General features: G+C 37.6%; 1 protein-coding gene and 1 long non-coding RNA gene across 7 annotated transcripts; one reads left to right on the forward strand and one right to left on the reverse strand.

Moving 5' to 3' along the window:
- The first annotated feature begins 14679 nt into the window (after nt 1-14679).
- On the forward strand, nt 14680-109800 carry MFAP3L (microfibril associated protein 3 like). Of its 5 annotated transcripts, none has more exons than XM_074228970.1 (7): nt 14680-14760; nt 48789-49225; nt 69024-69934; nt 88720-88925; nt 96040-96976; nt 106462-106548; nt 109681-109800. In XM_074228970.1, exons 2-4 carry the CDS (start codon nt 48925-48927, stop codon nt 88837-88839), a joined length of 1332 nt encoding a protein of 443 aa, XP_074085071.1. In that variant the 5' UTR covers nt 14680-14760; nt 48789-48924; the 3' UTR covers nt 88840-88925; nt 96040-96976; nt 106462-106548; nt 109681-109800. The 5 variants fall into 5 exon arrangements, with proteins under 5 accessions (XP_074085071.1, XP_074085073.1, XP_074085072.1 ...); XM_074228974.1 differs by lacking the exons at nt 14680-14760; nt 48789-49225 and adding exons at nt 52574-53921; nt 59402-59492 and having other exon boundaries at nt 109681-109798; XM_074228972.1 differs by lacking the exon at nt 88720-88925 and having other exon boundaries at nt 109681-109796.
- On the reverse strand, nt 51276-53736 carry LOC141517695 (uncharacterized). 2 transcript variants are annotated; one of them, XR_012476949.1, is made up of 2 exons: nt 53683-53736; nt 51276-51879 (listed from the first exon to the last, which is right to left on the reverse strand). It is a non-coding gene; the product is annotated as an uncharacterized LOC141517695 (long non-coding RNA). The 2 variants fall into 2 exon arrangements; XR_012476950.1 differs by having other exon boundaries at nt 53419-53689.
- Nucleotides 109801-144179: the final 34379 nt, after the last annotated feature.

The raw sequence follows: 144179 nt of genomic DNA on the forward strand, positions 1-144179 counted from the left end.
GGCTTTGTATATATTTGTCTGTTATTTCCCAGATTAGATTGTAAGCTCCTTGAGAGCAGGGACTATCTTTTGCTCCTTTTTGTAACCTCAATGCTTAATACAATGTCTAGCACAATAAACAATGGTTTAGTCATTTTAGTTGTGTCTAACTCTACATGATTCCATTTAGGGTCTTTTTGACAAACATACTGTATTGGTTTGACATATTCTTTTCCAGATCATTTTATAGATGAGGAAACTAAGGTAAATAAGGTTAAGTGACCTACCCAGTGTTGCCTGTCTAAAAAAGTGTCTGAGGTCAGATCTGAACTCCTGACTTGACTCAGCAATCTATACACTTTACCCTCTAGATACTGATTGATAGTCTCATCAAATTGATATGGGACTCTCTCATACCTGTTATATTATACTGTGCTAGGCTCTGGGGATATGAATGCAAAGTTAAGAGAAGAAAAAGTTTCCAGAAAAATGTCAATAGTGATAGGAAGAGAGGTCCAGAAGGATGTTGTCTAAGGAAAGAACATCAGACTAAACAATTAAAAGGTCACTGATGACCTTTCAGAGAGAGGTAGGGTCATCAATCAAACTAAAAGAAGTTATAGAGGGGATAGGTGGTGAAAAAGTAGAATCAATGAATAAACTTTCCAGAAGTTTAGCCATGAAGAGAAGGAAATTAGAATTAGAGAGCAAAAAAACAGGGACAAAGTGACTTGAGGAGAAAGATGGCAGGGTTGAGGTAAGTTTTTTTTTATGGGCAACTCCTGAATGAACTTAAAAAGGGTGGAGAAGGGGCAGCTAGGTGGCACAATGGATAGAGCACCAGCTCTGGAGTCACAAGGACCTAAGTTCAAATTCAGCCTTAGACACTTAATGATTACCTAGCTGTGTGACCCCAGGCAAGTCATTCTTAACCCCATTGTCTTAAATAAATAAAAACATTTTTAAAAGGGTGGAGAAATCAGTTGTTGGGGAGAGATTAAGAAGGATGCTGTGTCAAAAATTTTTATTTTTATTTAACTTTTGATAAAGTTACCATGCCTATCCAACTTGCCACTGCCACAAAGCTAGAAGAGATAGCTAAACATCCTGGATGAAGGAGTTTGGGGTAGGCTAAGAAGATCTCAGCTTAGTTACAAGGACATGAAGTGATATCTTTTATTTTTTAATCAAAATTTTATTTTATTTTTCCAATTACTGCAATAGTAGTTATTCAACATTCATCCATTTGCAAATTTATGACTCATTTTTCTATCACTCTCCCATGGCAACAAATAGTCTGGTAAAAGTTGTACATGTACATTCATGTTTAACATATTTACATATCAGTCAAGTTATAAACATTAGTGAAGTCCCCCCCTTAGAACTAAGGGGAAAGAAAAAAATGTGAGAAAGAAAGGAAAAACATAAAACATTCTTTTCCTCTGGGTGAGGATGGCATTGTCCATAGCAGATCTCTCAAGATTTTCTTTGATCTCTGAACTGTTGGGAGGCTGCAACCATTGTAGTTGATCATCTTACAATGTTATTGTTAATATAGTCAATGTTCTCTTGTTATGCTCATGAAGTGATATCTTTCAAGTCTCAATAATTAAGTTTTGCACCTCTATTGCCACTACCTGGAGCCAGTACTTGCATGTACAATAGAAATCTATTGGGAGTAAAGTGGTTAAAAGCATAATTTCACTGTCAGCTTAAAAAATATAGTCTGTCTTTCCATTGAATTAAAATGAGAAAAGTACATAAAAATTAATAGAACTGAGGTTATTAGAGAGGATCAGGAAATGCTTCCTATAGATAGGGGGACTTGAACCAAGATTCAAAGAAATAGAGGCAGATTAAGGAAAGAGAACTTTCAAAGAATGAGGAAGGGCCAGGGTAAAGACATAGAGACTGTGGTTGGATTTTTGTGAATTATAGAACAGAAAAAAAGGTCTATTTAGCTGGATCACAGAGTATGGAAGGACAAGTAAAAGGCATTGAGGCTAGAACAATAGGTTGGATTATGTTGTAAAGAGCTTTAAAAGCCAGCAAGAAGAGTTAATATTTTATCCTAGAAACAAGAGAATGACATGGTCAGATGAATGCTTAAGAAAAGTCATTTAAGTAACTATACAGAGAATGGAATGGAGTAAAGAGAGGCTTGAGACATGGAACTCAAGTGGGAGATTATCGCAATAATCTAGGCAAGAAGTAATGGAAACCTAAATTAAGATGGTGTCTATGTTAGTATCAAGAAGAGATCTATAAGAGATTGTATAAGAGATGTTGGAGAGGTAAAAAACAGCATGATTTGGCAACTGATTATTTATGTTGTGGAAGGGAGGTGTGTAAAGTAGCAAATTATAGAGTCCATAAAAGATCAAGTTCTTCTTGGATTTCTTCCTGGGATCATCTGGAAGCACTTGGATGCAATCATCATACAGAGTTTGTTTACTGTAACATGGATATTTAGGACTCAAGTAAAAGCAAAATTGGCATAAAAAAATCAGGTTGCTACTTGAAGGTAAGTCTCAAGGAGATATGAAAATCAAGGCCTATAACAAGCACTAAAATTGGTGATGATTTCCTGGAAGAAAAAGTAGAATACACCCTGACAGAGAAGCCAGCATTTTTATTTATTTTTTCAGTAGTGGTTCTTTTTTAATAGAAATATTTTTATTTGTTTTCCAATTATATACAATAGTTTTTATGTATCATTTATGTATGATTTTATGTATCATTATGTATCATTTTTGTAATGTTTTGAATTTTACAATTTTTCCCCAACTTCCCTTCCCTCTCCTCATCCCCCCCACAGAAGGCATTCTGATAATCTTCACATTGTTTCAATGCATTGATCAAAATTGAACTTATTGAGAGAAAAATCTTACTCTTGAGGAAAGAATAAAATATAAGAGATAGCAAAGTTACATACATAAGACAACTTTTTTAAAAAGTTAAAGGTAATAGTCTTTGGTCTTTGTTTAAATTCCACAGTTCTTTCTTTGGATGCATATGGTATTCTCCAATGCAGATAACCTAAAATTGTCCCTGATTATTGTGCTGATGAAATGAGCAAGTCCATTAACACTGATCATCACGACCTCGTGTTGCCGTTATGGCATACAGTGTTATTCTGGTTCTGCTCATTTCATAAGCCAGTATTTTTATTTCAGAATATAATACTGCTTTTCATATACAAAAAGAAGCAACTTGTTGGTCATCAGCTAGGCATATACTTGACTAGCACTCCTCTTGGTCCTGAAACTGCAACCTAGTACTGCTATGAACAATAGGGCTGCCAACCAGATCCAGTTATACCCAGTGCCAACAAAGGTCCCTTACCTCCTGAGTAATTGTCCGATCCCCTTACCATCATTAGACTGAGAAACTCCTGTTGTAGCCTCCTCCAGAGCCCACCTCTGGTGTTGGTGCCATGTGCTCTGGACCAGCCTTCACCCCAGTGTCACATATCTCACCTTTCTGGAAAAATATTTCACTCTAACATTTTACAGACTCTAGCTCTCCAAAATTTGGTTTGAGACATTATTTTAAAGATGCTTGGAGGAAATGTTGGGAGAATTCAGTTGCTTTGCTGCTTCTAATCCACAATTTTGGCTCTACCCTATCATGTTTTTTTTAAGATAAAAGATGCATTATTTTCATTCCAATAATGAATGTACTGGTCCCAAACTGATGAAATTAAACATACATTTGAGAGTACAAGGAAATCTTAGAAGGCAAGACCCAAGTAAACTGGGAATGTATTCAAGAGATCTTATAAAGTAAAAATGACAAAATTTCACAACTGACTGGATGTATGGGACAAGTAAGAAAAGTTCAGAATGGCTGCAAGATTGTTTTAAACTTGGGTCTTTGGAAGAATGGTGGTGCCTCTGGACAATAAAAGGAAAGTTCAGAAGAGAGATGAGTTAGAAGGAAAAGATAATAAGTTGTTTTGGATATGCTAAGTTTGACATGCCAGTGATACATCCAATTAGAAATGCCCACTAGGATATCAAATTTCTGTTTTTTTCTATAAAGGCAAATTGTTTGCCTTTTCAATGATGGGGGAGGGGAGAATATGGAATTCAAAACTTTCTAAAAAGTTAAAAGATTTAATTTATAGGTAATTGAGAAAAAATTAAATAGAAATCAAATAATAAAAAAAGGAAAGACCATTAGATAGTATTAGGAAAGAAAAATTGGGAAGAAAAATTCATTTATAAAAATGAATTATAGTTACTATAAAGTTACTATAAGGTTACTATAAAGTTACTATAAAGTTACTATAAAGTAACTATAACTTTACTAGGCTGAGATCCATAGCTTTAGAATGTATGTGAATTGCCACTTCCTCATTTGCTCTTTGAATTCAGTGTCCAGTCATTCTGGCTTGACCTGTCATGGTCTCATGCCTGGACTATTCCCCCCCTCCCAATTTTTTTCCTAGGAGGATAATTAAAAGAAGTCAAAGGGAAAATCCACATTGTGATATTTCCTCCATGGAGCAGAGATTCATTTTTTTTCCCCTTTAAGATGATGAATACCTTTCCTCTAGCATCCCCCTCCCCCTACCTAGAGAATCCTGAGAAATATGAAATAATACAGATTGAAATAAACAGTACCAGGAGAACAATCCACATGACAACCATACCACAAAAAACAACCAACCCCAAAAGTTTGATCATTTCAATGACCAGCCATGTCTCAAGGGGACCCATGATGAAACAGGCTATCTACCCCTGATACAGAGGGGATGGAACTAAGATATTGTAAAAGATATACATTTTTGGACATGGTCACTGTGTGACTGTTTTCTTGCATACATTTGTAAGTTCTGAGAGGTCTTATCTCAACCCCTACTCTCATGAACTAGTCATGTCTCTCAGACCCAGAACAAGGATACAAATGATGGACTTCTGAAACCATTCTAAACAAAGATCACCAAAGATTAATAACAACAACTTACTTTTGTAAAAAATTTAACTGCTTCCCCACCACCACCAACAATCTAAAGAAGAAAGCAGGCAGGTAGGCATTGCAGATTTTTTTTTTGACTTAAGGAGCTAAGGCTCACAAAGATTAAATGACTGTGTAAGGTCCCAAAACTAGTCAGTGTCAGAGCTGGGATCTGATTCTCTATCACCAAACCCAAAAACTTTTCTGTGAAATAAAAACTATTTAAACTCCTTTAATTGATAAGTAAGTGAACCTCTTGAGGTAAGATTGAGGATGAAAATAAATATATGCTTCCTTTTTATTGTCACAGATGGATTTTTCTGCAATAATCACTTCACTGAAAATTCACACATCATGTTTAATTTTTTTAAAAAAATTTCCACCATAAATAAGTTATAGAAGGAGAGTCACTGACTAATTTGTTTTCTTATAAAAGTTCAACATTTTAGTCTTTTCATAAATAAGCTGTCATGACAAATTATAGGATGTTCTAAAAATGTATAGCAGATCTGGCACATTTATTTTATAATAAATTAAAGTATATTTATTAGTCTTGATTTCCCTCATTCAATATAGGAGTTTTACTAGCTAATGCTTCTAATCCATTCTTCCATGAATTATTTGACCAGTTTCTGCCAATGACATAAAAAACAAATTGTACTGAAGGTCAGGCACCATAGCTGATTTGCTATTCATTTGCATACACAATGTGTCTTAGATTTGTTTCTGTGGTGACTCTGCTTGATTCTTATATAATACAACCTCCTTATCTGAAGACCATATCAATATTCATTCATTTAACTCTTTTGGTGTGGAAGCATGTTATGTTGAAAAAAATACATATTTTCTGCAAATTTTATTTGTTATTTAGTTGTTTTATGTTCATTTATAGGGCAGTCAGAAAGAAACTGCAACTATAATGGACCCCTTGTGAAATTCATATTTTGGTCCAAATTTGGCACAGACTATTCAGTACTGGGACAAAAGGAAAAAAAAAATTTTCAGCTCTGAATGAGTTAATTAAGGTGTCAATTTCATAGGAAAAAAATAATTGTTTCTCAAAAGTCTGTCTCCTAACAAGCATGCTGCTGTCCCTGGAACTGAGCCCCTAGAGTGAGGGAAAGCAGTGACATAAAGGAAAAAGAAGGCTGAATATGGAATTAGAGGATGAGCATTTGACTCCTGACTTTACCACTTGTGACAAAAGGGAAGTCACTTCATTTCTCTGGTCCTTACTATCCTCATCTGTCAAATGGGGAGGTTTGATTAGATGATCTCTCTGATCCCTTGTAATACTGAAATCCATGATTTTATAATTCAATGAGCTTTTAAGGTCACTTTCACCTCTAAAATCTCTGATTAAGGGATTGCAGATGCGGTGCATAGCAGCCATCTAGGAGATACCCACAGGAATTCCAACTACTCAAAGTAAGGCCACGACAAATATCTTGTGGCACAGCAAGCAACTGGGGTGTAAAAGTTATAATTTCTAGACCCCATGGTGCAGAGAAGAATATGGAGGCAAGACAAAACCAAGACCAAGACAATCCACTCCTCTGTGTGCCAATCAGCTGCATCTTTTCATAATTCTTAATCAGGACAAATCACTATTTTTCTACCTATTGCTTAAATATGATATGTATGCATGGGAAGGTGTGGACAACCAGGTTAGTCACCAAGCATTTACATGGGATATTACAAAAGATGGGCAGACATGGATGGGTGGCCTTTTTTATCACTGAATGAAACTTCTGAATCCATGAGCAAATTCATAGTATGTGTATTTGAATGATTTCAATATACAGCTTTTGAATATAAAAGGTAACTCAGAGGAGAAGGCACTAGGATCAGGGATAAACAGAAAAGTTCTCCTGTGGAAAGTGGCATTTCTGCTTACAGATTCCAAAAGACAGAGAAAAGGAAGGAGAGCCATCTAAGCATGAGGACATTCAGTGCAAAGGCTTTAAGGTGACCATGATAAGACTTAGTAGCCAAGATTCAGAAGGAAAAGACAGGGAAGTTTTCTGTTGGACCTTAGGGGAAAGTATTTTTCTGTCTTCTAAAAGAACTGGATATAGGAGGGGTGGGAATCTATGTATAAGTTAGGAAAAGTGCCAAGGACTTCAGCTTCATTATAAGCTGGAGATGATGGAAGGTAGAGATGGAAAATACCATAGAGCTGGTTGAGCAGCATTCAGCAGGGACAATGAAGCCAGTGGTGCCATGTTGAGAAGTAGAGACTATGGGTACATAAGAGTTGTGTCCAATTGAGAATAAAGCAGCACAATAATATCCACTGCCTTTAAAAATTGGAAACATGAATTGCCATTCCACATATGTGCCACTCCAAAATGGTACATGTGGCTCTCCATGTATGTTCTCTATATGTCACCAACATTAGTACAGAGAGCACAACCATGATGGGTTTGCTAATTGTTAGAATGCCAGACATATGTGTGCCAAAAGGACTATTTTATGTAGAACTCATTCAGGGCAAGTCTTCACAAGAGGGTCAGGAGAAGTGATACTGGGACACCCTGAGGGTCTCTCTTAAGAACTTTAGAACAGATTGTACAGCATGGGAGACATTGACACAGGCTCCCCCAGCATGGCATACCCTCATCAGAGAGGATGTCGAGCTCTATGAGAAAGGCAGAATGGAAGCAGCTCAAAGGAAATTTGAGATCCACTTAAGTTTAGAGTACCCACCCAGGTGTTCACATGGACTATTTGTGCCCCACCTGTGGCAGAAAATTCCAAGCTCTTATTGGTCTGATAAGCTACAGACAGACACACTGTAATTTGTCTGTCACATAGTGATGTCATTTTGATCTCTTCAGTAACAAAGGACAAGAACAAATCAACTAACCAACCACTCATAAATAATGCTTTCTTTTTAGTTTTATAAGGCAAATGTTTTGTTGCTATTTTTTCTTACTCTGTCATTTAATTATATGCCTGTACTTGAACTTCTTGTTTCGATTACTAAAGGTGAACACAATGCTGGAGACGTGACTTTATGTAGACCCATAGATTAACCTGAATCTGCAAACTACTGAATTACCTATTTCTCTCTCTCTCTCTCTCTCTCTCTCTCTCTCTCTCTCTCTCTCTCTCTCTCTCTCTCTCTCTCTCTCCACACACATGTATGTATGTATATATATATATATATATATATATTCTAAATAATCTTCATAATAATACTTTTGAAGGAGATAGTGCAAGAATTATCATCCTTGATTTAAAAATAAGAAAACAGAGGTTCAAAGACTAAAGTTAAGTGACTTGCCCAAAGTCTATGAAGTGTTAGAGGCTAAAGGTCTTCAGACTTCATATTCAGCACTTTTTTCATGGCAATATATGCCTTCTCAAATAAAATAAACTCCCTACTCATAAATCCAAATAATTAGGCAAACAGTTTTTGGATGCAGATCCAAATGGCACTTGGTAGTAATGTTACATACATGATACAGACATCACTCCTGGGCTCATACTTTCTTCAGATCTTTCAGTATGAATTGTCTTTGTTTCCAATTTCTTTCCTTATTATATCAGTGAAAACTAAACTATTTATTATAAAAGGGTACCAAAAAATCTGATTAGTGTTAAGTATTGTGGTAAAAAAAAGTTTAAGGTGTCAATAATCATCTTATATATGTATATATGTACAGAAACAGATACATATATATATATATTCACACACATATAAGAGAGCTATAGTTTAATGAATTTGTTATCCAACCATTTCCCCCGTGGATAATAAGTAAGCCACTGACTTTTAACATAATTAAATGTAATATTCATGAGAGACAAGTCAATGGTTCTTGAACAAGGCCCCTGCCCTGACAAGCTCTGTTCATTTTCAGGAATTAGTACCCCAGGCTAAAAGACACATATAGGCCTGCAGCATTAGAAAGTACTAGAATCAATCAGTAATGATATCTCTAAGCAGTCACTTTATATTCTTACTCTATTTTCTTCTTGATAGATTTATGTTTTTATTACTTCTTTCCTTCCTTCAAACAGCACCTAGAACAGGGTCTTATACACAGCAGAGATTTAATAAGCAGCTGTTGATTGAATGAATGAAGCACCTACAACATGCAAGACACCATGATTCTTGTTAGAATTATGTCATTCCTAATTGCTTATTAGCAATTATTGAGCTCTACCTATAAACCATCCTTTATTCCAAGAAACATGAGTCAATGTGTCATTTTAATGCAGTTGAAGAAAGCTGCCATATGTGTTCATAAATACGATCTGTCGACATTTATCCAGTTATATGAATATTAAACTTCAAAAAATTGAATTTGCTCCTATTAAAGTAGCAAAGCAGCCTTATGGAATTCAATAGCAGAGGTGACAACAAATTACAATAAGCAGAGGAGCCACAATTCTGTCAGAAAGAAAGCATTAAGAAAATGTACCTAAATATTGTATTGCTTCTGTGTTACCACATTAATTTATTTATTCACACAAGTATTGATTGAACCTCTTTGGGTTTCTTCTGCCTTTTGGTAAATGCTAAAAGTAGAGAGGAAAATTTTATACAAGAGCTTTAACATTTCAACAAATACAAACACAGAATCAAGCAGAATGAAGTCTAAATTTAAAATCTGAAATCTGAAGTATAAACTGAGTGCCAGACCCCAGAGTGAAGGCAACATCTAGTTTTTACAATGTTTACATCAAGAGCTATAACTAGGATCAGGCATCTGGGGCTCCATTCACGTTCCTGAAATTCTGTTGAGACTTCTTTAACAGTAGAAACAAATGAGTTTAATCTCTAGTTAGCAAGAATAATTAGTTAAAATAGCAAGCTATGAAATGGACAATTTCCCCTACACATCTACCCCAGGGCACACAGACATATACCAAGTGAATTTTTCCCCATACTAAGTCCTCTCTGTTCCCTTCTCCCATGAAAGCTTCCCTAGGAACAATCTCTCAGTGTCCTAAGGTCTCTAACTTTCTTCCCTGCAATTGAATTCTTCTTGAAAAATAGAATTATGAGCTTGCCTCGTTAGAACTCTGCTTGCAAACAAAGATTTCTTATGCCATCCACCAGTACAATCTGGCAATTCTATGTAAACTTTAGCACAAGGTCATAGAGTTTGTGTGAGCCCAACATACCAGGGACAAAGGTGATAAACCTGTTGGATGGTGCACTTGTTGAGTCTGACGGATCCCACTGTCATAAGGTTGAAAGGATCATTGTGCCTCACATTACAGACTGTTAGGTACCTGAAGGCTGAAGGGCAGCCACCAGGGAGGTTCCCAAGTGTAAACCAGGGGATGAAAAAATAGAGAGAATACTCTTACTCTCCTGTCCAAGCACCCAGTTAGCAAAAGAAGGTGATGCTAGGATAACAGTCTATTATTGGAACTACACTCTACTTCTTTGGTTTGCTGAGAACTACTAGAATCTGGGATCAGCTGGCACAAACTTCCAAAACCCAGGGTGATCGCTACATCATAATGAGGCATCAGGAGGAAGATAGTTTTGTTATAATTTCAGTCAAATGAGCTTTTTGTGGTCTGGCTTGGAAACCTAACCACTCTTTACAATACTGTTTCTATGACAAAAATTTATGCATTCCAGACAATTAAATGTTTGTAAATTAGAGGTTGGCTATGGGCTATGGAACCTCTCAAATGCCCTTGGGAAGCATTATTAAATACTACCCCATAATCTCACCCTTTTAGCTTCTAAGCACCTTTCTTCCTTCCTTAACCCTATACCTACCCATTACTCTGAATTGTTGAAACACAGAGAAAGAGCTACCATTTGTATAGAACTTCAACATCCACAACAATTATACATATATTATTTGCTCCTCAAAAAGACCCTGTAAGGAAGATGCTATTATTATTATTACTGTGTTACAAATAAAGAAATTGAGGTTAAATGATTTGCTCAGTCACACAGGTAGTAAAACTACTTTAGAAAGATAATGTCTAAGAAAGAATTCAAACTCAAGTTTTCCTGTCAATCCAGGTCCTGAGCTATTATAATTTCCTGATAGCATCCTCATCAGCCATCACTACCATTTTTTTTAGTTTTTTGCGAGCCAAATGGGGTTAAGTGGCTTGCCCAAGGCCACACAGCTAGGTAATTATTAAGTATCTGAGGCCAGATTTGAACTCAGGCACTCCTGACTCCAGGGCTGGTGCTCTATCCACTGTGCCACCTAGCCACCCCCAACTATCACTACCTTTTCCCAATTCTTAGTCGTTTTCAAATTTGGGCACTTATTCTTGTTAAACACTAGGTACCTTTAAGCACTTTTTCATTTCTTTCTGACCAATCCTCACCCCAAACCCAAATTGACTCTGATAAGGAATTCAGTCATCTTTCTCACAAAATATATTTTGTTTTTACTAATTGATGGCAAGAATGTATTTTAAGTTTATCTTCATCTGAAATAATTAGGGTCCACTGAAGTATTATCTCATAATCTCAGGCCTGAGAATCTTGTTACAATGGTTAGACATAGGATAACAAGTCCTTTTCAGATGTTAGTTCATTTCTATTCCCAAATATATGATTTGAACTGATGACAAAGGTCTAAAAGCAATCTCACAAAAGAAAGTTTGGCCTCAAGACATCAGTGGTCACAAAGCTTAATTCAACTCCATTCTGTGAGTCTCTCCTTTGCTTTCCCAAACACACGTGTGTGCACACACACACACACACACACACACACACATACACAGACACACACAAACACACCACTCTTGGAAGACTTTGGACCAGAAACCTTTAAGAGATCTGAGTGTAATTCTGAGTGAAAACTCATAGCATGAAGGATCCCCTGGAATTTTTTTTAACCTAATGGGATCATTCTCCAGGGCAGATAATTGTCATATCTACTTTTCTTCTTATTATTCAGCAGATAAAAATTAAATGCAGCAAAATTACCTCCTCATAATGGAGACTGATTTCACATGTTAACAAATGTCAGAATTTTTTTAAAAAGTGTTTTTCTCCCAGCAGCCTTGTAAGGTAAGTAGTGATTCTCTCTCCCACCACCACCACCCTGTTTTTTTTTTGATTAACAGAATTGCAAACTGAAGTCTATAGAGGACAAATGGACTCACTCATGATCACACACCTAGAAATAGGCCTTCATAAGTTCAGGATTCTTTGCTTTTCTTCAGAGATTTCTTCCAGTTCCTCATTCTATGAATCAATGAGATATTTTTCCCTAACCTCTTTTAACTTCCCCTTCCCTAAACTGTGGGTTTAAAAATACTTCCCCTATACATATGCAAGATAATTTGCAGTACCTGTGTTAGGCGGGGGGGGGGGGGGGGGGGGGGGGGGGGGGGGAGCAGAGACAGCCCCGCAGCATCTGACACTGTTGACAGTCACTGACCGGAGGATTGACAGGATTGACAGCTCATCCCCAGGGCCTGGGTCTGATTGGAGGAGAGCAGGGAGGAGGGAGGGAAGTGGTTGCATTACCCAAGAAAAAGGGGGGACTAGAATACAGTGCTGCACTCAAGAGGTAAAGCAGCAGATTTCATCCCCAAGTCCACCGTAAAATATCAGGTATTTGGGGGGGATCCCCCACCCCCGTAGTGTGGTCAGCTCCCTGAGGTAGGGCTGTTTGGCGTTTTTTTGGTCTCTGCAGCCTGTCCAAGAGCAGGCAAACCATAAATGTCTTAAAATGGCCATCGAAGACCCCCGAAAAACGTTTCAATTTCTTGGGGTTTATAAAGAAGGCTGCGAAGTTCTCAGAGAGAAAACTTGAACCGCAAAAAAAAAAGTAATTAAAGCGTCGCGGCCCGACTTCATTCCCACCGCAGGGGGCGGGGTGCGCGGGGAAGGGGAGCCCCGGGGGTCCTTCGGGAGCCCCGCGTGTCCCGTAGGTGCACGCGCGCCGCCCCGTCCGCACCCCTCCCCCCCACGCTCCGGCCGGCTCCCGAGCCCGCCCGTGACCTTCACCGCATCAATTAGCGAAGGGAGGCAGAAAGAAGGCAGCGGAGCCGGCCGCGCCGCGAGCATGCTCAGTGCAGCCCTGACCTACTTCGGCGCCTCCCGGCCTGGGGGATCCAGGCTGCCTCGGGCCACCTGCATTCGTGCCGGGGCCCAGGGAGGGAGAGGGGAGAGACAGCGGCCGCGGAGGCGCGGGGCTGCCCGGGCAGAGCCGTGCCCGGCGCGCCTGAGGAGCGCCTCTGAGGGGCAGCTGTGGGCAAGAATCCGCTTCTCCGGGTCTTCCCGGTGCCTGCAGGGAAGGGGCACGCGATGCGGCCCTTAAAAGGGGTGAGGCGGGGAAAGAGGCGGGCTGGGGGCGGGGCTCGGAGAAGGGGGAGTAGCTGAGGACACAGTCCTTAAGGAGTCTCCGCGAGGGCACCCCATGCTCATGCAGCCACGGTGCTCCCAGCAGAACTTAGGACTGTTTGGCCGCAAAAAAAAAAAAAAACCTTAGAAACACACTGAAAAAGAAGTAATAAGGTTGGATCTCATGGGCTGCTGGGGGTGAAGCACTGGAGAGCCAAGTTCAAATCCAGCCTTGTCACTTAGGATGAGCTGTATGACCCCGGGCAAATCACCTAAGCAATTCCCCCGTCAGTCAAATGGGAATAAGAATGCTACTTACTCTCACATTGCTTATTAATATTCTCTAGGAAGCCCTGGAGGTCAAGCAGGAAGAGCTTTGGGAAAGCTTTCCCCTTCTCTTAGTCTTAAACCTGGCTTTGGTCTTGGAAGAACAAAGTTAAATACTGTTTAGACACTCTCTGCTCCCAGCATTCTTCTGATCCCCCCTCCACACACACACACACCAGCTGAGTGTGCTGAGCACCCTTTCCCATTTCTTGGAGTTCTCATTCCCCTGACTCGCAGCCTGCAGCCCGGAGGCCCTCTCCTCTTGCTCCTGGGTCTGAGAACACCTTGCATCAACTTGCTACGGCTAGAACCCTGGAACAAAGGGAATCCCCCTCTCTCTGAGAATGCCACCTACCTCCCAGAACTGGCAGGGACCTTGGAGCTATCTCGTTCAAGCTGCTAGGCTGTAAAACTGAGGAAACCCAGAGATCCCGAATGACCTACTCTCTACTAGTATAATAGGGCTGCTATTTGACCCCGAACTCTCTGAAATCACAGGTAGCCTTTTTTGCCCGGACTGTGCTACTCAGCCCAGAGCACACAGGGCTCCTAAGTGCTGGTCAGCGCCTGAGCTCAGGTGCTAGATGCTGTGCTTGAGAACGCTCCAAACGACCACAGGAATCGTGTTGTTCCCGATACGGATGAAGACAAGCTGAGCGAGACACAAACCACGCGTGGAGCTCTGCTTTGCAGGACCTCCCACCTCCCCATCCCCTGACAGCTGGCTCCCCCTCCTCTCCTCAGCCCCACCCCCTCGCTGCGCCCGCCCCCTCGGCGGGTGCCGGCTCCCGGGAGCGGGGCGGTTCCCTCTCGCCTCCCGCCCCCACCCCCCGCGGCTCTCCCTCGGCCGCCGCCAAAGTGCGGCACAGCGGCCCCGCTCCTCGGCGGCTGTGCCAGCCAGACTGGGCATGCTCAGCAGCCCAGCAGGTTTTGGGGCCGCCGGTGGGTAGGCGGCTCTCGCTCTCCCGCAGCCTGCAGCATGCAGTCGGCGCATCCCTGAGGCGGCGGCGGCGGCGGCGGCGCTCGGAGGGGCGATCGGGCTCTGGCGGCCGGCAGTAAGCACCGCTCCGGGGCTCGGGCGCGCAGGCCAGGGAGCCGGCGGGGATGGAGGCGCTCCGCCGGCCGGCGCGGGGCTGCTGACGGCGCGGGGCTGCTGACGGCGCGGGGCGCACGCCGGCTACCTGAGTGGCGGCGCCGTTCAGGTTAGCCGGGGCGCCCGCCCGGGGGAGGCGGCGGAGGGCGGGGAGCGAGAGCCGGCGGCGGCGGCGGCGGACCCCGAGGCCGGCGGCCGGGAGCGGGGGGCTGCGCCCGGCGCCGCGCCGGCTAACTTCGGGCCGGGGAGGCTGCGCGCCGGGAGCCGGCGAGCGCCTCCGAGGGGCGCGGGCTGCGGCGGAAGCCGGGCAGGGCCGGCCGCGGAGAGCGCGGCGCCCGGCAGCCTCGGACGCGCGGCGGGGCCGTGATGAGCCTCCCGGGAGAAGCGGCCGGAGCCTCCTGGACTGCTCTCCAGAAGAGGGCGGCGGGAGCCTGCGCCCGTGCCACCCGGGCAGTGCCTCCGTTCCCCGCTCTCGGGCAGAGGTGTCGTGGGGGGGGGGGGGGGCTGGAGCGCGTGAGAGGCGGGAGGGAGGAGTATGTGTGTGTGTGTGTGTGTATGTGCGTGTGTGTGTGTTTGTGTATGTGCGTGTGTGTGTGTGCGTGCGTGTGTGTGTGTGTGTGTGTGTGTGTGTGTGTGTTTGTGTGTGTGCGCTGGGGTGGGGGGCTGGATGGAGGATGCCGCAGAGGCACGAGCGGAGCTGCCGGGGACAGCGCCGAGCCGGGTCGGGGCGGCCGGGGACAGCCCGGCCACTGGCGGCGACTTGTTTCATCGGGTGAGGCGTGGGAACACACTTCACACACACACACACACACACACACATGCACGCACACACACGTACACACATACACCTACAAACACAGGCACTCTTACACACACGCACGCACACACACACACGCACGCATACACATACACACAGACTCTACACACAGACACACAAACACACGCACACACACCTACACATAGACACAAACACACACACACACACACACACACACACACAACTAGGCGCTGAACCTATTTTTTTTTTAAAAAAAGCTCTCATCCCCAAGCGAAGACTATTGCTAGACTTTCCAGTTTTTGAAAAGAAAGCCTGCAAAAAAAAAAAAAGTTCAGACTTTTCGGTGCCATAATCTGCCCAGACCGCAGAATTTAAGCTACTATTAGAGCGCAGTTGCTAGTGTATCTAAAGGTGCCTGGAGAGAAGTTACAGTTGTCATGACAGACTCGAGTTCAAAATGTGGGAAACCCAGCTCACGGGCAATGCGCTCTGTAGGATGGAGGGACACGGGCAGCCTGGCAGGGTGCGACTCACAGGGGTCTTCCTCCTTTCCGTGTGTCGCCTGCCCGTGCTCCTCAGTCTCCCCCTCGTCAAAATGGAGGACGTGGTACCACTTGTTTCATTGACCTCACTGAATTATTGTCAGGGAAACACTGTTCACCTTAAGGTCATCAATATATGAATGTGCATTTTTATATAAATATATAGAGAATAGAAATCCCTATTTATATAATTTTGTATAAATATATACATTTATTTATATATAAATATATAAATTTAGATATAAATGTATACATATAAATACACAAAATATATTTATGTATAAATATATAAATATAAGTTATACATTTGTATATAAATATGTAACATATATTTATATAAATATATAAAAATATAAATATGTATAAATATAAAAACATAGAAATTTATATTTTTAGATATAAACATATCTAAATATAAATACATGTAAATAATATAAAGTTCTTCTAGAAACTCCATTCCTATAGTATTTAATTGCTCAGAGTAAAAGGACCTTGTCATATATATATGGATAGGGACTGGATCTGGGAGTTCATTAGTTTTGGAAATTCTTTCTACCAAGGCAGAAGTACCTTCTCTTCAAACTATAGTTTTTGAGGGACCTGGAACCCTAAACAGTTAAATGATTTGCCCAGAGTCTTGCTGCAAGTATATTTCAGAAGTAGGACTCCCAACTAAGTTCTACTTAGATTCATTAGGCCAATTTGCAGCTTACATTATTTTATCACATTACTTAGGACATTTTTTCCACTTTTGTTTGTCCCTGCAACACAGGGGCATTGTTAAGCAAAGTGTTTTAAGCTGACAAGCAGATGCTTTATCTTAGAGAGTATAGTAGTCTATAATCATCTTACTTTCTACATTGTTACACATGCTCTAAATAAGACATTGGATGGTTTTTCTTCTCTTGAACCCATTGGTCCTACTACAAATCAGAATAGGTACTTAGGATCCCCAGCAAAAGGTACTTAGGGTCATTTAAAACCATTGAAATTATAGACTAAGACTTTGGATAAGCAAGATAAGCAAACCCTTGACCCAGTAGGAGCTAATTAGGTAGTCTTTCTGTGATTTTCTAATTCCTAAATCTCAGTTCCCCAAGTCTCAATAGAACCTTTAACAACCATTTTCATACCTGCTGTATACAGAGGGTTTATGCCTCTATATAAATTTGCCAGTTTTACTGCTGTGATTATGAGAATTTCAAGGTTCTTGATTTCTTTATCCTTCACATACCATTGCTTTTTAGGATTTCAGTTGTTCCATATTTCTGTGAGTCTGATCATCCTTTTTGCTAACAGGAATAAAACAAATATATATATGATCACATATTTTCCTATTCTGCCTTGAACCAGGGACCTAGTAACTTGATTTCAGGTTTCTGGATTTTTTTTTGAGGAGCAACTTGATAATGACAAAAAACTCAAAATAGTGCAGAAATGTAAGCTAAGTTTTATGAAACTGAGAAGTATCTTCAGACCAACATAGAGGCCTAATTCTATACCTTCCAAAGCAAAGGAATTTGGTTAAAAAAAAAAAAGAGGTTCTTCTAGAAATTCCATTTCCGCAGTATTTAGTTGCTCAGAGTAAATGGACCTTGTCAAAAAGTGGCATTTCTCTTGGTTGCTCAAGATCCAACACGCCATATAAGAATATTTAGTGTTCTTTAGGCATGTGATTTTTGAAATTCAAAGATTTTGTAAACAGCACAAGTTTCCAACTCCTTTAGTTCTCTCCAGATAGGAAGTTCTGATATAGTTGCCCTGATTCATATCTGGTCACTATACCAAGATGGCTCTGGAGGAAAAAGTGAAGCTGGTAACTTAGCACAGCACCCTGCTTACTCAAATCCAATTCATTTGCTTGTCATGGCAGCACCTCCCTAATGTCATGGTCTTCTTTGAGAATGAAGGACAAATATCATCATCATTGTCATCATCATCATCATCATGAAGGTCTGTGAATGGGACTGTTTGGTACATGAGGACAGGAGTCTTTTCAGAAGGAAATAAATGATCTTTTTAACAGTGGCTAAACCAAGAGAAAATTCAAATAACACAGTTTTAAGAGTTCTAATAACAGCCCCCTAAAGTTATCATAAAATTCTCTCTGTACAGATAGTTGTTAGTTTTTGCTAGTTTAATTGACCTGTGAATTAAAAATGAAAGAAATTGAGGTAATGAGAATTTTAGGGGAAAAAAAACCACTTCATAGTTTATAACTTTCAGAAATAGTTAATAAACTGTACAAATACCCAAGGACACTCCAAAAAGGTTATCCACTGAGGTTGTGTTATCTTGGCAACTACTCCTACCTAAACTTTAGACAGGTCCTAAAGGATTAAATGGAATTCTCCTCTTTTAGACCTTGTTCTTAGAGATACAGTCCTATGTTTGAGTTCCTTTATAGTCTTCAGAAATATCATGCTCAATCAGCCATTTAGAGTTCAAAAAAATCACTTCCTTACAGTATGAAGATTCTTACAGTACAGCGTAAATTAAAATTGGCAAGTACATTTGTCCTTGGTGCAGCCAGATATGAATCCCTAGACTGAGGCAATCAGGGTTAAGTGACTTGCCCAAGGTCATACAGCTAGTAAGCATTAAGTATCTGAGGTGGAATTTGACTCCTGTCCTCCTGACTCCAAAACCAGTCCTCTACAGGTCCATCTCCCATTCTCAGTTTCATAAAACTTGTTGATCAAGTCAGTCTTTCAGGGATTTAATTCCTATCTGCAGTGGAGCATGCTGGGTTAGAGGAAATCTAAGATTCTTATTCTCCCTTCATGACCTTTGTCCAAACAGATGACTTCCAAATCTATGAGTTAAGTTTTAATTCAACTCTTTTCCAAATTCTACTTCTGCATTTCTCCTTGCTTGTTTTAACATATCCCATCAGTACTTCCAACTCATTCTGAACAAAATCGATTTATGATCCAGATAGGATCTTAATTCCTCTCTTCTTAACCTCATTTTCCCAGCCTCTTGTTCCCTGCATTCCCTCCTGATGATGTCCTTCTTCCTATCCTCATCTCCTACAAATCCTCCTGGGTCCCTCATAGATCTTCCAAACTCCATGAAGTTTTCTTTGTTCAGCCCAACTGGAAGGGATCCCTTTGAACTTTGTCTGGATCATTCATACACCACTTAACACAGACTGGTTATGTCTAAATTTCTTATCATTAAGTAGGGATCTTATCTTAGTATCACAGTATTTTTTGTACATAATAAGTAGGTACTTGGATAAATATTTGTTGAATGAATGAATAAACAAGTGAATAGAATTTTCTTGTCTTTAATAACTTCTTTCCCCTGTTATTCTGAGGCACCACTAACTGCTCCTCTATTTTCAGTTTCCAGCCAATCTGTTACAACTTTAGTTATCAAAAGTACATACTTTGACAAAAGCCATTTTTAAATAGACTTAAATAGGGGTTTAGGTCATAATATATACATCAAATGATTGATTCAATTTATGTTAAATAACCAACTTGCTGATATTTATAAAGTGCTGAAACTGTCCTTTCAAAAGTCTATCTGTAACATTCTTAATCACCAAATCCATTGATCTTTTTTTATAGGATCGTCTATTTAGAGCTGGATGACTTTAGGGCCCACTAAGAACAACTCCTTCATTCTATAGATGAGGAGACTGAGACCTAAGAAGGTTACGGGACTTGCCTACTAAAGTGAATTGAACAAAGATCCTCCTTACTTCAAACCCAATGTTCCATCCCCTCCTCCACACTCTCTCACTCTTCATGAGATTTCATTTCACTCCTCCATTTAAACCTGTTAGTTCTCTTCTTCATCTGGAAACTTTGTACTCTTGGTTTCTAGGACAGTTACCTTTATAATAGTTCCTTCTCTTGGCTAATCACTAATCTAGTTCCTCCTCTTCTCTAGCTACAAACATTTCATCAGAGTCGGTAAGGTTTCAACCTTATTTCTTAAAAAAAAAAAAGGCAGTGTTATATAATGAAAATAACTCTGAATCTGGGATCAAAGAACCTGAGTTTGAATTCCGGCTCCATCATTTACTAGGTCTTGTGGCCTTAATCCACCCCCAATTCTCTCTTTGGATTTACAGTCTTCATTTGTGAAATATAGAGACTGGGATAGATGATCTTAGAGGTTCCTTTCCGCTCTAACTCCTGTGAATATTTTCTCCCTTCATGACCTTTGTCCAAACAGATGTCTCTCAAATCTATGAGTTAAGTTTTTACCTTACTCTGTCCCAAATTATACTTACACATTTCTACCTGCTTGCCTTATCATATCCCATCAGTACTTCCAACTCATTCTGAACAAAATTGATCTCAATATACCTTCTTCCCATTAAAAAAATTAATTAATTCAAGTAAGCATAAAAATCCCTCTTCCTTCTGATCTTCCTGCTTCTCTTAATGGCACCCCTATTCCCCTAGGTTTCAAATGTCAGCATCCATTTTAGTCCCTTTTCATTTTTTATGGGTTACCTCATCTCCCCTTGCTCCAACACACATATCCAGTCACTACATCCTATCAATTCCATCTTATCAGTACCTTTCCCATCCATCCCATTCTCTCCATCTTCACCACTTACTACCTTAGTACAAGTCCTCATTATTTTTGCCAGGTCATGTACAAGTTTCCTAGACCATCTCTTTATAGTCTTTTTTCCCTTTCTATCCATCTTACACATGAATAATCTATTAGTCCACTCAAAGCATAGTACTGACTACAGATACCATATAAATACCTTCAGTGGTTCCTCATAGCCAACAAAATAAAGTTTATATTTAGTAGATGTGATGGCATTAAGTTCCCTTCAAAACTTAACTTTTGCTTATCTTTACAATCTCACCTCTTACTACATGAATTCACGGGTCCTCTACCCCAGCTGAACTGGATTTACTAGTTCCCCAAATACTTCCTGCTCTTCTCCATCTCTCCATCTTTGTTCTTGCTGATCACAGTTTAAAATTACTTCTCCTCTTCTGTTTCAGAACAATCTGGCCACTCTCTCCCCTACAGTTATATCTTCCATTGAAGTCTTTCTTGATCACTCAAGTGATAATTTTTTCTTCCTCTGCTAAAGTTCCTTAAGATTTTGTTCACATCTTTCTGATTTCACTTTCTCAATTTACTTTGTATATAGATGGGTTTACTCTGTCCTTTCTTTCCTGCCTTTTGAGTAGCGTTGAATATTTGTTGAATCAATCAAGCATTTTTAAGCATCTACTGTGTATCCAAGCCCTAGTAATAATACAAATATAAAAGAGGAGTATACTTTCTGCTCTAGAGAATAACACATATTCTCAGATAATTAAATAAATACACAATAATTTCAGAGGGGGTAGAGTGGACATTTGCAATTGATGGAGTCAAAAAAGTCTGTATTGTAGTAAACCTAAAGGGAGGTAGAAGGGAGGAAGGGGAGAATATCTGTACTATTAGGGATAGCTAAACTGTTTGGCCAGGACATAGAATGTGTGAATAGTGATGTAAAATTCTCCTGGAACTTTGACTTATGTTGCTAAATAGAGAAATTGTTCATAGTGGCAACAAGGAGTCACTGAAACTTTTTTGACAAGATGAGTGATCTGGTCAGATGTGTGTTTTGAGATTTAATTTGGTAGCTGTGAGGAGAAGGAAGACAGAGATCCCATAAATGATCTAGAGGGTCTAAAGTGAGTGGTTATAATATGAGCAGAGGGAAGAGAACTCTTGAGTGGGATGCACTATGGAGATAGATTTGACAAGGTGTGGCAAATGATTGAATATAGGGGATGGTGAGTGGAAGTGTCACATTACATTACATTACAAATATGGGCAAATAGAAGAATTTTGATGCCTCCAATAGGAATAAAAAAGCTATGAAGATGGGGAGGAGGTTAGATTGTAAAGGGTTCTGTTGTAAACACAGTCTGAGATGCCTATGGGACATCCAAGGAGAAAATGTCCAGCAGGCAGTCATTGAATGGAAAAATTGAATACAGCAATGCTATATTTTACATGCTGTACCAATATCCATAGTATAATATCCATAGAGATAGAAGCACAGTACACTTGATCTCCAAGGCCCTCCATAAAATAACAAAGTATGCAAAATTTGTCTCTGACATTCAGTATCCAACAGTTTTCTGCACCCCCACCTCCCTTTGTGTCCTTCCCTTCTATCTCCTAGTGCTTCCTCTTTAAAGTAAAAGTTTTCATAATGATTGTTCATTCCATTAAAGTATCTTGTGTTTAAAATAGTCACCAAATTTATTGTGAAATAAAACTATCAAATCATGATGACAAATACCTACAGTTCATTTTCTACAGACTCTGCCCCTAGTTATTCTTTTTAATAATGAATTGTTTTTTAGACTTCTATCTAGTGTAAATCTGAAACTCTATACATTGAGCATCATTTATAAAATTATATGTGAAAGCATCTTCTTATATTGCAAGCACCTTTCTCTTTCTAATAAAAGGGTGTATGTGTACAGACATGAGGGAAGAGAACTGGACTTGTGATTTCCTTAGTTTAGGTAATTCTCATGTAAGGAAACACCCTCTGCCAATGCAGATTGCCATCTTCTCTTCAGCTTGTACTCTTAAGGAGAGCAGTAATTCCAGGTTAAACTTCAAGTATTTGTCAAAATTAGGTCTTGAAGGGGCAGCTAGATGACACAAAGGACAGAGCATTGACCCTGGAGTCAGGAGAACCTGTGTTCAAATAAGACCACAAGCACTTAATAGTTGTGTGACCCCAGGCAAGTCAGTTAACCCCAGTTGCTTCAAGGAAAAAAAAATCAGAACTTGAACCCAGATTCTGGGTTCCACTCTATCCTCCATTGTACATGAGATATGTCTAAAAATGGAGGGGATGGCAGAGGTATGATAGAGATATATATACAGAGGAATAGTGAGGAGCAGAGAGGCAACATTTGTCTGCAACTTCCTATTACCTGTGCTGTGACACCTCTGGGCCTCAGTTTCCTCATCTGGAACATGAGGGAATTGTACTGAATGACCACTAAGGTCCCTTCCAGTTCATATCCATCACCCTGTGAATGAGAGATTGAAAGTCAGTAGGTCTGAGTTCCTATTTTGCCATTGACCCATTAGGTGACCATGAACAATAAATCATCTCACCATCCTGGGCTTCAGTTCCCTCATCTATAAAGTCTTAAATCAGCAATTCTTAACATTTTCTGCATCACAGATCCCTCTGGCAGATGGGGGAAGCCCATGTACCCCTTCTCAGAATAATATTTCTAAATGAATAAAATAAAATGCAAAGGATTCCAAAATAAACCAATTATATTGAAATGCCACTGCCAAAATATCTCTAAAAACAAGTTCACAAGGGACAACTAAGGGCAGTGGATAGAATAACAGCCCTGGTCTTAGGAGGACCTGAATTCAGATCTGGTCTCAGACACCTAATAGCTCAGTGACCCTGAGCCCACTTAACCTCGATTGCCTCAATAAAAAACAAAAACCCATGTTCACAAAACTCAGGTTAAGACCCCTGGAGATGATCTCTAAGGTCCCTCTTATTTTATGTTATAAGTTTGTGAAACAGGGCATCTTTTATGTAAAAGCAGGAATTTTAAACATGCAGTTTTGTAATTGATGTTGAGTATACCTTTGAGCCCTAATATCATAGCTTCATAGTTTTAGAGTTAGAAGAGAATCTTAGAAATCATCCAGTCTAATCAACCCCCTTGTTTCTTTTGACCCCAGAGAAGTTAAGTGAATTTTAAGAATCCTAGGCTCCTAATAGGGATTTAAGAGGTCATCTAGTTAAGGCTCTTGATTTTATAGGATGAGGATTTTCTAGGAAAAGTGAACTGCCCAAACTCACATTGATAGTCAGTTGCAGAGCTGGGATTACTTAATTATCAATCTGTCCTGCCTCCTACCATATCATCCCACCTTTACCCAAGGTCAATTAGGTAATAAGTGATTAGAATAGAAATGCCAGGCCTTCTTACTTTCAACCTATATTCTCTTTCTACTCAAGTACAGAATTTCTAGGGTTAGGGTCTTTAGCTTTCTATAACAGGATCTAGAACATAAGCTTCCCCCAGCACTTAACCCAAGACCTGGAAAAGGGTAAACATTTGGGAAGTGCTTCTTAATCTGACCTGCATCAGTCACTGAGGACAAGAATTCACAAGAGCCAGGAATTAATACTGAACAATCTTTGACCAGAATGAAAGCTCAAGAATAATACATGAACACCTATATACACGTTTACATATACACACATCTATCCATGCATAATTTTATATATACATATATATATATATATATATAGAGATTGAGAGAGAGAGAGAGAGAGAGAGAGAGAGAGAGAGAGAGAGAGAGAGAGAGAGAGAGAGAGAGAGAGAGATCAGAGATGGAAAGAGATGGACCAAAGTTATTGGGGGAATAATAATAATGGGGGGAAGAGGAAACATATGCTGGATAGTTAGCTGCCCAATTATTTCTAGAAGATGCTAGAATTTTCAACTTGACTGGAAGAACTTATTAGAACCTTCTCATTTATAACTTAATGATAATTAGAACTGGGGGGAGCTGAAGTACATCCCTGTAGAAAGGAAATGTTTGTTTATGAAGATGAAAGTGTATTTAAGGTTTTGGTACTAAAAGAGGAGAAACCAGGACTCAAAGCAGTCACTGCTTCTGTGACCACATTCTCTGGACCTCAGTTTCCTTCCCTGTAAAAGGCTATGGTCATTCTTGCACAACTTACCTCTGAGTATTTTTTTGAAGAAAGTATTCAAGACCAGAACTACCTTCACCTGGACTGGTACTTCAATATGCTAGTTAAAAGCATTCTTTTCCATATCTTCAAGATGACTTCTCTCTCTCTCTCTCTCAAGTTTTTGTAAGGCAATGACTTGCCCAAAGTCACACAGCTAGGTAATTATTAAGTGTCTGAGGTCATATTTGAACTCAGATCCTCCTGACTCCAGGGCCAGGTGCTCTATCCACTGAACCACCTAGCCACCCCCAAGATGACCTCTATTAAATATTTGTTTCACTGAGTTGAAATACTTATAGAAACTATCTCTGTCGGTCAAACTTTCTTCTCTTCTTTCTGCCACCCTAGATCCTAGTAGAGAAGTTTTCTTGCATCCACTTTACCCTTTTGGAACACTTTTATATTGGAGCCTAAATGAGTCTTTGAGATTAAAAAAAATAATGATTAGAACTGTCTGTTTAGAAGTAACAAAAAACATTCTTAGAAATCTTCATTATGAAATATTTTTAAATAATTAAGTTGTGCCTGGATTCCAAACCCTGAACTTTGCTTAGCTGGGTCTCCACTTTATAATATTTTGTAGGCCTGGAAACTGGGTCATAGAAACCTTAAAAGATTTACCTAGGTCCTGGTAGAAGCAAGAGGCTGGCCATGTCTTTTCTGCCTAGCTATAGTTGGCTAAGTCCTCAGGTCGAGTTTTTTTTTCCTCCCAGATTAATCGCTCAGCTACTCCCATAGCACTAATTGTGTATTACCTTCCCTTTAATACTTCCTTCATACTATACTGGCTTGTCATTGTTATGTGTTCTCAAAATGGAAATGTCTTAATGACAAGTAATGGGTCTTATATTTCTGCATTCTAAAGGAAACTAGCAAAAAGTGTTATTCCTACTAAGATGGGCTCAGTCCATACCCTTTCAAGTGTAATTGAATTAATATTGAAACAAGTTCCAACTTCACACAAATAAGTGTTTTATTAACCATTTATTGCTAAGAAGGTAAAAAATGAATTGGTTCTTCATATGAAATTAAAGAGCTCGCTTTCTTTTTTTAAAATTAATTATTTGAAGAGATAATTTTCAGCATTCATTTTTGCAAATAAACTGAAACAGGCTACACATGTACAATTAAGGTGCACATATTTCCATATTAATCATGAAAGCTTACTTTCCTAGACTTGAATTAACACACACACACACACACATGAAGTAGTTGGGGGAGGCAGGGGAGCTCTGCAGAGGAGAAGAGAAAACATTAACTACCAAGGTAAAGACTTCTACCCTTCCTTTGTAAATATAGAAAGCATACCAGAGACAGAAGAGAGAATATCATGTATAAGGAATAGACAGTAGACCTGTGTGCCTGGATATATAAGCAGGAATAATGTAGATTCAAAAATGGAAAGATAGGTTGGTGGAGACAGATAATGAAGGTTTTCCAAGTTAAGCAAGACTTTGTATATTATCCTCAAGACAACAGGGGAGAGACCGGAGTTACTTGAGCCAGGGGACTGCCATGATCAGATTCATGATTTAAGATGATCTACTTTGGTAGCTATATGAATGTTGGACTGGAAAGGGAAGCAGAGAGATCAGTGAGGAGGCTGTTGCAATAGACCTGGTAAAAAGCAATGAGGGTCTGATTCCTCCCCTTCCCCCCCAAAAAACATAACAACAACCAAAGAAATTAGCAAGATTCTTGCAAAATTAAGAAAGGGGGAAGTTTTTGGGGAAAGACATTAAGTTGAGGTTTATATGTACATAGGACATCCAAGTTGAGATGTCCAGAAAGCAGTTTTTGATGTGAAATTGGAGAGGGGGTGCTAGATTTCTTACCTTTCAAGTGTGTTAGGTACTTATGGAAAATACAAAGTTTAGACAAAACACATTTCCTGCTAGTGTTAGTAGGGGAATAATCAATCAGCTGACAAATATTATATACTAGATTCTCAAGGAGTGCACAATCTAAGGGGGAGACAATAAGCACACCAGTATATCTAAACAGGTAATATCCAGGAAAGATAGGAAGTTATTTTAAAAGAGAAGGTACTAGTATTGAGAGGGGTTAGGAAAGACTTCTTATAGAAAATGCAATTTTAGTTGGGACCTGAAGGCTGCCAGGGAAGCCAAGAGATAGAGATGAGGAGTGAGACATTTCCAGGCACAGGAGATAACCAGAGAAAATGCAAAGAGTGACTAGCAAGAAGGTTTGTGTCACTGGTTCAAAGACAGAGAATAAGATATAAGAAGACTGAAAAAGTAGGGGGGGGGAACTAGGGTATGAAGCCTTTGAATGCTAAACAGAGAATTTTTGTATATGATCCTAGAGACAGTAGAGAGTCACTGATATTTATTTAGTTGGGGTTACATGGTTTGACCTCTAGGTTGAACCCGAGGGACTAGGAGGACAGTGCTGTCCTTGGCAGGAATAGAGAAGATCAGAAAGGGTAGAATTTAGGAGGAAAGTTGATGAATTCATTTTTAGATGGTTTGAGTTTAAGTTGTCAACTGGACATTCAGTTTGATTTGTCTTCAACACTTGGAGATTCGAGATTGGAAATTAGTAGAGAATTTGGGGCAAATCAGATAGATGTGATTGCCATCAGCATAAATTTATGGAAGCTAATGAGATCACCAAATGAAATCGTATAGAGGGAAAAGAGAAGAGGGTCCAAGTCAGAACCCTTAGGGACACCTACTGTTGGAGCATATGATCTGGAGGAAGATTCAGAAAAGGAGAATGAAGAGTGGTCAGATACGGAGGAGACCCAAGAGAGTGTAGTGTCCTGAAAACCTAGAGAGAGAGGAGGGTATCAAGGAGGAGTGAGTGATCAACAGTGTCAAAGGCTTATATTCTTATTTGAATGTGACCAATACATCAGCATCAATAGTTATAATGCAATACATAACATTGCATGATGATTCTAATGGACCTAAGATCGCATAAATGATCTCCTTCCAATGATACATATCTCAACTCAGCCATGCTTTTGGAAAATTTTTAGGTGAGGGACAAAGTAGATTTTTGGGAGGAGTGATATTTTATTTAGACTTTAAAAGACTGATAGTAAGTAATTAGATTTTAATAGGAAGAAAAAATATCCCAGGCTTAGGCAGAAAATACTTCAAGTGAGAGCATCAGCTCTGAAATCAGAAAAGCTGACTTCAAATTCCCACATTAACATGTGGCAAATATCTTCACTTCTCTGAGTCCCAATTTTGTCATCTGAGGACCAGATGCCTCTGAATTCTCTACTGGACTGCTTATTAAGCCTGAACAAAGGCACCAAATTATGTTTACATTCAATGAGGCAGAAATTTGTTTAGTTTTGTTGGACCATAAAGTGTGTGAAGGAGAGAAATTTGGACATGTGAGGTGACAATCGATTGTAAGTAGCCTTGATTGCCAGGTAGCAGAATTTGAATTTTTCTCAGAGTAGAATAAGGAGTTATAGACTTTCTAAAGTTTATCATGCCAGGCAAGCTAAAGGACAATGGAAAGATGACCAAAGCTTAAGAATCAATGACAACTTATGCTTGAGGAGTGCTGCAAAATGCATCTCTGGAAACATGAAATGAAAAAACTAAGTATTTCTTGGTTATGTGTTTCCGGTTACGTATTTCTAGGGACAGATAAGAGATTGATGGACTAGGTTTTGTATTGGTCTCTATGAAATGTTAAAGCAGAAAAAAAAATCTGATCACTAGGTAGGTTTTATGGAGAACTTACAGAAAGAGATGGATAAGGATAGCTAAGACATGGAGACCAGTTGCAGTTTTAATGAGCATCAATATCATGGATTATTAGAAGAAGTTTTATGGAATCAACTAAAAATGTATCATTAGAATACTAAAAAATTAAATAACAATTAGAGATGGATAGATGTCTATACCTTTCCCATCTCAGAAAACAAATGCAATGAGTTTTCTTTCCAAGTTTTCCATCTAGCAGACTGTTAATCACCCTGGTCTCTACCTTTCTACGAATAAAGTACAAAAATTAAGTTAAATTTTAATCTCCTATCATTTTGAAAAACATTTTTCTTTGGTTTATCTTAAGTTAGCTGTTTGGATTAACTGGAAGATATTCAAGGAAATGATCTACCTTTCTTAATAATAATGCTTTTGTCTTAAAGTGACAATCATCTAAATTTTTAAATAAAATGATTATGTAATGTAGCAACAAAGACTCAGTCGTTTATCATCCTAATAGAAATGTTGAAAAAAGATATGGGTATCCAAACATGTCCTAATATGAACTATTTGTGCCCTTCCTATAGTAGAATTTGATAAGCTATTGGTGATATGATCAGACACACTGTACCTTGACCCCAGCGTGATGATGTCATTTTGGTTTTCTTCCAGAACAAAGGCCAACAATCAACCAGAGTTAATGTGACTGACTACACTTTGAATTCTAGAACTTCCCTTCTCCCTTTTTTGTTAATATTTGGAAAAATCAAATATTCATTATTTTCCTTGACAAAAAGTTCATAAAAGTATTCCCTTAAGACTCAGAAGAATGGTCATAGTATAATATTTATTTGTAGTAATGGCCTGGTAAAGGCGGAAGAAAAGAAATAGTTTATCTACTCGCTCTCTAAATATTAGATATATTTTTACAAATCCTGAAATATTTCTCAGATGAAAGGTGTAGTTCCTATTCTGTAGGTCCAAATGACCTTAATCAAACTGCCACAGAAAATTCTTCTTATAATGTGGAGAAGGAAGTGTGTCTGAGGGTAGAGATGTAGGCTGAAATTTTTGTAAATCATGAGAAAATATAAGCCAAAGGCAAACAAAAGAATCAGATAATTGCTTTTTGTTCTTTAAGATCATTATTAAGAACAAAATAGTTGTTGAATTTGAATTAGGTACTGAGTGAAGTGGTCATTATGGGCATCTTCATCTCCAGTCTTCTGGCGAGACAGTTTTCCTACTATTCAATGTTAGCCTAAGCATCCACCCAGGAATCATACATAGAATCAAACATTATTAATGCTGGAAGACTTTAGAGAAAATCTAATTCAATTCCTTCATGTAAATTGATACTCAAGAGTTGAAGAAACTTTCCCAATGACATATACTTAATTAATGCCAGAGGGATCTCAAAGATGTTAAGCATTTAGTAACACTTTATTATAGGGGCTCCTTGTTTGGCATGGTTCTGGGAAATTATGAAGTGGTACATGAATCTCTATATAACCCCAGAGGGTGAATTTCATGGAAGCCATCTCTGTGAATTCATCAACTATTTCTGAAAAATGGGTGGAACTTACAGGAAATGCTAGGAAAAAAAATGTGTTAGTATTCAGCTTATTAAAAGTGTATGTCCTTTGGAAAAGGAGTAAGATATACATGACAGACATATAAGGGATCTTAACTATTGTTATTTTTAATTGCTTTTAGAAATATATCAGTAGTTCTGCAGTCTCACATATGTGGATATTCAAATTGAAACTTGACCATAGATTATTATCCCATAGAATGCTTATCCATATTTCCACAAAATTTTCCATTCCATATTCAGGGAACTTTCCTCTGGGTCTTTAACATTAGATAATTACAATTTAATTATTTAACTGATGTCCATGCATTATCTTTCACTCTTGTGTTGTTGTCCCTTGTCCTTTGCCAGTAGTCACACATCTATATTATGGCATTCCTTAAGACTCTCTTACATTATTCTTCATTGGTGACATTCCTACTCTCCATGCACCTCTCTTGGGTATTTCATAATTTTCTTTGGTAAATATGCAGTCAAGTCAAGTTCAACAATATTTTAAATAAGCACTTACTAAGTGTTATGTAGGCTATCTCCTTATTAGGTGCTAAAAAAATCCAGCCCCTACCTTCAAGAAGTTCACAGTCTATCAGGGGGAGATAAATGTGCTAACATGTACAAAAAAGATCTCTTGCAGGATATTTTGGAGGTTGCTGTTCATCCCTTTGAAGAACAATGACATTAACAGGGTGATGTTTTGACTTGTACGTGAATTTTGAGGTAATATCAGGCAGAAGGCACTAGGATTAAGGGGAGCAGGGAAAAGTTTCTTGCAGAAAATGGGATCTGGCCAAGAAAGCCAGTAGGCAGAGACCAGGACAAAAGATTCCAGGCATGGGAACAATCAGTAAAAATGTCCAAAATTGGGAGATTGTATGAAGAACATCAAGGAAGCCAGTGTCATTGAATCATAGGATGTGGAGAGGGGAACAAAAATCATAAAAAGCCTGGAAAGTGACAGTCTTTGGAAGATTGTTATTTAAATAATGGACCTGTTTTGCTCCCCCCCCCCCGAGAAACTTGAGATGACTAACAAGTACTGTATAATTTTCTAAAGGCCACCTAGACTACTCTACTCCTCCTCCCATTCGATTCTAGATCCAGGTCCTTGTCCATGAATATTTTCTTTCCAAAACATATGTAATTATGCTTTACAGACTCTCTATCCAATAGTTTATCACAGAATGAGAATAGACTTTAGGGAAATACAAAACCCCAAATATAAATTAATACAAATTATTAAAAGCTATAGAGCATTTATTCAACAGGAATTTTTTTATTGTAATGATATTTTACTGATGAGTATATTGTTAAAAGATATATTCCTAAACTACGAAAGGAGAGCTGATAGTAGCTCCATAAGGATTTAGTAAATTAAAGGAAGTTCTTGGTTATCCAATAAGGGAGTGAACTGAAGGTTACAAAGCTGGTGACTTGAGTCATAAAGTAAGGCTGCTTCTGACTTCCCTCCTCTTACTTGCCCAAGCTGTAGTTGTCATAAACTTTTAGGGTGAAAATGGACCTTAAAAGTGATCTAATCCAGCCCAACTTTAGAGTTGAGGAAACTGAGGCTCAGAGAGGTAAAGGGACTTGCCCAAAATCTCACAACTAATTTAGTGGAGATTCAAAATTAGAACTGTCTTCTTACTCCAAACTCAATTGGTACTTTATCTGACAAGGTTATTACCTTTCCTTTTCTCCTACCCATCCCCAAAGCAGGTTCATTGGCAGCAAAATGAAAAATAAAAAGCCAGTCCTTTTTTCTCTTCCCACCAGGCCCCTCCATTCCAATTAACACCTAAGTCCAGAGCCCCTTCCTCAGTTCTTCATCCTGTACCTAATGAAAAGAGCTGCCGTCATTGATTGGGAGCTGGAGAAATCCCTTTTCCTGCTCCCTGCAGGGGATTCCCTGCTCAAGTGAGAAAAGAGGTTGATTTCTACTATTGATTCTATATTTAAGTTATAGTATCCTACCACTTGTACATCATTTATCTTTCTTTTTGATGTGGCTATGTAACTTATTTTTTAGAAACAAAAATATATTTTATTTTTCCAATTATATACTTTGGTAGTTTTTCAATATTCACACATTTGCAAATTTATAAATTACATATTTTTCTACCACCTTCCTTTCCATCCTCCTTCCCCTTGGCAGCAAAGATTTTGGCAAAAGTTTCAACATTATTTTTCTAAAGAAATATAGGCCTTGTTCAAAAAAATCGATGGAATTTTGAAATACTAGTCTATAAAGTGGAGTCTGTATAGATATTAAAATTAGTGGAAATGAGAATCAACCAACCAACCAGCAAGTTCTTATTCAGTGCTTACTATTGGCAGGTATTGTGCCAGTCTTTCTACCAAGGCATCATATACATGAATAATTTGAAAAATGGCTGGTTCTAGTTCATAGAGCCAGGAAAAGTTGAGTTTAAGTCATTCTGGTTGGATGACTTCCAATAAACTATTTAAATTATTTAACTTCTCATTAGTTCCTAAAAGTTCTCTAAATTCTAAGTTGCAGAACAGATACCAGTCTGCATTGGTAGCAGCTATTTCTCATCTGAGAGTTCGCCATTATTGAAATTATGATTATGATTTTTATTTTCTCTGATTTTTTTGCACATATAACTTCAAGTCTGTTATGCATAATTTTATATTCCTTTTAAATAAATATTAAAGTTATTATATAACATTTTCCCCTTCCCTCTATTTTTTCTCTTTTCTACCCTGCCCTAGAAATGGCTACCATTATACACAAATATGTATAAAAATGTAAAACTATTCTATATAGATATATATTGCTATTTATCAGTCCATAGCATCATTCTTCTTATGTTTTTTGAAGTTAATTTGGGTATTTATACTATTCAAAATGACTTATTTGTTCAAAATTTTTCTTAAAACATTGCTTTTATTGGCTACAATAAGGTTCTGTTCATCTTTCATTATTTTGTGCAAGGCTATCCATTTTTTATACAAAATTTCTTAACAGCACAGTAGTGTGATATTTAAAAAATTATGAATTAATACATAGTATCATTCCTGTCTCTATTGTAACCAAGGTTAAAGAGGATGGTTACCACACACACATCACATCTTTGTTAACTCTCAGGTTTATTTCTTAGACCATCAAGTTCCTAATGAAATAGCTTTCTGATCAATTAAGTATTTACATTAATGGAACCTAAAATGGTTATAGCCCTTATAATAGCCTGCCCAGCACTTAGAAAACAAAAATAAAGAGAAAATCAAATAAAGGATTTTCTATAAATGAGATGTTTCCTAAGAGAATATTGTGCGGCATGTTGAATTTGTTGCTAGTGCTAGGAACATCTACGTTTGAATCACACCTCTGATACTTGTTAAATATGAAACCATAGGCAAATTATTTAACTTCTTTGATCCTCAAGCAATTCTTAAAGTTTTGATACTGAGATAAAGGTAGTGATGTGATCCAAAGTGATTTCTGTTGGAGGAAGAATTCCCATACTGGTAAAATTGAATGTTGGCATATAAAGGCGAATGGGTTTTAAAAGTATCATCATTTTACCTTGCATAATATATTTTACTTAGTAAGTTCTTAGTAAATGTTTGATGAATTATATTTTAAAATATATTTTTATTGATATTTTTTTGTTTTAACATCATTTAGATATCCACTGGTATCCTTATCTACACCCACCCTACCCCTCAGCTCCCAGCTATCTTCCGTAACATTTTCTTTAATGAAGAAGAAAAAAATTCAGCAATACCAATGACTACATTTAAAAAACATGCTATATGCAGTGTTCCAATCCTGTGATTTCCTCCCACCACACACACGCACACACACACACACACACACACTGTCTTTGCAAAGAAATAGAGTGACATAATTTCTCCTATCTTTTCTTTGGAGCTAAGTTTCTTGTTCTTGATAATTTTGCAATATTTATTTCATTATGATGAAATTTTATGATAGTTGTATGTTCTGTTTAAGTTGTACTCCTCATTTATATTGTTTCTTGACTCTACTGTCTTCCCTTCATATCAGTTCATTATGTGTTGAACTATTAACCAGATATTCCTCAAGTATACTTTTACAAGGGTCTGTCACAAATCATCCTGTCACCAATCATTTCCCCCTTCAACAGTTTAATTTTCAGAGCATCTGACCTTCCATTAAAGTACAAAAATACTGTGAAAATGGGGGATCAGGATTCATTGGAATTTTGCATCTCAAGAAAGAATGGGGGGACACATGGGAGAGGCACAGTGGCTCTTTATTGCCTGGGAATAACATCCAGGCAGGCATGATCAGTATCTGGGAGAAAAATTTGAAAGAACCAAGGAAAGAAATGTCCTCCTCAGCCCAGGGCAGTATAAGGAAATCCTTTTTTGACTCTCTAATGCCTTTCCCTCATGAGAAATAGAATGACAGAATTTGAGAATTGGAAAGGACTTCACAGACCATCGAAATCTAATCCACACACCAAGGGCTTCCCATCATTATATACTACACATGTAATTGTCCACTCTCTATTTGAAGACTTCTAAGAAAGGAAAACCTTTTTTCTTCACTTGGACAATTCTAATTGTTAGGACATTTCCCCTAACATTAAGGCTAAATTGTTCCCTTCTACTCATTGTCCTCAAGTACCATTGTGACGTTGTAGTTCTGGCAAAGGATTCAATGGTTCATAGATGAAGGGGCAGCAGGGATAAAGGAATGATTTCTTTAGAAGTAGAGCCTAAAACATATGTGTAAACTGAAGAAAAGGTGCAGACAAAAGGGAGAAACTCATTATGAGAACAAGATCCTGAAGTGAGAGGGATAAGATGTGTTGGATGAATGATAAGAAGGATGAATGATAGATAGATAGATAGATAGATAGATAGATAGATAGATAGATAGATAGATAGAGGCATGATAGATGGATGAATAACACATTTATTAAGAATTTGCTATATGCTAGACACTGTGCTATACATGTTATAAGTAAAAGTAAGCAAAAACCCCTGCCCTCAAAGAGCTAACATCCTAAGGAAGGGGGAGGGGAATAAAAGAGCTGTAAAGAAAGGTAGGAAATGATAGGTTCAAAAGAGATGGCATGGATGGAGACATCCCAAAAGTACTGGGAAGGCCTGGACCCAGACAAGATAAGGTCAAAGATGGGCTTTCAAAGCCCTGGATTGGCTCCTGGGGCAGTTTAATGTTCCAATAAGGAGGAAGTATAGGATATTTGTAGGAGCATATAAAAGGAACAGTTCTTGCTTAAGAGATGAGAATGAAGAAGAGAAAGAACCAGGATTCAGAGAGTTTGAGCAGAAGAGAAGACCCATTGAGAAAACTTACTTGGGGTGACTTCCATTGTTTTAGTAAAAAAAAATGGAAAGAAGTACTTTTGAGAATGAGGAAAGCAGAATTGAGTTAGAGGTTTAAAGAGAACAGAAAAAGTGAGATAAGAAAATGAATATTACAAGACATTCAATCAGGACTCATTTAAGCCCTTTCTGAGGCTGAACCCTAGATATCTGAGGCTGAGTTGCCCAAAGTAAAGAATGCTTGAAATGAGTGAAAGCTTTCTGGTTGCAGATCTCAGTTCTGCCATGAACTCTACCTGTGTGTATACTTGAGGACTTCACTTCATCTCTGGAAGTCTCAGTTTCTTGGTCTTATAAAGTTATTGGATTGGGCTAAATGAGCTCCATAACATGTCTATGTTCTAAATTTATGATCTAAGAGTCAATAAGAGATAAATATAAGGATTCCTGGGCACCAGTGATAAATCACCTGAGGTGAAATGTGACCTCTAGCAAGTTACTTAACCTCTTTGTCTTCCTCACCCATAAAATGAATGGTTGAACTAAATGATCTCTAAGGTCCCTTCAAGGGAGACCAACTATCTATGTATCAGAGAATCTTTACTGATCTAACAAAAGAGGAATCTCAGAGACATCTAGTCCAGAACCCTCATGTTACAAATAAAAAATCATGACACCTCTCCAAATTTATACATCCATTAAGTGGCTGGATTCAGCTCCTCTGACTCACAAGTTTTGTCCTTTCTACTGTATATGTTAAATGCACATTTGAACAGGTGTGGGATAAAATAGATTCTGTGACATATGGTTTAATTCTGGACCCCCAAGGAGAAAAATCTTTAAAGGGCCTGCTTATGTCTCATTAAATGTTGCATAAACAAATCATTACACCCTCCATCTATCCCCACAGTTCCAGAGCTGTTCCAGTTACCCTTTCTCTAATAGCTATCTCTTCTGACTAATAGAAGACATCACATTGAAACAATAAGAAATTCAGAGATATGTCCAACTAGCTTTTTTCAAAAATCAAGTAGTAATGCTTTTGTCCAAATGACAAATTTTAATTTAAGTGTACTTTTCCCTTCAATAGGGATGGAGAAGGCAGAAGGACGAGAGGGAAAGAATGCAATGTCATTTTCTTTAATGAACTTGTAGGAGCAGTAACTCATCTCAGTCTATTATAATTCTCAAAGTTGCTTAGCTCTTATACTCAATAACACATCAAGAGTATGAAGCCTTCATTTGGGGTAATTGCTAATTAAAATCATCTTTTGGGTCTATCCCTGATGGGGGAAGTTTATTCGAAATTACCATTTAAATCTGGAGAACTGACCAGGCAGAAGAGGAAGATGAATAATTTCCAAGGAACAGCCAGGTGGCCCCTTAGTGCATAGGGCACTAGTTTGGAGTCAAAAACACCTGAGTTCAAATCCAGCCTCTGCTACTAGAGAGTTGAGTGACCCAAGGCAAGTTACTTTAACTTCTGTTGACCTCGGTTTCTTCATCTATAAAATGGAGGTGATGATAGGTTTGCTGTGAGAATCAAATGCCATGTTTGTAAAGTGCTTAGACTATGCCTGCCCCATAGTAAGCACCATTTAAGGGTTAGTTAAAATATTAACTATTATAATTAACGATTGAGAAATTGTCCCTGATATGTTTCATTGGGTAAAAATTAATTTCAGAATTTTAATATAGGGTTTTTAGAACCCTCAATTTGACAGATTCTTGTTTCAGAGGGAGCTAAGTAGTTAGTACAATGAATAGAAGACCGAACTTGGAGTCAGGATGACTTGACTCAGATTCTGCCTTGGATTATTTACTAGCTGTATGACCTTGGAAAAGTCACTGAACCTTAGCTTCACTTTACTTTTATGTAAAATGGGGATAAATACCCCCTACCTCAAAGACTTATTGTGAGGATCAAATGAGATATATAGCTTTGCGAACCTTAAAATAAATGTCAATTATTATGTTACGGTTGAAAAACAAAACAGCTTATTTTTTTAAATGTATTTTTCTTCCTGGTACACCCACTGTTGTTGGTCCTTGTCTCTCTATCTCACCAATCTATGTTGAATGAGGTCCCCTTATGATTACAAAGAGAGTGAAGTACAGGATCAATGACTACCAGTAGCTCCCCTAGGTTGTTATGAGCCTAGAAAGCACAATTTGTACCTGGTCATTAATGAATAAATAGGCCAAATTGTTGCATAAGTGAATTATTAACCAAAATGGGCACCTTAGCCTCCATTAAATATGCTCTTCCAATGCTTCATTGAGTCAAGGACATGACTCTGGATTCTCAAGAAGTTATGCCAATAAAGATGTTGATATAGACCTGATAACAGGTTGTGTATCATTAAGAGAAGCCTATCACCAGAAGCGTAGCTGATGGTAGTAGATAATTTGTTTTCAATCATGACAACTCACAGAGACCTTTTAAAAAGAGTAGAGGGATATGATTTCTCAGTGAAAAGAAAACTCATAGTTCCTTGAAATTAGTAATATATGGGAGAGGGCAAAGCAATGTAAAAAGGACATTGACTCTAAAATTAGATGATTTGGGTCGAAATACCATTTCTGGTTATTCTTTACCATGTAGCCTTAGGTAAGTCATTTATCTTCTCCCTGGGCTTCAGTTTCCTCCCTATAAAAGTATTAGCCTCTTAGGTGCTTCTAGCTCTAAATTTCTAATCTTATGGTCTTATCTCTTTTAGAGAGATACAGAGATTACTTTAACCCACTGTTGTACTATGAGTGGAAGCCACTAAATCACACTAATCCCTTGCATGCGGCATCCTAAATTTGATGTGTATCTGGATGGTGGGAAATATTCCTTTTGACACTCCAAGCATTGAGCAACTTATTTATACTGACAGGCTCTGTAGAACCTGAAAAAAAGATGAGTGGAAAAGACAAAGTGTGCCATAGCTGGTGATTTGCCCTTGAATGCTGGAAGAGAAGTCTATCTAATTTGGAACCAAAGGGTTGGATGACTTTGAAGTTAGAGTAATGGGAACATGCTTGTTCTGCAAATTATCCTGGCAAGTAAATTTGGGTTTCCATTGTCCTTGCTCAGAACTGATCATAAGTATTTAAAATTGAGCATACATACATGGGAAAAGGAGGAGGGAGAAGGCTGAACCCAAGGGAATTATTCTTCTAAAGGGTTATAGAAATTAAAATGTTAGTTTACTTGGATCCATCTGTGACCTTAGGGTTTGCAGTATTCTCTCCACTTGTATAATTGATAACCCCCCCCAATAACTTACTCTTTGCAGTTCTTTTTCATGTTTAAACCCATGTCTTTTATCAGTGGGGGGGGGTAGAATCTACCTATTTAAAAAACGATTTGATATTCCTCATTTTTCTATAATTACTGATCAACTAATAGATCAATAATTATTTATTAAGCAATTAACCATCTACCAGGCAGTTAGATGCTTATGACAAAATAACACAAATAGGGATACAAAAATCAAAATAATAATAGTGAGATACAGAATTTGGTTTTGTTATGTTTTATAGATTGTATTGCATGTTATCGCATTTGATTTTTACAAGTCTGTGATGTAGGTACTCTTATTACTACCAGTGAGGTGGTGGTGAGGGGACTAAAACTGAAAAAGATTTAATTTCTGGCCCAGAGCCAAGTAAGTATTTGGACAGAATTTGAACTCAAGTCTTCTTAAACCTGAAGTCCACTGTTTTATCCACTCTACCCCTCAGCTACCAAAAAAACAAAACTGTCCCTATTTTTATGGAACTTGGAATCAAACTGAAATGAAAGGTAATGGTAGCTGGTCTTAGGAAGAACTGGACACCTCTGACACTTACTCAAAGTGTGACAATGAACATTGGTCCTGAGGCTTTCTGGGTTTCAGGCAACTAAGACTTATCAACTGAATTGTAGGAAAATCAATATGTCAGTTGAATGGAGAATGGACTAGAGTGGGGATAGATTTGAGGCAGAGTGACTGACTGGCAGAGTAGTCCAGAAGAGAAGTAATGAGAGCCAGTACTGGAATGGTGACAGTATTAGAGGTGGGGGGGAGGAGACACTTATGAGAGATATTAGGAAGGTAAAATCAACAGGCCTTGGCAACAGATTGACTGGAGGTAGGAAGGAGAGTTTGAGGAGTTGATGATGACACTTAGGCTATGATCCCATGTGATTGGGAAGATGGTGGTGCCCTCCACAGTAAAAGCAAAGGGCCCAAGGGGAGGATCATGAGTTCAGTTTTAAAGATATTGAATTTAAAACATCTATAATATAGTTAGTTGGAGATGTCCAGTAGCTAGTTGGAGATATGAATCTAGAGATCAGGAGAGAGTTTTCGGCTGGATAAGAAGAATCAGGGGGACATCATGGTTCCTGGGCATGACATGGATGAAGATTTATACTTAATCATAGGAGTATTACTGGGAGCAAGGGATTAGTGGATAAAGCTTACTGAATAAATCAAACCTTATTCTTTCTAGTCATGCCCATGCATGTACAAAGGTTATCAGCAATCATCCCGAGTTTGAAGAATAGGGCAGGACAGAACATACAATTTTAGGTAACTTCTAAAATTACTTAATATAATGAACAGGGGGATAATCAAGAGATAATATGACCAAGAAAAAAGAAAGTAATGTTTATTCATTTGATTCCAAACACTCTGGAACAGGAGGCTTCCTCTCCCTTCCACCCATCCACCCACCCACTTTCATTCCTCTTCTGCCCTGAATTCCAGAAAACATATAGACCAGACAACAGTCATGTTTATCCATTCATACAGGAATACAATGTGCATTGAACCCTGTATTTTAAGGGAATTTTATATAAAATTATAACATTGAAATGGGCCATGTGCTGGAAGGAAGATCAGCTGCTTGATAAATCTTTTCATTTCACTATTATTTGTAGAAATAAGCTAACCTCAAGAAGTTTTCCCAGAGGCCATGGGCAGTCACATGAAGCTTAACAATTTACTCATTGTACTTTCTGCTAAACCCTAGTTTTGGCAGCGTTTTGCATCCGTGTTCTTTGTTCTTGTGCTTTGTTGAGCTTTATTTCAAACAGCTAGATCATTTGTACTCATGGTATATTTTCTTAGGTCTTGAAACATTATCCACAGTGGCATGGTCCAATTCCCTGAACTGTCCATGTGTCTGTCTCTAAGGTAATAGATGGTGAACTGACATACACAACAACTTTTATTTTATTTATATAGTATTTTTCTGAAGTCTGAGTGCACTTGGGGGAAGTGGTGCTTCCTGGAGGGTGAGAAGTCAACTTTCTATCAATCCTAAATGGTTTCCTCTGGGGGAAGGCTATAATTGCTGGGTAGTACAAAGAGTGGAGGACCATGTATATTTCTGTACAGAAGTGGGGCCCATTGCAGAGAGAAGATTTGTCTTAACTGTTTTAGATTTAGGTGTAAACTCTTTGTGAGTTGGTTGAAATAAAGGCTTTTCTATTTATAATCATTAGATTTACCAGCTCTAATGCTTGCATAGGAACTGACGGCTTCTTTCACATTTTCTCTAGAGATAAATACAAACTATAACATGAATGTATGCATGTATGAATATCTATGAAAACAAATCTATTTTCATATAAAACCAGGATTTGGAGAGTTTCATTCCATAGGATGAGTACCTTGTTTGTCCAAAGCTGTTCAGATCCTTGCCTGGGCAGTTGGTCTAGCTCAGCTTAAAACAAGTTTCACTAATTGGTAGTTTCTGTTTAGGAGTAGCTCCTTAAATTGAAGTACAATCATTGAAATTCACTGAATTAAAAAAAAAACCTTAGAAATCACCTTATCCTTTGGAGTAATTTTAGCAGAGAATACAATGGAAAAAATGGGATTTTTGTTTGTTTAAACTTCACTTCACAGTTGTCTTCTATGGCAATTCCTGAGGTCTGGGACTAGGCTGTTTTAAAGCTTGATATTCTAGAGCCTAGCCTTTTTGTGCTTTGCACATATTAAACACTTAGTAAATGTTTGATAATTTAATTTCACTTAATGACTGTTGTTCTATTTTAGAGATTAAATAAAGTATTTCTTCAATCATTTTGTAATAATAATAGCTATAATTTATTGAAGTTTGAGATTTGTAAAACACTTTAAAATATTATCCCTAACAGCCTGGAAAGTAGGTACTCTTATTATCCTCACTGTGCAAAGAAGGAAAGTAGATCAAGAGACTTGCCTAGAGCCACACAGCTGATGAGTATCTGGGGCCAGATTTTTAACTCGGGTCTATCCTGACCAAGTCTACTGTCTATCTAACATGCCACTTACCACTGCCTTTCTGTTTCTTCTTTAAGATGGAATAGAAGTTCTTTGAAGGTCTCTAGTAATTCTTCTGTATCATCAGAGCACACATCACAGTGTTACAGGATATCACTAATTTAGTAAATGACTTAAGAGGCAAATAATGTGTTCTTTTAGCCATAGTTTCTTTTTCTGTCAAATGAAAAATTTGAACTAAGTGCTCTCTCCATTTGACTTCATAAAAATTCAGCAGGATGTCATAGTTAACTGGATATGGGAAATATTAAGGGAGTATGAAGAATTGATGATGATTCCAAGGTTGTAAAGCTGGCTGGCTGTTTGGCAGGATTGGGGAAAGAAGGAAGGTGAGAAGAAAGGAGTTGAAAGAAAATATTCTAAATTCTGTTTTGGGTCATGTTGATTTTGAGATGTCTATAGGATATTCACTTTTAAATGTCCAATGAGCAGTTGGTGATAGCACTCTGATCCATCCCTTCCTCACTTCATGGCTAGACTATTATAACAGCCCGCTGGTTGGTCCCTCTGCCTCAAGTCTCTCTCCACTGACATCTATCCTTTGCTCAGCTATCAGATTGATCTTTACAGGTCACAGGTCTGACTCCATCACCCTTCAATTCAATACACTTCAGTTAATTCCCATTATTACTAAGATTAATTATAAAATCATCTGTCTGGCTTTTAAAGCCCTTCATAAATGGGTCTCTTCCCAGCTTTCCAGTCTTCTTATACCTAACTCCCCACCATGAAAGCAGTGAGGCTGACCTCCTTTCTGTTCCTCACATCCCACACTTTCCCAACTGTGCATTTTCACTGGTTGCTCTCCATACTTGGAATTCTCCTCCCTCTTATTTCTGGATTCTTAAGCTTCCTATAATCTCAGCTAAAGTTCTTCCTTCTCCATGAAGTAGAGGCAACAAGTGTAGATAGCCTTTTATGGTGTTTTTGGCTATGAAAGAGAAGAGAGAGAGAGAGAGAGAGAGAGAGAGAGAGAGAGAGAGAGAGAGAGAGAGAGAGTAATAACCTAAAGGGATATAGGTAGGGTCAAGCAAACGTTTATTGCAAATATGGTAATGTTATGTTGTAGGCAGGAAAGAAAGAACCAGTAGAGAGAGTGATTTAAGATAGAGGGGATGAGAGGAGCATGATTATAAGTGTAAACTGTTAGAGGAGAGGAGAGGAATGAAGCCCTGAATAGGGGGAAGGCCTGATGAGAAGAGAGAAAAATTGGAAATGATCTCAGGGTTCTTGAGATATAGAATTAGGGAATCATTTCTTAATAAAGTACATGGGTTAGTCCTTTACTGAGTGGGAAGTGAGACTTGAGGAGGAAGAAGAGATTTGGAAAACCACTTATGATAGAGTAAATTAGGAAAGAATAAAAGGATTGCTTCAGTAGGGCCCATATTTTTAGTGGCCCTAGACAATAATATTCTGGTGTTGAGATCCTCCAGCTCTGGTTAGAAACATATGAATAAGACCAGAGAAGGCAGATGATAGGTTTGGCATTTGGCAGGGGTCAAGATTGGAAAGTGAGGAGAATGAAATGACTGCCTAGGAGAGGAGTGGGGGTTCGGAGACTAGAAGTCATGATGGAAATGAAGGAAATGTTTAGGAAGAGTAAGAAACAGTGTGAGTTGGAAAGAATATATTGTGATTAGATGCTGGTGGGATCCATGGAGAAAGAGTGATGAATTTAGAGCCAAAAGAACATGGATTAAAATCCTGCCTTTCTCATTACTTATGATCCTGGGCAAACCACTCAATCTCTAAGGGCCTCAGTTTCCTCTTCTAAAAAATGAAGGGACTTTTAGAAAGCCTCTAAGATTTATTCAAAGTCTAAAATTATGATCCTGTGTTTCTTTCATAATGTGTTCATTGCTAGATAGAGAAATTTCAGAGTTCTTGATCATGTAAGTAAAACCTATAAGGATGATGGTGAGATCAAGGATATGTATATCCATATGAGTGTCTGAGTTGGAGTGTAAATGTTAGAGGTTTAGGATGTTGATGAATTGGGAGATCAGGATCCTTAAAGGACGTAGAGGTAGGTATAGTCCTCAAGCATAAAGGGAAGGAGTTGGGATAGCTAGAGACTTCAAACAAGATTCTGAACTCTTTGGAAAAGGAGAGGGGAGTGCCCTGGAACTTTTAAATAATTGCTAAAGGTCTGAATAGTTAGATATCCAGTTGATAAGACATACAGAGGAGGAACAGTTGCAGAATTGATGGAGGTAGAGATCTGGAAGTAGAAGTAGATATGCTCCTCCTGAGGACTAGTGTGACTAGTCCTAGCTAGGGTATCCAGGTATAGACAACACATATTATCCCTAAGAGGAACAGGTGCATATGTCCCCCTGAGGGTGTATGGATACAGACAAGCAGCACATTGACACCTAAAGTATGCTTCCTGTTTCTCAAACTCTGAACCACTTTATTGATCCAGAGCCAGCATTCTTCACAGTCTTTCCTTAATGATCATTGGGCTCACCCTGGCTTTGTTTCTGCCACCACCCTTCCTGACATTGCTTATACTCTGGTTTATCCGGTTGGTACCTCCTTATGAAAGACGTGGTAGCTTAATTCCTGTGGGCTTTGGTACTTAACCACGAAATAATGGACCCGGACAATTAAAGTGATCATAAGCAATTCAAGAGACAAGGAAATGCAGCACTTAAGAAGCTTCCCATGTGTATGTGCAAATATAAACAGTATAAACAGTGCATCTAAATCATGATTTTATTTTTCTATATTCTAGCCATTTGGTGACAAATAAATTGTCTCCAGCCTAAAGCAACAGCAACAATAAAGTTGCCTGTAGAGCATAATACAGTGCAGTTGCAACTCAGTAAAATGTACAAGGTGGTTTATTGTCAATCAGTTCAATACTTAGTTTGAATCATAAATTAGCACCAGCAGAGTATTCATAGTCGAGGCATTCTTTGTTGCAAACAATCTGTGAATTAAACAATCTTTTTCACATGTGCCATTTGAAAACCAAAGCTGGTTATGAGGGGAAATAATCAGTTTACCCAGGGAAATCATGGAATTGAGATGAAAATCGTATCATAAGGCCTCACAAGAGATGGCATGTCGTTGCAGAACAATAACTGTGTTTTTGGTTCAAAGCAACTACAGACATTACTAGAACATAATAGGAGAATTGTTCCCTGCCTATGGTTTGGGGTTTTTTTGTGGCAGGTTTTTTGCTAATATAAAAAAATTTATTTTTTTAAATATATTTTTATTTATTTTGTTAAATATTTTCCAATTTAATGTGAAAATAATTTTACCATACATTTTTTAAAATTCTGAGTTACAAATTCTTTTCTTCCCTTTTACCCCACCCCTTGAGAAGCCAAAAAAGTATAAAAAATTAATAGTGAAAAATAGACTAACTTTTAATAGATTAGACTCTTGAAATATCTTGTCTTCTTCCTCAGAATAAGCCCATCTCAAATAGTTACACCTTCACTACCACCCATTTCTATTTTTGATATGCATGCTTGTAGGAGAGACAGGATGATGTGGTATCATAAATGAAGAACTGGATTCAGGGTCAGAAAAAAAAGTCTGGGTTCAGATTGCATCTATGACATATTTAATGAATCCTATGAATTGACTTCATGAAGGCTTTCAGCCTTTACCTTCTCCCTTCAGCCTTTCATCCCCCTTCTCCCACTTGGGAATTCCTCCCAGAAACTCCATTTGAATGAAAAGCCAAGATCATCCCATATGTTTTGTCTCTCCCCATCAAAAGAAGGAAGCTCCCTTTCCTTGGGTGTGTACCCCTTGATACTTAGCAAGGGCATATTAAATGCTTACTGATCAGCAAAGTGACTGTCAGTCCCTTAGGAAATTGAACAATAGTTGCAAAACTACATGAGGAGAGAGAATTTCCCCTATAGAAGTTTCCAACACATTAATGAAATAACAAGTATGGTCCTCAAACACAGAGGCTGTTGAATCCAATCCATCTATAACATAGCTTGTAGATGTCAAACCAGGTCCCGTGGACTTTGGTTAAAAGATTCCAGTAACAAAAGAAATGATTACTCCTTGAGACAGTTCATTCCACTCTAGAAACAGCAGTAATTGTTAGGGAGTTTTCTTACACTGATTTGAAATGTGTCTTACTGTGGCCCCCTGCCCAAGCCCTTACTTCACCCTGATTATTAGATTTTACTCTTCCCAAAGTAGGCATTTTGACCCTTACCTGCTTTGTCATTTTAGCTTTAGGGCCATTGATGGAGAACTGTATTCTTCAAGACATTCAATGTTTCTTTTACTGATCTAAATTTTTAAAAATAATTTTAGTGGTAACTTTTGTTTTCATATCACCTAAATTTCCTCTTGTATCTCTCCTTCCCCTTCCCAGGGGGCCATCTCATATAACATTGCATATTTTTAAAAGAAAAAGAAAAGAAACAAAAAAAAGATCTTGCTTGATCTAATTTTACTCATTTCAAGTGTACATGTTAATAAGGATAATTTGAGCAAAAATAGAAAAAAGGTACTTATTTAGCAGTTTCATGACTTTTAAATGAAAAGCTGAAAGGGAAGCATATCTAATTTAATAAACTATTTTGAGGTTGGAAAGCTGCTTTATGCTCTTACTGGAGGAAAACCACAATTCAGTGCCAAGTGAGGAAGAGTGGAAAAACCCTGCAAGGTCATCGTAAATAATCAAGCCTTTTTAAGCCTTTCCTATCACCCCTGGACACACGATGATAATGCATTGGGCTCAATTTCACTAGAGAACGGAATTTCTAAGTGGATAGAACATGGAAGTTTGAAAGTCATGAGATGTTGAGCCTAATATTATTTTCCCCTACTGAGTGAATTGGGGATCTACAGCCAGAGTTATCCCTTTGGGGTTCCTCATGCACAATAGGGGAGTAATAGGGTGATGCCCACCCATGTTGGGAGATTTTGTGGTTCTAAATGAGACTTGAAAATCTAAATTACCTTTGAAAGCCTGTGGGACACGCTATAAAAACAACAAGAACTGGGAAAGGAAAGAGGAGAATACATTTTAAAGGACTGACCAATCCAGAAGCCTTTCTTAAACTCTTAACAGGTTCCAGACACGGTGCTAGGCTCTAGGGGTAGAAGTCCCCAAATCTTTAAGTGTTCTTGGCCTCAATAAGCTTATAATCTAGTTTTGAAATTTCAAAAATTTGTGATTTCAATAAGGGTAATCCCACCACTAAGGCAGAGAGCAATCTATCCACTTATCAAGAACCTTGGAGCTGTTTTTGGAGCTAAAAAAATTTATAACCCTGCTCAGGAAGCTGGTGACAAGTCTTTTACTTAACCAGGCTTACCCTTCAACAGTAGACATATACTCCCTCATCAGTCCCCTCCTCACAGCTTTTCTGGGACCTCTTACAATTCCTGGAATCCTTTTCAACTCAGATCAAGAATCAGTGCCTACATAGGCCTTTTCCCAGTTCTCCCAGCTGCTAATACTTTTCTCCAGATAGTTATACAACTCACACATGTATGTTCATGTGTGTGTGTGGGGAGTATTTGCCATATTTTATGTATATGTTCACATAGGTTTGTCTAATTGAAGCAGAAGAGGAAACAAGTGATTCCTGCCCAGAAGGGAGGGAAAGAAGGGACCACAAGGCTGGCTTCTCTGTTTTCGTCAGAGAAGGGATACTAGACCAGAATGATCTCTCTCTATCCCTCTTTACCCTTACCCCCACCCCTGTACACACACACTCACATACTTGTGATATGTGGTATAAGTATAGGAGAAATTTTTTTTTCTTGGGATCAAACCATTTTCCTGACTAGCACTAAAAGAGGAGCCCCAAGCTTATTGAAAAGACTTGACTACTTCCCACAATGCTGATTATACATGAAACCATCACAAATAGTAAATAATGAGCAAAACTACTTTTGTCTAAATCAGAGAAGTTATATAGAATATACAGAATGAATCAGCTCTCCCATAGGAATGCTATATCTCACTTGAGGGAAAATTCCCTGAAGTCTCTGGGGAGACAAATTGGAAGTGAAGAACATGTTGAGTCACTAGATTTCTCCTACATCTATCTACTGTATCTCAAAGTTTTTTCCTCTTTCTTATTGGATTTCCACCTGATAAAGGACTGGAGTCATATGTGTCTTGTCTTTAAGCAGGAAGGAAGAAATTCTTAATCAATGTAGAAAGTCTTTTTGCAAATTCTCCAGGCTCAAAGCCAGAGTTACATATGCATGTGTACATACACACACACACTCACAAACTAGCATAGAATGTAAGCTTCTTGAGGGCAAGTTCTGTTTCCATTTTTGTCTATGTATCCTCATTGCCTAAGACATTTGTTTTTTGGTGAACTCATGATTATCATCATTATAGAGATTTACAAGGAAATTCCCTCTACCTATTCCAAAAAGTAGCAATATCTGTTCTTCAGCCTATATATTTTTTTTATCAGTATCTGGGGATACTGAGTGATACTTAGTGACTTGTCCAATAACCCTGTTAGTATGAATTGGATGAAGGACTTTGAACTCAGATCTTCCTGACTCTGGATCTAACTCTATTCCTTATGCCACATTGCTTCTGCCTTGCACCTAGTTGATAGTAAATACACACACACACACACACACACACACACACACACACACAAACACACACACACATATGTTAATCATGTACTAGAATCTGCCGGAGCTTGCTATAATTTGGTGTAGTCTTTGAAAGCCCAGTGTCATTTTCACACCAAGATGTACGGGAGGACTTTTGGTGAGGTTTTAAAAAAATATGTCTGAAAGGCCAGGATGCTGTTTTAAAAACAAAAACCAAAGCCTTATATGTTCTTTTTGTGTTTGGTTTTGGTTTTGTTTTTGCAAGTGACTTGCCCAAGTTTGTACAGCTAGGTAATTCTAAAGTGACTGAGGTCATATTTGAACTCAGGTCCTCCTGACTCCAGGGCTGGTGCTGTATCCACTGTACTACCTAGCTGTCCCTTATATCTTTAAAGCTTTATATCTTTAAAAATAAAATAAAAGAACTTTGTATATTATCAGAGTCCTTTTTTGAAGTTTAATTTATAATTCATGGAATTTGAATTTATAAGTAAGCTCTATATGGTCATATTTTTGAAGAGTTCTCTTTTAAACAATATATATTATGTACATTACTATATTAAAATAAATACTTTTTTGTTCTGTAATCTTTTATAGACTTGTTTAATCAAGAAGTAGCTCCATGGATCAAGGGTAAATGTTCCCTTTGGCCTGCCCTGGACAGCGTCCGGCCAATTAGAAGTTTCCATCATCCAACCACCTCTCTGTGGCCTTACAGAGCAAAGAAAGAAAAATGATTCACCTCAAGAACAGCGTGAGAGCATGCTTCTTGCCTCCTGTGCCCTTCTTAATAAGCCTCTTAGCAACTCTGGCTGCAGCTAAGAATATAACTAACAGCACTTTAAATGGCACAGACATGGTTTGGGGATCCATACCTGTCATTATTGCCCGAGTGGACCATGTGATCGTCAAGGAAGGGAAAAGTGCCTTGATCAACTGTAATGTTCACGGCATCCCTGACCCCCATTTCAAGTGGTATAATTCCAACGGCCACTTGCTGAAGGAAGAAGACGACCAAGAGGGTACAGGAGGAGGTAGGATTGAATGTTGTGTCAAATTGCATGCAATGCAAATGTGGCCTTGAGAGTCAAATCATTGCATGCATGAAAGCTATGCTTACAGTCTCTTTTTATTCTATGGTTTGTCATGAGCCAGAAAATGAGTGGAGAGAGAGAAACAGCACTGACCCTATATACTTGTGAGAGGGACTGGGGTCTCATCTCAACAGGCTTGTTGACCTCTTAGGGCCTCATTTATTACAACTGCAAAATAAGGCAGTTATGTCAGATGCTCCCTATGGTTGCTCTCACCTTCATAAAACTATGATTAGTCTGTGTTTGAAAGCAGCAATTAGTTCACCTTTCATCTGTCATTTAAAATGACAGAGTGTAGATTACTGTAAGGAAGCCCCCTTTCAGCCCCAGATTCCTTTTCTGTGAAGTGAGGGTAAAAACACCTACCAATCAGTTTGTGCAAACAGAAAAACTCTGTACAACCTTAGAGCACCATATGAATTTGAGTCGCTCCTGTTCTTATCCATCACAGCTCATTCCTAGACGCTCTCCTTTGCTATCACATAGGAGTCTTTCCATTCTACGCTATTTGAGACCCAGCTTAAGTTTCTAGACAGCATCTTGTAGAGGATAGGAAGATGCAACAGTCAGAAAGATAGCAGAGGAGAGAGAGTGTTTCTTAATGAGCTAGATTTATTTAGAGCATTTTGTGGAAGAGTTAATGCATGTCCCTTAGCACCCAGGTTGTTTCATGGTGTGACAAAGGCCCTGGGGAGAATTTAGCTCATCAAGCAGGAATCTTCTGCTTTTGTGTGGATAAATCTTGCTTAGGGTGTGAGAAGCGAGTGGCCAATAATGAAAACTAGCCTTTAGAGAGCCCTTTAAGGTTTACAAAGCACTTTACACCTATTGCCTCACAGTAGATGCTTAATAAATGGTTATTGTCAATTGACTAGAATCACAGACTCAGGGGCAGCTAGGTGGCATAGTGGATAAAGCACCGGCCTTGGAGTCAGGAGTACCTGGGTTCAAATCTGGTCTCAGACACTTAATAATTACCTATCTGTGTGGCCTTGGGCAAGCCACTTAACCCCATTTGCCTTGCAAAAAAACCCTAAAAAACAAACAAAAAAAAAGAATCACAGACTCATCGTTTGAAATGATCTTAGAAATACCTAGCCTAACCCACTTATCTAACAGATGAGAAAACTGGGGTTCAGAGTGGTTAAGTGACTTTTCTAAGACCACAGAGGCCCATTAGTTAAGTGATAAAAGCAAGACTTTTTCAGAAAGAGGCAATATAATGGAGATAACGTATTGTAATGAGAAGAGCCCTAGACTACTAGACTGAAAACCTGGGCTCCATCACTTAGCTGAGCCAAACTTGTTAACCACTTGGAACCTCTATTGTCTCATCTGTAAAATTGTGATAATAACTTTTGAGAGGGTCAAAGGAGTTGATTGTACATGAAATAGCCTCACAGGGTTATTCATTGACATTATACTGATCTCTGCCTCTTTTTAATTCACGTGCCCTCCTTCGGGTGGATGTAAAGGCAGGTAAACTTTTCTCGTCTACCAATTACCAGGGCTCTGCTCTCCTTCCAGTGTTCAAAGGCTATATTGATGCACAGAGCCAGCTGGGTGGTACCGGGGGTACAGAGCATAGAGCACAGAACACTGGTCCTGGAGTCAGAAAGACCTTGAATTCAAATTATGCATCAGATAGTTACTATCTGTATGATCTTGAATAAGTCACTTAACCTTTGTCAAATGAAAATTTAATATGTAAATGTTAAAATGAAAATGTAAAATGAAAATAATAATGGCACTACTTCCCAGGGTTATTAGAATAAAATATATTTGTAAAGTGCTTAGCATCTAAGAGGAAGCTAGTTATCATCATCATCATCATCATCATCATCATCATCATCATATCACAGTGAGGCTACAAATATTGACATGAACATTATTGCATCCCTTTAACTCTTGTTTTTTCCACTTTAGATGTGAATGTCAATTTCCCCCTTGCACTCTGATAAAATAAGTGTTTTTGAAAATGAATAAGAAATTTTCAGTTAACCAGCATTTATTAGACATCTGTTATATGCCAGGTACTATACTAAGTGCTGGGGGATACAAAGAAACCACAGGTCAGTCCCTGCTCTCAAGCATCTCAGTCTAATGGGGGAGACAACACAACAACATCAATGTACAAACAAGCTCCAGGCAGCAACTGGACCCTTGACTTTGGTGCTGCTATCGGTTTGGTAAAACCTTGAGCAAGTCAGGCATCATTTGTAGAATGAGATTTTTGGACTACTTGATCTTCAAGGAGCTCTTTCCATCTCCTAGTATAATAAATTTTTTAAAAATATTTTGTTTTTCTGTTTTTCTGAGAGGAATTCAGCGGTTCTCTCAAGGGATTATTAAGATTTGTAGGATATGTAGAATTGTTTGACCCAGCAGTATATAGCCTCCCCTTACTTTGCTTCTCTTCTTGATCATTTTTCTGGCTCTTCTCTTATAATTATTGCTTATCACACTTGTAAGCTTGAGTGGAAGGTACCGTAGTATGGTAGAAAGATCATGATTTTGGAATCACATGACCTGGTTTCAAGTCCTGACTCTAGTACTTAGGCCCCCATGAACTTCCATGGACTCAAGTTCTTCATCTGTAAAAGAAGGCATTGAATTAGTTGACCACTAAGGTTCCCTTCTAGTTATAAATCCATGTTGTTTTAATCCCATGACTAGGACTCACAGTTCTCGATGGTTGACATTTCCAAAGTCATACTGACACATAAATGGATCTTTACTTTAGTACTAGTAGGAAGAAAATAGGATCTGGAACAAGGAATGGAAACTTGGATATAAGTCCCTACTCTGTCACTTAGGAGCTATGTGACCTTAAGCAAATCACATACCTTCTCTGATGTTCAAATTCCTCATGTATGCAATGGTAGTAATATCATATTGTGCTACCTACCTGTCAGGGTTGTTCTGAAAAAGTACTCTGCTATAAGACTTCAAAATATTATATGCAATAGGAACTATTCTTTTAAATTATATTGTTCTAATTGAATTGACCAAAGTTAGAAGTTTTGGATTTAGTGGGAAATTCATACTTCCTTTTTCTTTTTTTTAATGACTTCAAACATTTTCCCCCCAATTACAGGTTCAGACAGTTTTCAACATTCATCCTTTTGCAAACTTTTGAGTTCTACATTTTTATGCTCCCCCTTTCTCCCCTATGATGGCAGCATAGAAGCTGATATAGCTTATACATGAACAATCATATTTAACATATTTCCATAATAGTAATTTTGTGAAAGAGGAATTAGATCCAAGTGTGTGGGGGGGAACATGAGAAAGAAGAAATTCTTACTTTTTTAAAATATTCTTGGATTCCTTCTCCCTAGATGCTTCCCACCCAAGTAGAATCATTTCTTCCCAGGAAAATGTAAGGATCTTAAAGACAGTTACTATCTTACTTTGATAAGATGTATCACCTAGTACCCAGCTGCCTGGGTATGAAGTGCTATGTCTAGAATCAGAAAGACATGAGTTCAAATCCAACTTCTGTCACATAATAGTTGTGTGATCCTGGACAAGTCATTTAGCCCCATTTGCCTCAATTTCCTCATCTGTAAAAAGAGTTGGAAAAGGAAATGGCAAACCATTCAAAGAATCTTTGCCAAAAAAAACCCAATGGGTCATGAAGAGTCAGACATGACTGAAAAATGTCTGTCATACTGTTTACAGTCTTTGGCCTGACATCTAGTAGATACCTAATAATACTTGTTAAAATGAATTCCATACTTAAAGATTTTATCCTCAAGTGCGGACACATCCCATATTAGATAGAGATTGTAATTCTTAGGAAGCTTTGTAGAGTCTTTTCTATAGCCAAAAAAAATCCATTGTAGCCAACCTGATGATAAGAATCTATCTGTGAGCTAGTTTGATCCATCCTCCATAGGCAGACACACTACCACTGGATCTGCTACCAGCCCTTCCAGCTTGGGAACCTTTCCAGAGTCTAACTTTTAAAACCCAAGGTCACCTCCTATCAGAGACCTTGAATGACATATTCAAACAGAATCCTATATTGGGACCTTGTGCCAGAGGCAATCTTGGCCCCTGTTGTACTTTTGAGTGGTCTGGTTAGCCTAGTTGGTCTCACTCTGGGTCACCTGGATTCTTGCACTGACCTCCATCTCCCAGGGTTAAGCCCTCCTGAATCTTCAAAGTTCAGAATTATTTAGAGTCCTTATGTGGTATTTCAAGACAGTATTTGTTAGAGCTGGCAAGGACCTTAGACATCATCTGACTCATTTCCCTTATTTTATAAAAATAGAGGCTCAGAGATATGGAGGCTTGCTCAGTGTTAGTCAGTAATAGAAGCAGAACCATGGTTTCCTTAGACAACATTAGAGTCAAAACTTTTCCAAATCCCAACAAATTCACCCCCTCACCTAAACTTCCCAGCCCTCCTCCTAAGTAAGAACCAACAGGAAGTGACATCACACATGTCCAGTTACCATGGTGACTGGGAGCTCTTTCCAGAAACATACAGCCCCCCACACACTCTGGCCATGGTTCTTCTCTAGATCTACTTTGGAGCTGGGTCACTGCTAGGGCCACTGTCCCCTTTGGAACAAAAAGAATGGAAGTCGGGCCTGAATTCACCATCTACATGGATCCTACAGCCAAGGTTATCCCCCTGGGCATTGGGAATTGTGGGGACTATGGGTCCAGCACCTCTATCCAGGGAAGGACAGATATATCAGCTTTCTCAGACCAATGAGACTACCACAAAATTATGAATTTGCCCCAGATTACTTTGCTCTGTCATTTCATATATGTGTGTGTAATATGTTTATATAGACATATATATATATGTATATATAAATAAAAATAGTATAAGTCTATGTATGTGTATATGAAGTGGTAAAGAGCAGGAGACCTAAAGTAGTAAAACCACCTTGGCTTCCTTGTCTGTACAGTGGAGACCAGCTCTTCAAGAGCCCTTCCACTCTGAAATTTCTTGATCTAATGTATGGGAAGAGTGGTAGGGTCAAGGTTCCCCCTGTATAAGAGGAATGCATTTTTGTAGCAATGACTTTGGGCTCCATTTTTATTAGTACCCTCCACCCCACCCCCCTGGGCTGGTTTTAATGTGCAAACCAATCAATGGCAATCTTGTTTCAGGTTCACAAGCTATCTGACTGTTGATGGGGTAAAAGCAGACCACCTATATGGGGTCATTCTCCAACTTGCTTATCACAACAAAGAGATGCAACAAGAGTAGCCTTACTTTGCCCTCATGAAGCACTAGGTCTAGGTTGATTTTCTTTGGGCATAAAGTTATTCTGTTAGAACTCATAATGACTTAGGTACCCACTTCTCACACCTGAGTCAAGCAATTATCATGAGCCCGAGGGGCATGCCAGGAACTCCTGAGATGGCAAAGTCGAAAGGGCAGTGTCCCTGGATTTGAAGTCTTGAGGACCTGGGTTAAAATTCTGGGTCTGCCATCTAAGAGTTTGGGGTGATTTAGTAAATTATTTGTTCTGGGTCTCTTAATGCCCCATAAGTGAAAATTGAAGAGACTGAATTAGACGTCCTCTCTGAAGACTCCTAGCTCTAAATCTCTTTTCTTGTCCTATGGTTATGATCATATTCCTGATGCCCTTGCTCACCATTATAATTGTATGTGATTATGATGTGATATGATAATATGATAAGGTAAAATATATGAGTATATACAGATATTTTTCAGAGGCAATGCATGAGGTATTATATGTTTATATATGTAAATATAAGTACATAAATAGAAAGATATATGCATACAATATATTCATGTATATATATATATATATATATATACACATATTACATGCATATATATGCTCTTTCTTCCATCCCACTAGGGACAGCACAAAAGGTCCTTGTGTGTATATGTATGTATTTAAAGAATATTTTAGTTGTATATAGAAATTCAACTAAATTTGGAACCAAGCCATGAATTTACAACTGCTTTGAACAAAAGGAAGAATAGAGAAAAAGACTAGAATCAAAAACAAAAGCATCTCTTTCAGAGTATTGCTGTAAGAATCAAGAAGGAACATGTGTAAAATAGTACTTTATATCATAAAGTGCTTATTATAGTTTATTATTAGAATTCTCTCATTTTCTAAGGTCCCTGGGGACTAAGAGATGAATGGTTGCAGATTTCAATTTTAAGGCAAAATGGCTGACAGAAAGTTAATATTTGGCAGCATTTCAGAAGCAGAGCTGTACAATAGATGGGGAAACGAGGGATCCAGGGTGCCAGTATCTGGGAGAAGAACCTTGTCTCTGATCTAGTCTGGAAGCTGCTTTTCCTATGTCTCATGCTTCTGAGTCTTTTGTCGACCTATACATATTAGTATAATTTGATATTGATATAAAATTAATTTATATAATATTGGTTTAAAATTTCTGATATAATTTAAGTATTTAGCTGATGATGTGATTTTAATTGAGACATACCCATGGGCACATAGACTTAAAGCCTCTCTGGTATTATGGAAGTGTACCCCTGGGTTCATAAAGGCTGTGTCAGCAGAGCCTGGCAGAATGGAACAAACTGGAAAAGCTTTCAAATATGACCTCAATGAGGTGGCTGTCTATCACCTCAGAGCCAGGATAGCCAAGTTCAGAGATGACTCTTCATTCAGAGAGCAATGTTTTTGGCCTTACCAAATCTTGAAATTGTCTGTGAAGTCATGGAAAGGGTTTATATTCTTCATGAGTGGAAACAACATGGCCCTTGTGCTGATGAATTATTGAGCAATGATACCAGAATAGAATAGACCTACACAGTTGTTTTCAGTTCAGCTCTTTAATAAATAGAATGCAAAATTCTTGAGGGCAGGCACAATTTCATTCATGTCTTTGATGTCCCCAGTATCCGGCTAGTGCCTGGTACAGAGAAACCTGGTGCTTTATAAATGTTTGCTTGATTTATTGATTAATCTGGTAAACACCTCTGAGAGGGATCTGGCATATTGACTTTAATAGGAGAGAAATGGTACAGAAATAGAGGGACAGCTACAAAACTCTGGCTAGTCTTCCCATTCCGAGAAAGACTCTGGATCTGCCATCATTAGTCTGGGTTATAGATGAGAAAAATGACTATGACCGTCCTCTTTTGACTCAGGCATACTTTCACTAACCTTCCTGTTGCTCTCATAGGTTTTTCTTTTCTTTTAAGTTCTCTCCAAGGGTGTGCCAATAGTCAACTATAAAATATATTGCCAAAAGGATCCAGCATTGAAGTGGTGCCAGAAAATCTTAAAACAAACAAAAAGGGAAGAAAAGAGGAAGGAAAAAAGGAAGGGAGGAAGAAGGAGGAGGAAGTGAAAGAGGGAGGGAAGAAAGGAAAAAAGAAAGGAAGGGTATGTTAGGTGCTTACTATTTATACAGTACTGTGCTAAGTGTTGGAGATATAAGCAGAACAGTCCCTGTTCTCTAGGAGCTCACATTCTGTCCTGGGAGGGATAACATGAAAGTCTGATAGAAAGGACCCATAGTCCTTAATCCTAAAGACTGCTATAAAGCAGATGCTAATCCATCTTCTTTAACATCTTTTCTACTCATAAAAAGGCAATCACTTTCTAATGTAGAATATTTTGCCAGTGCCAAGGACTTTATTGGTGAGAATATTCTTTACTGAGTGTCCAGTAGCCATGGTTCTTTAACCCTTGAGGAAACAGTAGACCCAGTCACATCTCCACAAGGATTGCTTTCCTTGGGGCTGGGCTTGGAGGCAGAACCCATAGTGGTGTAAGATGCTGACTTTGCTAGGTGGACCTGCTCTTTGGTGACAGTTGGTCAGAAGTTGTCAGTTTGTGGTGATGAAGAAGGTGAGCCCCTTGTCCATCACTGCCCTGCTCAGTAAAGGCTATAGAGACTATTTGGAAGCCAGTGGCAGGACATTAGAGTTGGGTGGAAAAGACAAAGCACTTCTATTTCCAAGCTTCAAGATTCAGGGGTCTGGGCTATCGCCATTGGGATGTAGTGGTGATGTGACTCATGTCACCTTCTGTCTTTCTCTGGCTACTTTGCCACTTCAGCTAAACTGCCTTGTAGGTGGTAGGAGGAGGAATGTATATATGCCTTCTAAATATTGTCATCATATAAAACACCACCCAAGTTAGAGCCTTGATTTGGAGTCGAGTCTTGAGCTTGAGTCATTGCTGTGCCATTTCATAACTCTTTAACTTTTTGAGCCTCAGTTTGTTTTCTGTAAAGTGGGGATAATAAATACTTGTAGAATCTATTTCAAATGGTTGTTTTTTGGGGGGAAAGAGATCCAGTCAATTACATATGTATGTTTATGCAGAATAAATAGAAAGAAATAACAATATAATTGAATAAAAGTACATAGTGTTAGGAGGACAATAGAGGGATTGGGAGAAGAAGAGTCAGAGATCAAAGAAGGTTTTATGTTGATTCTAATATTTCTTGAGCTGTGATTGAAAGGAAAAGAATTGTCTCATGAGGTGGAGGAGAGAGCAAGGAGAGTCATAAATGGCAACTAGTGCAAAGGTAATGGGATTTTGGAAGAGAAATGCTTTTACTAAAAAGTACAATTTCATTGTGGATTGATAACTCGTTGGTACTCAATAGGTTGAAAGGAAAGGGAATAATCATTGTTCTATCATGCCTACAGTGTATAAGGCTAATTTTTACAAATTATCTAATTTTTTTAGATTTGCAAAGATTAACTAATCTTTACAAATACTCTCTTTTTTGAAATCATTAGCCCTTCTGAGTAAAGTAGGGTTTCTTCACCTTTTTAAGTCACAGATCCCCTCTCAGAATGTTTTTAAACACATGAAATAAAATAATTGGGTCTACTAAAGAACCCAATTACATTGAAATACAGTTATTGTTTCCAAAATATATTTTTTCCAAAGTTCACAGATTTCAAAATAAGAACCTCCCTAGATTAAAGACTTGCTGAGCAAAATGATGAAAAGGATTATTTTAAAGGGTGGTCCGAATTTACTTATACATTTCCATTATTCATATATAAACCTCAATGTCATCATTGATTATGAATAATTAAAATTTGGCTTTCATAGTAAACATGCTAATGGTCGAATAAAATTACAGCTACTTAAATAAAGAGAGTAAAATAACTGTTGCATATGTTACTTTGGTGAGTCTGTGATCTCAGTGATGTGAGTATTCCTTTCTCTGATGTAGATTTGTAGCTCATCAGGGCAATTCCCTAAATCTTCTGTAGGAGATTACAGAAATTTTAAAAGCATTATTTCCGTGAGACCATTACCATGGCTACTACTTCTCCTCCTCTTATTGTTTCATTTCTTCCATGATTGAGTCACAGTAGTTCTCAAAGTTTTTGATTTTGATACAAAGCTTTGCATTCTTAAAAATTAAGGGTTTTGTGCATTATATCTATAGATCCTTACTTTATTAAAACCAAGTATCTTGGTTTATTATGAAAATAATTTTGATATTATGGACCCTTGGAAAGGTTTCCCAAGGGTCCCTGGACCACATTTTGAAAACCATTGCCTCATTCAATTCTTGTTGAGTCATTTCAGTCATGTCTGACTCTCCATGACCCCATATATGGCAAAGACATTGAAATGGTTTGCCATTTCCTTCTCCACCTCATTTTATGGATGAAGAAATTGAGGCAAGAAAATCACTCAAGATTATTCACTTAAAAATAAACAAACAGGATGATTCAGGTTTCCTTGAAGCACAAGTTGAGAAACATTGGTATAGAAGACATTGTTTCACCCAAAATCCCAGACTGGGGCTTTAGGGGAAGAATTTAGGCTTGGGGTTTTATTAGATGGTGTTGAGAAAGAGTTTTTTTAAATGGAATTTAGGATCATTGGATTACATGCCATACCTCCCACCCCAGGCTATCGAGTCCATTATACATTCTTCCAAAATGACTAGTTTTCTGGAGACGGAATCCAGGAAAGCCACTAGGTGAAAAATGATAAGGAGAATTTCCCCCAGGATTTTATAATGAGAGGAACTAGGCCTTTCATTATACTGATAGAGAGGGATTCTTATTCTTTGCTAATAGCAAAATTTAGTAGGTTCTTTGAGTACTGATTCCAGATTTTGATTCCAGATTATTTCCTCCTGATTCTTCCTCAGGTTGTCATCCCTGTCCCCTTTCAGAAGTCTTCAAGAAAATGTTGAATACCACTTGTTGGATGAGAAATAGGTATCCCCTTTTCATGTATGGGTAAGGCCATGATGGTTGCTGGGGTTTCTTCCAACTCTGAAGTTCTGTAACTCTGCAAAATCCAATATGGGCGGGCACTAGATGGCCAAGTGGATAGATCTCCAATCCTCAAATCAGGAAGACCCACGTTCAAATTCAGCCTCAGTTCCTTATTAGCTGACTTAAACCCTGTTTACTTCAGTTTTTTCATCTCTAAAATGAACTGAAAAAGAAAATGACAAACTACTTCAGTGTCTTTGCCAAGAATATCCCCCAAAAGGAATTACAAATAGTCAGATGTGACTAAAACAGCTGATCAGCAACAACAACATGGAGGTTTAACAGTGATTCTCCTTGGATCCTTCCTTCTTCAGTTCCAGGGTTTGTTGGCATTCAGACTTTATTTTCTTTGCATGACACAAGCAGAGATCTCCTTGTTCATTGTTCAAAGCTGGCAGAGTTTGCAAAAGCATGAGTGGCTCTTAGGATCTTCATGGCCTATATTTGTTATGTTTGTAATTAGAGTAGGCTCTGCTACCCGATAGAATTTCTTGTGGTTTCAGCTCTGCCTCTAAGCATCAGTCAGTTTGATGATGATTATCTCTCTTTGTAATTGCTAGATGGCACAGTGGATAGCATCCATGTTGACATCAAATTGTGCTTCAACATGTTTTGGGTGTGTTGTTCTCATCCCATGTGCATTAGTCAGTCTTTAATTTATGCAATGGGGATGTTTTTGCCAATCTAGTATAATAATATGAATAACAATAAATAACTCCCTAAAATTCAGTTCATCATCTGTAACAAAATCAATAAACATTTATTAGCTACCTATTTATGTCCAGCTAAACCCTAAGAAAATAGAAAAAAAAGGCATGATAGCCCTGGTCCTCAAGGAGCCTACAATATAATGGAGGAGACTACACTTTAAAAGAAGCTAAAAACCTGGGGGAATGGGGAGAAAGAGGAAATAGAAAGTCCCTCTGTTGGGGTATGATATGATGAAGTCATAAAGCCTGGGTTGGGAGAAGGATAATCTGAGAAAGTGAAAAGTTTCAGTCTTCATTTCATCTCAAAGAATTATGAATTTCTGGAAGTCACAAAGGCTGGGAAGGTAACCAGGTGATAATTGACAGGAAAAATTCTCAGGTTAGGATAGGAGATGAGCTCCCAAGTGTCTTTCCCTTCATCCTCTCCAACCAGATTGAAGAGACAGCCATGGGTAGGGAAGTGTATGAAAAAGAATGAGTTTCAGAATTGATTTTATTTTTCAGAATGATGAGTTTTTAGAGATGAGTGTAGGAGAGCATCCCCTTGAGAAATGATTAAAAATTCCCCCAAGATCATATAATAGGGATAGGAACTGGACCTTTGATTTCATTTCTAGAGGGAACTCTCAGCTAAGGGAACTCCTTCCCTTTTCCATGTAGACTAGAAGCTTCTCTACAGCTAAGTCTTAGAGAATTACCTCAGGCACCAAGAGATTAAATGACTTAACCTGGTATCAGAGGTGAGATTTAAAATCAGGTCTTCCTACCTCCAAGGCCAACTATCTCTCCCATTGTACCAAGTGGCCTTTGTAATATAGCTCAGAGGGAGAGCATGCATACTATAACAATAATAATAATAATAGTAAGAAGTAGTCATAATGATAATAAAAGTAAGATATATTTAGATAACATTTTCAGACTTGACAAGCATTATCTCATTGAGTCTCATATAACCCTAACAAGCTATGGTTGTCCTCCTCCTTTTATGGATGAGAAAACTGTCCCTTGGTGACTTGCTCAGGGCCACACAGCTAATAAATGCTTTAGATGGGGTTGAACCTTGGTCTATTTTAATCCAAGTCTGTCCTTTAAAACACCATGTCATGTATCAATCATTAAGCTCCTCTTGAAATTTTAAAAAATAAAAACCTTTAAGTTAGAACAGAAAAACTCTGGACCAGAAACAGCCAGTTCTTCTCATCTTTACCTTCCTGTGGTATGATCTTAAACTGGTCTTAATATTTTTTTAAGTCATGTTTGTTTTCATATGATATAACAAATAGCTTGTTAGGACTTAAGACTTTAATAACATTTTCATTGATAATAGCTTTTCTGAAGTAGAGAGGTAGAGTCCTGAATTTATAAACATGTAATACTTCCATGCAGCTGCAGATAGCAGGTGACTCTCTGTTTTTGCTATATGGAAAGGATGAGCAGTTCCTTCTTGGTGCCAAACCTCTGAGCTGTGGGAAGGAAGCAAAGTATCCCTAACTCAAAAGATGATACTCTCAATAATACATATAAGATGAATTGGGAAAGAAGTGGGGAGAATACAAAGATCATGATTAAGGAAAATTTCCAAGCTTGAAGTTTTTTTTTTTTTAAATTAAACATACTTTGAATCTCCCATATAGATGATAATTCATTTTTATATAGACATTTAAAAAGAAAAGTATTTTTCTGAACAACAATGTTAGTTGTAAGTATTCTCATTTTACACTTGAAGAGATTGAAACTCAAAGAGATAGTAGCTTGGCTACTTCATAAGTGACTTCATAAGTGTCAGAGCCACCCTGGCTCTTCCTGACTTTCTATTTCTACCATATCACATCAGCCATCAAGCTTTTGGTGTTCCATGTCCTTTTTTTCTCTCTATCCCCATAAATGCAACTTATCTAACTAAAAGAGGTAAATAATTATACTTTCAAAAGTCATGATTGGTTTCTGACTCTTTTTTTGTTAATGTTAACAAAGCAGAATACCCAGAAGCAATGATTGTCTTCTAATTTCAAGTCTTCGATCTTAGATCAACATGTAGGAATGTGTCTCATTGAGCCTTTATGGCCAAGAAGAGAGGTCAGCAGCAGCTGCTGGGTGGTCAGGAGAAAGCTTAGCATGACTATCTGTTATCCCAGGCCACATGGCCATGCAGAAGAGGACCAAAGACTCTCTGAGAAGTCTTTCTTGACGAACCCACTGCACATATAAGGTTCACTCGATTCAATAAACAACCAAAGAAAAAGAGGCTTGCTCAAATCATCTAGTTTGTCCAAAAGCACTGCTTCAGTTAATATTCAATCTGTAGTACTGTGCGAAGGGTAACATATTAAGAATATTAACATATTAAATGTGTGTATGTGTATTTATTAGTCATTAACAAGTTCATATGAATATCTTCTAGAATCCTGACTGACCATAAATTTGGTCCTGTCCTGTGTCAGAGACACAAATTGGAGAAGTTTTAATAAGGGGGAGGGTAACAAAAGGTGTTCAGAGCCCAGGGTACCACTTGAGGAAGTTGGGTTTGGTTGGGTTCTATGGTAACAAAAGGTCTTTGGTCAGCCAAGAGACTTAACCTGAAGCAATGAACACATGACCTTGTTAGTACTTCTGTGCTTCTGTACCCCTTGTGCATGCTCTGAGGCAGCAAACCAAGCCCCTTCCCCATCATCAAGCACTTGGAGAAGCAGACTCACCTAATGCACATGACTTCCAAGACTCCATACTGTGGCATATTGTAGACTTGCTCCATCATATCTTCTAGGAAGTAGGGTCTGAGATTGACCCAAAATAGGCCTCATAGCTCTAAATGCTAGGCGTGGTGTATGAAAGATTTGAGTTCAAATCCCTCCTCTCACTAGGTATTAAGTTTAACCTCTATACCATGCGACAGCATGGTAGCACAGTAGATAGACCATGGGATCTGGAGTCAACAAGACTATGACTGTTTACTGTCTGTGAGACAGAACCTGGGCATGTCATTTAACCTCTGCTTGTTTCAGTTTTTTCAACTACAAAACAAAAATTTAAATAGTATCTACCTCAAAGGGTTGTTATAAGAATCAAATGAGATAATATTTGTAAAGTCCTAAGAATAATGTCCAGCATATCATAGGTAGTAAAAATTTCTCATTTTTGTCCTTGCTAAATAGCAGAATAATAGTAATCTATCACTGTAGGCAAGTACGGTAATACTGGCATATTTTTATTATACCATAGTATATACTATATTTATACTATACTATAACCTAAATTAAACTAAAATTATACTAAAGGATAGTGGTATGATACAGTAATAGAATTATAATTTGTGAGATATAATAATATCACAATAGTGATATTAATATACTATAGTATAATATGGTAGTAGAAATATATTTTATGGTACACTGCCATAATGTAGTATTATATTATAGTATAAAAACAATAATATCCTTTTAAAACAGTTTTAGAAAATTTGGACTTGTATCAGTCATTATCTAGATAATTACCTTGACTAACCAAACCCCTACCCAGATCATCTTACAAAATGAAGGGCAGCTAGGTGGTACAGTGGATAGAGAGTACCAGGCCCGAGGTTAGTAAAACTCATCTTACTGAATTCAAATCTAGCTTCAGATACTTCCTGGCTGTGTGACCCTGGGCAGGTCACTTAATACTGGTTGCCTGTTCACCTGAAAATGAGCTGAGAAGGAAATGGCAAACAACTTCAGTATCTTTACCAAGAAAATTCCAAATGGGTCGCAAGAAAAATGACTGAAAATAACAATTTTCAAAACAGAATTTATTGATGTGGTCAAATTATTGATATTTGGTATTTTTTTACCTGATCTTCTAAATGGAGGGAGGTGCTTCTTCCCTTTTTCTCCAGGACCAAGAATGGTCATTGCAATTGCTCAGTGTCTGGCTTCCCTTTAGTATTCTTTCTATAATTCATATTCTTAATGGCTTGCTGTTTTTTCCCCTAATGCCTGAAGATGTCATTTAATTAGACATTACCTATTGGATTTGCAATTTGTGCCCTCTTTTCACTACAAATAAGGGGTGTTGTGGGAGCCTACCCAGTAGTTATCCCTGATTAAATTGGTTGGTAAAGGTCATCAGATTCTTTCCTTCTAGGAAGAGTTAAGTGTAATCTCTTCCTGCCAGGAGATAATTCCAACTGTGCAGAAATGCCTTTCAAACGGGCATTTGTTCCAGAGAAACATTGGTATGTTGTAATTAGGATACATTTCAGGATTACTGATTCCCCAGCAGTGACTTGAATGCAGTTATCACTACTGAAACTGTAACTTTGTATAGAACAGTTGCTTGCTCTGGGCCTTTGACATTGCCCACCCCCACCTTGGAGCCTTTCCTATACCATTTATTAATGATCTTATTGCTCCCTATCTTCATCCATGCAGACTATCCCTCTAGAAAAGAAAAAAACCAAGAGAGGACCCACCTCTCCTGGTCCTAGTGGAGGTACAAGAGCCTAATCCAATATTCTCTTTCTGGAGGGAAGAAAGGAGGCGAGGCAAAGTCTCAGTATGAGTTGTCAATGAGCTATCTTTCCTGGATATCCTTTGCCCTGTAAGAAAATCACAGACTAGACCACAGACCAGAATCACGGGCATCAGAATGTAGAAGAACACCAGCCCTCCTCTTGATACCTATACCTGTGTGACTTTGGGCAAGTCACAACCCCCATAAGCCTGTTTCCTAAGCTTAGATTGAGAGGCTTGAACTAGGTGGTCTCTGAGGTGCCTTCTGGCTCTGGTCTCTGAGGTGCCTTCTGGCTCTCAATCTGTAATCCCACAAAGGAGCAATGTCCTTGACATTGAAGTCAGCATACATCCAAACAAGTGTACGTTTGCTCTGCTGTGTTGTTGCATGATCATTTATGACCAAAGAAATATGAGGATGGATTAGTCATCTTTGAGCAAGATAGATTTGCCCAGACCCTCTCTGGCAGATATGTTCATTCACATTTGTGAATTGTTGAAATTCATTAATCTTTATGAATTGATTAGTTTTCATTAGTAGTATTTAAAGGATTATGACTATAGACTTAGAACTGGGAGGGACCTAAGAAATCATCTAGTTCTACCTCCTTATTTCATAGGAAACTGAGACCAAGAGAGTTTAAGTGACTTTCCAAGCCTCAGATCATGTGACTTCCAAGTTTAGGCTTATTTTTACTAAAGATGTACCCAGGATAAAACAATGTTCCATCTCCCCCCCACTATTAGTTACCCATTTAGCTTACCTCCCATATCTTTCCTAAACCCAATACTTATTTCTAGCCCCATCCCCTGAGAGATATCATATCAACCCTCTACGCTTGTAAAACTTGCCATACTTCATTGACATAGAGTTATCCACTATGAAAACTGTAAGTTACTGGAAAATGCCTTCCAAGTCTCAAAGTGAACCCCTTAAAAGGGGAATTTAGGAAGAAAATTAGAACAGAGAGAAATTGTGCTGAGATGATTTGATTCACCAACCCCCCATAAGTCATGATTATAGGATTCTATGACTCATCTAACCATTGACTCCTCCTCACCACCATCACCACCACCATCATTAATACATTTCAAATGCTTCCTTGTTAGTGTATCTAAACCCAAAAGAAACGTCATTCAGTGACCAGCCCATTTTAATGTTCCATTTATGGAATTTATCATCATAAAAGGATCCTCTAGAGACCTGTTCCCTAGTTCTGGGTAACCTTAGTTAGTCTCCATGTATCTACTAAAAAGGAAAAGGGACCCCCCCCCCCCATGTGAAACTTCTTTGAATTCCACTATTGAGAAACAAAAGAATATAGTCAAGGAAAGAATGGTTAGGAACTAGAAACAGCGGAGAAAGTGGTCTTGTATAGGCTGCCAACTGTTCAATGTACTTACTCTTTGCTTCCTCCTAAGTGGAAGCTAATATTTACCAGCCCTGCCCAAGGATAATCAGCATATATTCAGAACATACCTGATTTCTGAAGTATCTCTTGGAAGTCCATCTACATCTCTTTCTGGGCCTTCTGGCTGCATGATGCTTAAGATACCTAGATCTTTCTGGGTCTCGTCTGTATTCCCTGTTAATATCTTCCATGGATGCCCTTGACAGTCTGCTACCTCTCTCAAAATAATGTTTCTAAAAGCAGAAAATACATAAGATTATAAAGGAAACCCAGGTTCATAGCCCCCTTGAAAATTAGAATCTCTGAACCATAGGCTAAGAATCTCTACAAGGGAGACAGAAGCAGGGGATTGCACATTAGATTGAGAGACAGGAAGATCTGAATTCAAACCAGCCTCAGACACTTTACTGACTATATGACCCTGAGCAAGTTACTTAATCATTGTCTGCATCGGTTTCCTTAACTGAAAAAAGGAATATAATGATATCACCTATCTTAACAGAATTGCTGGAAGGATCAGTTGAGATGATATTTTTTTTTAAATCATGGAGCATAATGAGCATAATACTTTTTCTCTTCCCTTCCCCCTTTACCAAGGGGGAACTCAGAAACGGAACAAACTCCCAAGTTCAGATTCAGAACTATGGAATCACTTAGCAAGCCTCTGTCATAGAGAGGGGCTCAAATCTAGTCATGAACTATTCAGAATCCAAGAAGATCCCCAGGACCCCCTAGACCAACTGATATCTTAATGTTAGGGTTAGACTGGAACCAAACAAAAGAGAGATAAGAAGAGGAAGGGGATAACTTCCTTTTAGATTTAGTTATGAGTTCTTAACGAATTTGCATAGCTAGATTCAATGAATGAAAATTAATCCCAACTTCCAAATTTTTCCATATTGATAGCAATTTACATGAAAGCAGCCAAGGAATTTCAGGATGTTTCTAATAGCATAGAGATTTATATGAATTGATACAGTGATATTAAACAGAACCTCCAAAAAAGATAAATAAAAAAAACTGGATTGTAAGAAATTGAAAACCCAGCTCTGATTCTAGGGAATGGATAAGGAACTTTATTTTCATCCCAGGGCTGTGCTGGAACTGGCTCTTAAAGGTTCTCAAGAGATGATTGTTAAATTTTCAGTGGGAACATTTGACCCTCAGAAATTAGCAAGCTCTACAAATGGTACTTGACTTACCATTTTGTTGAGTGTCTAGACTTAAATGATTGAGGAAATATTAATAATAGCAAATTAAACTCAAGAGTATATTCTGTATAATTTTTTTTCTCAGAGAACTAACTGGTAAACATTAAACCCTTGCAATCCTCCATTCAGCAAAAGTGCAAGGGACTACTAGGAGAGAAAATTGTGTACATTATCAGATGCTGTCAACATTTGGGGCAGTTTTTACTTAATTTTCCTTTCTGACAAAGGGGCATTCAATTCTAAGTGGGATAAGTGAGACGTCAAATAATAAATAGGAGAACAACTTTCCATAAACAACTAGTGCAAAATCAAAATCAAAGTTTAAAATAAATTTTTTCTTTCTTTTAAAAGTTTTTTGTTATTTTATACTGAGAAGCAAAACTATTTTTAAAAACCACATTAAGTAATACAGTACAAGTTACTATATTTTAATGAACTTCCTGGATTCTCTCAAAGCAAGGATCTTTTTATATAATTATTTATATGTGTGTGTGTGTGTATGTGTTTTATTTGTTTTTAAGTACATACAATGGTAGTTTTTATCGATCATTTTTACAAGATTTTGAGTTTTACAATTTTTCTCCTTCCCCCCATCCCCAAGAGAAAGCAATCCAATACAGGCTCTACATTTGTAACTATAAACATAGATCAAAATTGAATTCAAAGAAAACATTAATGATAACAAAATTACGTAAGACAATTTTTTAAAAACTAAAGATAATAAGCTTTGGTCTTCATTTAAACTCCATAATTCCTTCTCTGGTTATGAATGGTATTTTCCATCACAAGTTCCTTAAAATTGTCTTTGATTATTGTACTGATGAAATGAACAAGTCCATCATGGTTGATCATTACCCTATGTTGTTGTTAGTATTTTTATAATGTTCTTCTGGTTCTACTCATTTCACTCAGCATCAGTTCAAAAGCAAGGATCTTTGATTCTGGGTTTAAAATTCCAGTTTAATCCCTGTTAAAATAATCATATGGGAAATCCAAATTAAAAAAGAAACTGAATCATTCTAGATTTTAAAGTGATTACCCTTCTACACAAACCTATTGGATCATCTAGGTCAAGGATTCTTAACCCTTTTTTTGTATCATTGGTATAATCTAGTTAGCCTGTGGAATTCCTTTTCAGAGGAATATTTTTAAGTGCATAAAACAAAATTCATGGAATTACAAAAGAAATCTGGACTCTAACAAATTTTAAACTCCCTAAATCTGAGAAAAATTCTTAGGAGAACCAGTATTCGAATACATGATGCAAGTTATAACAGTTCCTTGACATCTCCAGTTAGAGGTGCATGAAGAACAGAAATTATTTTCCAACATACTTATTTCTGACCTCAAATTCTATCATTGGGGCGGCTAGGTAGCATAGTGTATAGAGCACCAGCCCTGGAGTCAGGAATACCTGAGTTCAAATTTGGCCTCAGACACTTAATAATTACCTAGCTGTGGGGCCTTGGGCAAGCCACTTAACCCCATTACCTTGCAAAAACCAACCAACCAACCAACCAACCAAATAAATAAATAAACAAACTAATAAATAAATGATATTCTATCATTGACTTGAGAATATTTTTGCATAAATATGTTAGTCTTGCATACCAAGTGCTAAAATATAGTAATTGTTCATCCTTGACTGAATTTTTTTCTTCCTTCCCAATAGGAAAATGGTGGATTCAAGACAATGGACTACTGAACATTACCCAGGTGTCATTTTCAGATCGAGGTAAATACACATGTGTCGCTTCTAACATCTATGGCACCATAAACAATACAGTAACACTGAGAGTCATCTTCACCTCTGGGGACATGGGCATCTACTACATGATTGTCTGCCTTGTAGCTTTTACCATTGTCATGGTCTTGAACATCACCAGACTCTGCATGATGAGCAGCCACTTGAAGAAGACGGAGAAAGCAATCAATGAGTTCTTTAGGACAGAAGGAGCAGAGAAACTGCAAAAGGCCTTTGAGATTGCTAAGCGTATCCCAATCATCACCTCAGCCAAAACCCTCGAGCTTGCCAAAGTCACCCAGTTCAAAACCATGGAGTTTGCCCGCTATATTGAGGAGTTGGCCAGGAGTGTTCCTCTGCCTCCCCTCATTATGAACTGTAGGACGATAATGGAAGAAATCATGGAAGTGGTGGGCCTGGAGGAGCAGGGCCAGAACTTTGTGAGGCACACCCCTGAGGGCCAAGAGACCACTGATGGGGAAGAGGTCTACACAATCCCCAATGCTCTCAAGCGGAGTGACTCACCCACTGGGGACTCAGATGCTTCATCCCTTCATGAGCAGCCTCAGCAGATTGCCATCAAGGTATCTGTTCACCCACTGTCCAAAAAGGACCGCATGGAAGACCAAGAGGGGGTACAAGTAGAGATCAAGGATGAGGAGGTGCTAGAGGCAGCTGTAGTACCAGAGGAGCCAGAACCACCCATTGCGCCTTCTGAAGAAACTGAGACTTCTGGGGAAGTAGCACCTTCAGAGTCAGCACCCCCTTCTGAACCTGTAGCCCCTATAGGGCAGTCAGCACCTGCTCACCAGAAGCCTACTGAGCCAGCCATGGCAAATGTAATGAATACCTGTATTATTTATGAAAGCCATGTATAATACTTAACTCTGAAAAAGCTATGCATATCGAGAAAATCAGGGGCTGCTCCTTGTAACACAGATATAGTATGTACTTGCCGCTAAAGCCTTACCAGTAGACTTATCATAACATACATAGGAGTGATGCTCTTTTAAAAGGGGAAAGATATTAATGTGTGTCTGAGTGTGTGTGTATGTGTGTGTGTGTGTGTGTGTGTGTGTGTGTGTGTGTGTGTGACTGAAATTCCTCCCTTCTTCCTTTACCCACTAGTAAAGTGCACTAGAGACATCCTTGTCTGGAAGAAATGGCATTGGACAGACTATGGCCCATCGAGTTGTGGGCATAGATGTTTGAGGCCACGTTCTCTTCCAAGCTGCTTAACCCGGGGTCAGAAGGCACCTTCACCATATGCCATTCTGAGCTTGAGAGCCCCTCCTGCTCTCTGCTACCGGAAAATCCCTTCCCCTCCCCCTGTAATTTGTACACTGAATTTCTTTTCCCTTTTAAAAAGCATGTCCATGGATTTTTTGGCACTTTCTCCCCCATTTTCAATGCTGTTTGGCTATGATGGAGTAATTGTTATTATATTAATATTAATTGCTCTTTCTGGTTTAGTTGTCTTTGCCCTTTTCGTCTTTATACACACACACACACACACACACACACACACACACACACACACACACATTATTTTTTCCCCTTGAAACATTTACCTCAGAGACTTTTGTATCAGCGCCTTGTTCCAGGGCTGACATCGAGTAGCTGTTTGTAGTGCTGCAAAGAGTGACTAGACTTCCCAAATAAGAAGTCCTGTTTCTCTTTCCCTCCCCTTCCCCACTTTCCTCTGTTGCATTTTGTACAATGAAATTACTATTGTGAACGTGAGGTTCCTGCCCAGGACGCAGAACTTTTAAGAGCCAAATAAAAACCTGTTTACCAATTGGATTCTGAGGGCCTTTGGTGAGCCACACTGATGTGTGGCAGGAAATTTTCACAGGTTCAATGTATCTGATCCCTGACACCCCTCACCCCAATCCAGATTTGTTCACAATTAAACAATGTCATCCCCCATAAGCTAAGATCGAGAAATAGATGTGGCTTCAGAAGAGAAAAGCATAAGGCATAATCTCGGAGGAGTCATTTTAAAGAAGTACTCTAGAAATTGCCCTTTGGTTCCTCAAACAGGAGATAAGATTGAAGGACATGAAGTTCTATGAAGGGAAAGGACCAGTTGTGTTGGTGGGAGCATCTAGCCAACTCCTGGCCCAAGAGATGAGATAGGAGCCCCTTCTGTTCAATAGAATACTCATTCCAGATCTCCTATTAAAACTGTTGTTTGAGTTTATAATACAGGTATGAGAGGGGGAACAGAAGAGTTTAGTAACCAAAACATAAAACTAGATTGAAGAGACCTAGGCTCTAGTCCTGGTTCTACCACTAATCAGCTTAACTAAGTGGACCTGAAGAAGACACTTAGCCTCAATTTCCTCATCTGTAAAATGAGGAGGTTGGACACTGTCTCTAGCCCTTTCTAGCCCTAAATCTGTGAGCCTATGACGATCTCCACATGGGAAAATTAGATTCAATCAATCATCTATAAAAGTATTTTCAGCTCTAAAAAAATTCCATTATGCTGTTACGAGCAAAAAAAAAAATGAGATGCTGTAAGGTGGAAGGGAGGAAGGATAATTAAGGATTTAAAGGTATTTTCAGCTCAAAAAAAATTCTTATGCTATTACTAGCAAAAAAATGAGATGCTGTAAGGTGGAAAGGAGGAAGGATAATTAAGGATTTCTTTCACCTTGAAATTTTTAACATTTTTATATTACAAAATAGAACAAAAAGAAATAAAATCAAAATCAACAAAGAAATCAATCTTTTCCTCATGCTTTGGAATATTCTATGAAAAAGAACTCATCATATTAAGATGACCTGTGTTACTTTAAGAATGAGTAAAGCTGTTAACTTTCTCCTTTCTGAGCAGTAAATCATCATCTCCAAAGTGCTCACAAAATCCAAATTTCACCTATTAATGAGTTGTGTCAGACTAGCAAATTATAAATGAGTAGATTTTAATCTCCTGAATAGAGTATCTCACTATAGTGTCCCACATTGGGACAAAAACAGAACTCTCTTGCCCTAATACACATATACATATACCCACACATACCCAAAAAAATCTGTGATTCCCAGATGTTTCTTATTTGGCATGTCAGTGTGTCACCATAGAAAGTTACTGATTCTGATATCTAATGACCTAAGTTCAAATCCTGCCTTTGACCCTGTCTAGCCGAGTGACCATTGGAAATCATTCAACCTCCACCTTCAGTTTCTTCCCCTTGCAAATGAGGGAATCATATTATTTGGCTCTTATGACCCTTTCTGCTCTTGCTTTATGATCCATTTTTAGACAGGGTAACTGTATCCTTGGTTTGTGAAGGGTCATAGCCTTTGGTTTAGGGATCACCCAGAAGAATCTCTCTTTACTTCTAGCTGATGGTGTGAGAGACTGATTGGTGTGAGAGTGTTGTCATCATCCTACTGAGTGAGCATTACAACATCTGCATGAAAAAAAGGTTATCTGAACCCACAAAAGCATGTTCATTATGAATTTATTTGCAATTTCCAGGATCATAACTAGACAAAGCTTCACTCAAAACTGGTAATAGCTATAGAGTTTGCATCCGTGGCAATTGTAAGAAAAAAAAAGGAAATTGAAATGACCTTTCTAAAATGTTGTCTATGCATCAGGAAGTCCAGACTCCCTTTTTAGTGAGTCTTATGACAAATTCTCATCTACTTTAGAGCGGTTAACAATCATGCATGTGTAGAAATCTTGTTTTGTGGAATAGGAAAGTGAACTTAAGCTGGACCATTATTTGACTTGATAAAAAATGGAAGAGGGGGTCCAACCCTCTGCAGAATTACAAAATATCTAACAGATGTGGGGATTTCCTGCCATGAGCAGTGATCAAGTAGTATTCCTCCCTAGGTGGACAGGCCCATGATCCCAACAATGTAGACATTGGTGCAGGTGGAAACTCATCCACAATTCTCATTCTGTGCTCTTCTGTCCCAGATCATCTGATAAATCCACCCAAGAAACATTACCTAAGATCATCCCATCACATTGGAGGCTTTCCTAGGTCTCTTAACATTTATTTCATGGAGATGTGAGATCACTAAGAATTAAGATGTGTATATTAAATAACAGATAAATGTAATTAATGCACATTATTTACATACAACTATTAGATCTGTACTCAGAGACTAGGTTGATTTTATTACCTGTGTGACCTTAGGCATGTTCTTTAACATCTCTGGGCCTCAGTTTCCTCATTTGTAAAATGAAAAGGCTAGATTCGATGGCCTTTGAGATGCCTTCCAGTTGAAAAATCAATGATTCTTTAATCCTTTGGTTTAGAATGTTCTCTTTCTGATTCTTAGCTTCTCAACCCTTGTCCCTCCCATAGCCATATGTGCATTTACCTTCTGAGGCATCTTCCCATTGGTGTTCTTATTTGGCAAAAGGTAGCTAATAAAGGAGAGATTTCCCATGAAGTGGAATAGAGATGGATCCTGGGAAGATTGGTTTTCATTACTTCAGGCTAACTTGATTTTCCTAACCTGCTAAATCTGTAAAACATCTAAAATTCTCCTACATAAGGTAAGATAAGGGGAACTCTCCCTTCATCAATACTACCTACTTATTAACTCTCCTGGCAGCTTAATCTGGACCAGGAAGAGCTTCTTCTACTGGGGTCTGAGATTTGGAAAAAACTTCTGTTTCTTTGCTGAATTTTCAAAGATATCAGAAAGAAAGTGGTACAGAAATTCAGAGCCATTCAACTGAAGTGCACCCAGAATGTGCAAATTAATTCCTAGCCATTTCCTTTGGATCTTAGACAGTCATCCTAAAATCGGGCAGATGTTCAAGTTTCTGAGTGATGCTTGTCTTATCTCTAAAGACTCCTCCTTGTGTGTGTGCTTCTTAAAAGACTGGAGAAGCCTCAGAAAATATGTGTATATTTGATCCACTTAAATGGCCTGTCAGCTTGGCTGACCTTATTAGGTTCTCTAAGTGGAAAATACAGAATTTTATACTGACAATATATGTAATTTATAATCTGTTTTATATATTATATTTTCATATGCTGATGGCACATATGCTACTGATTACATCCTTTTATACATCGTAATGAACAGAAATTCCAATACTTGACTTAACTTTCTAGGAACCAAATGTGGTACAAGGTGTATCAAAATCTCTCTCAAATATCTGAATGTTCTCCACCATCCCAAGTATTCTTGTCCTATGACTTACACATCCCTAAGGATGTGTATGGGATGCTTTTGAGCTTCCTATCCAGGACCAAGATGGAGGGGTCTGATATTCTACACAAAGGGATAGATCCTTAAAGGGGAAAGAGAGCTTGTTTAGCAATCAGAGGACCTGGGTTCAAATTTTACCTCTGATGTGACTTTGGGCAAGTCACTTCTCTCTAGGCCTCAGTTTCCTCATTTGTAAAATGAGGAGGTTAGACAATAAGGTCTCTTAAGGTCCCTTGCAGCTCTGGATCTATTATCCCTTCCTTTTAGGAAATAAATTTTGTTTTTGGTAGAAGTTCAGATTCTTCAGTTGGGAAAATGATACAAATTTATGTACATTTTAACCATGTAAATGTACTTCAATGGAACATGTCTTCAGTGAGTACTTCAGTTGTCATTTTGTGATGTGAAATCAGAAACAGGCCTTTTATTTCTAGTGATCAGCATGAGGTGCCAAAACCATCGTGGGGGATATTGATTAGGCAAGAGAGATAGTGAAGTATAATGGAAAGAACACTGACCTGGCAGCTGAGGGACCCAAGTTGTTGTAACAGTCCTATCAGCTAACCATGGGCACCTCATTGAACCTCACTGCTTCATCAGTAAATTGAAGGGAACTGGATTATCTCAGAATTAGCTTCTAATTTTAACACATGAATAAAAATAAAAATCTAGACCCACATCAACTAACTCATAAATGTAGAAACCCTATAGGGATCCTGATTTTAGAACTGGAATTCAGTCACTTTTTTTTAAACATTAAACATATATCAAATTAGAGAACAGGGTCAAATCAGTAAACAGTCTATGATTGACTGAATACCTAAGGTGTCATATTTTTCATCCCTAAGCATTTTATTAATGGGAAGATAGTTGTTTTGTATCCATCTTTCTGAAAATCTGCCTTCTGAATTCAGTTTAGCTATTATTTGTCTTCAGGCAGCCTTGTGTTATTATTTGGAGACTTTAATTCCCCTATCCTTGGCTCAGCTTCTATGCTCACTGATAAGTTGCCTTTTAAAACTTCACCTTATCTTATTGTTCATTCATTCAATAATTATTTACTGAGCACCTATAGGCTTTGGGATACTCATTATTTTTACTATGATATATATTAACTTTAAAAATCAACAGAAAACATTTTGTTGTTGCTGCTGTTAATGTTGATGAAAGGTAGAGTAGCTTAATGGATAGAGAACGGCCCTTGGAGTCGGAAAGTCTTGGCCTCTGGCATGTGCTGGTTATGTGACTTTGGGCAAGTTAATCTTCCAATACCAAACAGTTAGTTCTCTTAAGACTAAGTTGTAGCTGAGCTTTAGCTCTGCAAAGGTGAAAGGGGTTTCCATACTGGGAACTCTCATGTTGTCACAGGGTCTATACAACCCCCTATGCCCCATCCTACTCTGCAAGAAATGCTGATGGAAGTAGGTTTAAATTAAGCAAAGCATTGTAGGAGTGGAGGGAGATTTGGACTTTAGTGAAGCTATTTTTTTAATCATATCCAAAGGCATGAGTGTACTGAATATTATACAAATAAATGCTATATGAGGGCAATAATGGAATGAGACTTTGAGACTTTTAAAGACTGAGAAGTATTCGTATGAGGGTATTTGTGGTCTCAAAAACTGAATAAAGAAAGATCATTAAAAGCTACAAAGCAGCATTCCTACTCAAAGGCTGCCATAATTGCCTTCCAGCTAAACAAAAAAATCAGGAGCTTTCAAGGTATGTCTCAGACATCACAGAGTGGTTAAATGCTCATTAGGCACAAAGAGAATGACCACACTGAAGTCTGATTTGCTATATTTCAGTCATTCTGAGAGTTCTTTGTTGCAATGTAATGGGCATAGAAGTAAAAGAAAAAAGGATTTCTTTGAGCAGAAATATCATATAATTGCCTGGTGATTTTGTGAACTGTAAATGTTCATTTCTGAAGTTTGCAGATGTAAACAAATGGCAGCATCTAAGTGGATGTAACAACAGCCAAAAAATAATAATAATGTGATCCATCCTGTAAACTGATTGTTGCTTCAATAAAGAATTTGCACAGGATGTGTTGAATGTGTATGTGTCCCTCCTGAAGGGCAGTTTTTCAGAAAACAAGTGAAAGTCTACTGTGAATTTCTTCATACATTCCCCAGATACTCAACAGTTCTGTGTACACATTATGCATTTGTGCAACCTTTTGAAAGCAATGGTAAATTCCAATAACCTTTATAAAGTCTATATCTCTCTCTGAGGTAGGAAGTCTTAATTCTTCTCTTGACATGATTTATATAGCCTTCATCTACCTTAGAATTTAATTTTGGCTACAGGAGTCTACAGACAGCAGCCTTAATCCCTTAATTCTACTCACCCATCCAAATTTGGTTCTGTCAAGCCTAATATTCCCTTTTATCCAGAGTCAAATAACTAGAATATTTCACTCTCTGGAAGTCTTTCCCTACCAAGAGGTTCTTAGAAAACTCTAAATTGGAAGCAGAATTTAAGGAAATGCTCTGATTGTTCAGTTAGCCAATGCAGAGGCTCTAGTAACTAAATGTTAGCTACTTGACCATGGAGAAGAAGACAGGGAAATGAGGATGAACCAAGACATAAAGCAGCACAGTAAGAAGGAATGGAAAACAGGGAGAAGAGAAAAAATACATAAGCCACAGAAGAAAATATTATTTATAATGAGTGCCATAGCCCATAAGTAATAGTGATATAGCACTTTAAGGTTGTGGGTTCAAATTTTGGCTCTGCCATTTAATAGCTTTAGGACCTTGGACAAGTGGATTAAGATCTCTAGACTTCAGTTTCTTCATCTGTTAAATGAGGGGATTATACTCAGTGTCCTCTAAAGTCCCGTACAGATCTCCAAGCTGTTTTGGTCCTAAGATAAAGCTCTGTTTGTCAGAAGAAAGCAGAGTGTTGGTTGAGAAATATAAAATACTATTATGGAAGAGATTTTATGAGAAAATTGGTCCATCATGTAATTCATTTTGAGTATCAATATAACAACTCCAAAAACGTAATTTTTAAAATTTCTTGTGCCTATAATTCTTTAAAAAGTAGAACCAATGAATAGAGGCTTCAGTTTCTTGAGGCTTACAGTTTGTTTTCTCATCTGTAAAATAGGGATAACATGAGAATAAAATTAGATAATATTTACAAAATACCACAAAGCTTAAAGCATTAAATTAATGCTCTGCTGTGGATGTTTCCAGGATCCATCCCACAGAAAAGAAAGTTGAAAAGTGCCAGGAAGGAATGGGCTCCCTAAAAGGTGAATTTGGCAGGTTTCATGTCTCTGATGTCTCAGGAGGAGATTGACAGTGAGGAAGTTGAAAGACACTGAGAGGGAGTTCAGAGAAAGAATGTACCTGAGGAAAGTATCTAGAGCAGAGGTTTGTCTGCATTATCACATGGGTCTATTAACAGTTATGTGCCTAATTCTTAAAGAGATTACAATCATTCCCCCCCCCCCCAAGGTGAACCACTTGGAATTCAGGTTTTTTTTAAGTCTTTTACCTGAGAGCTAATCAAGCTATTTTAGATTCATGTTTTAAAAAGTTTCAATTTTTTTTTAACACTTTTGATGATGAAAGTATATTGACTTCTCAAGAGTCACAAGAGTTTTATATACTCTTGTAATTATAAGTGAGCTAAATAAAATCTCCATTTCTCTGCAGTGTATTTCCCACCATTCACTGTTACAGGCTCATAGAGTTGGAAAGGGCCTCAAAGCTCAAGACCAACACCTTTATTTTACAGATAGGAAACTGAAACCAGAGAGAAAATAACTTTGGCACTACTAGTAAGTGTGTGAGGTTAGATGAATCTACATCTTCAAGTCTAACACTTTATCAACTGTAAATCTTAGACTATAGACCATTGCATTCCCCTACCCTAGGGCCTTTGAAACTTCCCAGTCTGACTCAGAAGAGACTACTTAGTGCAGCTGGGTTAAATAGCACTGGTAGGGTTACACATGGTTAAACTTCAGGATCTAGGAAAAAACGAGTGCCCCAGATTTGTTCCTTATTCCTCTGAACTGAATTCTGATATTGGAAATCTAAAGGGAAAATGTATTTCAAAATCCTAGTGAACAAAATTTGTAGGAAGTTAATTTTCGTTGTTTTACCTCTTCATTTATGAGATCAAAACATTCACCAAGTTAGTGTTTACTTGTTATATAACATTTATTATTATGTAAATGGAGAAGCTGACTGATACTGAGTAAATTGTCAACAGACACAAAGCAAATAAAAATCAGAACCAGTGCCATAGACTGAAGGCTTTGTGTTTTAATTTTCTTTTTCATTTTTGTATATGAGATAGGAGATGGGAAGGGGTTTGAAGAACAAATTATTTTGGAGACTCAGAAGTTACTCTAGAAAAATATAGAGTGCTATAGAAAAATCCCAAGTTGATAATACAGGTAGGATTTAGGAGGAATGTTGTAAACTATTCTCAGTTGGCATAAAAGCAAAACAAAACAAGCTTTGAAATCACCAAGGTAAGGATTCCAAAGGTTTTTGAAAGATTACTTTTGATTCCCCTTGGTGGAGATGCTGACAATAAATCTCTAATTGGCATGAGCATAGGGGAATAACCAATTGACTTCCATCATTGTTGGGTATCCTGATGAATCATGGGGTATGGAAAGGAGAACATTCCCTTCTGATGCCCGTTATCACTGCTTGACATTTATACAGCACTTTAAGGTTCACAATCTATTATTCATGTTGGCCATTGTATGGTGGCTGCTGTGACATTCAATGAGGGAGTGACAATTTACTAACCCCTGTTTGAAACAGGAAAATTGAGTCTCCAAGGGCTTGTCCAGAATGAAACAGCTGGTAAAAGATCATCCTATGTTAAAAAGTTTGTCTTAGCTCAAGTTTTACCTTCTGCAAGGTGTTCATCCCTTTCCCCAAAATGCTGGTGTAGTTCTTCTTTTGATTATCTCCAATTTATTCTATATTAATTCTTGGTTGCACATAATCATATGCATATTGTCTCCCCCATTAGACCTGAGCTCCATGAGAGCAGGGAATGCCTTTTGCCTTTCTTTGACTGAATCTTTAGAATTTAGAACAGTGACATGGAGGAGGAGCTTAATAAATGATGGCTAGATGACTCTTAAGTCATTAGTCTTTCTACTATGTAAAAGTCTACTGATATAGAATCATAAAATCTTAGAGTGATAAAAGACTTTCCAGTTCATGTCATTTAACCTACTTCCTAAGACTTAAATCCCTCTAAAGCAGGGGTTCATAACTTTTCTATATATTTTTAAATGCCTAAATAAAATATATAACATCATAAAGGACATCAATCAAAAATAATTTTTTTAAAAAAAAGAAAGCCAATTATATTAAAACACATCAAAAACTCAGCAGAATATTTTTAAATGGGCAGCTAGCTGTCACAGTGGATAGAGCACCAGCCCTAGAGTCAGGAGTACTTGAGTTCAAATCTGGCCTCAGGCACTTAATAATTACCTAGCTGTATGGCCTTGGGCAAGCCACTTAACCCCATTGCCTTGCCCCCCCCCCCAAAAAAAACCAAAAACCTAAAAAAAAGAATATTTCTAAAATTCATGTCCCTTCAATGGAGAACTTGCTCCAGACAAAGCTTCCCTAATAAGTTATCGATTGACCTTGACCCATTGTTTAGGAATTGCCACTACTGTAAGATCGTCAAGGTCTATTCTGGTTTGGTGTCAGATTCATTAACCGGGATGTCTTTGGAAGCTAAAAGGCAGAGATCAGAGCATGAGTGACATCTTCCCTTCCATGCCCTTTATTCAGAAGGAGGTAGAAAATTGCATTCTTTGTCTTGCAAAGCTCTCAAGTGGTCTCTCCAGTCCTCCTCAGAAAGAAAAGAAGGCATTGGGCAATCCCGGTTGGCAGTCAACAAAATTTGGGCTTCTGTATCTAGGTCTGTGCAACTGAGACTCTCATATTACCTTTCCAGTTCTTAACCACCTCAGAAAAACAAAGAAGTATTCAATATCCAGGGCCCAGAAAAAGGATATCAACTCTGATGTTGTTTTAATATCATTGTAGAAGGGGAAAGGTAAGGGCTACAGGACTAGCATCATTTATCCTCTAGCCTTTGAGAGCAAGAAGCAAGAAGAGAGGGAACAAGCATTAAGGGCCTGTTATGTACTAGGATCCATGCCAAGCACTTAATTATTATCTCTTTTGATCTTCACAAAAGTCCCAGGAGGTAAGTGTTATATGATCACCATTTTATGGTTGAAGAAACTGAGGCAGATAAAGGTTAAGTGATTTGCCATAGGTCAAATAAATAGTATCTGAAGCTAGATTTAAACTCAACTCTTTCTCTATAGGGTCAATGATCCAATAACTATGCCACCAACTCCTTCCAAGCAATGAGGTAGCTTTTGAGCTCAGGTCTTCCTATATCTTACAGGAGTACCCCTCCCCACTGTGCTGAGAGATCAGGGTACCATTCACAGCTGAGTTTCCATTGGAAATTTTGGAGACAAGAGCACCGCTTAGGGAGGACAAGACTAAATAGGATTTCCTAGTTGGCAGGGGTGGGGAAATATCCAGCCCAAGGGCCATATAAGAATTGAGTAAATCATTTGGTCTGGTGCTGATGGCTGGAGCTTACTAGGTGTGAATTAGATATTTGACCAAATATTGCAGGCTAATTTTTAAGTTAATAAGTTTATTTGACCTGCCAATGATACTATAAATATCCATATTACCTTTGGCAAAAAAAGATTCCTTATTCCTGTGTGTATAACTAGCAATAATTCCTGAAAGTGAATTTTTCACGTGTAACTAAAATAATGCTTGTGTGTTTTAGTAAGTCAATAAACTTACAAAAAGGGGGGAAAATGTGTTAAGTGAACTGCACATATGCATGAATCTTTTTAATTAGTAAAAGAGATTCTTGGACCAGCTGTCATAAGGTCAAGTTTCTCTTTTCTGAAGGTCAGTCATTGGGTCCTCCAGCCCTACTCTGTCACGGGCAAAAGTCGTCCTTAGTAATATGGCTAGGATTAAAAAAAGAGTTGGAAACAAAGTAGATGTTCATCAATAAGGAGATGGCTAAACAAACAGTGGTATATGAGAGTAAAGGAATGTTGATATATTGTGGTTAATATAAGCAATTCAGAGAAACATGAAGAGTGTTAACTCTAAGTCACATTCTCTGCCATTCTGATTCACCCACCTCCCAAATCTACTTCTTTTTTTTTTTTTTAGGTTTTTGCAAAGCAGATGGGGTTAAGTGGCTTGCCCAAGGCCACACAGCTAAGTAATTATTAAGTGTTTGAGACTGGATTTGAACTCAGCTCCTCCTGACTCCAGGCCCAGTGCTCTATCCACTGCATCATCTAGCCACCCCCCCCAAATCTACTTCTCATGCCATGGATTCCAGGTCCAGAATCTCTCCAGAATTTTGTGTCAGTATCTGAGTAACAGTCTTGCTAGAATTATGAACCCTACTTCCTTTGGAAACTCTTACTTTTGCACTCTTGCCTGCTCACAAGTACCACAGCTGGAGTGGAGGTTAATAAACTCATCCTATAAATTTCCTAGGATTTCAAGGTCCAAATCAATCCTATATTTAGAACAAGCTTTTATAATCCAGGATAGTGGCAAGTTCACAGACTGACTACTTGGTAGATTTTTTTTAAAAATTATTATATATACATTGTGGTAGAATGAAATAGTGTGGTAGAAAGGAAATGAGATTTTGAGTCAGAAGTCGGAAGATTTGACTTTGAATCTCAGCTTTGCCTGGAGATGATACCACCAATTCCCTATGCTTCAGTTTCCCCAACTGTAAAATAAGAGAATTGGAGTCCCTTCCAACTTTAATTCTAGGAGCCTAGGAGTATAAATCACCCCACATCATTTAGATCTGATACATTTGATAAGTAAGAACATATCTCATTATTTACTAGCTGGAATTAATTCTATTAGATTCACCTGCTTCCAAGAGAATTTGATCCACTTCAAATAAATTCCATAAATTTAAAAAGAAAATGTGATCTGGGGTGAAGCTGAGAGTGGAGGGGATAAATTCAAAGGCAGTCAAACAGTTTAGTGGAAATTACTACAGCTTACAAACAACCAAAAATCAAGTGCATTATTACTGAACATAAAAGATGGTTAAGGGAGGGTGAAGAAAGCTGCCTTATTCTTATTCTATAGTAAATTCTTTATTCAGTATTCAAACTTATGTTTCTGCTTCTGTTGTCTCCCCACAGAAGCAGAAACATAGCAAGTTCAGAAATGGCAGAGGATGTGACTTAGAGCTAACACTCTCCATGTTTCTCTGAATTGCTTATATTCATCATAATATATCAACATTCCTTTGTGCTCATATACCACTGTTTGTTTAGCCATCTCCTTATTGATGAATATCTACTTTGTTTCCAATTCTTTTCTGCCATAAGTGTTGGAATGAATATTTTGGAAAATATATGTGACCTTTCTTTTCTGTTTTTTTCCATTGGGATACATAAGCAATAGTGGGATTTGAGGGGGATTTTTTGTTTTGTTCTTGTATCCTCTTTGTCTAGCACATAAAATGCTTTGCACGTAGCCAGAGCTTAATAAATGCTTGTTGGATTAGATTGGATCAAATTGATCCAACAGTAAGTATCCAAGTTAATGTTCTCTGGTATAAAACCTAAGTTGTAAATATCTAAAAACTTCAAGGAAAATATACTCTCTCTCTTCAATGAAACCAGATGGCAACCTCTGAAAAATTTCCCCATTCTTCTATGAAAGCCCAGGCCAAGATTCCAGTTAGACAGAGATACTCAAATATCTTAAAAATGCTTCTTTGTTTATTAAGTGTGGCACATTAAAAGAACCCATTACAATAAAGTTCTACTTAACTCTGTCATTTAATTAGTGTTGCTGATCTATATCTTTCCCCGAGAGCTATGCCAGCTCTAATATTCAAGTTATTTATATTTTCTCCAGCCTTGATTTTTTCCAATTTCAACCCAAGCTCACTCTCTCATTTCCTTGGAATGAAAATGACCCACTTCTCAGCCTTAGAGGATGGCACTGCTTTGCCAGGAGTAGGGTCATAGCAGGTTTCCTCTAAATTGAGGATCCCTCGTTCTTGTCTAAAGGCATTTTAGTGAAACTTATTCGTCCATTCTTTAAGCATCTGTGATTTCCTTTACTACTACTACTATTCCCTCTACCAACAGAGCCAAACCCATCCATAGTTCTATAGAAAGTGTCTTGGAGTACTTCCCTGGGTAGAAAACTAAGCCCTCTTCAGCCAACCTGGTTATGAGTGCTCACTCAAGACAATTGATATATGCATGTATCTCTGAAGTCTGAAGCTTTCCCAGATTTGTAGGACCTGGGAAAGTTTGTTCTAATGTGCGTACTATTGTGAGGATCAAAAGAGAAAGTATTATAAAACTTTTCTTAGCACATTGCCTGGGACAAAATAGGTGCTCCTATAAATGGTGGTTTCCTTCCTTCCTTTTTAACAACTGTATGCAGACAAAAATCACTTTGAGCTTTGGATTTTTACAGCTCCCATCTGTCTCATCTCCAAGTTGTTGTTGTTATTGTTGATCCTCATATAAATACCTTCTTTAAATAATGGAATAGAATTTTGTTACAGTTTTCCTCTCTTTTTGGTCACTTTCATCCACTAATTGAAAGAGCCTTTGTCCACTTTTGGGTTCTCACTGTCGGGCAATTTTGAGCATTTACAGCTTAGCACAAAACCCAAAGGAAAGAATTTATGATGTTGAAATGACTCACACTGGCATGTTCTCTGCAAGTATTCTAATTTGACCAAGGGATCAAGTGGAATAAAAATGTACCCTGTACATAATATCTGCAGGCCCAGCCAATGGACTATAGATATCATTGTGTCAGTAAATTATTTTGGTCAAAATGCCTTGGCTTTGCCTTAAATTTTTTTCCTCTGGAAAATAAAAATAAATCTAGAAAAGCAGGAACACAGAAGTCAGCTCCTGTAAGCCACAATTCTCTTCCTAGACAGAATAAGATTCTGAACTATAACTTACTGGCTTTGCTCCAAAGGCTCATGATCCTGTGAGAATTATTTTAGGGTTTGGCAAAGAAGGTCCCTGCTAAACCCTCTAAATCAAAGCTTCCTAACCTGAGGTACCAAAAAATTCCATAGATAGAGTTCAGTCCATGAACTTGTATGGGGAATAAAAATTTCCTCTTTGTTTCAATATGATTGATTTTCTATAAAATGTATTTTATTTTATGCACTTAGAAACATAACTCAGTGAAGGGATCCATAGATTTTATTAGATAGCTCAAGAGGTCTGTGATATACAAAAATATTATGAATTCTTGCTCTCAAATCACCTCCAGAACTACAATCACATGCCAAATGAAGCAACAGATCAAGGACTGAAAATGATGAAAATGAAGAATCCTCCTGTAAGTTTATCTCCTAACAAAGTAAATGTTGCTACTATGGAAAGCCAGTCTTCATGAGATGTAGCTTACATCTTCCTTTCATTAATTTTACTCTTTAAATCTTCAAAGTTATCCTTTACAGGGCACAAATGAGGTGTAGAATAATTGAAATGCCACTATGCACCATTGGAGTGAAAAAAGTATTTGAAATTTTTAGTGACCTACTTTGTAGGTTGGAAAGATGCAAATAGAAAATCAACAGGTCCCAGATTTAAACTAGAAAAGGAGAGTGAACTGAAATACCTTTGGGAAACTGTGAAATTTCTTTAATGATCCCAAGCTTCTCCCCAAACCGAATTCTTAACTTTTTAACATTACTATACTTCCAGAATTGTTGTGTGGCTGTTATATGAGTAATGAGACTCTATTACAGAGGCTGAAGAATTGAAAATTGGGATCATCTAAAGGGCAATGGAGAAGTGTGTGTAATTAGGTTGCAACTACTTACATGCAAGGAAGCCATCAAATGTAAACAATGGCATCAAGTAAATATATAAGTGAAATAAGTAGTCAGTAAGTCAAAAAACATTTAAGAGCTTACCATGTAGTAGGTGCTCTGCTAAGCACTAAGAATACAAAGAAAGGCAAAAAGCAGCTCCTGCCCTCAAGGGGCTTATCCAATTCTAATAAAGGAGATCATGTGGGAAAAAATAGCAGTTTACAAAATGTCATCAAAGAAAGAAATGAGCAAAAGGGAAAAAAAGAGGTGAACTGTCCATGTGGTGAGAATGAAAGATAATTGATAACTGTTGGCATTCTCCATTTAGTATCCTCCTAATTTCAAGAAGTGAGAAAGGGACTTATTATGTTGAGTGAATATACTGTGGCCAATATATGGGAGTTCACTGACAAGAGTCAAATATAATAATCTGGGTTGTTTAGGGAAGACTAGCACTTCTGGTGGGAGGGCTTGTTGAGCCCTTTTCAGAGATATTATTTATTCACCTTTGGTATTCACCTGGCACTCAGCCCTCATCTGCGACTCCAAGAAGCTGTAGTATATGCAAGGACCATCTTCTTATTAGATAGATTAAACCAGGTTGAAGTTAACCAGCAACCTCAAACTTTTTGATGAGTTAGAGGAACATCTACCCAAAACATGTGAAGACTTCCCCTGGCAGAATGAGTAAATGAGCGTAATTTCTTCCAGTGTCCTATGAAGACAGCTGAAGCAGGCTCTGTGGAGCACTTAGAACTTAATCAGACATCTAAGAAGAATGCTTGCATCCCAGGCCATTGCCAGTCATCTTGACTTTTGTCTTGTCACTGAACTTCAATGACCTGGAAGAGGGAGTGTGACTTTGTCAAATTTGTGCAGCTTTCCTTCACTTGAATCCAATTCTCACATGAGCTAAGACATTGTCCCATGAAGTCAATGGTCATCTTTGAAACAAAGAAAAAAAAAACTTAAAAATCAGGCATAGATGGCTTCTGATTCACAGCAATGGAAAGAATACCTACATTGCTGGGATCACAGATTCATTTGAATAATCAATATTTCAGGGTATTTCAATCTCATTATGAGTTGGGAGTGTGGCACTGACAAAAACAAATAGTTCACCATACTTTTCCCTGCCCAGACCACACATCTAGAATATTATACTTAGTCCTGAAGTCAAGAAGTATTGTGTTTAAATCTGGTCTCAGACATTTATTAGCACTATACTCTGAGCAAGTTGTATACATCTGATTGTCTGAGATTCTTCATAAATTTCCTGTAAAATGGGATAATAACACCACTTCCATCCCCACCATCAATAATATACTATAACAATGACCTGGGCCAGCAAAGAAGGACTATTGATAGGTTTATGGTCATCTCTATAAATGGAGAGACAAGAAAAGGGCTGGTGGTACCAACTGGAGATAGGCATTGTTAATAGAGGTGAAAACCTGAGTTCAAATCATTCTGGTATTTACTTGCATTATGACCATGGGAAAGTCAGTCTTTCTGGGAAACTTAATTTTACTCATCTACAATATGTTGGTGTTGGACTTGACCTCCAAAGTCCCTTCCCCAATTGAATTCAGTAATCATAGGATCCAATGTTGTTGGTAGCAAAACTCATCATAAAAACTAAGGTTGTGTAAGTAGTATTTGATATCAGGAAGCTATGACCCTTTGCTCACACATTTCACCAGCTGCTACCCTGAATAGTGCTTTACTTTAGCCCTCCCATTGATCTACCCTCCTGAGTATGTACATTTAATTAACACTCTTAGGGGGGAGGTGGAGAAGGATTCAGAGTCAAGATGCAAATAATTAATCTTCCTCCTGAGCCCCCCTGAGCTGTTGAGTTTAATAGTTACTTTCGATAAAAAGATGGGCTATTCTGGAAAGCAACTTGAAATTATTATCAAAGTGATTAAAATGTCCATACTCTTTGACAATGAGGTTCCACAGATATGCCTATATGCCAAAGATCACAATAACAATGAATAAAAGGGTCCATATCTGAAACATTATTTATAATAGAACTTTTTATAGTAGTAAAGAACTGAAAATGAAAGGAATATCAATTGATTGGAGATTGTCTAAACAAGTTGTGGTACCTAGATGTGATGGATTATAAGAAAGGATGAACATAGAGAATAGAGAAACATGAGAAGACTCACAAATTGATGCAAAATAGAATAAGAAGAATCAGAAAAGCATAATAATGATAATGAATGCAATAAGGTAAATTGAAATAACTACAACCAAATAATTGTGAATGAATAGTGTATGAATACCAAGTCTAACCCCAAATAAGACCCATGAGAAAGCATCTTGCCCTGAATTCTTTGCAGAGGTAAAACACTTTGAGTAGAGTGACTTGACCTTTAATGTCAGATTTTTCATATATAAGTTAGTTTTACTGAATTTCTTTTCTTGTTCACACTTAATAGGCTCTTTAGGAGAAGAGAGGGGAATATAGATGATGAAAAGGCAAGAAATAATAAAAATTTATTTTAAAAAAGTTCAGAAGAACCTGATTTAAAGATCAGTATTCAAGGATGTTTTAGAGATGACTTCTGAGGTCTTATCCAAATCCAGTGCTGCAATTCTTGGCAGAGCTCTCCATCAGTCTGGTGCTGAATCTGGTTTCTATTTCCTTAATCAACAATAGCCCTGGTCAGTCTGTGCATGAATCATTTTTGTCCTATTTGTAGATCAGAAGGAATCTACAGTCACTAATTTTTTTAAAAGTTAGACAAGCTTTTGACCTTCCTTTCATAAATTAGTCCCTATTCCTCTCTACTGTTTTCTGAGCTTTCTTTAGACCATCTCCCAGGAGCAACACCTCAGTTTCCCCATCTGTAAAATAAGAGATTTGGACTTCGTGGTCTGCCGAGTTTTCTTCCAACTCTAAATCTAATATCCCATAATCCCTTTAGTGTGAACCACTAGGTCTGGATGTCCACAGAAGGCAACAATGTTTTTTTTTCCTTCAGGGAACCATGGTATAAACTTGAACTTCATTGTTCTTGCTAACTCTCCCGGAATTCAATTTTATTAATTACACAAGTGATTGCAATGTAACCTGCACTTACATTTGCTTAGGGGGAAAATCCTATTCATTGAGTTCCTTTTCCTTCCTTGATAATAATCATGTACATCTGTGGAATGATAATCATGATTCACATTTCATGCTGAGGTTTGCAAAGCAGTTTCCTCACAGTTAAACTGTGGAGTAGGTTGTGAAAACATTCCCAAACCTGTTTTACAGATGAGGAAACTGAGTCTCAGAAAGGTTTATTGACTTGTCACACAGTCAGAAAATATCACTTCCAGGATTGAAACCAGATACTTCTAATTCCAAGGACTTTTCAGTGGTGATAAATGACTATGAATCTTGGAATAGCTTTATCTCAGAAGAAGCCAAATAGGGATATGGGAGTGATGATTGGGGAATCATAAGTAGACTACAACATTACTATTGATGACATATATGAAAGAACTTACATAAAAGATGTCATGTCCTTATTAGTGTAAAGAAAGTGCCACAAGAGATGAACACCCTGCTCTGGTCAGTCTGGAGTTTACAAGAGGCAAGAACTTCACTTATCTGACAGTCCCTTGGGGGGACTCATCATTCCAGGATGCCTGAATTGCAACTGTGAGAGAGAAGATGAAAGAGCCAACTCACTTCAGATTGCTGAAGGAAAAGACTCTGGGAAGACTTAAAAGGAATGGGTATGTCCAGATTATCAGCTTGCTATTCCAGAAACTTCAGGGAGCTGAGATTCAGGACCCTTTCTCTTTTGAACTGTTACTTCATGCTCAATAGGAATTTTTGTTTTGCTACCAATTTGAATGAATAGGATTAAGAAAGACAAGAAGGAAGGAAGGAAGGAAGGAAGGAAGGAAGGAAGGGAGGGAGGGAGGGAGGGAGGAAGAGAAGACAAGAAAGGATATGCCTAGACACTAGACTTGGAGTCCAAGGACCTGAGTTCAAATCCTAATTCTTTCATTTATTACCTGTGTAACCATAGATAAGTCACTTAAATCAAACTGGATTTTGGTTTCTTCATCTATGGAGGAAGGATGGAACTGAATGACTTAAGATCTCTTCCAGTTCTAAATATGTGATCCTATGACTTTCCTGTACTGCAAAGAAATGAATATTTTCTTTTTTCTAAATAAAAGAAATATTTTATTTATTTTGAGTTTTACAATTTTCACCCCCTACTCTTGCTTCCCTCTCCCCACTCCCTCACAGAAGGTAGTCTGTTAGTCTTTACATTGTTTCCATGGTATACATTGATCTAAGTTGATGAGAGAGAAATCATATCCTTAAGGAAGAAAAATAAATTATAAGAGATAACAAAATTACATAATAAGATGCTTTTTAAAAAATTAAAAGTAATAATCTTTGGTCTTTGTTCAAACTACACAATTTTTTCTCTGGATACAGATAGTATTCTCCATCACAGATACCCCAAAATTGTGCCTGATCGTTGCACTGATAGAATGAGCAAGTCCATTGAGGTTGCTCATCACCCCCCTATTGTTAGAGTGTACAGTGTTCTTGTTCTGCTCATCTCACTCAGCATCAATTCATGCAAATCCTTCCAGGCTTTCCTGAATTCCCATCCCTCCTGGTTTCTAATAGTTCCATGTTCCATGATATACATACATACATATATACGTCTGTGTGTGTACCACAGTTTTTTTAAGCCATTCCCCAACTGAAGGACATTTACTTGATTTCCAATTCTTTGCCATCACAAACAAGGCTGCTATGAATATTTTTGTACAAGTTATATTTTTACCCTTTTTCATCATCTCTTCAGGGTATAGACCCAGTGGTGGTATTGCTAAATCAAAGGATAAGCACATTTTTGTTGTCCTCTAGGCATAATTCCAATTGCTCTCCAGAAAGGTTGGAAGAGTTCACAGTTCCACCAACAATGTATTAGTGTCCCAGATTTCCCACATCCCTTCCAACATTGATCATTGTCCTTTCTGGTCATATTGTCCAGTTTGAGAAGTGTGAAGTGGTATCTCAGAAATGCTTTAATTTGCATTAAAGAAATGAATATTTTCTAATAATTTTTTCCCCTTAGAAGCATTGTAGTATTATGGCTGATGTTTAGTCAGGTAGACTTAGGTTCCTTTGATACTTATTAGGTATATGGCTATAGCAAATCATCTAATCTCTTTGCAATTCAGTTTCACCATCTGTAAAAAGGGAATAATAGCAGAGCTATTTTACAGAGCTGTTATGAGATTCAACAGAAATAATGTGTTTTAATGTAAAGACTGGAAAATTGCCTTCTGTGGGGGGTAGGGAGGGAAGTAAGATTAGGGGAAAAATTGTAAAACTCAAAATAAATAAAATATTTATAATTCAAAAAAAGAAATAATATGTTTTGACAATTTTAAAGGGATAAGAATAGAGGCTAGACTTATAACTTCTAGGATAGGGAACTTCCTGATGAAGAAATTCCCTCTACCAATTGAGGCTGGCTCTGCCCTAGGTCACACAGTCACTATGCATCAGAGGTAGAATTTGAACTCAGGTCTCCCGTTTCAAGTCTAACCCAAAAGCTACCATACCATACTGACTCTCAAACTTTCAAGGATTATATCAATATGTTATTATTGGTAAATATATATATATAAACATTTTTCTTTGTGATTCCAATTTAAATTACGTAAGAGACATGAGGGCCGGAGAGCATAAAGGAAAATCTATGATTTGCTGCAAGGCTAGATCAGATTCATATTATAGATTCCCCAACAAGTTTACTACAATGCGTATAGTTGGTATTCCTCAAGATAATTTTTCCAGTTCATGAAGTAATAATGTGTTTCATCATGACACATTTACGTGAACATATACTAATCATGATACACAGAGAAGAAAGTATTTCCAGCACCAGAAAGAGGCAGGTTTCTCAGGTCTCCAAGAAAACTCTATAGTTCTGCTAGACAATTACAGATATTCCTCCAATCTTCTGCAGATGGGATTATTCACTAGATCTAAAAAACTCAGCTTTTGTGAAAATGAAGCATGAGCTCAGATGAGAGGTCAGAAATCTGAATAGAGGGGGGGCAGAGCCAAGATGGTGACAAGAAAGGATCCTATCTTAGGAGCTCTCCCATAAAACTTCTAAACCAAGGACTCTAACTAAACTTTCAAGAGACAGAACCCACAAAGGGACCCAGTGAGGCAGTTCTCCTACTCAAGGTAACCTGGAAAGGAACAGAAAGGCTCTGCTCCCCAGAGTTGGAGGGGTGGTTGCCAGAGGGGTGGCCCACCAGAGTGAAAGAACTTCAACCTCCCGGAGGCAGCCCCAGGGAGCTGGAAGCCATGGCTCACAGCAGCGGGGGAGTTTCCTGATCTACACCCGGGGGAGCACTAGGTACAACTTGGGAGAACAGTGGGGGACCTCTGTCCCAGAGCTCTACCCAGAGCACTAGCACTTGAAGACCAGCCCTCAGGGCACACAGCAAGAAGCTTGGCCCAGGCAGTCCAGATCCAGGAAACAGAAGCAGGCAGATCAGGTAAGCAGGAGCCGCAGGGCATGAGCCCATTGAACCTAGGGAGGGGAGTGAAGAGAGACTGCAGAGCTCTGTCCTCTGCCCCTGGAACAGGCTGCTGGGGTTCTGACCACATTCAGATCCTGCTCTCAGTCTGGGGGCCCCCCCTCATAGAACAGCACCCCCCCACCTCAGCCCCATGGCAGGGGGGGGGCGGCATATGGTCATTTACAGACTGGGATGGAGGACAGAGCCTCACACACTGAGACCCTTGTGGGAGTGCCCCAAAAACTCAGGAAGCACCCCCAAAACAGGCTAAGGCTGGGAAAATGAGCAAGCAGAGAAACAAGAGGAATACCATTGAGAAATATTTTGCCTGTGAGCCCAAGAAAGATCAAAACACTCAGTCTGAAGATGAGGAAACACAAGCTCCTGCATCTAAAGACTCCAAGAAAAACAGAAATTGGGATTAGGCTATGACAGAGCTCAAAAAAGACTTTGAAAATCAAATGAGGGAGTTAGAAGAAAAACTAGGAAAAGAAATGAGAGAGATGCAGGAAAAACATGAAAATGAAGTCAGCAGCTTAGTCAAGGAAATCCAAAAAAAAAAATGCTGAAGGAAATAACATGCTAAAAACCAGCTTAGGTCAAATGGATAAAAAAGTTTAAAAAGTTATTAAGGGGGCAGCTAGGTGGCATAGTGGATAAAGCACCAGCCCTGGAGTCAGGAGTACCTGGGTTCAAATTGATCTCAGACACTTAATAATTACCTAGCTGTGTGGCCTTGGGCAAGCCACTCAACCTCATTTGCCTTGCAAAAACCTAAAAAAAAAGTTATTGAGGAGAAGAATGCTTTAAAAAAGAAGAATTAGCCAGATGGAAAAAGAGATAAGAAAGTTCTCTGAGGAAAACAAATCCTTCAGACAAAGAACAGAACTCAGGGAGATTGATGAATTTACGAGAAATCAGGACTTGATACTTCAAAACCAAAAGAATGAAAAATTAGAAGAAACCGTGAAACATCTCATTGAAAAAACAACTGATATGGAAAACAGATTTAGGAAAGATAATTTAAAAATTATTGGAATACGTGAAAGTCATGATCAGGAAAAGAGCCTCGACATAATTTTCAAAGAATTACTACAGGAAAATTGCCCTGATATCCTAGAAGCAGGGGGCAGAATAGAAATGGAAAGAATCCACAGATCCCTCCACTCCAAGAAAGAGATCCCAAAAAACCAACCTCCAGGAATATTATAGCCAAGTTCCAGAACTCCCAAGTCAAGCAGAAAATATTACAAGCAGCCAGAAGGACACAATTCAAATACCATGGAGATGCAATCAGGATCTCACAGGACTTAGCAGCAACTACATTAAAAGCTCATAGGGCTTGGAATATAATATACCAGAAGGCAAAAGAGCTTAGAATGCAACTGAGAATCAACTACCCAGCAAAACTGAATGTCCTCTTCCAGGGAAAAAGATGGACTTTCAATGAACCAGGGGAATTTCAAATGTTCCTGTTCCTGTTGGACTGGTCAGAGCTGAACAGAAGGTTTGATCTTCAAATACAGGACTCAGGTGAAGCATAGAGAGTGGAGGAGAAAGGGAAAATATGAGGACTTAATGATGATGATGAACCTGCATATATTCTTATATAGAAAAATGACATTGATAATACTCATATGAACCTTCTCTTTTAATAGAGCAGGTAGAAGGAGCTTTCATAGATGAAGCACAGGAGAAAGCTGAATTTGAAGATAAAGTATGGTGTAAAAATGGAGTCAATAGAAAAAAGGGAAATGTAATGGGAGAAAGAAAAAGGAGAGGGGGAATAGGCCAAGATATTTCATAAATAAGATTTTTCTTTATTACAATGAGCTATTGTAATGATATGGAAGGGGAGAAGGCAAGGGGGAATGAGGGAATCTTCGCTCTCATCAAAAGTGGCTAGGAGAGGAAACAGCATATATACTCAATGGGGTTTAGACAACTGGAGTAAGAAGGAGAAAGGGGGACAGGGGGAAAGGGTGGGGATGTGAATGAAGGAGGAGAGGATGGACCATAGGGGGAGAGTGGTCAGATATAATGCATTTTCTTTTTTACTTCTTGCAAGGGGATGGGATTGGATGGCCTGTCCAGGACCCATAGGGCCAGGTGGATGCTGGGCCTAAGGGGTGGTAGGGGGACTCGGGGACTCTTGGCCCTAGGACCAGGGATCTGTCTGCTGTGCCACTCAACTACTCTACAGCAGAGTCAGAGTGAAAGGAGAGAGAAAATTAAGTACATGATAGTGGAGAAATACAAAAGGAGGGAGTTGCGATCAGCAATGGCAACGGTGGAAAAATCTGGAAGTAATTTTTGTGATGGACTCATCCTAAAGAATGTGATCCACCCACAATAGAGTTGGTGGTGTTGGAACACAAACTGAAGCACATTTTATTATTATTATTATTATTATTATTATTATTATTATTATTAGGGGGGGTGCAGGGTAAACAGGGCTGTGTGGCCCGCCTGGGGCTGCATAGCAGCATGATCTTTGGGTGTCTGAGGCCGGATTTAGACCCGGGTGCTCCTGGCTCAAGGGCCAGTGCTCTGTCTGCCACCCAGCCGCTCCTACTATTATTACTATTTTATTTTACTTTAGGTCTTTTTTTTTCTTTTTTGGTTTATGCAGGGCAGTGAGGTTGGGGGGGCTTCCATGTCACACAGCTGGGTGATTGTTGGGTGTACGGGGCTGGATATGGGCTTGGGTGCTCCTGGCTCCAGGGCTGGTGCTCCATCCACTGTGCCACCTGGTCATACCTACAATTATTACTATTATTTTTTTAATTTTAATTTTAATTTTTTTCTCTCCCCTTTACTTTATCGCTTAAGTGAGTCTATATTTTTTGGGGGAGGGGGTATTTTGTTTACTCTTAAATAATAACATTTTATTAATGTATAAAAAACATTGTACAAAATGAGAATAAATAAATATTAAAAAAATAAAAAAGAAATAAGAAATCTGAATAGAGACAGAATTGTCTTAGAATTTTTTGCACATAGGAGAAATTCAATTAAGCAGTATAGGAGTCTTGGGGAAACTGGCAAAAAAGAATGGATCATCCCAAATATAATTGCTCCAGGAGAAGAAGAAGCTTATATAGTCCAGAAAGTCTAGCCTAAAACCTTGCTGCACAATCAAAGATCCTTGTAATCCTCATAAGGAGACTGGAGAATAGAACAAGGAGGGATGATGGACTCACAAAGAAGTAACTACAGAAGTGGGCCTTAGGTATATAAGCCCCAGACTGGGCAAACAGCAGTGGTGGTAACCCTAGTAGAACAACAGAAAAACAAAAGGCATGGGTACAGCAGGCTTGAAGACAGTTTGGGGGAGAAAGAATTCCCATAGAATGTCATCACACTGAGCTAAAGAAAGTCCTATTCATCGTGACCTACTTATAGCTCTTCATCAGAAAACCTAAATAATAATTCTTAGGCATAACTCCTTCAGATATGAAAACAATTTCATAGTCCTTGAAATTTTTTATATATTTTGCAGGTGACAGACTCTAAACAAATATCTCAACATCCCTTCTCCATGTGTCATTGCAACACAATTATAAAAAAAAATCTCTTTTTAAATGTCTTCTCCATATTGTCAAATTTTACATGGTAATATTTGCCTTACAAGTTTGAGCCTCAAATTGGGAGCTATTTAAGAGAGTCATAAATGCAGACAAGCATGTGGTAGGTAGCTCCAAACTGACACTGTTGGGTAGGAAGCACACAAAGTTCTAAACTGACCTAATTATTTTGTTTTGCTTATTATTTGTCCTTCATTCTCAAAGAGGATCATGACATCAGAGAGGTGATACCATGACATGCAAGTGAGCTAGGGCTGTGCAATCACCAGTTTCATGTTCTTCTTCAGTGTCATCTGAATCCAGTGACCAAATCTGGATCATGACTGGAGATGGTCCTTGATGCTGTGAGAGACCTTGGTTTTTTAAACCTAAGGTCTTTAACCAGCCTCATTTTGATGGAGGCAAAACCCATTCAGTGATTTATTTTTTTTATGAAAGAAATGAAGCAAAGAATGACCTCTTTTGTATAGTTCAAAAAAAAAAAGAAAGAAAAAGAAATCTAGGAGGGAAAGACTCTCAGGATTTCTGACCAAACGGAAATAATTGCTATTTACAATCACTCTGAGTCAATCAAGTGGGGCTTGACCTGGTACCTATTGTTGGCTAATCAAATAAAGTCAGTGATTTGGGTTCGATATTGATAAGACCAAAAGATTTTGCTCATATTTTTTCTTTCTATGTCACAGGAGCTAGCAGATATGCCTTGCTGTCAAGACACTTTCCCAAGGTAAGACTTCTCAAAAGAAGCTGATGGAATATGGAAATGAGCAGCAATACTTGATATCCTCCAAATGAAGACAGAAACAAGCCCGGCAGTCCCCAGAGTTTATGCTCAAGAAGCACTTTGTCCTCCTTTGGATACAATGACTCCTTAGATTTGATTTAGGATTGAAGTGTTACCAAAGCACGTTCTTATGGGTCTGAAGCCACAAATTACCAGGTCTGGAGGAAAACAAGAGCTATATTAAGACATACTCTGCAAACCAAGAAAAAAATGACACCTTGGCTACCCTGTCAAGCTACCCTGTTCTTCATATTTCAACTGCAATAAGGAACAAACTTTTCAACTTTCTGTCTCATTGAATAGAGAAATTGAGAAAATCAGTCCCTTTTAACCACAGCTGATTCAGGAGGACTTCTGTAGTCATAGAAACTGGGACTGATCAGAATAAAGTTCTTGGCCACTCCAAGCACAATCCTCAGTTGGAGAGAACTTGAAGTCACCAGAGATCTGAAATGTATTCTCTGGGGATTGTGAAAGGAAAGTCTTCCCAGACTGCCAAGCTGGAAGGAACTTGGCTATGCCTGTTCTTTGCAGATGAACAGTACATAATAAACAAGCAGAGAGAAAAAGCTTAAAATTCTAAATAGTCTCTTGAGGAAAACCAGAAAGTAGTTCCTGGGAACAATGAACAAAGGCTGTCATAAAAAGTGAAGTCATTGATTTCTATCATGAATGACTTATGATCATTATGATGTGGTTAGAATAGAGATTCAGCTTCCACTGCCTAAGGAATGACGGGGACTGTCTCCTATGAGATTCCATTTACACTCACTTGATAAAAGCATCCCGATAAATTAGACTGTCTCCGGTTTGTTTAAACCTGTCCTTCTCAAGCCCATGTAAGTATTTACCCATGAATCCCATTTCCATTTATCTATGCCTTTGGGACTTTGCTCACTCTGTTAGGAAGGCATGATGCATATTGAAGGTTTGGGGTAAGATAAATATTGCATATTGCCCAGTTTTTGATATCTTCATGTCAATATATGGGATATACTAAGCATAGAGAATTCAGAGTTCTGTGTACTTTCCAGACATCATGAAAGCCTTGAAGTAATAAAACTTGTGCCAAATGCATCCCAATCCATCTGACTGGCAATTGGACCCTGGCACTGAACTGGCAAGGGAGTTAGCAGGCTAAAACATCCAAAATATGCAGCTGATTCATGTCACACTCCATTTTCTTCTAATAATATTTCAAATAAAAAACAAATGTAAGCTTATCTGTAAAATTCAAAATTAAATAATTTTTAAAAATTTAAATATTAAATTCAAAAAATAAATATTAGGGGTGGCTAGGTGGCGCAGTGAATAGAGCACCGGCCCTGGAGTCAGGAGTACCTGAGTTCAAATCCGGACTCAGACATTTAATAATTACCTAGCTGTGTGGCCTTGGGCAAGCCATTTAACCCCATTTGCCCTGCAAAAATCTAAAAATAAATAAACATATATTAAGCATCATTTCTATGAACAATGAGAACAGTACAGGGTCTTATGCTTAATAGGAAGCTCTATAAAAACATACATTTAATAATATTTTATTAAATAATTATTTAGTGCCCATGATGTATAGGTCATACATTGTGCTAAGCACTTTATAAATATCATCCAATTTGATCTTTACAATAACTCTGAAGATAGATGCCATTAATAGCTCCATTTTATAGCTGACAAAGCTGAAGCAATGCACTCATGAAAATGCATTAGGCCCCTCAGCCACTTCTTTTCAAGATCTGAAAAGGTCAAGGTCAATGTTTTAAATGTTCTGTTGAGTTACTTTCAATTAGCAAACATTAATTAGGCATCTACTTTGGGCCAGGCATTCTACTACTACTACTACTACTACTACTACTACTGCTGCTGCTGCTGCTACTGCTGCTACTACTACTACCACCACCTCTACTATTGCTATCACTACTACTACTACTACTACTACTACTACTACTACTACTACTACTACTACTACTACTACTACTACTACTACTACTACTACTACTACCACTACCATACTATTACTACTTCTACTACACTATAAGCTTCATGAGAGTCCCTATCTTATTTAACCTACACATCTTCTCCACTCTCTACTAAAGTCCTATTATGATATTTCATTGTGACATTCATGTCACTCTGAATTTTCAAAAGTTATGACAGAAAAACCCAAGTTTTAATAGTATCTTATACTGAAAAGGGTTCCATAATTTACCCAGAGGTAAAGCATATGTCTGCTGCCTAAGAATCAACCTCTATAAGTCTGGAGAGGCTCATTATGACATTGGCCACAATTAATGAATTTTCAGTCACAGTAATCCTTCAACACCATCTACTAAGTCATAGAGATGTAATATATGCCAACAAAATATGTAATAGCAACAGCTAACAGTTCAAAAACTTTTTTCAGAGCACCATGCATGCCATCCAACTTTCAAACTAAGCATCCCAAAGTATACATCAGTCTGTGTCACTTCCCTTTCAAGGAAGTATGATTAATTCTTTATCACCCCAAGAGAGAATTTTTAAAACCTTTCATGGATGAGCTCTTCCAGGATGAAGACACTTTTCTCTTAATGATCATGCCCTTTATGTATGCTCCAGACACCTTGGCCTCCTTGTTCCTTCCCATCTTTGACATTTCTTAGCCTATTGGAAATGCTCTCCTGTTCTTGGAAAACCTAACTCCTTTCAAAGTTCAATTCACTGTGTGTGTGTGTGTGTGTGTGTGTGTGTGTGTGTGTGTGTGTGTATTTAGAGTCAGAGGAATGGATTTGAATTCCAAAGAATTGCCACTTACTACCTAGGGGACTTTGGGCAAGCCATTTAATTTTGTTTTAGTGTTGTCATTTATTTTTGGAGGCAATCAAGAGTACATTACCAGTCTCAGGATGGATTTGAACTCAGATCTTCCTGACTCCACTGCCATTGGTCTAACCACTGCACCACCTAGTTGCCTCAAATCACTTAATTCTATAGGTCTCAGTTCCACATCTAAAAGTGGAAATGCTGTATATTATGGACTCAAGGGCCCCTTTCAACCCCAAAATTAATCTTATCTGGAAACACTAGGGTTAAGTTCTAAGATTGAGGTCGAAACAACTGAGGGATCAAGAAAGAAAGGCCTCTTGAAAGAAGTAATACCTGAGCTAAGCCTTTATATACATAGTTGCTATGTATATAACTTTGGATGTAGCATGTTACATAATTATGTATATACATACACATGAACACTTTTCCTTCCTGGTTCTACAATTATTTTTTTTAAGTGTTGATGGGTGACTTTCAGTGTGGAAATTTCTTCCACCAGCGAAGGTCAGAAACTCATCTATAACTCACAGTCTTACAGAGCTGCTTAAGACAGTGAAAACTTATGATTTACCAATTTGTTAGTTAAGACTTGAAATCCAGGTCTTGCTGGCCCTGAGGTTGATCTTTTATATGGTACCTCATCCTTCCACATACACACACACATGCACACATAAACACATGTTATATATGGCTATGCATAAACATATATAAGTATATGTTCATGTGTGTGATATGTGTGTCTGTGATAATGATTGTGACTTTAATACATGATCCTGAAAAGTACCTTTATCCCAAACTACAAGGAATGTTTGAAAATAAGTCAAAAAAGATTTGATTCACAAACTCAAAATATTACTAGAACTGATAAATATTCCCATCTTTGCCAAAAAACTACATTAGGCTTTTGATACAATCAGTCATGAGGTTTTATGGAAAATTATGTCAAAGTTTGGTTGCCCAGAAAAGTTCATCAGTATTGGACATCAGTGCCATGATGGTATGCTAACCTGGGTTCTGGAAAGTGAACAATGCTCTAGAGATTTCTCACTCACCAATGGAGTAAAACAAGTATGAGTCCTTGCTCCCATATTAGCATGATGTTTTCAGCCATGTTATCAAATACCTTCAATGAGGATGAATATGGCTTCAAGGTCCTACACACTGAGGGCAAATTCTTCAAGTTGAAAAGGCTCCAAGCCAAGATGAAAGTGGAGGGAGTGTTTGCAGATGATTGTCCACTCGATGCAGCCTCTGAAACTGAGATGCCACAAAGTATGAATCAATTCTCTGCAGCTTATGCCAATTTTGGTCTAACAATGAACACCAAGAAAACCCAGGTGTTCCATCATCCAGCACCTCAGCGTCCATATGTGGAACCATCAATTGCAACAAATGGAGAAGTTTTGAGGACTATGGACAAGTTCATTTCCCTTGGTAGTGTCCTTTCCAAGGGGGTACATATTGCCATTGAGGTTGCCAGAGCCAGTTTGGTATTTGGGAAGCTCCAAAAGAAAGTGTGGGAGAGAAGAGGTATTAGACTGACACCGAACTGAAGAGCTACTATTTTTTGGAGAACTTACATAGGGCAAGGGGGTCAAACGAAGTGATACCAAAACACTCTGAAGGTCTCATTGAAGAACTTCAGAATCGATTGTTCAGCTTGGGTAACACTGACACTGGATCACCCAGCATGGCGTGCCCTCATCACTGAGGATGCTGCTCTCTATGAGGAGGGCAGAATTAATTGAAACAGCTCGAAGGATGCATAACATTTGTGAGTTTAGAATACTCACCCCAGGTGCTCACATGAACTATTTTTGCCCATATTGTGGTAGAGCATTCCAGGCTCATATTGGTCTGATCAGCCACAGACAGACATTCTGTAATTTGTCTGAAACATAGTGATGTGATTTTGGTCTTTTTCAATAATGAAGACAAGGGGTGGCTAGGTGGCACAGTGGATAGAGCACCAGCCCTGGAGTCAGGAGTACCTGAGTTCAAATCCAGCCTCAGACACTTAATAACTACCTAGCTGTGTGGCCTTGGGCAAGCCATTTAACCCCATTACCTAAAAAACTCCAATAATAATGGACAAGAACCAACCAACATTAGACTTAATTATTGACTAATTCAATCATAGGGATTTGTGCCTTATCATACATCCACACAGATTGAAAATTTACAATCTTAATGTGACCATAAATCCATTTCTTCTCTTTTTCAGAAGATGTGAGTTGTTTGCACTATTTGGAGTCAACAGTCAATGCTTGCCCCGACTAGTAACTCAGGTTCTGTGTGAGTCACCTAAACAACTTACCTTAGTGAAATTGAGACTGAGAAAAAAAGCCTTCTAAGTATATAATGGAAGCCATACTAGTGAACCAAATCTCTGAAGATTTGTGAATTTTCAATAAGTAAACTCTTAACTGTAATATTATAGAATAGCATAACTGCATTTTGCTTTTCAAGCTGAGAAAGTTTGTAAGACCTCAGAAGGCACTTTGGGAAGAAGAGGACAAATAAAGGAGTAAACTGGTCTAACAATATTGCTTCCACCTCCATGTCTAGCTTCTACTAAGCTTGTCAAAAATGATGAAGTAAACATAGTTGGTGTTATTTCAGAGTGGGCTCATATTGTCTTTGAGCTAGTTTCAAGATTCTGGCCCTGCTCCTGATATTCCCACCATTCCCAGTTGCCCCCATTTTCAAATTTTTAAATTTAGTCACATACCAACTGTCCCCACTTAATTGTTCTCTGCTAATATTTGTATAATACCTCATCATGACAATACAGTGGGAAGAGTTTTAAACTTTGAAATCAGAAGATCTGCATTGGAGACCAATGTGATTTTGAGAAAGTAACAACCCCCTAATCCCTTAAACCTCTAGTCCTCAAATATAAAATTCGGAGAGTGGACTAGCTAATCTCTAAGGTCTCATTATATAGCCAACATTCTGTTTCTATGGCCCCCATGATGGGGTGGGTAAGGGAGAGTTGAAGATGGAGTAAGCCAAGTCAACATGTAATTATGAATTTTCAGGTTTGCAAAGTACTTTACACTTTACAGATATCTGATTTTATGTTCTAACAACTCTGGGAGGTAGGTGCTATTATGTCCATTTTATAGTTCAGGAGTTAAATCTTGAAGTCTGTAATATCTTCAAGACCAAAAAGCATCAGTATCTTATTTTGTGTAGGGGATATCTGGACTGGAACATTACCCAGAATCCTTCAATTCAGAGCAGTAGGTATATCCATCCCTACAATTCTTGTTCCTAAGGTTAGGCCTGCCCAATCCTGAGGCTGGAAAAGTCGAGGATCAGAAATGCTAAAAGTATGAGGTGAGGGGGAGGGAGGAAGGGAGAGAAGAGATAGAAAAAAGAGATAATGAGAGAGAGAGACATGGAGAAAGAGAAAGAGGGGAAGAAGGGAAGGGAAAAGTGGGAGGGGGACAAGGAAGAAAAAGGGAAAGGGAGGGAGGGAGGGAGAGAGAGAGAGAGAGAGAGAGAGAGAGAGAGAGAGAGAGAGAGAGAGAGAGAGAGAGAGAGAGAGAGAGATGAATAGAGAGGAAAAAGAAGAGGGAAACAGAAGAAGAAAAAGGAAGTGGAGGGTGAGGAAAAGAGCCAGAGAGAAACAGAGAGAGAGAGAGAGAGAGAGAGAGAGAGAGAGATCTGATATTCACAGAGTGACCTGATAGTCCGATTTTTTCCCTTTCTCAGGCTCTTCCTTTACCAACTCTCACGAAGGTCCTGAAAATGGGCAGGCCTTAAACCATTCTCACTCTGCCAATAAAAATATTTTTAAAACTATAAATATCATGGGAAGCAGTTGTTTGAAAATGAGTTCCATTTTATAAGGCAGAGATAAAAGTAACTATATAAAATCAGATCACAATGAAGCATTGACCAAAGCTAGTAAAATGTTTCTAAGAAACAGGCATGGAGAAGTGATCAACAGAACTGGTACCAATAAAAAGTAAAAATTAATCCAGGAATAACTTGGATTTTCACTTATAAAGGACTCATGTTAATAGTTAACTTGAATTAAGTCCAAATATTTGAGCATTCAATTACAGTCTCTTCTAGTTCACCAAACAATGGTTTCATCTTGGAATCTCCATGATTACCAACTTTTTATTCAATCCAGTATAATTTCCATTATCTACACTAAAGCTATCTGCCTCCCTGATACCAGAAAACAATGCCATGAATCTGAATTGTTTGGAAATGTTGTGTGCCAGTCACCCATTTTTTTTGATGCCACCATAAATGATAATTTGTTTCAAACAGTTTTTTTAAGGCTCTACCAAGGGGTACCACATTGTGTTGGACTCTGGGGACTCAACAGTGAGATGACATAATTCCTGCCCTTAAGGGACTTACCGTCTAATTTAAAATACACAAGAAAGTGAGATACAAGATACAATGTAATTAAGACAAAGGAGAAATTCATTCAAAATATTTAAAGTAACTTTAATGAGGCAAGAACACTTTCATGTGGGAGAATAAGTGAAAATATTACCTGAGTTGGTCCTAAAAGGAAAAAAAAGACCATATGGAGATCAGAAAAGGCAGGATGTGATCAGGGAAGCAATGACAGGATAAAGAATTGTTTTCTTTTAATCCTATAGCACACAGTTCATGTTTTATGAGGCAGATAGCACAGTGAATAGAGCACTGGACCTGGAAGCAGCAAGACCTGTGTTCAAATTCTAACTCAGACACTTGGTAGTTATGAGATTAGGCATCTCTTAACCTTGACCTCATCTGTAAAGTGGGGATAGTAACATTACTTATCTCACAAGGTTGTTGTATAGATTAAATGAGCTAATATTTGTGAAACACTTTGCAAACCTTGAAATTCTATAAAAATATTAGCTATCATTATTTGTATATGCTATAGGAGTTTCTCAAATGGAAAAGTTATCTCTGGCTTCTCATTTCATAAATAAGAGAGAACTATTTTATTTTTTTTAATTTTGTTGATGTCTTTTGTTTCTCTTACCACAATGATTTCCTACCATACTATCAGCCACCCCCACTCTAAGATGAAAATTCTCTCATAACAAAAAAAGAATTCACCAAGTAAAGTCAACTAGCACAGTCTCATTCGGCACCTATCAAATAAGAGAAAAGTGTGTTTCATCTTCTGGAAGAGATAACTAATTTAGATGAAGTTCTGGGAACTGCAAGAAAATTAATACCTATAGACCTGACTAATCTTGTAGAGAAGAATATTGGAAACCCTGCTATATTTCATTAAAGTCATACAAAAATCCTCTGAACTCTTTTATAATTCTTTCTATTGGATAATAGCTTGGCAAACTATCTGCAAAAATTGAAGCCAATTTAACAGTGATATCAAAAATACATATTTTTTCAATAACAAAAAATAAATTAAAGCAAAAGCATGGGACCTATACATCTGTATAGTCAGTCCTCTTTTACTAACCTTAACAAAGCACATAGTAAGATATGATAGTTGGTTGGGGGAGGAGGAGATGGGAGAGAGAAATAGTCCTGGGGAGAGGATCCTTTAAGTTAGTCAAAACTAAAACTTAAAAAAAAAGAAAGCAATCTATGAATTTTTATCAATGAAAAGCAACCAGTTTCTGTGATCAAATACCAGCCAAACCAAGCAAATAATGGCCAACTGTCAAGATGGTATTCTGTTTAGCTGGAAAGCTAAACACCAGGAAATCAAATTACAACTCCTCTACTTCCAGCCAAACGAACATGTAAAGATTGATTTCCCCAAAAATGTTAAACATAGAATATGATGAGCAATAATAACTTACATTTATATAATTCTAAGAGATTACCCAAGAATTTTGCCAACAACAATTTTGTAACATAGAATAAGTAGAATTATTTCATTTTTCAGATGAAGAAAATAAATATCAGAAGGGTTAAATAATTTGTCGATTGTCCCCCAAGGAATACTAGTCAGAGTTGGAATTTGAATCTGGATCTCTTGACTATAGGCCCCAACATTTATTTCCTTACATTGTTTCTATGCAGAGTGGTACAACCATTTTTTTAAAAAAATGGTAATCTATTTAATGGGTAGCAAGTGTCTCAACACTTGACAAACATTTTAGTTATCATCAAAAATAAATCGATGATGACTTACGGTTTTTAGATATCAGCAAATACTATTTGTAGAATAAAAATATCAGGCCTTAACTCTCACCAAATATCAGCATGGGAAGTTTCATTCCCCTTGTCCTGTTTTTTTTTAGCCTGTATAATATTTTATCTACTTTACTTTTAATTTTTTGACCATGGTGTTTGTTTTATTAAACTATTAGTGTTTTTTTTGAAGTTACTGGCCAAATTTATTCCCATCTGTTGTAACTTTTCTGGGTGAAATTTGATGAAATGAAGACATTATGTTGTTGTTATAGGTTTTTAAATTATTTCTACCACCTGTTATTCTTTTTAAATTCCGAAGGTTGAAATTATAGTAAAATAAAATGTTTTGTGAGGTTTTTTCCTCCTCTAGAAAATGCTAAGCATAAAGATCGTGTAAATTCACTTTCACATCCTTAAATTAAAATGCTAGGCTTAACTCAGGTTTCTGGGTTCCCCTGATACAATAATTTGTCTGCTTTTTTTCTCTGATACCATTAAGCATTTTAAGTTTTACAATCAGCACCCAGGGAGTTGAAGAGCTATATTAGACTCTTAAATCAAGTAGGGGATTGATATTCTATTATTCACCCAGTCCCCAGCACTAATATTCTCTTTGCTGATATAGTCATTTTTCATGTTGATAACATAATGGTGTTTCATTCAGACAGCTTGTCTTAATGCTGTCTGGTCTAACATGAGTGTGTATAATTAAATGGAACCAGACCATGTCAGCAAAATATTATGTTGATCATAGTTCATATCTGATAGAGTGGGGTTGAATTGATAAAGACACGAGATCCCTTCTAATTATTTACTACATTTTATAGCTTTATAAGTCAAACTACAGAAAAACAAACAAACATTTTGTGGCAGATGAGATTATTCCTGAAGCTAATCACTTAGGCAAGTAAGTTGATATGGTCTAAGCAAAAAAAAATCATGTGTCCAAAATCTGAATAGTAGGATTGATGCCCCTGACTGCAATATCTCAGATTTCGATCTAAACAGAACTTCGGCAGTTATTTAGTCCAATACCATCATTTTCTAGATGAAGAAACTGCAAATCTAAAATGATCTATAATACCTCAACTCACCAGGTACTCGAAGACAGCAGTATTCCAAAAACCTACTCTGGCATCATAAGAGGCACAAGATGGCAATAAGCACTTTCTCAGATCCTCATGCCCTTCAAATCCCTGCAAAAGAGGAGTTATGCTCAAGAGATAGAGCATTTTGGGGGTTTATGGGTTTAAGAAAATCATATCTAACTCAAATAGAAGTAAGATCCCTGCAGGCCACATATTGACCTAGAAGCTACCTAATGATATTATTTTTGTTCTTTGTAGTTTTTATTTATTTTGTTAAATATGTCCCAATTACATTTTAGTCTGATTCCAGCTGCACTTGGAAAGAGAGTAGGAGTGGTCAGCTTCTGTGTTTGATACCTCTGGTCTAAGACACCAAGAACCCACAGGTAAAACAAAGAAACAAATAAAAACTTATGAACTAAGAGACACAGTGTGGAAAAAAAGCATTGTATCTCGAATCTAAGGTCTAGACACTTAAGTTCAATTTCATTTTACCTCTCAAGGCCTCACTTTCCTCAAATGCAAGATGAAGAGGTTGAATTAGTTGGCTTCTAAGGTCCTTCCAGCACTAGATCTATGATAGATGGATTGATTTCTGCCACATAATATTTGACTTTTCAGGCTGACATAGACCACTTCACTACCATCAAGCCTTAATAGCACATTGATTTTTTTTCCTGACTTAACTTGACACATGTCTCTGGTTGTCTCTTCCCAACCTCGGGGCAGCTATTGCTCAACATATAACATTTTACACCCACTACTTTGGTCACTCCCATCCCCTTCTCAGATCCATGAAGGATATCCTGGTTGTTTTCCAGAACAAAGAGAAATTATTTACTCACTGACTTCCTCCACTATTTTTTCTCCTTTTTCCTCTCTCTAATTGTTGTTAGTCATTTTATCCTGGACCTACCTGTGTGACTTAGTCAACCTTGCCATCCCCTACAGTTGCAAATTCATGTAACACCAGAGTTGGAAGAAATCTTAGTCTTACACCATCATTTTATTTTTAGGAATCTGAGGTCTAGGGAAGTAAAATAACTGTCCCAGGTTCATACAATTAGAAAGTGGTAGTCAAATCTCAGCCCAAAATCTTTCTTCTGACTCCAAATCCAGTACTTTACTATGCCATTATAAAGTTAACCCTTCAGCATTGTGGGGATTAGTGCCTCAGCATCCCTACAATCTGGAAAAGTCATGTAAAAATTTTTGTCCCTCTTTTTGTACCAGAGAAGAAGTCTGAATAATTATGGTATTACAAGATATTGATATTATACAATTATACATTTATTTTATGCATTTCTGAGTTTCTAAACTTTTTTGGTATCATCTGCTAGCTTTCACATGTCATCTCCCCAAATTCCCAAAGCTTCCCTTTTAATTTTTTATGCCAATCTATGATATATTGAAAGTGAGATAAGGAAATTCATGATGTGGAAGGAATAAAAACTGTATACTCCTTCCTCTTCAGGCTTTGCACTTTCCTTCTATCTGATCTAATAATGGAACAGCTTGCCCCTTCCCATACATTGATGATGATCTGTTTGTCATTCCTAAAAGCCAATTTCCTCTAGATGGTATCCTTCCAAATATAGGCATTAATCTGAGGAACTAAATAAATTCTTGTGAGTGGAATTCAGTTGCCTACCACCACTCGTTCCCCTCCCCATCACACCCATGCACAGGGCATACACACACTCCACAGCCCCTAGAAACATGTGGATGCTTGCAGGGTGTGGTTCTAGCATAATGAGGTTGATTTTCAAGGTGTGGCTTATGGACTCAGCCTCAGTACTTTAGATTCACATCTCTACATTTATTTTAGTGTCTCATCATATAATCAAAGCTCTCTTTCTATGAGAGGAAGGCAGGCATAATGGAGAGAGGGCTGGCCTGGAAGCTGAGAAGACCAAGGGTCATGTTCTGCCTCTGAAACACACCAGCTATCAATCATTCAGTCAATAATAATTTAACTGCCAGATACCTCAGCTAAGGACTGGGAATACAAAGATGGGCAAAAACTGACCTTTCCTTCAAGGGATTACACTCTAATGGAGGAGACAACATGTACAGACAAGATATACGCAGAACAGATAGAAGGCAGTTCACAAGGGAGGGTATTAGCAGTTGGAGGAACTTGGGCTCCTGAAGAAGGTAAAATTTGAGCTGAGCCTTGTAGGAAAAGTAACATCCAAGACTTTGAGGTGAGGGGGCAGAGTATCAGGCAAGGGAGAAATTTAATAAACAAAGTCTATAGGACATGGAGAGTAGAGTTCCAGAAAATATCAGTGAACCTATATTGCTCCACTCTAGAGTTTGTGGAAGAGAATAAAATATAAGAAGACTAGGAAGGTGGAAGGGGGGCGGGGTTGATTATGAAGCCCTTTAAATGACCAAGAGATCCTTTTATATTTGATTCTGGAAGTAACAGGGAGCCACTGGAGTTCATTGAGCAGGAGAGGGACATGGTCAATCCTACAGAAAAATCACCTTAGTAGCTGAATGAATGATATATCAAAGTCTTTAAAGAGAAATTTCAGGCAGTGAGACTAGTCAAAAAGCTAATGAAGTAGTCCAAGTAAAGGGTAATAAGGGTTCCCAATAGACTGGTGGGTGTTTGATTGGAAAGAACGTGGCACAGTGGCTAGAACAGTAGTCATTGAGTCAGGAAAATAAAAGTTCAAGTCTCTTCTTAGCTACTACCTCTGTGAGCATGGGTAAGTCAATTAACCTCTGGCTACCTCAGTTTCTTCAACCATAAAATGAGTATAACACTAGCATCTACCTCCCAGAGTTTTTGTAAGGATAAAATTCCCTATCTATAAAGGGTTTTGCAAACCCTCAAGTTCTCTTTAATTGCTTTTTGACTTGACTTACCCCAACCTCAACTCTCTCCTCCCACTTTCTCATGGAAGTTGCCCAGTGGAACTATCCAGACTGCCCTGGATATGCTCCTTCAGCTGGTGTCCAGTGTGATCTAATCCAGCTGGAGTACAATGTGCTCCACAAGAAGTCCTAACCCAAGAGAATCTGCTCAGGATACCACACTCCCTGGTTATAGATCTGACTTTTCTATATTTAACTAATGTAAAATTAGTTACATAAGTGCTTGGCAACAAAAGAACTCAAGTAAAAGCAGATCCTTTAGTTGCTAGCCTGACTATAAAATTCCTCTCAGGTTTATGCATAGAATGTGTACACACCCACTAATTAGTGACAGCTTCCATCCTCTTCCTTCCATTGTAAAGGAATTTCCTTATTTTCCCAGAGTTTGTGTATGTGATAAATTATTAAAGGGTATGTCCTTATTATCAACCATATGTCCTTATTATCAACTTCAGGTTAGTATACCTAGGCTGTGCAAATATACACAAAAAATGATGTGTCTGGTGGTGTATTTGTATGCACTTACTAATCTATGTATGGTTCTTTTTCTCTACTACCTTATTGGGGAATGTCCATACCTCACTTTGGATAATTCTTGTTTGCATATTATTCCCTTGATGACTCTACAGCCTAAGGAGAAGAATGGTGCCAGACCTGCCTGGTGCCAAGGAACCAGTATGCTCTCATTTCATTCGTTTGGTTGGTCATTGGATGGATCTTTGCTTCACAGTGTCAACAAAAGTGAATAAAGCCGTATTTCCAGTATCTGAATTCATTAAATAATATTTTATACTTCTTAAGTATTTAAAATCCACATTCACACACATGATCTCATTTGATTTCCACACTACTTACAGAATTAAATTTATGCCTATTTTGTAGTTGAGGAAAATGGGGCTCTGAAACTTACCCAGAATCACATAATCAGTAAGTGGAAGAACAGAAACAGGTAATACAGGTTTTTAGAATTTTTTGCATCTGAGGCTAAAGGTAGAAAGAGTGTCTTCACTTGAAATTGATGGAGACATTGTGAATTCAAGAAACATTGATATAAGGAATCCCCATCTTTGAAAATCATCTTTTAACTCCCAAAGCAATCTAATCAGCATTTATTCAATCCCTACTATGTGCAAATCATTGCAAGAAATTATTGAAAATTCTAACTTAATTTTTTTAAATCTGATAACTTGAATTTGTTACTTATTAGAAGAGAAGAATTCATGGAGTTATTTTCACTTGTGTTTATGATAAGGAGATGTTTTGTAAGCATTCAGGAGTAAGAATGGCTTGTTACACGGGCATTTGTAGTTCTCTTTTAGGATGATAAAATAGATATAATCATTTTGGTTGTGTTGAATAATGGTTTTTAAAGGTTTAAATATTTGAATTTGTATTATTGTAACTAAGATTTAAAGATTATGATTTTTCTTTAGCAAATCAATTTTGTAAGTCTAGAATAAAATAAAAATTTATTGGAGTTTTTTTTAATTCATGAAGGAGTTTATAGAAGGAGGGAAGCAGTTAGTCAACACTGTTCAATTCAATAAAAAGATTAAGGAGAATGAGGTTTATTTCTTCTTAATTATTTTCTGATACTGAGTATCTCACATAAGCTGTAAATGTAGGAACTGCCCACTGGCCAAACCCATTTCTGATAGTTATGGAAGCTTTGACCTGTTTTGTTTCTGACCTAGGTGAGTTTGTCCCATTTTAGGCAATCTCATGTCCCTCACCTCTACCCCCCATTCCCAGGGCTTGCCTATAGGTGTTGGACTTAAAGTAGACACCCAGTGGCTGTAGACAACTTATGTTTGGAACTCGAGCTCAAGTGATCCACAAACCTCAAGTTTTCTCAGTAGCACATATCCTGGTCATGTACTTCCATGCTTGGTTGAATGAAGTTTTAGGTAAAAAAAAATTATAACAGTTCCTTTTGTTGTAGAAAAAATAGAAACAAAAGTGAATTAGAAACAACTGGGGAAGGGCTCAACAGATTAGGTGTAGGAAGAATTTTAAGAACTGATACAAAAAAAGTGAGCAAAATTAAGAGAAAAATATATAGAGTAACAACTTCATGAAAAAAAGATCTATTTTAAAAGACTTCAGAGCTCTGTTCAGTGCTTTGGCTAAACATAGAAGATTTTGATGAAAGTAGCACATCCTCATAGAGAATGAGGAATTCAAGACAGGTAGGAGATAGATAGATAGATAGATAGATAGATAGATAGATAGATAGATAGATAGATAGATAGATAGATAGATAGATTGTATATATATTTACATATACATATATAAAGGACAGGAAAATTTGGATTTGTCTTACAAAGATTATGTTTTCTTTATCTACTGGGGAAGAGAGGAAAGTGGAACTGGGAGTATTTCCTGGAGAAAAAGAAGAAAGGAAAAAGGCCTTTTGACACATTTAAACTTAAAGAAGTTCAGAGGGAAATGGTAAATCATAACAGCTTTTAAAATAGCATGTGGAATTTATTGCATACTCTATTTTTAATTCTAAAATGTTTAATTATATTTAGTTAGTTTTTGTAATATTCTAGCCAGTGTTTCTTAATATAGGATCTTGGTAATTCCATGTAGTTGGTTTTATGCACTTAAAAACATTATTCTGAGAAGAGGTTTATAGGTTTCACCAGATTGTCAAAGGGATCCATGTCATAAAAAAGATAAAAGGTCTATCCTAAACCCTTGAAAAATATAGCATCACCGGGATTCTGTTTCTAGTGGCTTTGATTGGTACATTGCTACAGTACTTGACCTGATCCATGTTATTTCCTTTAATAAGAATACCCTTGCCCCAGATCATTCTCATCCTCTTGGAGTTTTCCCTAGACGTCACTATGTTGTTTTTACTTTATAAGCATAGGTTAAAAAGTATCCAGTTTCAGACCAGGCATAGACTTCTTCAGTCTTCACAAGAACTACATGTTCCACAAAGTTTCACAAGGTGTATTTGAAGTTAGAATAAGTGGCCTTACAGATATTTTACTATTCTGTGAGTACTATCTCTCAGAATTGGACCTGGAGTTGTGAAGACAAGAGTTCAAATACTGCCCCATACTAGCTGTGTAACTCTAGGCAAGTCATTTGACTTCTGTTTAACTCTGTTTCTTTAGCTTCCTCCCTTTCAGAGTTCTGGTGAAAATCAGATGTGATAATATTTATAAAGTATAATGCCTGGGACATAATAGATGTTTAATAAATTCTTGTTTTCTTTCCCTTCTCTTTATTTCTATACTCTTGGTAAAAAGAGCTAGAGAAAATTTTCATAATTTAATTGCATCATTGATACGCATGAAGCATCATAAGAAGACTTCCAGTACATTGGGTAGGGACCTCTAGGGAGAAGGTACAGAAACACATGAACAAGAAAAGAAGTTCTAAAGAGTCCCACCATCTGTACCAGCAGAGTTAACCACACTGCTGCAATTTATTCAATTTATTGATGAATTCAAAATATTAAAATATAATTCTGAATTGTACAAATGATTCTATTGAAATGCAAATGTAAATGATTATTTTATTTGTATTTGTTTAAATTGATATTTGTGTAATTAGCATTATTTTATAACTAGTTTAATGTATTATTAAATTTCACCTTTCTTATAATACCCAGCAGAGTCTGCCCCAAAATAGATACTCAATAGATGGGTTTCAACTTGAACTATAAATCATACAACCAGAAAATTCTGAAAAATGTTCCTTGCATGTAGAGGATTAATTGATGGGCAGCTCCATTGGCTGCTATTTAGTTATTGAGAGTCATTGTGACATATTAGCTAAAGTATTGAACTTAGCATCAGGAGACCTCTATTTGTATGATGGAAAATTATTTAAATTTTAGGAGCCTCCATTTTCTGATCTGTAAAATAGTAATAGTATTTGCATAATAGTTATTATTCTGGTTTCCACTGCCTGAAGACCAGGAATATTACATTTCACCCTTTCCCCAGAGTTTTCTCAAACACTAAAAAGGGCTGAGGAATGGGTCTCTCATCTTTACTATTGGTTCAACTTATTATGTTCCCTTAATTTTAGGACTTCTTTAGCACACCAGTTCCATTTAACCATGTAAAAGCCAGATTAGGGTTAATATTTACTTCAAAGGCATAGCAAGAACAAATATGCAAGCTCCAGTCCCATACTAGGAGAAGGAATATAATCCCTCTTATAAAATCTCAGTCTGAAGAAAGGAAGAGGATCATGTTCACAGCTTAACCCTGTTTTTATATAGCATCATTCCCTGTCTTCAAGGAGTATACATTCTAAAGAACACGACTATACACAAAACTATGGAAGGCCTATTCAAATGCACCCTATTATCTCAAAACTAACCCTTTAGGGGCAGCTAGCCCTGGAGTCAGGAGTACCTGGGTTCAAATCCAGCCTCAGACACTTAATAATTACCTAGCTGTGTGGCCTTGGGCAAGCCACTTAACCCCATTTGCCTTGCAAAAATCCAAAATTATCAGGTTTAAAAAACTTTAAATAACCTTTTTCTCATTCCTCCCAAAGTAGATTAAATTAGATTGTATTTATCAATATTGCTTTCTGCCTCCATCTTTTTTCTGCAGTTCTCAGTACCTAGCATCAATAAATTCAAAGTTTGCCTATAGAAAAAGAATTCCATGACACTAAATAGGAAAGGAAAAGAAAGCTGTGTAGCACATTGAATTATTTGACTGACTGATTCTCATGATTCCCTAAGAGGCAGATCTCAACCTTGAGATGGGTGCTCCATTGTGCCACTGATTTTCTGAATCCTTGCCATTGCCTCCTATAGTCCCAAACCATATTATCATTGGGAAAGATGAAACTACAGAATAAACATCCAAGAATAGCTCATTGCTCAATAATTCATGGAACATCCCTGGTTTTGTTCTGAGTTGATTTATTCAACATTTTGAGTTTATTTATTAAAAATTCAGTAGGTTATGGGAACCAGACCAAAACCTGTCTATATTGCTGATCACCCCAGCATTTGCAAAAAATACAAAATTTGAGTTTCCTTGACTTTGCCATCAGGTGCCTGGAAGATGAAGCTTGATCGGATCAGCTTAAAGTCAGACATGCCCTCTGTATTATTGAAGAAGAATTCTCAGATACAGATATACAGTCTAATGTTTTTTATCTTTCCCAATCTTAATTTGGAAATATTTGTGAAACTCTGTGGTTGTATTTTAAATGGTTAAGGACCAACCTAAGAATTTCAGAGTCAAACTCCAGAGCTGAACTTTGGAACTACAAACCCAAAATGGTTTTCAAACATCAAGTAACCTACTCTCACAATTAGTCACTATTGAATATCTATTAAAAGAGAGAATATTTTCCACTGGGGTTTTCATTCCACGTAGGATCTACCATAAGTGTCCACGTACTGAACAGATTCAGTGCATTCAACAAATAGCTACTGAGTGATCTATTCATAGGATCACAGACTCAGAACTGAAAGGGACCTTCAAGGTCATCTAGTCCAATGTTCTAATTTTTAAAATGAGGAAACAGGCCCAGGGAAATTACATCACACAAATATCAAGAGGCAGAGTTGGGTTTGGAACTGAGGTCCTCTGTCTCTAACAGAACTCTTCTTCACTTCCATAAGAATGGTTTTACTGTGGAGAAAAGAAATCTATTTAGGAGAGTCAGTGGTTCTATAGGCATCTTGGAGAGGAGGAACTAGGCTAAGGGAAGTCTCAAGAAAAGTTTAGTTCTTTTCCCAACTTACTTTCCTGATTCCTGTTTATCTATAAACACTGCAATCTAATCTGTCATTTCCTTACACCAATATTTCCAATAAACTGAATTTTGCCCCAGACTCAAACAGTTGCTGTTGTTTAGTCATTTCAGTTATGTCTGTCTCTTCGTGTTCCCATTTTGAATTTTTTAGCAAAGATACAGGAGTGGTTTGCCATTTCCTTCTCCAGCTCATTTTACAGATGAGAAAAATGAGGCCAACAGGGTTAAGTGACTTGTCCAGGGTCAAATGACTAACCCTGAGATCATATTTAAAGTTAGGTCTTCCGGACTCCAGACCCAACACTCTATCCTCTGTACTATCTAGCTATCCCAGGTTTAACTAGATAAATATAAATGTAAGGTTAGGGAGAGTCTCTAATTAAGTGTCAATACCATTTCTAACTGAGGCCTCATAACAATTGTGACTGAACTCAGAACTTTTCATCTAAAATAAACTCCCTAAAATCAAAATGAAGAGAACAAGTAGACCTTAAGGACCACTTTATTGACCATGCCCTTAAAATAAGCTAAATTTATCACAGAATTTTTGTCCCTTTGTTGTTATTATTTTATAAATCACACTTTGAGATGCTTCTGCACCTCAGGTAAGGAGCATACACTTTGCTAAATAAATTCACAAAATAGGGACAGGACCAGGTCAGGGAGGCGATCATTTAGAGTCTAGCCACCAGGAGAAGGAAACACATAATCTGGTAGTGTCTTTAACTATTCTTAGGTGCTAAGTTCAGGTATTTTTAATTGCTAAAAAAAGTGTAAGTGCTATGAGGAATCTCTCATTTTAAGTATACTGTGTATACTTAGGGCAGTGTACCTGTCCTAGTTACAGCTCTATCTATAATCATATCATTGCAGAATTTGTATTGTTGCTTCTGATGTGATCGGATGATGGAGTCATGGCTCTTTTCAATGTTATATAGGGGCAAGAACCATGACTTCATTATCAGAGGACAACAGGTTCAAATCCTCCCTCCAATGCTTATCATCTAGGGCAAATCATTTAATCTCCTTGGACCTCAGTTTCCTCATCTGAACTTGAACTCACTTAAACTCAATTTTCTAAGACTAGATGAGAAGCCTATCTGCAGGCTTGCAGTTTTCCCACCAGGCATTGTTTTTATTGATAAACCATTGGAAATCAGTCAGTCCAATCAAGGAAAAAAAGCAAATTAATGAATTGCTAATTATAGGTCTGATTAAGTATGGTTTATAAAATTACAATCAAGTAAATTCTGAATAGATATTTGTAGTTTAAATAATTTTTATTGATTTGTTTTGCATCACCGAATTTCCCTTAGTATCTCTCCCTCTTCTACTTAGAGAACCATCCCATATGCAAATAATATTTTAAAGAGAAAAAAGACAAAGTGAAAAATCAACAAAATTGATAAATATAAAAAAAGCCTGAAAACATGCACAGTGTTCCACAGCTATGAATGGATCTCTCATCTTTACAAAAGGTGGGGTTTGGGGACATCTTCCATCTCTTCTTTGGAGTCATGCTTGTTCTTTGTTAATGTTACAATTTTCACATTTGTTTTGTGATTGTTCGTTCCATTTCCATAGTCATAGTCTTGTATATTGTTTTCATGGCTCTGCTTACTTTATTCTGCATAAGTTCATGAAAATCTTCCCATGTTTCTCCCTTACATTTATTATATGTCATTTCTTGCAACATAGTGATGTTCCATTATATTCACATATTTTATTTTGGTATTCTTCAATGAATGGGTATTCATTGTCTTCAATTCTCTGCTAAGCACTGCTATAAAAATACTTTAATATATATGTATATATACATATATAAATATATATATATATATATAGAGAGAGAGAGAGAGAGAGAGACAGAGACAGAGACAAAGAGACAAAGAGAAAGAAAGAGACACAAAGAATGATAGAAGAGAAAAGGAGATTTTTTTAAATTAATGACTTCCTTTTTTTTAATCAATGCCTAGTAGGCTATGTCAAAGTATATGGACAATATAATCACTTTGCAAAATTGCAAATTGCTTTTCAAAATGGTTTTACTGAGTCAAATTCTACCAAGAAAATACTATGTACCTAACTTCTCATAACCTAACCAACAGTGACTATTTCAATGTTTTATTATTGTCATCTATTCTAATTTGATGTGAGGTGAATGCTCAAGGTTGTTTTGATTTGCATTTCTATTATTGTTTGAGATTTGGAGTAGTTTTTTTTCAGATAGCTATTAATGATTTACAATTCTTTTGAGAAGCGTTCCTTCCACTGACAACCTTTTTATTGGACAATGGCAGATAGGATCAATTTATTCCAATGACCGTGAAGACATCAAGGCACCTGAAGCAGTTGCTGTGGACAAAGACACGAAGGTTATCCACTGTGTCCTGGAACATCACCAGTCATTTTGACTTTTGTCTTGCCCCTGGTTTTCAATAATTCTGGAAGAGAGTGAGTCTAATGATTTTGAGAATTCTGCCTCACTTAGATCTAATTCCCTAATATCATTCGAAAACAAAAGACAAACAATAATAACATTGGAGAATGACTTTTAGTCTTATGTGTCTATATTAGATATTTGTTGAATTGCACCAAATCTACCCTTCAGATAAGTGTTGCTGTTAGGTTCCCAATGCTGTATGGTTCTCAACCTTCCTATTTTGTCCCAGATACCCAGGAAGTGTAGCCATGTTGCTGTTACATTTACATATTCTAATCTGACAAACAAGTTCATTCTGCTTTTTTAATGCTACTATTTCTTGCTGTTGTCCTGTCCATATTCCTTCCTATCCCTTCCCACATCACTAAGCTGAGAGAAAAATATTAATTACCTTGAGAAAAAATTGTTCCTACAAACACAAATGTTCAAGGAAATAATGATAATGAAAGGAATCAAAGCAATAGCTATATCTGTACAATGCACTGTTTACAAAACATTTCTTTCAAATTAGCCCCCTGTGAAACAGCAGCAATCATCACAAGATCATCATAAAATTATTTTGCTCAAGCACAAAGCAATAACTAGGAATGAGTGACCATGGCTTCTCCCCAGGGTAGCAAAATTTAATGGGTACTCATAGTACATTCAGTCCTTCCTGCATAAAAACAACTGAGCTTAGGACCTAGTTAGCAAAAATAATTAGATAAAATCATAAGCTGTGAGTTGGTATGTAGAACTCACTGAGTCTTGTTTTATACTTTTGGAACTTAAATTTTATAGGATCCTAGACTTAGCACTAAAAGAGAATTAAGAGTCATCTGAATACCCCACCCTCCATTGTAGAGATAGCAAAGTGAAGGCAAGATAAAGTGATTTATTCATCGTCATAATGGTAATAATATCCATCAAAAGTGAGATTTAATCTGGATATTGACTTCAGAGCCAGTAATCTTTCCACTTTTTATACAACTTCCCATTCAGTTATTAAAAATAAACCTAATTTCAGCCAAATTAAATCCAAAATTCCCAGTGTGCCTTTGAAGTCTTATCTCTCATTACTCTTCAGTGAGTTCCAACATCAGTGGATCTCCTCAGACTCTTTTTTCCCCTGTGTCTGGGCCTTTTGGCCTTTTTTCATACTACTTAGAACATCCTTGTCAACGTCTCTCAAACTTTTTGATCCTTTAAATTTTGCTTCTCTTCTGTTTACTTTCTTCCATGAAGTACTGCTCACTCCTCAAGCTTCCATAGATTTCTCCCTTTTCTGAAATTCTATTGTGCTTGAATCATTCCTATGTAGTTTATGCCTTATTGTTTTGTCTTAATGTTCCATAGATTCACTTCCCCAACCTGACTTGAAATTCCTGAGAACATAATATAGTATATAGCCCTCTCTGAAGTTTCAGTCCCATATACATCTATAAAGATCAATCTTCTTTAACAGTCCATAAATGGGGGGCAGCTAGGTGGCACAGTGGATAGAGCACTGGCTCTGGAGTCAGGAGGACCTGAGTTCAAATTTGGCCTCAGACACTTAATAATTACCTAGCTGTGGGGCCTTGGGCAAGCCACTTAACTCCATTGCCTTGCAAAAACTAAAAAACAAAACAAAACAAAACAAAACAATCCATAAATGAATATGTTGTGATGATGAAGCTGTGAATTGGTCCAACAATATGGAAAGCAATTTGGCATTATAACCTAAAACTTACTAAACAGTTTATTGCTTTTAGTTCAGTGACATCTCTATGAGTCCTGTGTCCCAAAGAGATTCAAGGATAAAGGAAAAGGTCCTATATAGACAAATACATTTATAGTTGCTTTTTTCATGATGACAAAGAATTGGAGACTGAGATGATTTTCTACTGGGGAATGGCTGAATAACATGGTAGAGGAAAAAGATGGAATATTATCATGAAGTAAAATATGAGGAAAGAGATGATTTCAAGGAAAATTTTAAAAAACAGTTAAAATGATGAAGAGTGAAGTTAGCAGAACTAAAACACTGAACTATAATATCAATATTACATATCTTTGGTCATTCCAATCATAGCCAACTCTTAATGATCCTATTTGGAGTTTTCTTGGCAAAGATCCTGAAATGGTTTGTTACCTTCTCCAGCTCATTTCACAGATGAGGGAACTGAGGCAAACAGTTAAGTGACTTGCTCAGGGTCACACAACTAGTAAGTGTCTGAGTACAGATTTGAACTCAAGTCTTCCCAACGCTAGACTCAGAATTCTATCCTCTGTACCACATAAAATGAACAATCCTGAAAAACTTCATAACTGTGATCAACTAAATAATTAACTCTGATTTCAGAAGACTGATGAAAAAGAATGCTGCCCACTTCAAAGCAGAAAGAATGGGCAATCTGCAGAATAAGAAATGCATTTATGGTCATGATCAATATAAGAATGTTCTATTTGACTATGCTCATGTGCTATAAGGGTTCTTTATTACTCTCTCTCCTTCCCTCCCTTCCTCCTTCCTTTCTTCCCTCCATATAGATACTCACACATACACATACACAGTACAATCACATATGCATACACACGTATACATGTAGAATACAACACATAACACAATACATGTATATAATGATGATGATCAGGGATATGATGCCATGACAAGCACATGAACTGGATTTAAGTGAGGGGGGCTGGGCTAAATCACCAGTCTCACTTTCTCCTCCAGAGCCATCTGGGTCCAGTAGCCAGATGTGAATCAGGATGACTGGAGATGGCTCTGAATGTGAGGCAGTCGGGGTTAAATGACTTGCCCAAGGTCACACAGCTAATGAGTATCAAGTGTCCGAGGCAGGATTCAGACTCCTGTTCTCCTGTCTCCAAGGTCAGGGCTCTATCCACTGTACCATCTAGCTCCTCCAGCTGTGATTTTGTAAATGATTTCACATATATATATATATATATATATATATATATATATATATATACACATTTGTACACAGATATGTGTGAAATCATACACATGCATTGTATAATCATACATACTCATATAGATAGACCTGAAATGCACATATGCACTGTGTATAATTGCCTACTTGTTTATAAATGCACATTCATGCACACATACACACAATCAGACAGATACAATATTATATGCACATATGCACAAATACATGTGCATGTGTATGATGCCATGTCTATGCAATACTATAAAGGTAAGATGCTGTTGTATGTAGATATATGCATGGCTGTGCACATCCATATACACTACATAAACACATAGGTGCACACACACACACACACACACACACACACACACACACAAAATGAGAGGCAGTCTGGCATGATGATAGAGAGCTGGCCCCAAGTCTAGCACCTGGGTTCCAGTCTTGCCTCTGACACTGAACAAGTCACTTCATTTTTCAACACTCTCTAGGCAATACCCCCAAAGCTGAAAGTTGCAGAGAACGTGTAGACCAACAATGATGGAAGGTGTGAACTCACACAGGAATTCCCTATACTCTCATAAGCTAGTCCCTTTCTTTCAATATGATAATAACCGCACATTTCTCATGTACTTTATATACATTTTTGGTCCCTTTCCAAGGATACATTCAAAATGAGATTCAACACATCAAGGGGGATATTTGATCATTAGTCTTAGGGATAAACAAGTGGAACATGCACAGTTTATGACCTCAGGACAGCATGTTAATATTCCATTATAATGATACATGCCATGTTATCAAATAAACTTTTGGGCAGAAGCCAGAAGTACACACAAGAGTCCACTGCCTTGGAGCTAACATCACTGTGATTTTCAATCAGAAGATTTGAACTTTGGTCCCATCTCTCCCACTTAGATATGATAGCACTGTTGCATGTCATTCAATTTCTTTTTTCTTTAGGGTTTTGCAAGGCAAATTGGGTTAAGTGGCTTGCCCAAGGCCACACAGCTAGATAATTATTAAGTGTCTGAGGCCGGATTTGAACTCAGGTCCTCCTGACTCCAGGGCCAGTGCTCTGTCTACTGTACCACCTAGCCACCCCTATGTCATTCAATTTCCTTCAACCAACATTCATCCTGTCTGTAAAATGGGCATGATACTAATTGTATTACTTGCTTCTACAAGTTTTTTGTGAGAATCAAATAAAATAACGTAAGACATTTTGTAATCACTAAAACTCTAGTCAATGTCAGCTATTAACAATCTACTTTGCTAATTATTGACATTTAATACTTATAATATTATTTAGGTACTATATATAAATATATCCTTATTCAGACAAACATAAACATGGGAATATATGTGTGTATACACATGCAATATGGATTATTGATCAATCATTGTTCTGTATTATTGTTTCATGGATATTAGGTTTACTTCCCCAAATTGACAGTAAGTTCCTGAGGACATGCTATAATGCAGCCCTCTCTGGGCTCTTTTCAGTCCCATATACAGGCAGTGGATAGAGTGATGGGCCTGGAGCCAGGAAGACCCAAGTTCAAATCCAGCCTTAGACACTTACTAGCTGAACAAGTCACTTCATTTCTGTCTGCCTCAGTTTTCTCAAATATAAAGCAAGGAGAACACTGACTTCACAAGATAGGTGTGAGAATTAAATGGCATAAATTTGTAAAGTGCTTAGCACAGTGTTTGAAACATAGTAAATGCTTAATAAATATTTGCTCCCTTGTTTCTTTCCCCATTTATTAAACACCTGTTCTGTGCCAGACACTGCATTAGAAGCTGAGGAAAGCATAAATAATATATGTATGTGCATTTGCATTTTCTACAGTTTTCATAAGAGCTGAAAGGGACCTCTCAAGTCATCTCATCCAAACCTTTAACTTTATAAATGCTAAAATGGAAGACCATGGAAGTTCAGTGACTTGCCCAAGGTCACATAGGAAATAAGCATTACAGGCAAGATTTGGACCTAGGTCATCTGCTCTAGAAGCAATATTCTCTCTCCTGGCAGAAGTTGGTGCTTAATAAATGTTTGTTGACTGACTCTACCTTGTTGCCTGCAAATTTAGAGCTAGAAGAGTTCTTAGAGTCATTTACTACAACCCCCCAATTTTTACAAGATGAAATTGAAGCCAAGAGAAGTTAGGTGACTTACCCAAGGTCACTCAGGTAGTAAATGGCAGAGCTCAGGTTTCAACCGAGGATCTCTATCTTTAACCCCAATACTCTTTCCACTGTTTCATGCTCCCACGCAGAAGCACTTTGTTTAGTGGGGCTACAAAATGGAATTAAGAGGAATAAGTTTCCTCCTCTTTTTCTTCCTTCATCCCTCCTGAAATTCATTGTACTGGACTAAGCCTGAATCAAAACTACTGGTAATTTTCTTAAAGATGAACCCCATATAGACTTGAAGAAAAGTAGGAAAGGCAAGATAAAGAGATCAGCAGTTTCTTCTCTCTCAAAATCAGTGGGATGAAAGTAAAACCTTCCCCATCCATTAGACATTCATTCCCCTTCCTCAGCACTGCCTCAAGCTTTTATCCTTTTGATCCTCACTGACTTAACAGCTTCTTCAACTATTTCTCTTATGCTTCCAGAGAGTCCTTGGGAATAATATAGGAAAGGTGGACTATGGACTGACTTCTGCATTGAATCTCCACCTCTCCAAACTCCCAAATCCACTCCACTGAGGTCTGAGTTTGGCCAGGTCACACCCCTCTTCTTTGGACCATGGAAACTGGATACAACCAGAATATCTCAGGGAGCTTGAATAGGTTAGTCCAAACCAACACTCTGTAAATCACCCAGCACTTTACCACCTTGCTGGTTAAATCTGGGGCTCTTTTGTCTAAGCTGCCAGTCAATCTCAAGAGTAGGCATGCTATTCCTTTAATACCCCCAAGTCATACCTATTCCTTTCTGATCAAGTATGTTGCTTTCCTAACTGATACTTCAATAGTTAAGGTTAAACAACAGTTTAATTAAATTAGTAAAAAAAGTAATTAAATTAGTAAATAAGTAATGATAGATGGCAAGCTTCTTGTATCATGATGTGAGTGGCAAATCCTTTCCAGTTCCAACCCCTGGGGGGAATCCATTTCCACTCTCTTCAGTTTCCCATGTTGCAGGAGAGAAAATTAGAAAATTCATATGCCAAATATCCATACAATAATCCTCTAGCTCTTCAGAGTTTCTCTCTCCACAGAGAGGCAAGATTTCAGCTGCCCAGTAGGAATTAAAAGAATGACTGGAAGAAGAAATAATGAGATAAACCTCCAGAGGGGAATAAAATGGGAAGTTTCTAGCGTGGTCACTCTTAGAACTTATATTTCAATAAGATTAAAAACATACATAAAGAGCATAATACAATTGCTATAATAACAATATGATACGTACAGAATAGAAATACAAACTAAGAGTTAGATGAGGTCTGAGGTGGGGGGGACTAAATTATCAACAACAAAGACAATGAAAATGTGTTAAGGGGAAAAGCCTTTATTAAGTAACTTTACTAAGCATTATTAAGTATGTCAAGTACTTTGCAAATATTACTTCATTTGATTCTCAACAACCCTGGGAGGTAGGTGATATTATTTCCCCATTGGATTGATGAAGCAACTGAGGCAAATAGAGGTTGAGTGACTTGCCCAGGGTCACACAGCTATTAAGTGTCTGATGCAATATCTGAATTAAGGACTTACTATATGCTAGGTCCTATGCTAAGAACTAGGAATATAAATACCAGCAGGGAAAAAAAGACAGTCCCTGCTCTCAAGGAGCTTACATTCTAAAGAATATATGTGTGTGGAAAGGAGGAGTGAGAGTAGCTTGTTATAGGAGTAGACAAAGCCCTATGGAGATAAGGTTCAGCTCCGAGAAGAATGAAAACATGACTGACCTAGGCTTCTTCCTTAAAAGGGAGGTTCTGGAAGGAACCCTTCCATCAGTGGGAAAGGATGCTGGGAGGAGAGATAGGAGGAAAGGAGGTATTTGAGTTGAATTTTAAAGGATAGCTTTAAGAAGGAGGAAAAGGAGGAAGAGGAAGAGGAAGGGGGAAAAGAGGGGAAAGAGGAAGAGGAGGAGGAGGAGGGCATCTAAGGCAATGGAAATAGTATGGACAAAGGCTTGGAGGCAAGAAAATGAGGAGGAGTAATTTTTAAACTTCTGTTTTAGATATATACAGTTCATAAGAAATAAAGCTGGCCTGGAAGGATGGTACAAAATTATTACTTTACACTGATGGATTATAAACTTCTTAAGGACAAGGTTGGTTTCATTGTTGGTTTTGTATCCCTCTAGCATATAGTCAGAACTTATTAAAAACTTTCTGATTGATTCCAAGCAGACAGGGATATCAGTAGATCTATAGTTTTTGTCCTTGTTACTTTGGATCCATGATTTATTGGCATATTTGAATTCCTGATGTGGAACCTCCATCTACTAATGCAGACCAGCATCTTGTCTGCAACTTAGACTGACAAATAAATGGACTTACTGCGGAACTGAAAGGTCAAATAACCTCTAATCTAAGGCAGGACTTGCAGCCACATTTTTCTGATCCCATGAAGATATTCCCAACTGCCAAACCAGACCTTTATTTACTATCAGCTTAGTCTTTTGCATAAAAAATGTTCATGGCAAGAGTGTGAAGATGGATTAGACAGAAGAAATACTGTGTGACCAAAAGATGGACCTGTTAAGATACTATAGCAATAACCCAGGCAAGGTGCTGATCATAAGGGGAAGATGGCAACAGAGAGGAAGAACTAAAGGTTACAAGAGCTATTAAAAAGGTAGAATTAGCAGTAAGCTCGCTGTGCAACTGTGGGCAAATCTCTCCATGTGTCTGGGTCTCAGCTTCCTCATGTAGATACCCTTCCAGTTCTAAGTCTATGATCCTATGAGCCTATAAACAGAACTTTTTCATTGAGTCAATACAAGAAGATAGGGGAGAATCAAAGATAACCCTAAAGTTTCTTTTCATTTTTTTCTCTTTTTTTGGAGACAATCAAGGTAAAGTCACTTGCCCAACTAGTAAAGTGTCTGAAATCATATTTGAACCCAGGTCTCCCGACTCTATCCACTGTGCTACTTAACTGCCCTTAATAGTCCTAAAGTTTCAAATGAAGGGTACAATAGTGTGGCCACTGACAAAAAAGTTAAGTCAGAAGAAGTAAGTTTTAGGAGGTTAGCAAAGAGTTTTACAAATATTTTATCCCTCCAAAACTCCTGGGAAAGGAGTGCAAGTAAGTACTATTATTATCCCCATTTTAGAGATGGAAGGACTGAGACATGAATTGACACAAGTTAGTTCTGAAGTATGATTTGAACTCGAGCCTTCCTGACTCTATGTCTTGCGATCTATCCACTGGGCTGACTTTAGACATCCTAAGTATATCAAATGAAGCCCTGCACAAATGGGGAAGAGAACCATGGACCTCCTCATGGAGTTGGTTGCAGTTTTTGCAAAACAGTTGTATCAAATTAGGGCAGCAGTATCAAAGGAGAAGCAAAGCAACTGCTAGTAGCCATTTGTTCATGGTATTTTAAGCCTCAGCAGGAGACAAATAGTTCCATGTGCCATCCGCATCCCCTTTCCTTCCCACCCTCAGCACTAAAAATAAGTTTTCTAAAGGCAGCTTTGTCTTGCAGGTGTTCTATATACACACCATAGTTTGTATTTTATGTGGGGAGCTGCTGCTAGCAGCTCTGGCTTCACACTTGTTTGTCGGGACACTCAGCATCCTTAGAAAACAGGATGTCACAGGGGACATATGGAATTGCTATTTCAATAGGGAAAATGAATTCAACTCAAGTAAATTCCAGACTCTGAAGAGGCAGAGATATCCAAAAAGTGACGATCAGAAATACATACCATATTTTTCTAAAGTCCTCCCAGGGGAGAGAAAAAAAATTATTTTTTAAGAATCTTAAAACTGACCTTAACATAATAATGATACCCACACTGAACCATCCTTCAAGTTAAAGCTGTTGGTAACATTAACAGAGGAGGCAGCAAGGCCTGTTAGTAATAACCATGCCCTTGAAGTTCTAAATCTGGATCTGTTACTAATTCATTATGTGACCTTAGGCATCATCTCTCTGGAACTTAGTTTCTTCAACTGTAAAATGAAGGGGTTGGGGTAGATTTCAAGTTCCTCTACAAAGAGTTGGAAGGGATTTTAGACTATCTGGGGGCATCTAGTGAGTTCAAATACAACCTCAGAGATTTGGCCATGTGACCCTGGGTTAACCCTACTTGCCTCATTTTCCTCATCTGTTAAATGAACTGGAGAAGAAAGTGGCAAACCACTGTAGTATCTTTGCCAAGAAAACCCCAAATGGGGTTACAAAGAATCAGACACAACTCTGAAACAATGATGATGGTTACAAATTTTCTAGTCTAGCCCCCTCAAATCAGTACTAAATGGCAGAGCCAGGATTTAAACACTGGTCTCCTGAGTCCAAATCCAGCACTCTTACCATGTCACTGTCCTGTCCTTTCTGCTTTAAAACAAAAAAATTGTGATGATTCATGATTTATATGTGGTGAGTTGCTTTTTTCAGGAGGGGAGATAGGTGGTACTTAACCAGATACACTCTCTAGCTTAATCTTTTAGGGCTAATGACACATCTATTAGTAGACAAGTGACAAGTATATTCCATCAAATATGAGTCTGGCTGTTATTTCCTCCTTATAAAATTCACTGGCCTATGTGGAGATTAAACCTTTGACCCTGACCCTCATTAACATGAAATCTCTAACCATGGCCAGGTTGCCATGAAAGCTTTATAGACTTTAGTCAATGAACCACTGGGATCTAAGGGAAAATTCAGTAGAATCTAAGTGCTCTGGTTGGGACTTTGTCTTTGTCATAGATTTAAAATTGGAAATGACCTCACAGACTATCTAGCTCAACTCTGTCATTTTACAGGTTGGGAAGCTGTCTACCAGTTTAACAAATACCTTTCATATAATAGACACTTAATAAATGCTTATTGAATGCAGGTTTTTAGTAGATGCATAAAAACAAAAATTAAATCCACTGATCAAGGAACCATGAGAAGCCTAGTTTTTAACTTAGCAGTATTTCATTGCTGCTAACACTAGGAGTTTCTGGTTCAAGTGCAGCCTCCCTGGTCATCTTACCCATGCTCTCTCAGTTACAGCCATTCAATGCAGCTCCTTTCGGCCATCATCCAAGCCAATTTGAGAGTGTTTTTAACAGTGTTCTTCATCTGAATTACAAAACTCCAGATCCTCAAGGATGGATGATTTCATGGGGGGTGGGGGGGTGTATACACTCTCCAATGACACAAATCTCAATTTTTCTGTTCTTTAGATAGCATTCACACCTTCATGAGCTGCTCTGGTCAAAAAAATTTATCACCACTGTTAAACCAATCTACCAAACATATACAGACTATATAATGAATGAGGAGGAGGGGAGGGGAGGAAAAGACAGAGGAGAAATGCAGTTAAAATTTCAACCACATTCTCCTGATACAAATATGTAAGTTTAATTTCTTGTGGTGGGAAAACCAAATAGGAGAACACCAGAAAAGAGAGAGTAATTTGGGAAGAATGAAAGAGGCTTTCTGGAAATTCAGGAGCAATTCTGGCTCTCCACTCAAACATCACAAAATCAGGATCTATCATAAGAAAGTTTCTATCAACTCAATTGTTTGAAAAAATTAGTGGAGTGTGACATGAAGATGAAGTTATGGGGAAACCTGAGAGAGAGACTTCAGATCACAGGACACAAGACTGAATGGAGGGAGATGACCCAGGATAACAAAAAATCATTCCTGGGGAAGTTGCTGCCAGGGGTGAGAAAAGAGTAGAGCCAGACTGGGCTAAAGCTTATCTGAGGTGTAATAGGAGGGGAAAACAGCATCCTATTTTCAAGAATTATTTTTTGCTAACTCAAGGATAGATTCTTTGTGGAGAAGTAAAAGCATTGTCAGGGCCTTTTATATTTAACCCATTTGGGGAGAGCTCTGATCACTCTACCCTTGTTACAACTCTAGTTTAATAGATGGGGTCACTACTCAACACAGCACTCACTTTGTAATGGAGAAGCTTATTCTTCCAGGCTGTGGGTACACCCAGGCCCATTCCCTAAACTCATCAGGCAGCATGATCTCAGGCCTACTCTTGGACCTGGCTCAGAACCCAGATGGTTAGAGCGGCTGGCAGAAAGAGTTTTCTATGAACTCAAATGAAGTCTTAGTCTGTATGACCTTGGTAGACAGAGAAGGTGAATGGGTGAGAAGGGTTTATGCCGCACCTGTTTCATTAAAATCCCTTAAGTGTATTCACGGAATACTAATCCACCCACCAACTTCTGCTCTTGTTTTCCCACTACCAATCATCCTTTCACATTTCCCAAATTCTTTGCAAATTTTAAAATGTAGGGAAGATTTATGGTAATCAATCCCAGAATATTAGATTTGAGTGCAAATAGCATTGGTGACTTTAATTCATTTAATTTCTTTCTGTTGGAGACTAGTGAATATGGTATGTAAATTTATTTAAACAAAATAGAATTGTGGGAGGCTCTAGAACAAGCTAGCAACTTTTAATACTTAACAGTGCTTAGCACAGAGTCCTGCTTGTAGCCAGAACCCCATGAAGACTTGCTGTTTCTGGAACTGAATTGAATCACCATGTTAAACATTTTGAGAAAAATTCTACTTTCAATATTCCCTCAGGAAATAATTCTCCTGGAGAAAGAAAAACTAATGGAAGATGACTTGAATTTCTCAGAAATGGATTTCTTCTCGGCCTCAAGTGGTACTTTTCGTTTCATTTTGTATGAAACAGTTTTTCTCATACAATGCTAGACTTTGAATATTAACTAGTTCTATTGCATCTAAATACATTGAGAAACAGCAAGAGTAGCCCAGGAATGTAAGGACTTTCCCCCACCCCCACCCCCACCCCTTGAAGCACAGCTGCTCCAAGACGTGGGCACCAGGCCTGTCAGACCAAACTACTGGCAAAGGAAGCAGGCTTCCTTTTCTGTTGAATGAATGTCCAGCAGGGCCAATGCAAACATCCAGAAAGTCTTTCATAAGTTCAGCAGCCTTCTGTTAAGTACTTCAGTCCCAAAGGAAGCTAATTTAAAATAAAATCCAATGTTTCCAGAATACTTTGAAGATATATCAAGTATGCTTAGGGTTTGGAGGGACAGGATGGGGGTGAGGTGTAATGGTTTCCACTGTGCCTTGTCAAAACACTAGGGAAAAATTAAATAAGTGATTTTGTTCCCTTTCCAGTAGAACTGGTATTTATTTCTTGCTTTATGATCCATTCTTTACACAAATTCTTATCATTCAGATGATGCCACAAGAGACAACTTGGTTATTGTTAGGAATAGTGAGAGCTGTCCTTGGAATCAGGAAGACTCCAGGTCCTTTTTTATGATGCATGCTAGCTATGTAACCCTGGACACATCTTAAAATTCTTAAGGCCCCAGGCAACTAATTCTCCAAACTATAAATTGCAGAGAAGATGCTGACCAGAGGCAGTTCTGCATTAGGAACTCCCTGTGAAATCATAAGTCATTTTAAAAAAAGGATAAATCATGTGAAATTATACTGAGTGAAAAAAAAGAATACAGAATAAATAGGGAGATAGATAGATGATAGATGATAGATAAATGGATGGATGGATATAGTATTTACAATAAAAATGGGCAGGGAGTCTTTAAAAGGAAACAAAACTGAGTAATTAAAACATCAGTGTAGCATACTATAGAAAATACCTTAGTTCTCACAATAGGGAGGGGGCAGGTTGTTAAGAGAGAACATAATGTACATGTTCCTATGCAATCCGATACATGTGCTCAAATGGTTTTCTCTGCTATATGGAAAGGTCCAATTCAATTAGATTGGGGATGAAGGACATGATGTAGTCAGAAATGACTATGAAAAAAGCATCAATTATATTTTGAGGCCTATGATCCCATGAAACTGGTAGACAATCTTCTTACACCTTACTCTCTGTTATGTGCTCTTTGATCCAGTGACACTGGCCTTTTGGCTATTGCGTGAACAACAACTCCATCTCTCTTGACTCTGGGCTTTCTCCCTGACTGGTCCCTATGCCTAGAATGCTCACCCTCCTCCACTCCTCCTATTGACTTGTCTGACTTCTGTTACTTCTAGTAAAATCCCACCTCCTACATAAAAACCCTCTTCAACAGCTCTTCATGGCAATGTCTTTCCTCTGTTAATTATGCTAGTACATAGTTTGTTTTGAATTCTTTTGTTTGCATTTTGTTCCCATTCCATTAGATTGTTGATTCTTGAGGGTAGGGACTTCATTTTGCCTCTTTTAGTGTCCCTAGTACTCACAGAGTACCTGGTCCATAGTAGGTATTGGATAAATATTTATTAAACTTATTTAATTGAATTGGTATAAAAATTATTAGACATAAAAGCTGAGTACAGCACTTAAGCTTCTGAGGGGAGAGGAGGGGAGGGGAGAGGAGGAGAGGGGAGAGGAGAGGAGGGATAATATTCTAAGAAAAGAGTCAGAATATTTATTTCCTAGTCAAGTACCAGTTCTTCCATATACTGGCTATGTCACCCTAATTCAGTACTCTAAGCAATCCTTCCAGGATTAAAAATTACAGAGAAGGTGCTGACTAAACACAGGAAGTTTCTGACCCTTTCTCTGCCAAGTAAATTACAAGACTAGTCTTACAAAACAAATCAAGGAAAATTCTGACATGGCATTTGGGTTACCTAATATTATATTTTGAGTATACCTGTCTTCTCTACTGAGAAGTAAATGTAGTTGGCCTCAGACTCTATCTACCCAGTCAAATCAAACATTCTTTTAAACACTTAGTTACCTACTAGAAAATGTTGACTTATTTCAATACCTTAATGTTACAGTTTCTGCCAGCGTTATTACTCCTTCCACCAGCACAGATCACAATTTGTTCATGTTCTTCCAGGGGTACTGCTATGGCAGGAAATCTCACCCTAACCACAACCTGTCTTTTCAATCTCTTTAGATTTCACTCTTCCACCTGCATTCTGCCATCCAACCAAACTTTCTCTGTGTTTCTCATTCATTCATTCACAACAATTGCTCTCACCTTTGAGCCTTTGCACTGTCAATATACACATTTGGATTGCACCCCCTTTGACCTCTACCTTATAAAGCCCCTCTTTTCCATTAAGATCTATGTCAGGCACCATCTTCTGTATGGAACCTTTCCTGATCCTCCCCAATTGCTAACCCCCCTTACTCCTAAATTATTTAACTGTTTTGTATATATTTATATATATGGTATATTTATGCTATATTTTTATATGTATTTCTTGTTTCCCTTATTAGAATTAAAGCACATTCAGTGGATAATGATTCTTTAGGACTGATTATGAAAAATGGCATAGTCTTCCACCTGACACAGAAATGATGAACTCATGATGCAGAGAGAGACACATATTTTTTGTACAGGGACAATGTTGCTGTTTGTTGTTGTTGTTGTCTATTCATTTTTGTTACCAAATTCTTATTTTTCTCCCCCCCCCCTTCATTGAAGATGGAGGTGAAAAGGAGAAAAAATAAAAATGTGATTATTTAAAAAAATAATGCAACCTCAATGTAAGTAGGGATTGTTTCATTCTTTGTATTTGTATCAAGTGGTCGGCACATAGAAGGTACATAATATTTGCTCATTGATTGATTGATTTTAGATCCTGAAGTTTCAAATTGAGCACGCTTCACACTGGATTTCCTGGGTCAGGTCTCAATTTGGAGTAGATACATTGTACACCTAAGTCGTTCAATATAACTGCTGGACATTGTTGTTGATGTTAAATAGTGTTTGATTCTTTGTGATCCCTAAATTTGTCCATAAAATTTTCTTGGCAAAGATACTGGAATGATTTTCCATTTCCTTCTCCAATGTGTCTCCATTTTACAAATGAGAAACTGGAGCAAATAGGGATTAAGTAACTTGTCAAGGGTCACATCAGATATTAAGTGTCTGAAGCTGGAATTTGAACTTCGATCTTCCTGACTCCAGGCCTGCACCATCTATATCACAGAATTCTATCACAGAATCACAAACTTTGAGAGTTGGCATGGCCATCAATGGCCATCAAATTTAATCTATAGAGAAAAAAGTCCTATTAAAATATTCCCAACAAATACCATTCCAAGATTCCCTTTGCCTGCCTTTGCCTGTGCCACTTGGGCAATATAGCCACAGAGGAGCTGCCATGCTCAGACATGAGGGAGGTAATTCTCCTCCCACCACACATCCTAATCCTCCCTATGAGCACAAGCACTTCCTCAACTCCCTCACAATAGGGACAACTGGGATAATTATTTTGGTTTTTTTCCCAGCTTAGGGCACATGAAACAAATGGTATTTCACTGAATTCAGCTGTGTAAAAACATTAAAAAACAATGACTCATCTCTGTTAATAAAAATCACAATCCTTAAAGAAGGAAAAAATCTAGTCAGAAAAGGTTACTTCAAGCTCTAGAATTAACTGGTCCCATTGGGAGTCCCTCCTGACCCTAAATTGCAAAGACTCGGTCTGGAGAGGGATTTCTGATTGGTTTTCCTTTAGTTAGTTTTACTGGTTTCCAGATTGTGTGCTCAGGTAATAGGAAAACAGTTCTTGCCAAGTTATCCTTCTTCTGAAGCTATCCCCATGCAAAAGATGCCTTAGCAGATAGAAATCAAATTTCCATTTCTTGTTCCACATCTGAGATCTGCAGTTGATATAATATTCCACTAGTTCTTCAGACAAATAGCCCAATATTTAACAGTGCCTCTTTTTTTTTTGGCACTGTCTGGAACCTGGGTGCCAAGACCAAGAGCCTAAAGTAAATACTCCAAACTTGGAAACTTAAACAGTTGAAATACCAATACCTCCATGGTGCTAATGTATGGAGCACTATGTTCTCAGGAGATGACACAATTTCATTTTAGTAACAATTCAAGGCTGAAGTCTGGTATCACCATCAACAGCTTCTCATTTCCGGCTTTCTAATTTACAGTGTTACAATTCTATTATGGTCATTTCCTTTTGGGGAGGCAGCAGTACTTCACAAAAGAAATTATAGCCTAGTCTCAGCATGATGATTAGCTGGTCAAAATGGGCTGAAGGATGGTGGGAGCTATAATTAACATTTGGTCCCCCAAAAAGTCAGGTCTCTCTAGTCTGCTCTTTCTACCAATGAATTAATTTTCTGGATCTCTCTCTTCTTCTTCCATCCTTCTCCACTGGATCTCCCCTCTCCCCCAGTTTGGTACAACACACAAATGACTAACTCCTTGGACTGGGAACATTCAGAACTCAAGGTAGCTGCAAATAGCTATTGGAGCCGCACCAAGAACCAACTTCATTAGTATTCAGCACCACTCTCTCCCATCAAAGAGAAAACAGGGGAAAAAAACCCTCAGAAACATTAGAAGGGAAAATTAAAGGAGACTGGAAGAAGAGAAACCTATTTTTTCATAGGGTTGTGAATGGTCTCTTCAAAGTGTACCACTCATAGTTATTTGGTACTTTGTATCATCATTACATTAAATTACTGCAGCAATGACATTGTAATCTTCATTTTGTTCAGAAGTATTACGTCAGGATAGTTATTTTTATTATTTTTAATGTGTCATTTCCATCATCACCACATTCCCCCCATCTATTCTGCCAAAACACAATGTATTTTGCCCCCTAATTTCCCTCATAGGCTTAGTTCAAACAAACAGAGGCATAAAGACACTGCCTAGAAGTAAAGGAAATGTAAATTCACTTCTCTGACATATTAATCTGTGAGAGAGATGAGAGTGGAAAGAGAGAATGGACACAGACAGACAGACAGATAGATCAAGAAATAGAGACTGAGATAGGGGAAGAGAGAGAAGAGAAGGAGGTAGAGGAGGGAGAAAGAGACCAAGAGGAGAGAACAGGAGAGGACTACTGGACAGGGCAGGAGAGGAAAGAGAGGAAGGGAGACAGAATTGGAGATGGAGGGGGGAGAGAGAGAGAGAGAGAGAGAGAGAGAGAGAGAGAGAGAGAGAGAGAGAGAGAGAGAGAGAGAGAGAGAGAGAGAGAGAGAAATGGGCACCAGTGTGAGTATTCAAAATTTGAAGAGTTTACAAGGTGTTTAGGAGGACTAGTACCTCTGGTGTGAAGGTTTGCTCAGCCCTTTTCAGAGCAGCTCATCCACCTTTGGCGTCCATTTGGCGCTCATGTCTCACCTATGGTTTCAAGAAGCTATAGCATGTACAGAGGGCACACCCTGGTAAAATCAAGGTTGAACATAACTAACAGGCCTCAAGCACACCAGTGACTTATAGGGATGTCTATCACAGCATGTGAAGACTTCCTCCCAGTAGAATGAGGGTGAGAACAGTTTGTTCTAATAGTCGTGGCAGTTGAAGCAGGTGCTGTGAAGTGTTTAGAGCTTGGCCATATGTCAAAGGTACATCTGAGGCCATCACTAGTCATTCTGACCAACTGGAACCATCCTTTTCTGTGTGTTAGGGGCTTTGCTCTCTTTAACAGTGCCTGAGCACAGTTGTTATCAATTTGGGAAAAAAGTACACAGCAAGAAGAAAAGTGGGGAAAATCTCATGGAGCCTCAGGTTTCATCAGAGTTTTTCCTGTCACTTCCACAGGTCCCACTTTCTCCCTGGAAGACTTTCCCTGTGTGGACAAAGACAATGGTTTCTTAAGTCACAAAAAATGAATTCAGGGGGTCTTGAGTATGTCTAATTTCCATGAAGAATTTGAGGAGAGCTACTTCATCATTTTCACTGCCCTTTAAGGTTGAAGTTAGGAAAGGGAGATATTTTACCACAGAAATAGTTGAGGAATAGAGCACATATGGTGTGAATTTCATAAAGGGCCAGACATCCAATAAATTAAAAAAATGTTTTTCTGAAGAACTCTATTTGAGAAACTGCTTTTCCTACTAGCTAATTTTCTATTCCATTCAGGTAATAGTTTCTCCAAATTGGTCACTGCAGCTGTATTTGTCACCATTCTTATCATGTATTACTAAATATACCCTGCTAGGAAGAACTGTGCTATTGTATTTATAGTTACATGTATTCAAGGAATGTCTTAAAGACCATTCTTGATCTTTATCATTAGCACAGCTATTGCATTAGAAGGTTATAAGCTTATGAGTAAAAGGGTGTGGGTGTATAGAATAGACAAATCATTAGGAAGTGCAATTAGAAAGTTATTGTAATAATCAGGTGAGAGTTGATGTGACCCTAGATTGAATAGAAGAATTTAAACAGGAAATAGGAAAGTATGTTATAGTGGTAGAACATCCAAATTTTGGAAATGTATTTTGGAAGTAAGGGAGAAGGAAGAGTCAAGAATGAGAACCTTCTCTCCTACTTTATAGAAAAAATAAAGGCTAATCATTCTTAACTTTCTCTTCTCAGTTCCACACTTCAAAATCTATTGACATTCACCCTCATTCTCTCCTTCATTATTGAAGTATTTAAAAAAACAGGTGGTCCTAAATCTTGTCAAGTCCAACCTTCCTATTTATGCCCTTGAACCAATCCCTTGATACATTTTCTTAGAGGGAGGTGGTTCCCTTAATCCCAAATTTTCCCTATCTCCCTGACTAATGTTGATTTCATTGCTACCTAAAATTATGTCCAGGTTTCTCATGTTTTTAAAAACTTTCACTTGAACTTATTATTCTTTTAAGCTAACATTCTATATCTCTCCTCCCTTTCTCGTTCAAACTGCTTCTACACTATTTGATTCAATCCCTCTTTTTTCCTCACTTGATTAATTTTTATTTGATTTTTTCAATGAAAGAGTATTTATTCCCCCCTTTTGCCCCCAAGGAAAAAAAGAAAAAGAAAAAAAACTTCATGTAACAAATATGCACAGTCATTCCTAATAAATTCCTACATTGACCATGTCCAAAAACATGTGTCTCATTCTTCATCTTAAGTCCATCATATTTTCAATAAGAAGTAGATAGCATTTATCATTATTGATCTTCTGGGATCATGGTTAATAATTCATTCTTCAGCATTTTAAAGTCTTTCAGAGTAGTTTATCTTTGCAATATTATATTGTACAAATTTTTCTAGTTCTACTGTGATCACTTTTCTCTCTTCCTCAATTCAGGTCTTCCCAGGTTTTGCTGAAACCATTCTCTTTTGTGCCTTATGGAACAACAGTATTCCATTACATGGATAAACCATACTTCATTCATCCATTCCCCAGTTTTTTTGCAACTCCACAAAAAAGAGTCTAAGAGTATTTTATACAAATCAGTATGTTTCCTGTTTCTTTCATCTCTTTATTGTATTGGCCTACGCAAAGAGTCAAAGGGTATGGGCAGTTTAGAAACTCTGGGCCAATTGAAAACTCCACTAGCAATTAATACTTCCACTCATTTTTTAATCCCTTGCAATCTGACTTTGAACTTCACCACTTAATTGAAACTGTGATTGGCAAAATTAAAAGAGAACTCTTAATTGCTAAGTACGATGGAAATATGATGGTCTTTCCTTAGTCGTCATTCTTCTTGATCTCTTTGTAGTTTTTGACTTACCAGAATCTTCTCCTGAACTCTCCTCTTCCTTAAGTTTTGGAATAATGCTCCCCTCCTCTAATCTGATTTCTAGATCACTTTTCATGTCTTAAACCATTAGCTATGGGTTATACCAGATCTTTACCATGATCTTTCTTTTCTTCTCTCTCTCTCTACATTCTTTCTGTGAACTCATCACCTTTTAAAAGCTCAATTATTATCTCATGATACCATGTAAAATATACCAAATTTGGAATTAGAAGACTTAGGTTCAAGTCCTACCTATACAACTTATCAGTTGTGTGAGCCTGGGCAAGTCACTTAACCACTATGAGTCTTCATTTCCTCATCTTTACATTGGAAGTTTGGGGTTAGGTGGCCTCTAATGTCCATTCCACCTTTAAATTGATTATTTTTTTATTTCTAAATAAGATATTTGTAGAAGGCAATAAAAAGATTGAAGGGAACTTTTGTTTTTGGTTTTTGCAAGGCTTTAACCTTTTGCAAGGGTTAAGTGACTTCCCCAAGATCACACAGCTAGGTAATTATTAAGTATCTAAAGTTGTATTTGAACTCAGGACCTCCTGACTCCAGGGCCCATGCTCTATCCACTGTGCCACCTAGATGCCCTTAAGGGAACTATTTTAACCATAGACCTTTTTAAAATCCCAAACTTAAATATTAAAAATTAAAAAGATCCATTTCCATATGCAAAGTATGAGAGAGAAGGTGATTATATAGGAAAACATGTATCTATCACATACATCTTGATTTTTCACAAAGTTTATAAAAAATGTTACTTTCAAAACTCTCTTGCTTGTCTGAATTCCCTTAATTTCCTTCAGTACATTTTAAAATATTCTTCCTTGAATTTTATTTGTTTTTCTTGATAACATTATCACTAGGTCTCCATCTTTTTAAAATACCTCCTCCATTGAAAAAAAAGAAAAACAACTCTTGTAAGCAGTAAACATTTGCTGTTGTTTAGTTGCTCTGTGATGTTCAGTTCCATATGACCCCCATATACCATACTGTTCATAGGCTTTTCTTGGCAAAAATACTGGAGTGATTTGCTATTTTCTTTTCTAGTGGATTAAGGCAAACAAGTTAAGGAACTTGCCCAGGGTCACATAGCTAGTAAGTATATGAGGTCGAATTGGAACTCAGGTCTTCCAGACCTCAGGATAAGTATTCTATCCACTGAGCCATCTATCTAACCTCAAGCAGTTAACATAATCAAGTAAAAAAAAATACACACTGTGCAGGTTAAAAAAATTAATGTCTCATTCTGCATATTGAGTCTATCACTTTTTTGTCAGGAGACTGGTATCATATTTGATTATTAACCCATTGCAATGTCAGTCTATCATTATGTTGATAAGAGCTCTTAAGTGTTTCAGAGTTGTTTTTCTTCAAAATATTGCTAATATATGATTATTCTTAATTATCATTAATTATTTTATATATAATCAATACTACTGTATAATTGTATTACAGTTATATATAGTTATATATATATATATCTATATATATATGTATATATATATATATATATATATATATATAGTTAATATATGAATTATAAACTAGGTGGTACAGTGGACAGAATGCCTGGTCTGGAGTCAGGGAAACTCATCTCCCTGAGTCCAAATCAGGCCTCAGTCACTTCCTAATTCTGGGACCTTACCCTGTTGGACTTAGTTTTCTTTTCTGTAATAGGAGCTAGAGAAGAAAATGGCAAACTGTGCCAGAATCTTCACAAGAAAATACCAAGTTTTGGGGAGATCACTGAGAGTCAGTTATGACTGGAAAAACAACTGACCAATAGCAACTACTAATTTTTACTCTTCATCAATTTATAAAAGCCTTTCCAGGTTTCTCTGAAATTGTCCCTTTTGTCATTTCTCAAAGCTCAAGAATATTTCAGCATATTCATATACTATAATTGGTTCAGCCATTCCACAACTGATGGGTACAACATTTTACTGTTCACTTCTTTTCTACAACAAAAGTTACTATAAATATTTTTGTATGTTTTTTATCTTCTTTTATCCCCTTTGTCACTTTTTGTAAAAGGTATGTTCTTTGCTCCACTAATTTATTTGTGATATGACCTTTTATATTTAGGTTACGAATTCCTTTTTAGCTTCCTGTGATATATAATGTGAGATCTCAGTTTAAGCATAATTTCTGTCAAAGAGCTATTGAGTTTTTAAATAAGTTTTTGTTGAATAATTGTATGTTGAACATCTAACCTACAGCACTGAATAAACATATTTTTCACCAATACAAGTTTTGATAATTGTTTCTTTATATTGTTTGAGGTTTGATACTACTACTCCACCCCTTCCTCTCCAATGTTTCCACTGTTGTTTCCACCTTAAATGTAATTCATCAGTTACCTTGAGATTCTTGGCTTTTTGTACTGAATTCTATTGTTACTTTTTTTAGCAATCAGAAGTATTCCTTTAGTAATTTGCTTGAAATGGCATTCAAAAGGAGATCAATTTAGTAGTATTATCTTTTTCTTTTGTAATACACAATTAATATCTCTCCGGTGATTTGGGTCTGTATTTCTATATCAAGTATTTTATTTTTATTCATATTGTTCCTGTACATATCTTGGAAGTTAGATTCCTAAATATTTTATATATTCTGTAGTTATTTTTAATTAAATTTCTCTATCACTCAGGTTCTATTGTTAATATATTGAAAAGTTTACACTTTGTTTAGGTTTACTTCCTATCCTGCTAGTCTATTAAAGTTATTATTGTAATTAATTTGTAGACAATTCCCTCAATCTCTCTCTTTTTTCTTTTAGGTTTTTGCAAGGCAAATGGGGTTAAGTGGCTTGCCCAAGGCCACACAGCTAGGTAATTATTAAGTGTCTGAGACCGGATTTGAACCCAGGTACTCCTGACTCCACAGCCGGTGGCTTATCTACTGTGCCACCTAGCTGGCCCACCTCAATATCTCTTAATAGACTGTCATATCATCAGTAAAAATTTTAATTTTATTTCCTCTTTGCCTTTACTGATTTTTCTCAATTTTTTTCCTTATTGCTGTAGGTAGCATCAAATAATAGTGGTGGTAATGGACATATTGCTTTATTCCTGATCTTATTGGAAAGTTCTCTAGTTTATCTCCATTTATTTTTTATAAATATTATTTATTATATTAAGTAAAATGTCCTTTTCTATAGTTTTCAATGTTTTAACAGAAATTGATGTTTTATTTTGTCAAAAGTTTTTTTCTGAATTTATTGGTATATTAACATGAATTTGACTTTCTTAGATATGGTCTATTGTGTATATAGTTTTATTGATATTGAGCCAAACATGCATTCCTAGTATAATTTCTACCTGGTCATATTGTACTATCTTTTAAGTAATGCTATAAAGTTTTTGTTATTATCTTATTTAAATTATTTTGTTGTTATTAAATAGAGATTTTGCTCTATAAACTTCTTTCTAGTTTTACCTCTCCCTATTTTAGGTATCAAGATTGTACATATACTTAGACTTGGGATTACCACTATTAGGTCTGTATTCCAAAGAGATTTTAGGACCTACATGTACAAAAATATTTATAGCAATTCTTTTTTGTGGTGACAAAGAACTGGAAATTGAGAGGATGCCTAGCAATTGAGTAATGACTGAAGAAGTTGAAGTGTATGGTTATCATGAAATAGTGTTGTGCCATAAGAAATTATACTTCCCAAAAAAAAAAAGAAAAAAAAAAAGAAATGATACTTCCAGGGGTGGCTAGGTGGTGTAGTGGATAAAGTACCTGCCCTGGACTCAGGAGTACCTGGGTTCAAATCCGGTCTCAGACACTTAATAATTACCTAGCTGTGTGGCCTTGGGCAAGCCACTTAACCCCATTTGCCTTGCAAAAAAAAAAAAGAAAAAGAAAAGAAATGATACTTCCTCCAATTGCAGTCATTTGTATTTGTATTTCAAAGTATCTTCATAAGAAAATCAAAGGGGGGCAACTAGGTGGCATAGTGGATAGAGCACCAGCCCTGGAGTTAGGAGAATCTGAGTTCAAATACGACCTCAGACACTTAATATTTGCCTAGCTGTGTGACCTTGGGCAAGTCACTTAAACTCATTGCCTAAAAAAAATAAAAACTTTTTAAAAAGAAAAGAAAATCGAAAGATTTTCATTAAGAATACTTGAATGGGGGGTGACTAGGTGGCGCAGTGGATAAAGCACCGGCCCTGGAGTCAGGAGTACCTGGGTTCAAATCCGCTCTCAGACACTTAGTAATTACCTAACTGTGTGGTCTTGGGCAAGCCACTTAACCCCATTTGCCCTTGCAAAAAAAAAAAAAAAAAAAGAATGCTTGAATGTAGCAGCTAGGTGGCACAGTGAATAGGGCACCAGAACTGGAGTCAGGAGCACCTGAGTTCAAATGTGGTCTCAGAAACTTGCTAATTACTTAGCTATGTGACTTTGAGCAAGTCACTTAACCCTACTGCCTTGCAAAAAAACAAAAATAAAAATAAAACAAAACAAGAATTCTTGAATGTCCTTGACTTCATTAGAGATCCAAGTTTTCTCCCTCCTATATGATAATACACAATTTTGACAGATAAATTTCCTTTGCTTATAAAACTTTATTTTTTTTGCCTTTTAGAAAAACATATTCCATAATCTCTTCTCTCATTGTACTGGCTGATTTTTCTGTTAATTTGATTGTGGCTCCTTACTTCAACTCCTTCATTTTGACTGTTTGTAGTATTTTTAATTTATCTGGAAACTCTGAGTTGTGGCTATAATATTTCTGAGAGATTTCAATTAGGGATTTCTTTCCAAAAAAGCAACCAAAGCAGTCTTTCTGTTTTTTCTTTGCCCTCAGATTCCAATGGGTTTTCTTGTTTTTCATTCACAATTTTTTTTTCTTTTTCTTTTTCTTTTGTGGCAATCGGGATTTAATGATCTGCCCAGGGTAACACAACTAGCAAAGTATCTGAGGTCATATTTGAGCTCATGTCCTTTTGCCCTGAGGCCCAGGACATGAACCATCTAGTTGCCCCCATTAAAATTATGGAATGTAGGGTTGCTTTATAGACATGATTTTCATGTAATCTGGTTATTCTGGATTCTTTTTTTTTCCTAGGTGGTTGCAAGGCAATGGGGTTAAGTGACTTGCCCAAGGCCACACAGCTAGGTATTTATTAAGTGTCTGAGGCCAGATTTGAACTCAGGTATTCCTGACTCCAGGGCCGGTGCTCTATCCACTGCACCACCTAGCCGCCCAATTTTTTTCTTTTTATTCTATTCTATTGTTTATTTTTGTTTTGTTTTCTCAATTATTTAAAAACTTTTTTGAGTTCCAAATCCTTTCCCTTCTTCCAGTTCTTCTCTGATCCACTGAAAAAGCAAGCAAAATTGTGTCAATTATAAATATTATTAAGTATAATAGTTATATTTTTAAAAGCAAGAAAAATAAAGTGAAAAGATTACACTTCAATTTGTGCTTAAAGTTTATTGATATCTCTCTGGAGAGAGCAATAGAATTTTCCACCATGAGTCCTATTGAATTATCCTGCATCGTTTAATTGAACACAGTAGCTAAATCTTTCAAAGTTGATCATGGTTACAATATTGCTATTATTGTAAAAAAATGTTCTCCTGATTTTGCTCACATCACTCTGTATCAATTCATATAGTCTTTCAAGGTTTTCTGAAACCATTTCCCTTGCCATTTCTTATAATACAACACTATTTCACGACAATCATTCACTACAGCTTCTTCAGCCATTACTCAATTGATGGGCATCCCCTCAATTTCTAGTTCTTTGTCAACCCCCCAAAATTACTATAAATATTTTTGTACATGTTGGTCCTTTTCCCCTTTTTAAAAGTCTCTTTGGGATACAAATCTAATAGTGGTATTGCAAAGTCAAAGGAAATGCACAATTTTAATACCCTTTTCACTTAATTCCAAATTACTCTCCACACTGGTTGGAGCAGTTCACAACTCTACCAACAATACATTAGTGTCACTAGTTTTTCACATCTCATCCAGCAGTTAACATTTTCCTTTTCTGGTGTTCTGCAAATCTGATGGGTGTGAGGTGGTACCTCAGAATTGTTTTAATTTGCATTTCTCTAATCAATAGTGATTTATAGTATTTTTATAGGACTAACTCTAAATTTAAATTTAGTTTTGATTCCCTCTTCTGAAAACATATCCTTTGACCATTTATCAATAGGTACTGACTTTTATTTTTATAAATTTGTCTCAGTTCTCTGAAACCTTTATCTGAGAAATTTTCTATAAAAATTCTTTTCCAGTTTCTTCCTTTTCTTCTAATCTTTTGATGCATTGGTTTTGTTTGTACAAACCCTTTTTAATTTCGTGTAATCCAAATTATCTATTTCACTTCTTATTATCCCTTCTATCTCTTGTTTAGTCAAAAACTCTTCCCTTAGAGATCAGACAAGTAAAATTTTCCATGCTCCCTAATTTGCTTATGATATCACCCTTTATGTCTAAGTCATATGCCCTTTTTAACCTTAACTTGTTATAAAATGTGAGGTGTTGGTCTATGCCTAGTTTCTGCAACACTACTTTCCAGTTGCCCCAGCAATTTTTGACAAATAGTGAGTATTTGTTCCCCAAAACTTGAATTATTGAGTTTGGTCATTTACTACTATATATTATATAACTAATCAATTCCACTGATCTACTACTCTGTTTTAAGTAAGTTCCAGATTGACTTGATGATTTTTGTTTTGATGTTGAGTCATTTCAGTCATGTCTTCATGACTCCATTTAGAGTTTTCTCAGCAAAAATACTAGAGTGGTTTGCCATTTCCTCTTGGAATTCATTTTACAGATGAGGATCTGAGGTAAACAGGGTTAAGTATTTTGACAATTAACACTTTGTAATATAGTTTGAAATCTGGTACTGCTAGACTGCTTCCTTCATTTTTTTATTGATTCCAATATTCTTCAAGTTTTGGTTTTCTAGGTCAGTTGTTTTTATATGAGATATCCTACATTTATTTCTATTTTTTCCATATTTTTTATTTTTCTGATTTATTGTTGTTGTTGCCTCAAGGAGCCATTAATTTGTTTAGTTAAATCTCATTTTCATAAAGTATAATTCTTAAGTCCTTGTACTAACCTTTCTATATTCCCATTTCTTTCCTCTCAAGCATTTGCTTCATTTATAATATCATTTTTAAAAAAATTCTTGCCTCACTTCTTCAAAGAATTCTAGTAGACTATATTGGTTCTTAACTTTGGATTCAGACCCCAAGTGATCACTACTTACAGATACTACTCATTGAAATTTTTTTAAAGACCTCAGGAGTGTCTCTGGCCAGCACACTATGCCTGCCTTGTACAGTCTAATTATTCTTCTCCAGCCCAAGTCCAGCAGATTCAGGTGCCCTAAGGCTTCCTACTGCAAAATGAGG

This window comes from Macrotis lagotis, chromosome 3, assembly GCF_037893015.1.
Source record: "Macrotis lagotis isolate mMagLag1 chromosome 3, bilby.v1.9.chrom.fasta, whole genome shotgun sequence".
Taxonomy (NCBI): domain Eukaryota; kingdom Metazoa; phylum Chordata; class Mammalia; order Peramelemorphia; family Peramelidae; genus Macrotis; species Macrotis lagotis.

Excerpts from the sequence above, each read along its gene's own strand:
- MFAP3L (XM_074228970.1), top strand. The coding sequence starts at position 48,925 with ATGATTCACCTCAAGAACAGCGTGAGAGCATGCTTCTTGCCTCCTGTG. Across the intron at positions 49,226-69,023 it reads CCAAGAGGGTACAGGAGGAG|GAAAATGGTGGATTCAAGAC; the intron begins GTAGGATTGAAT and ends CCTTCCCAATAG. Across the intron at positions 69,935-88,719 it reads CTGAGCCAGCCATGGCAAAT|TGTAAAGAAAGTGCCACAAG; the intron begins GTAATGAATACC and ends TGTCCTTATTAG.